Source organism: Centroberyx affinis, unplaced genomic scaffold (assembly GCF_046629955.1).
Source record: "Centroberyx affinis isolate AG114_WGS23_722 - 3 ecotype Tasmania unplaced genomic scaffold, CSIRO-AGI_Caff_v1 ptg002950l_1, whole genome shotgun sequence".
NCBI classification, from domain to species: Eukaryota; Metazoa; Chordata; class Actinopteri; order Beryciformes; family Berycidae; genus Centroberyx; species Centroberyx affinis.
The window spans coordinates 178,533-311,371 of NW_027281065.1; the positions used below are offsets into that span (position 1 = coordinate 178,533).

At 43.5% G+C, this 132,839-nt stretch overlaps 9 protein-coding genes across 16 annotated transcripts in view; 5 read left to right on the top strand and 4 right to left on the bottom strand.

The window, feature by feature from the left end:
• Positions 1 to 1,147, bottom strand: part of LOC139658689 (G-protein-signaling modulator 2-like) — a 12,433-nt gene extending 11,286 nt beyond the window's left edge. Inside the window, exons 1-2 of the mRNA XM_071536842.1 lie at positions 970 to 1,147; positions 462 to 500 (exon numbers count right to left, since the gene is read on the bottom strand). The gene's annotated coding sequence lies outside the window, so the exon portion shown is untranslated. The remainder of the gene's footprint in view (positions 1 to 461; positions 501 to 969) is intronic.
• Positions 1,148 to 2,456: 1,309 nt separating this feature from the next.
• LOC139658695 (serine-rich adhesin for platelets-like) lies at positions 2,457 to 12,426 on the top strand. The gene is made up of 20 exons (XM_071536848.1): positions 2,457 to 2,661; positions 2,973 to 4,210; positions 4,378 to 4,452; positions 4,610 to 4,718; positions 5,433 to 5,578; positions 5,665 to 5,724; positions 5,904 to 6,037; positions 6,136 to 6,310; positions 6,696 to 6,880; positions 7,419 to 7,589; positions 7,974 to 8,124; positions 8,357 to 8,451; positions 8,736 to 8,941; positions 9,073 to 9,187; positions 9,575 to 9,757; positions 10,350 to 10,405; positions 10,547 to 10,690; positions 11,407 to 11,521; positions 11,677 to 11,845; positions 12,251 to 12,426. Exons 1-20 carry the CDS (start codon positions 2,457 to 2,459, stop codon positions 12,419 to 12,421), a joined length of 3,903 nt encoding a protein of 1,300 aa, XP_071392949.1. The 3' UTR covers positions 12,422 to 12,426.
• A 4,704-nt stretch (positions 12,427 to 17,130) lies between these two features.
• On the top strand, positions 17,131 to 24,339 carry LOC139658685 (fibronectin type III domain-containing protein 7-like). Its single transcript, XM_071536839.1, has 14 exons — positions 17,131 to 17,187; positions 17,699 to 17,717; positions 18,040 to 18,297; positions 18,453 to 18,716; positions 19,500 to 19,757; positions 20,063 to 20,323; positions 20,413 to 20,667; positions 20,816 to 21,073; positions 21,295 to 21,552; positions 22,305 to 22,559; positions 22,797 to 23,063; positions 23,224 to 23,253; positions 23,368 to 23,404; positions 24,136 to 24,339. Exons 1-13 carry the CDS (start codon positions 17,131 to 17,133, stop codon positions 23,397 to 23,399), a joined length of 2,472 nt encoding a protein of 823 aa, XP_071392940.1. The 3' UTR covers positions 23,400 to 23,404; positions 24,136 to 24,339.
• Positions 24,340 to 29,065: 4,726 nt separating this feature from the next.
• LOC139658697 (fibronectin-like) lies at positions 29,066 to 37,539 on the top strand. The gene is made up of 16 exons (XM_071536849.1): positions 29,066 to 29,138; positions 29,669 to 29,929; positions 30,022 to 30,288; positions 30,518 to 30,784; positions 30,902 to 31,162; positions 31,977 to 32,234; positions 32,658 to 32,918; positions 33,053 to 33,313; positions 33,608 to 33,868; positions 34,104 to 34,364; positions 34,494 to 34,754; positions 34,896 to 35,156; positions 35,710 to 35,976; positions 36,442 to 36,699; positions 36,807 to 37,070; positions 37,259 to 37,539. Exons 1-16 carry the CDS (start codon positions 29,066 to 29,068, stop codon positions 37,537 to 37,539), a joined length of 4,023 nt encoding a protein of 1,340 aa, XP_071392950.1.
• Positions 37,540 to 62,417: 24,878 nt separating this feature from the next.
• Positions 62,418 to 67,313, bottom strand: LOC139658675 (pre-mRNA-splicing factor 38B-like). 2 transcript variants are annotated; one of them, XM_071536827.1, is made up of 6 exons: positions 66,910 to 67,313; positions 66,240 to 66,308; positions 65,787 to 65,938; positions 65,198 to 65,258; positions 63,657 to 63,919; positions 62,418 to 63,541 (listed from the first exon to the last, which is right to left on the bottom strand). In XM_071536827.1, exons 1-6 carry the CDS (start codon positions 67,117 to 67,119, stop codon positions 62,827 to 62,829), a joined length of 1,470 nt encoding a protein of 489 aa, XP_071392928.1. In that variant the 5' UTR covers positions 67,120 to 67,313; the 3' UTR covers positions 62,418 to 62,826. The 2 variants fall into 2 exon arrangements, with proteins under 2 accessions (XP_071392928.1, XP_071392929.1); XM_071536828.1 differs by having other exon boundaries at positions 66,229 to 66,308; positions 66,910 to 67,049.
• Positions 67,314 to 68,857: 1,544 nt separating this feature from the next.
• On the bottom strand, positions 68,858 to 78,187 carry LOC139658678 (EEIG family member 2-like). Of its 4 annotated transcripts, XM_071536832.1 has the most exons (12): positions 78,010 to 78,187; positions 76,557 to 76,677; positions 76,204 to 76,233; positions 75,548 to 75,664; positions 74,860 to 74,906; positions 73,618 to 73,721; positions 72,985 to 73,080; positions 72,679 to 72,853; positions 72,575 to 72,589; positions 71,668 to 71,804; positions 70,475 to 70,538; positions 68,858 to 70,126 (listed from the first exon to the last, which is right to left on the bottom strand). In XM_071536832.1, the coding sequence occupies exons 1-12, from the start codon at positions 78,153 to 78,155 to the stop codon at positions 70,084 to 70,086; spliced, it is 1,095 nt and encodes a 364-aa protein (XP_071392933.1). In that variant the 5' UTR covers positions 78,156 to 78,187; the 3' UTR covers positions 68,858 to 70,083. The 4 variants fall into 4 exon arrangements, 3 of the variants coding, with proteins under 3 accessions (XP_071392933.1, XP_071392932.1, XP_071392931.1); XM_071536831.1 differs by lacking the exon at positions 72,575 to 72,589; XM_071536830.1 differs by lacking the exon at positions 72,575 to 72,589 and having other exon boundaries at positions 72,637 to 72,853.
• A 2,129-nt stretch (positions 78,188 to 80,316) lies between these two features.
• On the top strand, positions 80,317 to 84,863 carry LOC139658673 (mitochondrial adenyl nucleotide antiporter SLC25A24-like). Of its 3 annotated transcripts, none has more exons than XM_071536823.1 (10): positions 80,317 to 80,689; positions 80,857 to 80,983; positions 81,143 to 81,230; positions 81,394 to 81,505; positions 82,672 to 82,830; positions 82,941 to 83,093; positions 83,238 to 83,345; positions 83,507 to 83,674; positions 83,878 to 84,028; positions 84,504 to 84,863. In XM_071536823.1, exons 1-10 carry the CDS (start codon positions 80,489 to 80,491, stop codon positions 84,683 to 84,685), a joined length of 1,449 nt encoding a protein of 482 aa, XP_071392924.1. In that variant the 5' UTR covers positions 80,317 to 80,488; the 3' UTR covers positions 84,686 to 84,863. The 3 variants fall into 3 exon arrangements, with proteins under 3 accessions (XP_071392924.1, XP_071392923.1, XP_071392925.1); XM_071536822.1 differs by having other exon boundaries at positions 80,317 to 80,668; positions 81,143 to 81,253; positions 81,372 to 81,505; XM_071536824.1 differs by having other exon boundaries at positions 80,317 to 80,668.
• Positions 84,864 to 87,239: 2,376 nt separating this feature from the next.
• On the top strand, positions 87,240 to 94,710 carry LOC139658674 (5'-AMP-activated protein kinase subunit beta-2-like). Of its 2 annotated transcripts, none has more exons than XM_071536825.1 (8): positions 87,240 to 87,328; positions 88,408 to 88,590; positions 88,822 to 88,979; positions 89,162 to 89,255; positions 90,540 to 90,654; positions 91,019 to 91,152; positions 91,307 to 91,375; positions 92,665 to 94,710. In XM_071536825.1, exons 2-8 carry the CDS (start codon positions 88,432 to 88,434, stop codon positions 92,740 to 92,742), a joined length of 807 nt encoding a protein of 268 aa, XP_071392926.1. In that variant the 5' UTR covers positions 87,240 to 87,328; positions 88,408 to 88,431; the 3' UTR covers positions 92,743 to 94,710. The 2 variants fall into 2 exon arrangements, with proteins under 2 accessions (XP_071392926.1, XP_071392927.1); XM_071536826.1 differs by having other exon boundaries at positions 87,246 to 87,328; positions 88,411 to 88,590.
• A 3,356-nt stretch (positions 94,711 to 98,066) lies between these two features.
• Positions 98,067 to 120,665, bottom strand: LOC139658672 (myomegalin-like). The gene is made up of 41 exons (XM_071536821.1): positions 119,349 to 120,665; positions 117,316 to 117,453; positions 117,104 to 117,223; positions 116,898 to 116,990; positions 116,544 to 116,768; positions 116,277 to 116,435; positions 116,080 to 116,181; positions 115,557 to 115,694; positions 114,793 to 114,972; positions 114,338 to 114,532; positions 114,007 to 114,189; positions 113,799 to 113,915; positions 113,623 to 113,703; positions 113,375 to 113,481; positions 113,131 to 113,273; positions 110,017 to 110,141; positions 109,659 to 109,846; positions 108,991 to 109,354; positions 107,967 to 108,171; positions 107,697 to 107,813; positions 107,314 to 107,585; positions 106,960 to 107,174; positions 106,425 to 106,542; positions 106,202 to 106,319; positions 105,997 to 106,051; positions 104,072 to 104,334; positions 103,917 to 103,979; positions 103,605 to 103,763; positions 103,096 to 103,353; positions 102,762 to 102,893; positions 102,506 to 102,622; positions 102,232 to 102,421; positions 101,994 to 102,115; positions 101,466 to 101,702; positions 100,819 to 100,920; positions 100,360 to 100,577; positions 100,097 to 100,240; positions 99,769 to 99,907; positions 99,612 to 99,658; positions 99,247 to 99,301; positions 98,067 to 98,263 (listed from the first exon to the last, which is right to left on the bottom strand). Exons 1-41 carry the CDS (start codon positions 120,663 to 120,665, stop codon positions 98,109 to 98,111), a joined length of 7,476 nt encoding a protein of 2,491 aa, XP_071392922.1. The 3' UTR covers positions 98,067 to 98,108.
• Positions 120,666 to 132,839: the final 12,174 nt, after the last annotated feature.

Below are 132,839 nucleotides of genomic sequence, written 5' to 3' on the forward strand. Positions count from 1 at the left end.
TTGGGAGTCTGTGCAGTACATATCCCTGCATATGTTTATAATCAGCAATCAACGACTGCCAGTGTTGGTGCAGCCTTTTCCAGTATTGTATGCCAAATGGGTGTGTTTCTGAGAGACCTGGTCACAAAGCTACAGTGTGCATGAGTAAGTGTGTAAAAGGGACAAGTGATCCATGACTAAGGGCAGTCAAAGGAAACAAGAGGTTGTCTTTTAATGACAGCTTCACAGGAGGTGATCACTGACTCTTTCAGTCACAAACAGGACATGATGCCATCCTAAACACACAGTAGATGTGATCTATTTTCTTTGTGCCTATAGCCCATTGATGCACTCAAATGACCACAATCTCTGAGAACCAAATCAAAACATGGAAACAGCACTCAGCATTACAGCATTGCACCAGCAAACCCCGCACCAAAACAAAAGGAAGACATAAAACAAATAACTAGTAGGATACTTACCGGTAATTCTTCAATATAGGGACAGGGAATCTGAGAAGCCTGTAGGGAAAGTATCATGATCATGAATACATCAAAGTACATCTGAATAAGAATTGGTGTTGCAACATTTGGTTACTCTGTTTAACATGCAAGAGTGAGAAATTACTTTTCAGCCACACACTGATTTGAATCCCATTGTGCCCTTACATATCAGTACTAACGTCAGTAATAATCGTAACAAATAGTAACTTTATTGATTATCCGAACTCAAGGTGATTAATCATAATGGTTAGACTGTCACAGCCAGCATACATCGCTGTCTCGGTCTCTATATCAGTTCATACAGATTTTACTCTTCGTTTAGGTTGCTTGACGGAGGTTGGAGATTGTTAACACAAGATTTTACTGATGTGTAGTTTTCTCAGTCAGTGGTCTGCTACACCAAACTGTCGTTAGTTCAAAGCATGGGTGATAACGCACAGTGTATCACATTAGCTATTTAAGTTAGCTTGTTAGCTGCTAAACTTACGTTAGACGATCCAGTTCGAACAATGGTGGATTCTCTTCTTCTTTTCTTTGCTTTCTGGCAGAATACTAACCTTGTTATATTTCCAAAAACGGACAGCTGATGGTTAAGTCTAGATATAAACTGTATTATAACCAGCCTAACACTACATTATCCCTACACTTTTCCACAGTATTGTGAAACTTCTTAAACTTCGATGAGTAAGAAGAAACCCTGCGGCTGTACTCACTGTTTTTAGCCAAGCAGCCAATCAGAGGACTACATTCAAAGATAACCACGCCCAAATAACTGTCATTGGACCAATTAGATTTGAATAGAATGGAGAGAGGGTGACGTATTGCTAACGTTGAGCTGTCAGTGCCAACTAGTTAAGAGTTAGCAAACAGCGGCTAACTTTACCTCGTTTGAAATTTCGAAATCTTTTTTTGCATGCAAACTGAGTTGCAGTAAGTAACTTTATTTCCAGGCAGCCGATGTAGCGCTTGGGATTTGCATACCGTGTATTCACTGACAGACAGTTGATGGAGGTAAGGGTTCAAAGTGAACCTGCGCCGGTGCATGATGTTGCAGAAATCAGATCATCTAACTGGTCTGAGTCAAAAGCATCACACCCGAAAAGCCTTACTAAAAGCAGCAGGGTATGAAGTTTATTCGCCCGGAGTCTTTGCTGCTACTTGCTAGCTAGCTAACTTCCTCAGCAGTCTTGGAGGAGGCTTCGCCGGGGTTACCAGGCAACCAGGCTCCGCCTGCACGCTGCCAGTCCGACACCAGACGTTCAGCGCTGCGATGTACATTATTGATGAGGCCGCAGAAACTAAGCCTGCCCGTGAAACCATGTACTGTAGCGTAACAGCAAGAAACAATGTAATTGCAAGATTATGTCAGGAGCAAGAGCTATAGGCTGTGGATCTAAATTACTCCTCTGAAGATGTCAAGTGCAAACCTGATGTGGGATCACTGAGGGACCAATTCATTTACACAGAGTAAGTTACCAACACCACCTTATGTCATTGGACATTCAGCTGTTTTAAAAACTTTCTTTATGTTATGTATGCAAATTGTGGCAGAATTGTGAAGTGAACAGGTTTACAGAATTGAGCTATGAGAGTACAGGAATTGTTTTGAAATTGCATTGGTCATGGTCTGCATAGCAATCTCACTTTCTAGTAATGCTGAAGAACTTGTTAATCAGCTTTCACAATGCACTCACATGTGCTCGCACATAGGCACACACACACACACACACAAACTTTGTCATCCATATACAGCACACATTCATACAAACACCTACCACACTCACACCACCCAAACCTTCGCCCACACAATGCATAGATTGTTGAATAATTGACGGCTTCAGCACATTTTGATCCAGTGTTGTCTGCTCGCCAGCCTGCGTTGCTAAGGAATGAACAGGTGCTCCATGCTCCTGCACAGGCCAAGACAGGCTTGACGAGCCTCCACACGCATTGTCTGTCAGAGAGAAAGTGTCCATGGAGGGAGATCCAGAGGAATCGGACGATGATGTTGCGGGACGGGACAGGTCTGCGGTGCTGTGGGAAAAGTGCATCCAGCAGAGCATCTTTGTGGACCTGAGTGAGGATGAAAGTCTCCACCTCAGTGATCTGGAGAGTTCTTTTGCTGTGCATCTCTCCCAGGCAGAGTCCACTGCCTCAGAGGCTAGTATCCATCTCAGTGGTAAGTCCTAAAGTCATCACCATTCCTATTTGTCTGTTGAACATTTAGTTGTTTTGTTTTTTGACTGACTTGCTGTATCTATGCTGAAATATACCTCATGTGGCCTGAATAATTCTATGCAATGTTATAACACAGATGTAACACAGTTTACGGTTGACATTTAAGCAATGTACAGTGTTTTCATCAGTTATTAGTGGTGATAGCAGGCTGGGGTGGGAAAGGACACAGAATCAAACAATAGAATGTTTAAAGGCAGCTATGTGACACTTCAGTTAGGCAGTTATATTGCTTCAATGTTTTGTCATTTGCAGGGAGCGCGGAGCTGTCAGCCTTGGATGACACATCCTCAGACTGCAGTAGTGTCAGCAGTCAGAGTGAGAGGGTGGTGGAGGGCAAGACCAAGAGCAGCATAGTGCGAGTGTCTCCCCAGAGACCAAACACCGTGCACAAGGAGCCACCCCTAACCCAGGGGTACGAGGACCCAGGGCAAAACACCAGTGACGAAGACCAAGAAGACCTGCCCTATGATGGTGACCTAGGCAGCCGCTACTTTAACCACACAGCCGGCTCTGAGGGGAACATGAGCTCTGATGGAGGGGAAACTCTTCATGGAAGCCCCGAAGGCCCTGAATCAACAACAGTAGACAGAGATAATAATATCATAGAAGATTTGGCTTCTGTAGAGAGTAATGCTATGAAACCAGCATCTAGGTCTCTAGAGGAAGTCAACACTAAACAAGACTGCTTTATTCATGCCTCCAATCCAAGTGAGGGAGCCCCTCTATGCAAAAGTCCTGTTGATGAAGCCAGACAGCCAGACATTAACCAGTTGTTGCTGCGACACTTCTCCCAGGAAGAGCTGCTGTGCTCAGGTAGGCTGATCGAAGCAGAGACCCTGCCGGAGATGTCGCTCCTGGAGAGCATGGATGACACTCTAGTGAGCTGGGCTCCAAGACTCAGCTGCACAGAAATGCCTAGGAATGATAGTAGCGGCACTGGGAGCCACGCTGGTGACAGTGAGAATAATCAGAGTCAGGAATATGGGAGCAGGACCGATGAAAAGAGTAACACTGCTTCAGAAATATCAGCAAGTCTGGAAGAGGAAGCTGAAACAAAATCTAATAATGTCACCTCCACTGCTACTGACTGCATCACATCAAAGAGTACAGACTCTAAACAGGACAGTGGGGAAAGCACTGCTCTAGATTTACTGGAGCAGGAAAAGGCCAAAGAAGATGCTCAGGCTCAGAGAGTCTCACTGGTGCGTACCAGGTCCTTCAGTGAGATGAAGTACGGCCAGGGCCAAGTCCATTACCCTCTCCCTGACTTCTCCAAGGTTGCCCCCAAGGTAAAAATCCCTAAATCTCCTAGTGGTCCAGCCAGGCCCATTGCTCAGTCCCCCAGCACCATGCACAGAGCCCAGTCTTCTCCAGGCATTCTAGAGGTGATCAGCAGAGTACTGGAGGATTCAGTCCAGCCATCAGAGAAGCCCTATGTCTTCAAAGACCAGGACAAGCAGACTGCCCCAGCCCTGGTGCATCACCTACAGGTGGCAAACTTTGAAGATTTGCTCTTTACGCTGCGATTATAGCATCAGTACCTATGACCTATTTGCTTCCATTTCCTAGTACAGCAACAAAGTAATGAGGACATTCTTGTCTTAGGCATAGGCCTACTGTATTTTAATGTTTGTCTCATTCCTCATCCTTCTCCTAGGCTGAATATGATAAATTGCTAACCAAATATGCTGAAGCAGAGAATCTTATTGATCAAATGAGACTAGGAACCAAAGTAAGTAAGACGTTGTTTCTCGATTTTCTGACCTAAACCAAGTAGGAACTCAAAAATTTGAAATGAGTTCCTACGTGGCTGGCCAAATTACAAAGTTATTTATTTATTTGTTTATTTATTTATTTATTTATTCAATGTTATGAATCTCGTTTAACAGGCTCAGGCCCCGTCAGAACTGCTACTTGATTTAGACTGTGATGATCATCAGGATAACTTAGTTGAGGAGAGCCATTTTGGATCATTTGCTCCTCCCCCTCCTCCATCAGGTAAGTCTCTGTGTCTGACATCTGATATTATGACAGGGTGACACTTTACTTTGCTAACAACAAATTACCCATTCAAGTGCAACCGGTTTCCATAGAGACAAATGAGGTCAGATGACACAAGTCTAGTTACACAAACATCTTTGCTTTTGGAGCACTTCACATAAGTGGCTTTGGAAGAAGATGACACACTAAACCATCTGACATCATTTTATGTGCGTTTTATAACATCTTTCAAAAACACATCTCATAAAAATTGTTTTCCTGTAATTATACAAAGTCACTTTTCATTATGCTATACTTTTTCACACTGGAAAGTCATCAGTTATGGCATTATGTGCAATTTTTAATCATTCACAAGACAGATTAGCAGCATCCACTTATATATTGTCATGTCTCCATTTTTTATATGTTTTCAGTCTAGTCTAATCTAGTCTTGTTTATTTATATAGCCCTTTATCACAGTCACGTCTCAAAGGCCTTTACATACCATCATATATCATACATATACATATACTGTATACACATCATCCTATACTAGGTCATATACATACTTCATATACATTGTTTACTACACCATATACATACTACACATCATATACTATGTCATATACTACAATATGTACTACATCATATACAATACCACACAAACACACTGACCTCTATGGGCAATTTAGAGTCTTCAATTCCCCTGACCTGCATGTCTTTGGACTTCAGGGAGGTTCTTAGAGGAACCAGCCCCCCAGAGCAGCACTAAGGAGCTGAACACAGCTTCCTCCAGCCAGCTTGATGAGCAGGATCCCAGCGATGGGGAAAAGATGACCGCTGAGCTAACAGACATCATCAGCCAGTTCATGCAGAAGGTAACATTGAAGACGTGTCAAAATATTAGTAAGCTACCATTAAATTTACAGAAGTCTAAAACCATCTGTTAACATCTTCTGTTCAGGTGGATGAATTCAAACTGAGTATAAGCAGTATGTCAGTCAGCACTGCAGAACTGCAAATGGTAAGCACTGTTTATTTCCTATATGCAATGCACTGGACATGGAGATACAGAACATCTGGATTGTATAATATGCCTCCCCAGTGCATTGTAGTATTTAGGAGAAATGTAATTAATCTGTTTTTACTTGTGGGCGTGTGTGTGTGTGTGTGTGTGTGTATATAAAACGTGTTCTGCATCAGATGTTGAGGAGCATGATGGAGGCTCAGGACCAGCTGGAGAGGAAATACATCAGTAAGAAAGAAGAGCACAGAGCTTTGGAGATGCAGAACTACATGGGCCTGTCCAGGAACACAGGGACCTTTGACCCCGACAGGTCAGAGCTCAGATTGCGTAGAGGCTGTCGTACGAGTGTGCATGTGTCATATACGCGCACGTACGTTTACACATCCATTCACATGTGTGTGTGCATAGGCTGGTGGAGGGAGACATATTCAGGATAGGTATGCACCTGGAGGACATAAAGGAGATGATAGACAGGAACGTGTGTGAGCAACTCTCCCCACCCCACTCATCCTCCACTCCCACACCCACGCCAGAGTCACTGAGTGTGAAGTCCACCCCCTCACCTCCACCATCCCAGCAGGAGGTAACTCACCCACCCATTCACTCACTGACACTCTCTCTCTCACTCGTTTCCCTCTCACTCTGTCTCTCCCTCTCCTTTAATCACTACAACATGTCTATTGCAGCCCCGCCCCACTCCTCAACTCCCTAAATGACTCACTCCACTGTCTGAACTACATTTTTCTGCAAAATTTATGGCTTTAACTTCAACATGACTGTGTATTTTGTGTATTTGCAAGCCTATTACCCCTTACCCCCATTACCCCTATTACCCCCTATTACTGCTCTGCGTCGAAGAGAGGAACCTTATTTTTACCATGCCCTCCTGGAGGAGACGCTAAGTGTATGTGTGAGTGTGTGTAAGATTATACTAACCGCAAATTATCTGACTGGGTCTCATGTTGCAGGGCCCAAGTGCAGGTCTTTCCACTGTGGGTTATGAGATGGGGAGAGGGAAAGAGGAAAAGGAGGAGAAGGGAGAGGAGGAAGAGGCCAGTGAGGTCCATGATGATGGAGGATTAGAGCAAAGCAGTGAGCTCATGACCATTGACTCTCTACTGAATAACATTGGACATAGCAGCTGCCATCCACGGTACTTAAATGAAAAAAAATCCTATGATCCTTCTTTTTTCACTGCACAGTACAGTTTTGCTGCATTAAGTAGTTTAAGGCTCTGAATTCATTTTCAGAGAATGGTCTCAGTTCAGTCTTGTCGTATATTCTTGTGAATAATGTAGGCCTTTAGGTTCAAATCAATTTTTTGGGATAATACAAATAGAACAACTGAGTGAAACACTGTTCTAACTGTGAATAATGTAGGTTTATAGGTACCAATGTTTATTCTATACAGAAATATTAATTGAACTATCTAACTGTGGATAATTTGGACCCACACTTGCCCTAACGTTTATACAGATGATGTGAATATACCACTATTGTAACTGTTTTACTGTCATTATCTGGCTGTTGATGTTTTGAGCGGTTTGTTTGTGTGTGTGTGTGCTTGTGCTCAAATAGCGGCACGTTCTCGGCCTTCCTATGGGGCGGATAGTGTTTCAGGCACAGTGGTGTTAGGTTCCACAGGGCAGAGGGAACAGAGTGTTTTAGTGTTCCTCTCTGTCCCTCTTCAGGAGCTCACAAGGCTCTGTGGAGGGACTGGACATCACGACCGCTGAGGATGAGGAGGGCGAGGAAGAAGACGGGAGCTCCATCACCTCAGAGGGGATCGGTCGTGATAACATCTTAGCATATCTGAGCGAAACAAACTCGTCTTCAAGACTCAGACAGTGGACGCCCGAAAGGTCGGTGTTGTGATATTGGAGGGTACATGGCATCGTATAGAATAGCTAACCATGACTCACTGTCTGTTCTGGTTTCTCTATACTGGATCACTATTAAATAATGCATGGCTCATACAAGTAATCCGTCTTGTAATCCTGCCACAGTGTAAGTGAGCTACTATGAATGTGTGCTGCAATGTAGAAATAGGAGGGATCTACCAAGAGGATTGAGCTTGATCAATGCTTCTCATGTTATGTTGTTAAAATACAACTTGCCATTCTTCAAACAAAACCCTAACCCTTCCCTAACTCTCATCATCTTCCCTCCAGGAACTGAAAGATGCCTCTGCAATAACTTTTTTCACTAACTATTACTTCATGTCTGGTTTGTTGTTGTTGCTGCAGTATTGGCACCCAGGACAGTGTGCTGACCCCGGAGAGTGAATGTGATCTGGGTGCTAGTGTGAGTCGGGCTGTGGAAGTCTCCTGTTCCTCTGATGCTTTGAAAACCCAAAGCCTCTCAGAGTCTGCTCTCAACAGCTCATCCATATCACAGGTCAGTGGCAACTAAAAGCTGGTTTGATAGACTCTATATTAGTCTATGGTGGAAGTTATGTTAAAAGAATTAAGGTTGCATTTGCACAGCCTATTTTTCTTAATTGGACCCCCTCAGTCTCTTGTCATTTGATCTTCGTTATGCAGCAGTGTTTCAAAGCTGCTGTTTTATAAGTTAGTGTGTAGACTGTATAGGTGGCTCCACTGTAACTGATGTTGTTGTGCTCTTGCAGAGGATTGTGAGCCCAGAGACAGACAGTGGATTTGGGAGCTCTTACTTGAGTCAACCAGCTACAAGTCCATTCCACCCAAAACTGCTCACAGAAAGGTACAAAAACCATAAAACCAACAACAATAAAAGTTAAAGTGCTTGTAGAATTATTGTTCTCCACATATCAGTATTTAAGCAAATACATGAGTTCATGTAGTAACTACTCACTGTTATACTGTCTAGGTTGCCTGTCTGTGTTTATCCTCAAAGTACCCTGCTAATCCTGAACTGACCCACAGTGACTGATAAATCATATTGTATCCTGTTATATTGTGTCACACAGGATTGTCTTGGTATCGGTAACGCGTTATATCACTGAAGTTTAATTTTCCCATCTACAGTGTGCAGCTCCAGAACGATGGGTTAAGTGGCTCAGACAGCGAGGGCTCCTGCTCCAACCTGCAGACAGCCATTCACTCAGCCACCCTGACAGGCCAGCGGAGGGCCAGCCCCCACTCATCTGTCCAGACACAGTCCTGTGGTGCAGGTGCTGCGGTGGAGCGGTGGGTGGAGAGCACCACCAAGGAGCCACCAGTCAGGCTGCAGGGTGAGGGAGCGCCTGTCCTGTGATCAAAATGTCATTTTTTAATCCCAATAAGGAAGTTTTCTTCTTGTTTTGTTTCATCTGGTTATGACTGAAGTGATTGAAAGCGTACTTCTCTACTGCTGGTCCAACAGAATCTGACCCCAACCTGCCTACCCATCTTCATCAACACCTGTCTGAACCCATCCTCAGCATCACCATGGATACAGTGCAGAGAGACAGCCATCTGTACTCCTGCTCTTGTAATAGGTCAGTGTACAACACGCTGGTAGCTCTGTCTGTAGGTCATCTCATCTGTGTCTGTATGTAGACACGGTATTCTTAGTGTAATGTTTTGCTTTGGTACACTTTTATTTTATGCTTATCTATATATAAAATATATATTCAATATGTGTTATTTTTACTGAAATCTGAAAGTAAACAAAGGTTAGCGAATAAAATCACTACTGAGAAGCAACCATAGTTGAGGGGTTGACAGCTCACTGATTTGGCCATAAGTGGTGAAAATTGAAATATCAAATTGTTTGTTTCACCCAAATGAAACAATATTTTAAATCTTTTATTCCCCTAGTTACTTATATATGTCAGTGAACATCTCCATCTCTCTCCCTGTGTGTGTTCATGCATGTGGTCCAGTGAGGCGATCCTGGCCCTGCAGTCAGAGGTTTCCAGGCTGAAGAAGGACCTGGAGGACGGCCTAGTCCAGCTGCCTCATCTAGCACAGAGGATGGACTACCTCACCTCCAAATACAGACAGGACCGTCAGGACCGTAGGTCTAAAACCAGACCAAGGACCCACCACAAACCACCCTGCAACAGGTATTGGTGTGCCGATATATCGGGCTGACATTGGCCTTTTCAATATTTGATAACAGCAGGATAACAGGTTCCATCTTAACCACAGATACATAACAACAGTCTGTAAAACCTAGAATGGAATTTTATTTTCTTTGCACATTGTATTTATTAATTTAATTGTTCAGTTATGCTTTTTATGAATGAATTCTTCATTTAAAGTCCTGATTTATCCCAGAGTCTCCCCTACCACTGAATAGGTGTGAGTCAACTCACTTAAAATACATTTTGGGGTCAGTTGTAGGGTCCCATGGTGTCTAAATGCTGGTTAAGAGGCTTTGCACCTTGACAAGAATGAAATTATCAGGGAAACACTGAATGCTTGTAAATTGAGAATTTAATTTGTCATATTTAAAGACAATGAATATCAGCACAAAATATCTAACTAATCTCAAATTCAGTCTAAGAACAATTGGTAAAAAAAACAAACCTAACCCTAACCCTATATCGGTCAAACCATAGTCATTATAATAACCCTAATTATTATAACCTCTAGTGTGTGGAAGCCACCCGGTAGCAGGTTGGAGATACAGAATAGGAGCGACCCCAGCTCCAGTCTGGTGAAGATAGAGGACTGGATCTCTTCAGACATGGACCCCAGCAAAAGCAAAGGTGCAGCACCACCATGCACTAACATGCAAGTCTGTATATCACTCCCTGTCTGCCTCTGAGTGTGTCTCTACATCTGTATGTCTGTGTGTGTCCAGATATTTCTTCTATCATCCCTTATGGTTTTGATAATTTGCTCCCCAGGCACAGATAGTAGTGACACAGCCGACTCTGAGGTGATGCTGCAGTTCCACAGTGCGCCTGTAGGGAGCAGGAGAGGCAGCGGCAGTCTCTGCTCTGGATCTGCGGTGCCACGGAAACCTCAGGGCAAACAGCACTCCAGCAGAGGTCAGTTCTCTGTCACTCTATCCTCAATATATATTATTACTGAAGATCGAATTGCTTAAAAGTTGGTGCATTTCCAAAGTACAGAAACAGTCACTGGACAGTATGGGTCTGATTCTCCTTTGGGGTCAGAGGAAATCTGCTCAGTGAAAACCTCTGGTTTGACCAAGTCCATTTTAAAGAGAGGGAACCAGGGGATTTCTTACAGCAGTGCCGCACACAGACCACAGAGTCAGCAACTGTCTCTCAGTAGATGTTTACAACATGGCAACACAGCTACAACATTTTGGGTTGATTGTGAGTGATGAAGTTCACGTTTCAACTTTCAGCTCTATCTGTCCCCAATAGACAAATTGGTTTCCAGCTAAAATTAAAAACAACATTGCATGAAAAAGCATAAGATGAACAGGCACACCAAACAACAAACAGTCAGTCACCAATGCAAGGTGTCAATACAGAGCTTCAGGCATGCAAATCATTATCATCATCATCAACATCATGACATCATCATCAACAAACAATCACGGCCTTCCTCCTCTCTCTGCCAACATTTAGGAGGCCTATGGCAGCAGCAATATACCTGAGTCCTTATACCTGTTTTTCTTGGCAGCAGGGAGACTGAACTGCTGGCCTGGGGCTTGTACTTTAAAAACAAAATGGTAGGGCAGCATTGTGTGTTAATGTTCATACTGTAGTGCTCCTTATGTGTCCACTGTCAGCAGGGGACATGGAGAGTGTGTACTCCAAGGAGAGGTGGTCTCTGTTCTCTTCTCCACCTCTCCATAAGCCCCTCCTCCAGGTCAACTATGGCTCCTCCTGCAGTCTGCCTGCAAGGTAATCACATTTCCCACCCATAACTCAAAGATATTCATCAGCAGTTTCCCTGATAGAGCCATTAAAATTAGATGGTTCCAGTAAATTGGTTGATTCTTTCACCATCTCTCACTGTTTCTCGCCACCTATCCTCACACTGACTCTTCACAAAACAGCTATAAAGTGAGGGAGCCTCCCCCTCAGTCCGTGTCCCACCAGTGGAAGCGTTCCACCCAGTCAGACACGGCACTCCTGCCCAGCAATGTGTACTTCCAGCGGACACTGTCCCCAGTCTTAGCCCCGTCCAAGACCGGCAGCAGGGCAAGCAGACGCAGAGGGAGCAAGGTGAGACGTATCACCCATCCACATGCAACTCCGGAGAATATTTTGACCTTTACATGCGGGGGAATATTGCTGCTGTAACGTGAAAACATTGCGTCTCCAAGCTCAGCTTTCAGTTGTTAAGATAAACCACCTGATTTCCTCTCTACATTTTTTAAATGATACCATGTTTTGAATGGTGTTAGTGTCAAGGAACTTGCTCAGCACGTTAAGAAGCATGACCATATTATAATACATGTAAATAAATGTGAAACACCAAGAATGGAATGGAATGTAAAAAATGTTTTCATGTATGATTAGTGCTGTACAAGCTTTTGAAAATGCAATCCCTGTGTTTTGAGAACATCTGAGGTGAAATATATTTTTGAACTTGGTCAGCTTGACTGAGAGTTTGCCGCTGTTCCCCAGGAAGAGGAAATGAACAGGACTCTGGACCTGGCTATTGAGACGGCCCGCAGCATGAAGAGAACCACCGATCGCATGGCCAAGAGCCTGTCTGCCGACCTGGCCAAGGCTCAGCTCTACAGGAGGCTGCACACCATGCAGCCACTGGGGGGCAGGAACCACAATGCCTTCTAACACCCGGGCTGCAGATCAGTTTACTCTGTGATATCAACCTGCTGTCCCTGTGATACGTGAAAGACCCTTATGTTGACTTGAATATTCCTTTGTTGGATGAAAAAAGAATAGCTCTGATTTTGATTGGATTTTTTGTATTTGAATTATTCAAAGACATTAAAGGAATCTGTGATAAGTTATTTATTATCTAATGTTGTTTTCCTTTTGTACAGTGCTGTATGTTTACAATAATTAGAGAAGCCTGAAATTATATTGTAAAAATAAAATTTTGAAATTGAAAATTGAAGTTTGACCAATATGGATTTTTGAAGGCCGATATCAGTATTTTTGGATTGAAACTGACAATATGTTGTGCTCATACTCTATCCTACCTTTCATGCCAAAAAAAAAAAAATCCCCAAAAAGGGAAAACATTCAGATTTTCCCAAACAATTTTATTCTTGGCAGGGTATAAAAGCCTCTGAAACAGCATTTAAAGACTGGGGCGCTCCACTGAAACCCAGAATGATGCTGATAATACAACTACTACTACTGCTAATAATAATAAACTACTACTAATAATAATACATATTCATTGGTCCATACTTGTGTGAAATACAATCAAAATGTTACATTAGCCATACACAACCAGTGTAGTATTCATAAATTATACAGTAAATATGCAATCAAATCAACTGCACTATGTCCATCATATTGGAAGTGGACAATAACTGACATCTGATGAAACTCTAATTATGTTGTATACATAACAATTTATTGTGAGTGTGACAAATTTAAATAGTGTTTTCAAAAAGAAAACTCAATAGGGGGCACCAGCACTACACTGTCATCCAGCTGTGACCTTTAGGTCGGGACAGTTTTCCACACCCATAATGCCCAAAATCCATACACTTGTGTCATCTGACCCTACTGCTACCCACCCACCTGCTATCCAACACACACAAGCAAACACAGGGCAAAGGAGATTAAGTTAAATTAAATTGAAACTAGGTCAGATTGGCAATATTACATTTCAGGAAAATCCCTTTCGGTCCTCACTAAGAATGAGTATCAACTTTTGTCCTCTTAGCTAATTTGCTCATTTGACGCCTCTATGCCCAGCCCTGCTGGCCTGTGGGTACTAGTAACAAAATCTCTTATTGAGTTTCTGTTGGATGCCTTTGTGGTGCTGTCCCTGTCCCTGTAATAGCCCGCTGGTGACTCACTGTATTCAGGTCTTGTTGTGGGGTATCGAGTTCTCCTGTTGTTCTACTGGGGTATCAGGAAATGAGATGTGTCCAAACAACATTCCTGAACCGTCCCCTCTGGTTGTTGGAGGAACAGATAACCTCATCTGTTCCTCAGAATTCACTAACCTCTAGGCCATCAGCAGGACAGGACACAAGTCACAGTGAGACTACCATGGCTCCTCAACCCTCTCACACACAGTCACAGCATCACACACACAAACCCAGTTCATCACAGTCATCATCACCAAACACTATTACCTGATTTCTGAAGTTCCACCATGTGAGGTCTGACAGTTAGGTGACTCTATCTACTAGCTAACTGCAAAATTAATCACATTTAATAAGACTATTTTAGTAGTTTATTAATGACTGTAGAATATTGGGATTATGGAAAGAATTGATTTAATCTAGAATGTCCACTGTAGTTGAATAGCTAAGGTGTTGACAAAAAGTGTAGTGAAATAACTGTGTTCCTCAAATCATCAACACTAACAATCGTGATTAATAATCATGATGACAATAATAATAATAATGGCAAAATAATCAGGATTATCATTTTAGCCATAACTGTGCAACCCTACTGTACTTAGGTAGATGCAGCTCACACCTATTTGCAAATTATTTGTAGCCAGTGAAGTACACTGATACTGCACACTGCACAGGCATGAAACACGCATCCCAATCGCCACTTTGGGATGTAAATATTACGTCAATTGGTCATCATCCATTGTGTGTGTGTGTGTTTGTGTGCATGAATGTGCAAACAGTATGTTGAAGTCTGATCTGCTGTATTCCTCATGGGACCCATCACCTTTGATGTCCAGATAAAAAAGAAAGTACTGGTGTAAGAGGAGGTGCCAATGCTTTTCCCAACAGCCGTAACAATGACTACAAAAGTCGGAGGAGGGCCCACCCATTAAACAGCTAACAGGTGCAGAGACAAAGAAACATGGGAAACCACTGGTGTAGCACTCCTCAGTGATGGTCTCGACTGATCTCAATTGACTGCCATGTCTTCAATTACGGTTATCAATAATGAGAAAACAATAATGTTTATGGAGCCTGGCACTTTTAAAACTATTACAAAGTGCTTAACATGAATAAAAAATAAAGTTTACAAAAGTGAGATTACTGTCTAAAGAGTCATTCCTGATATATGGTGGAACAAGGACTTGCAATTTGAGTGAAATTTATCTTATTTTCCCTTACCTAAATTTCAGACTCAGCTGTCTCATATAAATAATGTATAACATCTTAAAAAATCTATTCCAAACTCAAAACGTAGGCATACTAAAATAGAACAGGTAAATAAAACGGGTAACACCTCAAATACAGACAAATCTTAACTGTAGCATTTTGTACAAGTTGTCAGGAGAGTTCCAGTAATCTAAATGAGAAAAGGCAAAAGTATGAATGACTTCAGATCACCATGGAATAAAAAAGGCCTTTCTACAGTTCTCTCACCCTGCATATTTCTTAACTAGGGAGAGCATGACTCTGCAACCCGTTGACTTCTTCTACTAAAAGCTGGATCAGAAATCAAGATGAGAAAAAGTCAGCCCTTGATCCATAGCATGCTTAAAACACAACTTTTGATATGATAAAGAGAGGAACGGGATCTATTGATTTCATGTCTTTCGTTTTGGTATCCATCTATTGTGAGCTTGCGTAGGTGGATTTATATTGCTTAGTATCCATTAGTGTTTAGAAGTGGTTGAGGTAATTTCCCCCCTAAGCCTGTAATGCGCTATGCAACCCAGGACTCAGTTTCTTCTTTCATACACTGTAGTCACTTTGGCATTGGTGTTATAAAGTGTTATGGACCCTGACCTTATAATACATTATGTTACAACTTATAATACATAATAAACCATTATGCATGATACCAAAAATATGGTGTCATGCATAATTCTAAACATTTATAATGAGATCTATAATGCCTTATAAATGCATTATAGCACATGTTACCATGGTGAATCCTTAAAGAATAAGGATCCTCTAAGCTGTATGAACATCTTGGTGTTATAAAGCATTCTTTCTCAAGAGTGTCTTAGAGTTTCTAAATGGTGAATAGCAGTTTTGGAAATCAAAACAATCTTTGGCATTGTCTATTACATATTTATGTGCACCAATATCTGTACACAAAAGAGTCTGACTGGTGAATTTGGTGAATTTGACATTTGCTTTGTGCTATAGTGCTCTTTGATGATAGAAAGCAGGGATTATGTTGGTAGTGTGAAGTTGTGTGAATTCGATCAGTTTTCTCCTTTTGGCCTTTATTCACAAAGGAGATTTGCCCAAATCTGGTCCTTAGGGATTCTCCCATCCCGTCTTTATAATAAAGACCTGTAGCAGACACTCAGCCACCTGGGAATAGAAGGCTATTATTCCAACCTTTCTATTCAACAACAACATGGATAGAGCGACACCTTTGTCAGTTTTACTGAAACAATTTGCGCTGTACTGCACATCATGGAGTACGGTAAAGTTCCCTGTAGTATAGCATATAGGGTTACAGTTATCCCAACCTACCAAACAAATAAGCTTACATAACTACCCATAAGGACACATGTTTTATCATTCATATAATGTAATTTCTATGCTACTGTTGGTTTTTATTTGTAATTCCATGCTAATGTGTTGTGGTGAAAGTGAGGATTGGCCTCAATTGGCTTAGTGGATAAATTTCTCAGGGTAAATATAATGTTGTATTGTGCTAATCCTAGAGCTCATAAGCAACTGTCATCAACTGCTAATGATACACTATCAGTTGCATACACAATATCTATATTTATACAATTCTCAAGGTGTTGCTGGTGACCTGATATCTCCTTGTGATTGTTTAAGCAATGACAGATTGAGGGGAAAGTGACTAATTGATCAAAAATGGTCTCATCTATCACAAGATATCATTGGCGTTTCAACCAGGAGAAATCAAATATCAACTGAACAAAACCTTTGACAGCCCATAAAAGGTGCCTTCCAGACACAACAGGCACAGAAATAGGTCATCACTTGTATCAGGTAATGTTTTATGTAAGTGGTGACGCTGCACATTTCTCAGCTGAGATGTTCGTGTAGTTTCTTTGGTGGAAATACAACGATCAAGACTTAGACTAAACCTAACCCTAACCCTAACCCTAACAATATTAGGCCAATTTGACTGTACATTTTAAGGGCTTATGGTTGTGAAAACAAAAGGTTAATAGGCTTAGACAGACAGAAGTGTGTCTGTCTGCATCCTCATCTAACAGGTGAGTTTCCTCCTCTCACTCTGATAGGCCACCTAAGCACCCCCCAGGGGAGGAGTTACAGCCTCTGGGCTCTTTGGTATTCGCTGAAACAATAAAGGACCTGTCGGTTTATCTGAGAGAAAAAAAAAAAGTCAAATTTAAGTTGAGCTGCTACCCTGAAGACATTCAGAAGTAGCATCACACATCTAGCCTGCAGGCAGTGACTCACCAGAAAATCACTGAAGTCATGGGAGCAACAGATTTAAAGATGCTAAAACTTTTGCTTTTACTGAGTTTAACAGAGGTAAGGTATCATTTTCTCATTATACGCTAATTTTGTCTCAAATCTTTTAAAAAGAACACACTACTAAGAACGTTTTTACCAAATCAATGTACAATAGTTTGCATATTTTGTATCATTTGTATTGTTCAAATTTTATACGTACAGAAAAAAGACTAGTGTATAGAGGGAGGACTTTTGAAACGTATGAACACAGGCTCTTTTGAGTGTCACTGCTTTCAACAAGTACGTGTGGCATGCCCAACCTTAGCTCAATAGACAAATTCATTCCGACCTGAAAGAAATACCTGCACTGACCAGTCCTGAAATCTGTGTTGAGTGAACGTAATGTGCAGCCTGCTGCCTCTCATGCTCCGAGAACATGATACAGGGGATAATTTGCCTCAGGATATAATGTGAAATACCAATAGCTTGCTACCCTTGGAATGAAAATACTGTATGTCCTGTCGTTTTTCATCAAGTAATTTCCTCTTTCCATTCGTTGATTAACCATCTTTTTTTATTTCATTTTCAGATATGTGCGGCTCAAACTGGTAAATGAGCTTCTTTTGACATTTGCCTCAAGTCACTGTATGATGGCCCCAAACTGAAATAATGTGTGCCTTTGTTTGAAATACAAGCTACCTTTAGATTATATCCAGATATGACCTTGAAAGTCCTAAATAAGATTATTCATATTTTGAAAAGTAAATGAAGGCACCCACTCTGAAACCTACTCCAACATGCATATTTCATTACTTACATTTGTACTTTTTACCTAGAATGCTTAAAATATGTTTTGTTTGTCTGCTGTAATACCACCTGTAAGCCTCTATAAATATTTCCTAACATGTATTTCTTCTATTTCTCTTCTAGACATCACTGTGTCTGTGTATACGGTGACATCTAAGAGTATGACGGTGCGTTGGAGCAAGTTCAGCGGTGCCAGCTTCTACAGGATCACGGCAACACCGAGGAACTCTCCCGGGTCATCTGTCTTCTCTCAGTTCAGTGGCAGCTCAGTGATGGGCTCAGTCAACTCCCTCTCCCCAAACACACTGTATGCCATGCAGGTACAGGCCATGGACAATGCCCTCAATGTCCTCAGTAGTGGAGCGACCGAGGAGATAACAGGTCAGTTCACAACAGCAAAATCATGATTAAGGATGAAGCTTTGACTCCTGGTGGTGAAATTGTGGTTCTCCATTTATTTACTGGGTTGAAACTAATATGTGATAAAATAACCTTGATTTGTGTTTCTATCTGTGGGACTGTCCTCCTCTCCACAGCTCCTGAGGTACCCGCAGTCCCTGTGCAGGCCTACTCCAAGCAGAGCAACAGCATCACTGTGGAGTTCACCGAGGTTTCCGGGGCAACCGGCTACATCCTGAGGGCAGAGTCGGTGAGCGGGGATTTCTTCTCGGAGACCGCGGTGAGCGGCTCGCCGGGCACAGTCCTGGAGCTCCAGCCCTACACAGAGTACAGCCTCAGTGTCATGTCTGTCAACACTGGGGGGCGGAGCCAGCCCTCGTACCCCTTCAAAGCCAGGACAGGTATGGGTGATCGTATTGATATTAGAGTCGATAATACCTAGATTCAAACTGTGACATTTCAAATGGAGCCATCTTTTAGGCTTTTGGTGATAGATTCAAAAAATGATTCAAGATCTCCTTAGCCAAGTCTAACAAAACTGATATAGCAACTTCCCTGCACCTATTGAACATAAGGTGTAGGTGTAGATGACCCATTTGTGGGTGCTGCTTACTATGGAAACAGCAATAATGCTAACAGTCTGGGATGTGGAAGAATAGACCACACAATGATCCTCTCCCTCCACTTTCACTCGTCCAGACACAGCAAATTAAAAGCTGTTTACTTAAGATGGTAATCAGTTTATGAAGAGTGAAACGCAGCCTGTCTGTTGTTCCTGCAGGACAATAGCTTGCTATCTTGCTCCACCGGCCATAACGGCGTGTCATTTCACTGGCCCATTGTCACAGTGTCCCTACTCTATGCAACAACCACAGCAGGGTGGAAACTGTATCCATCCTGCGCTTTATCATTCTCAGAATATGAAAAGGAAAACCATGAGAACTAGGTTGTCTCCCCTCCCGAAGGAGAACTGAATGTAACATAATCACAGGGAAATCGGTTCCATTTCACACCTCTTTCAAAAAAGTTTTATTTTTTTGGGTGGTGGATGCAAGGATGGGATCTGTCTATTTTTCCATGTTGAAAATTTCACATTCCATCACCCCCCCCTAATGCCACCACATCAATCAGCTGCATATTGATTGATCATTTCATTACTCTCTATCCTGCGTCCCTGTCCATAGTGGTGGGGGGTCCTGTGTTGAGCACCTCCTCTCCAGCCAATGACACCATCGTAGTGACCTGGTCTCCGGTGGAGCACGCCGTCCGCTACAGCCTCAGCATCATCCAGCAGGGCTCAGACACCCGCATAGAAAGGAACACCAGCAGGACCACAGTGACCTTTGATAGCCTGGAGCCGGGGACTGTCTACTCCATCAAGATCACGGCCTGGGACTCTGACGGACGCCCTGGAGACGACGTCACCGCCTCCCAGATTACACGTAAGCATGGCGATGGCAAGAGTTAGGATGATGACAAAAGATTTGGGTTCCGTTACCTGACTGTTGGGATCTTTTTACCCAAATATGGTTAACACATTTTATCCCAAGCTCTTTTCCACCTAGTGGTCAGCATGAGTCAATACAGCCACCTTAACTACTTCGCTATCTGGATGTAGGATGTACTCCAGACTGACAGTGTTATCACAAATTATCGCTTATTATTCACAATCCCCTTTGAGCAGTTGGTAGTAACATTCATAAGGTCGAACCCCCTTACACCTTCCCTCTCGTCTTTGACTCTCCAGGTCCACCAAGGCCAGATAATGTCCATGTGGAGGGGAAGCCAGGTCGGAATCCAGACCTCACCGTGTACTGGGACGAAGTCCAGGGAGCTGATGTGTACACAGCTTGGAGCAGTAGTGGCCAAAACTGCACCTCAGAGAGAGGAGACAGGATTTCCTGTATCATTGCCCCTACGGTCTGTGGCCAGAACCACTCTGTCATTGTCACTGCCTCAAACAGAGCTGGACCCAGCAGCCCCTCGGATTCAGCAGACTACATTACACGTGGGTATATTGCACAAAACACACGGGCACGCACGCCATTACTGTTGTTTCTGAACCTCCCTCTCTCCATCTCTCTCTCTCTCTGCCAGGCCCATGTCCCCCAGAGAGGATCTGGGTGGAGGAGCACGAGGCAGGCAGCTGCAGGGTGAGGTGGAGTGAGGAGCGGCTGGTGGATTACTATGTGGCCTTCATCAAGAGGGACGACGGGGCCGAGGAGCACTGTAACACCACTAACACCACCTGCCACTTCCATTGCATGTGTGGCTACACCTATCTCACCACTGTCTTCCCCTACAACCAGGCCGGCCCCAGTACTCAAGGACAAGTCCGCAACTACACCACCAGTATGATCGCCATGCGGATGCACACACACACACACACACACACACACACACACACACATACACACAGATCAAGTCAATTGTCAATCACCTAACCTGGATGTAATATTTCTAACCAATGTCAATTATTCTTCTCACCTCATCCTCTCAGTTCCTTGTTGTCCAGAGGATGTTTCCATACAGCTGGTTTCCACAGAGACCCTAGAGATTACATGGTCGCCGGTCCGAGGGGCGGAGCTATATGAGACAACAGCAGCGCAGACTAATGATGTCATCCACTGTAATGACACGGCCCCGGTGTGCGCGCTGTCAGACCTGAGGTGTAACACAGTCTATTCTGTGGTGGTCACACCTTGCAGCGAGTTACGGGGCTGCAACCGCACCTGCAGATCAAACGCACATGAGACAGGTAACATCTTGACCAGACAACAGTAATGGTAGATGCAGACAGGTATCTCCCATCACAAATACACATACACACACATAAAAGAGAGAGACATGTGATTCTGTCAGACATGCTGATGGACTCTCCATATCAAACAGGTAAGACATACCACAATATACATTAACATAATTTGTGATGCTGCATCTGTCTCTGGTATGACAACTCCATTTTCTGTCCTGCTGCAGCGCCGTGCGCACCGGAGGTCCTGAATGTGACGCAGACCAGCTCCTCTTCAGTCAGAGTCCTCTTCAACACCCCCAACACCCCCAACACAAATTACACCATCACCGCCGTCGGACGCACCGACACACACACTTGCCACACGCAGTCCAGCTCCTGTGAGCTCACGCAGCTGCCCTGCGGAACAACCTATGAGGTCATGGCAGTCGCCAGCACAGCCGTAGGGCGAAGTCTACCCAGCTACAATATGCCTTTAGAAACAGGTACTGTGCAGGCCATCAACAAGACTGTGGGGCTGGTTATCATTTGATAATGTGACTGTTTCATCATATCATTTATTTGTGTGAGGAAATTACTGAAGCTTATGTATATGGCACCTAACAACTCTATGGTGTATCAATGGATATTCCTGTCCAGTTGAGGTGTCCCATCGACAGATAAAATGGCATTAGTATGAAACATGAGGCTGCCAGCTACTCCCTCCCTATTTGACTGAGGTTACTTCTAATACAGGGGGAAGAAATGATGATCCCAAAAGTAATAATAAATACTGCATGTTGCCGTTTAATATAGGAGTAAGCCAAGTGATTTAACATGTCTGTCATAATCAGAATATGAGCTCAACTGGGTTATTCTAATTGAGTTATGATGTTTACATGCATCAACCCAAACCTGGATTACTTGAGTAACTGGGTTTAGAATGGAAGTTTCCATGCATGTAAACGTAGCCAGTGAGACTTATAGGGTCCAGTGGAAAAACACTGTGTGTCGCTAAGGCTACAAAATGGACCGTATCATATAAAATCATATATAACACAATATAACCCATGATCACCCTAATGGGCTATATTCCCATAATGTACCATTGCTGAGCTAACTTGAAGTGTTTTAAAGAGCCCCTACAAATGTATATTGCAGGTGCAGTATCATTCAAAATGATGTATGATCATTTGTCCATATCAAGCAGCCATTCACTCCACTGTTGACTCTACTGTACTGTATTCTGCTCCCTAAGGTCCTTGCTGTCCCACGTCTCTGAACGTGGAGCAGGTCACCCAGGCGATGTCCAACGTGACCTGGTCAGCTGGCCGCGGGGCTCGCTCCTACATCACAGGCCTGACATCCACACGGGGGCACGCCAAGTGCCACACTCTGGACACGAACTGCGTAATGGGATGCATCACCTGTGGCACCAACTACAGTGTGAACTTGGAAGCCATCAGCAGCACAGGACACAAGTCACAGTGCAGCTACCATGGATTCTCATCCAGTGAGGACAAGCATATACATACGCACGTGTAATATATACACACACACATACACTACCAGTCAAAAGTTTGGACACACCACATTTTTCTTTATTTTTTACTGACATGGGATAGGGGACACAGCATTTTTCCTTCCTCCCATTGCCCTTAATTTGAACACAGCACCCATGACACAAACATCACACTCAACCTACCACCTGACCCTACTTTTCCTCTCCTCTCCAATCACCCACTTGTAGGTCCTTGCTGTCCGACAAGTGTCAAGCTCTATCGGATGGCCAACAACTCCCTAAGGGTGTACTGGCGCTCCTCAGGCCCCCCTCAGACCCAGAACCACATAGTGGACATGTACGGGACGGCCTCCAACTATACCTGCGTCCCGGCTGCCGGCAGCAACTCCTGTGACGTCCAGGACATCATGTGCGGGGATGTCTACACAGTGGTGGTGGCACCAGTGGGACAGGACGGGGGCAAAATTAGCTTCTGTCCACGTAGGATGTACTCCGGTAAGTCATGAAGGGGGTGGAGTGTGTATACTCAGCTTCTGAAATGATTGAAATAGATAGCGCATTCAAATTTGTGTGTCTAATCTGTTATTGTGTGTGTGTAATATAGGGATTTGTGGTAATTGCTGTGTAATCTCTCTTCTTCTTGTCATATTCACAGTGTCCTGCTCAGGGAATAGCGTTGGTATGGGTAAGTATCCTGTTGTAATGAATGAATCTCCTCTTAAATCTCCTTTTAATTCACGTTTTGTATTTTGCTAGTTTGACTCTAATTAAGTAATTAACTCATCTCATCTTTCTTCAGTGATCTATCGGGGAAAGCGAAGTGTGGATTAAACATGGTAAGTTATTTGTTCAACGGCAACTCCAGATAAGAACATTGTGTCCAAAAAAAAAACAGACAAATCTATTATGTAACAAGCTGAGACTGGCATTGCACTCTCCTTTACATCGCGGCGCTGACTGTAAAGCTGTGAAAGAATTTGATGAAAGCTGCTTTCATAAGACCCGTCCATTGTGTTACTTCACGGCTTGAAGGGTATCTTGTGACAGCATCATACGCATCCATAAACTGACTGTGCCTGTAGTGCGTTGGGAACAATAGGTGTGAATGCTTGGGTAGAACAACAGGGAGAGAGTATAGATGAGCACAGGTGAGGCCGATCTCTATCTCTTTGTTTACCTGTGGGACCGCTGGGACACATATCTGTCCTGCCTGCATCTATGAAACGTGGAAGGAAGAATGGCGGGAACGTGACAAGGGTGAATGAAGATGGAAAGGGTGCTGCAGAAGCGTGACACAGACATGAGGCATCTTATTGTGTCTGACACGGGTTGCCGTAATTGTTGAGCACCCAACCTGTAAGAGGATAGATGTATTTAATGACTCATGATGACTCAGTCTGACAAAGCTTATGAATTCTGTTTTATGCATATACAGTTTCACAAATATTATGATTTTCTTTTGTGCAGAACAACCACTGAATATACTGAAGCGATACTGAACCTGAGATACAGGTTATTCCATCAAGTCCAAGATGATGATCTCTCTCTTGTCTCTTTTGCCTTACAGGGAAAGTTGCCTTACACGTCAACGGCAACTGTGAAGATACCATGTGCCCAGATGAAATATCACTCTTTTGTTTAGAAATACCTGTTTTGTTATTACTGCTGTTTGCATGGCAAACTGTATACAATGTGACAAACTGTTTCTGCTAAATTAATATGATACGAAAAAAGTGAAAACTATGAAACAGAAAACTAAAGAAGAAAACTAAAGAGGACTTGTGGGGAAAAAAATAAATAATAATGTAGGCCCACTGTATCCAATGTATCTGAAAAACAATACAACAAAGTTGTATTATATTACAATTTATTGTTCATTGTAACTACTCATGTTTAATCATTACAGTTTCCTTATCAGAATGAGACTAAGATTTGAAATAACCCCATCATGTAATGGAAGAATATCTAGTAAAAATGGGGGAAAAAGCAGATATAGAAACTATACAGTAAAATCCCACACAAAATTATTCTGGCAATAATCATTCATACAAAAGAATATCAAAGAAAAGCCTTAGGATTTCTCCACGTAGGAAACCTCCATGGGGTTGCTGTTGGACATGTCTCGGGTTGTGAAGGTGGTCGTGAAGCTGGAAGTAGGTTACTGTAAAAGTGGAGCAGCGGGTATCCATCATGTTTGCCTGGAGTCATGCATGGCAAGTCCTACATGGATGATCAGATTGCTGGAGTTGGATTCAATGTTAGCTCTGCATTCATTGCGTTCATGTCTCCTAGCTGACTGATGACAACAATAAAGCACATCCCTGTTGCAATACAACTCTGTGTGGTGTCAATCATCTTGCATGGTCTTTATGTAGCGGAGATAGTCTTCCATGTTTTTGTTCTGGTATGGGAGTTACATACATGAGGCACATTCAATGGTTACTTTAAGAGGAAATATAAGAGATGCATCATATAAAAGGTCTTCTCATACAGTAGAACTATTTTAAATATAATACTACTATAATACATACTGTTGGGCTGAACTTAAATGTAGTATAACTGAACCAAATTTCTGCCTTAGCTTACTGCATCATACATTTCAAGATTGGGTGATCAGTTGGCCAGTTGATTGATTGGCTATTATGGGCCATTCAGAAGCTTCATAAGAGACACTGCTAGAATGCCATGAGAAATACTGGCTACTCATTAATGATTCATGCGAAATAATGATTAATGTAAAATAATGATTAACAATTTTTGACTTGATTTTGATGATGATTTGACTGCTTTAATCGGTTTAATTCAAAATCATAATCCTTTTCTTCGGGTATTTTGCACACTATAATAGCTCCAAATAGGAGGGAATTCGTAATCTCCCACCTTTTAACCCTTCATGAGTCTGAGCACAGCCCCAGGGTCTGCTCGTTCCTTTTTTTCCCTTTTTTTTCTTTTATTCGTCATATGAATCTTATATATTCAAATGTTTTTATTGGGTTTTAAGAAGCAAAAACATACATACACAACAGACATACAACATAAAAAAAAAAAAAAAGTTGATTCATAAATGTAGACTAAAGACGAAAGGAGATGGTGGCCTTCACTGTCAAACTGTCAAAATCAGTCTTGTCTTTTAAATCACTTCTTCAGACCTTCTTCTACAGATGTGCTTTTATGTAATAATGTCTCTCTTTCCAGTATTGTTCCACTATATTGGTTTGTTGGATAACCCTATCCTAACCATGGTCTGTCCTCTTCTTTGCTTGTGTAACCTTGTTTTTGTGTCCTTTATTTGTCTGATTGTAAACCACTTTGCAATCTGTGTTTTTGAAAATAAAATGCTATACAAAGAAAGTTCTGATTCTGATTCAGATTCTGATTATCTGCATAAAACATAAACTCACGTGGGAAACAAGCGTGGTGGCCAATAATCCCACAGGTGCACCACCAACAAACAACTACCAGTCTGAACGCACAGAACATGATGCACTCAGGAACGTTTGGGTCCCGCATGTGGCGGCCACAAGCTACTTGACACCCAGGAGGATGCATTTCACTGTGATGATTTGCATGCCACAGCTCAGGCCTTTCACAATGGGACATACTGCTATACCTCATATAGCTTAGAGACAAACACAAACAGCCAGGGGCTAAGACAGGAGGCTGAGGTGTGGGCCTTTTGTCAAGCCCTTGCTTTGTCACAGCCTTTACACACCACTACACGCAACAGGCTATCACATTCACTTACATAACACCTATGTCGGAATACAGTGGGTATGATTGGGATACTGTACATATCGTGAACAGGAACCACCTGTAGCCATTCATTTTCGCTGGTAATAAAATGATCAGTTTCGTTACGGTGTGGAGTTTCACTACAATATCCTGAGTCACAAAGCAGTACTAATTGGCTTTGATTTATCCTAAAAGGGAATCAAATGCCTTCAATTAATGACATTTGAATAAGTAAGTATTACATGTCAAAGAGAATGAGGAAATAAGAAATAAAACTTTTTTCCCTGGGCTTTTACAGTGTTTCAGATGTCATAAGGGAGATCAAATGTGTCCAAATGCGTCAGTAGGATTATAGACTGTATTATTATTATTATGTAGATTGCATTATGTATTATTATGAAACCAGTGATATTTTTAGTGGACTGAGCAGCAGCAGGCCAGTCCTTGGAGGAGATACAGATGAAGCAAATGAAAGACAAAGAGACAGTTGTAAAGCATGTATCCCTCCTCAAGACACAGCAGCGTGGCCCCAGTCACAATTTGGAAAACTTTTCGGTTCATTGTCTAAACAGCAGTGTAGCATGGTTTATGTTTCAGCTTTTTCATTCAAGTGGCATATTCACTTTCACATAATACATGGTTGCTTCTATGCCCTCTTAATCCCACATTATCTTACAACAAAGACTGACAATCAAGATTAGATGAAATACACAAATATCTAGAAAGACACGTCTTACTTGCCATCTTTCAGTCCTTCCTGTGGCCAATAGCCCATCCACTGTCACTGTTTCACCACAACAAAAATATCCTCAAAACTTCTGTTGACTGTTTTCTCCACCTGTCTCAGATTTTGATAGGATTCTGTCTGATCATACTGTATTTGATCCTACTTCTATAACACAAGGATACCAAACTCTCTGTAATGTCTTCTCCTGGAGCATAATACTACATCAACAAATTTAGAAGACATGAAAAATGAGCAAAACTTTGGTGTACGAGTTATTCCGATTTTTTGGAGTGTGAAATTATTCTGTGAGTGATGTCATCAGAAAAAATGAAGCCTTGATGTGTTATTAACTAGTATGTTCAATGAAATGATGTGTAAATGATGGTAAGCAAGGCTCAAAGGCTCAGTGATATTTTCAGAGTTGTCATAGGAATTCAAATCAAAACAAAGGATTACAACCAAATATCTGATGAACTAAATTCTTATGAAGGAGGATCAATTTCGTCCATTCTAGGAAATAGTACTGATGAAGTTATATACTGGAAAAAGGTCTAAGCCAAAGTATCATATTAGTGGCTATTTTGGTGTCAACTAGGCAGCAATTACACAATATTGTCTAATGACAGAGCTTTTCGAGGAAAAAATGTTGTCATCAATCCAGGAAGGATGTAGCAGGTGCACTATGAGGAATTCACTTTCCCTATAATAATAACTCTTTTTAGTCATTCGATATGTCATACAATAGACCCGATATTGCCTTACAGCAGGCATACGAGGAAGTCAGAATAATTCAAGAAATATTGTGTAGATATTAAGGTAAAAATCACCTCCTAAAACAAATCCTCCAGCTTATGCTTTCAATTTAAGATGAAGTTGGTCCAATACAGAGATGAAATGCATTATTAATATTAGAATAGCACTGAAATATTCTGTAAACATGATGGAATAGCAACCTGAGGCTGAGGATGGTGTGGGGGATTGACAGCACCCCCACCTCCACCTCCTAAGCTTCTCATCATGACATTGAGCCCACAGGCGTCGGGAGTCTCCCTGTCCTCATTTAGGACGTCCTGATTGGTTCTCATGCAGCTGATCTACAGCGCTCAGCCTGTAAAGATTCCAGTTGAGCTGCTGTGTCCAGCACCCATGTGTGGATGTAACTCACTGAAACTCTGACAGTTACCATGGATAAGCTGTGGACATCAATCATCCTACTTTCTGTGACACAGGTAATTATACTTCTTATTGACTTTTTAATTCAATTTCTTTGTCACTGATAAATAAAGCACTATTTCTATTTTCATAATGCATACATTGTGTAATTGTGTAATTTTCATTTATGCCCTTTTCATGTTTGTTTTTTTTAGATACAGTATGTTTTGGCTACAGGTGAGTGTCCTGCTCTCTATATATATGTGGAAAAAAGTAGGGTTTATTAGCAATCACTTTAGGGTTTATAGCTGCCTAACTGTAATCTGCAGAGGTTTTTGTCCAACACTAAAGCAGGTTGGATGGATGATGATGTTATGAGCCACTGTTGCTATTCAGTTCAGAGCCAATCTGCAAGGAAATAATGAATAAAAATAAAAAAAATATGTATAATAGTAATAAATAAATAAATAAAAAACATCATAAACATTAATCTTTAAAAATATATTGTTTGTCCAAGCATTCGCACAGTAATGATTATGTCTTTTATCAAAATGCATAGTTCATCTTTTTTAATGAATGTATAACAATTGAATGTCTCAATAGCAGCCTCAGAATTAGCCAAAATGCGATTTTGATCAAAACTACCTCTAAAATATAAATGAAAGAAAGGATATGGACCCTATCATTGTAAAGCTACCACAGTGAATGAAGGCTATAAAGGATTTTGAAAGTATATGAAAGCAGTTGCTTGTGGTGAAAGGTTTTGGCAAATTAGAAATGCCAATTAAGAGGAAGCCATTCAGAGAGATGAACTGCATCCTTCGGTGAGCCAGAATCTTGCAGGGTGAGGTTGGTTCTTGGTTCCCTTCCAGTATGAGAGTGCACCATGCGGACCGCACCACTGGTCACTGGATGGCTTGATCTAAACCTCTTTGGGGTGGATGAGCATGAAAAGAAGAGTAAATGCTAGGGATGTTTCTGTCACCACATGACAACCCACCTGGACAGTGGGGTTCTCTGGTGCACAACCACAGACATCAGCATTAATAAAACAACAAATATGAAATTTAATCCCTCCAAGAGTAGTGCTGTAGCGCTGAGCAGAACTTTTAGAACTACAACCAATGCAAAAAAAAAAAAATCCTAATTTGGCTGGGCAGTGCACATTATATTTAATCTGGCATTTCCCTTCTAATGAAAAATCTATATAATATTCCTATGAGAACTTAAAGTGTGTTTAAGAACCTTATTGTACTGTATGGTACTTTTTGTTTCATCTCATTTGGTATTACTAAAATAATGCTATAGATTTTTATGCAGTGGTTTTGCTGTAATACTTGTATAATATCCTTTGTAGCATCTTTTATAGGATTTACTGCTGTAGCAACCCACCGCCCAACTGTAACAATTATCTGTTTCCTTTGTTATATATTAAGTGTATCATATAGAAACAAACCAAATAATTTATGGCCTCATCTATCTTTTCCAGGATGTAGTATTACGTCAGTGTCATCTCCCTCAGCATCAACACTGAAAGTGGTATGGAGCAGCAACAGTGCCGCGTCAACTTATTTACTGGACTTCAGAGTCGTGAACTCTACCAGTATTGCCCCAGTGGTGGTGTCGATGTCTAGATACAGCACACAGAGGCTGGTTCAGGGATTAAGGCCAGGACGTACCTATGAAGTAACATTCAAGGCCTTCCAATATTACAACATACTCTGCAGTGACAAGCAAATAGCCATGACAGGTGAGGACGCTGTTTTCAAAGTAACCAGCCTAATAAATCAGATTTACCCCTTTGTTGAATAATCTTAAATCCTTTATTTTACATTCCCACAGTGCCCGCCACGTCCCAAATCACCTTATCCAAAGCTATTTCGAGTACCTCTATCAGTTTTGAGTGGTCCAGTGTGTTTGGGGCGGACCGCTACTTCTTGATTGTGGAGGAGTTTTTTAGTTCTCCGCCACAGAGATACAACCAGAGCTTCACCACCCTGGGAGGACAAGTGGATGGCCTGACTCCTTCCACAACGTACAACTGTTATGTTTACTCCTCCAACAGTGCTGGGTTGGGGGCCCGCAGTGGAATAAGGACAATCACAACATGTAAGTCTACATGGGATGTTGGATTTGCTTATTTGTATTCAGAGGGAATAATTCATGTAATATAGACTTGGAAGTTGGATATTTCTAAATGCACGGTTAGCTACTAAACTGGATGTGATGTGTGTACCAACCCTTTGAAAAATATGGATATTTGTAAATAACTATAGATTTATAAATCTATAGCTCTAAATAAATGTGTTAGATTAACACCAGTATTTTCTCCTGGAAGTGGTGCAGCCGCCGACTGGTGTGACTCTTGTGTCAACGGGAAAGAGCACCGCCCGGGTGACATGGAACCCTGTGAGTAAAGTCCTGCTGTATCAAGTGACAGTCACTGACAGCGACCCCAGCATCGCCCCAGTCATCAGGAACACTTCGTCCACAACCATGGATATCAGTAATCTGGAGCCCTGCTCCACCTACACAGTGGGGGTATCATCAGTCAACGTCTTCCTCGTGGCTGGAGAGGCCTCTAACGTCATACACAACACCTCTAGTAAGTATTTGAGAGGCAGAATTGATTTGTCAGAAAGACTGATAAGTCTCACTGAAAGGTGAACAGACACGGTGAACCTCTCCATCATGAGATCTGTTTATCTCTCTCTTTCTTCAGACATAAACCCAGTGACAACAGTCTCTGTAGACTACAGCTGCTCCAGCGGCATGGTGACAGTGACTTGGGGTTTGGTATTTGGGGCCAACTCCTACAGGGCCACAGCTGTTGATGGTAATGGCACGGCTCTGAGCTGTACCTCCGACTCCACCAGCTGCCAGATCACCATGCTCAAATGTGGAGAGAAGTACCAGGTCAAAGTCACAGCAATCTCTGACGACTGTGAGAGTACCTCCAACACCTCGATGCTGTTTGACACAGGTGAGGGACACGTGGGCACATACAAACGTGCAGTGTCACTTTTTATTCTTTGTCTCCACCTTTCCCTGTCTTAAATTCCCTTTATGTGCCTCATCATCCATCTCTATATCTCTATACGTTTCCCACACGCATGCACACACCCTCTCGTTTTACCTCAGGTGTCTCTCTTTCTCTGTCACACACACTCATACTTCTAGATACACTGTAAGCTCTTGTCAAAAAAGTTCCCCTTAAGTCCGTCCTGTGGGATTCTGTTAAGGTTCCTCCCATGGTGTCCTATGCTGTTTTCTCATGCTGAACGGTGAAACACACCCTCTCATTAGCCACCAGGAACTGCCATCCAACACCAGCTGATCTAAAGTTCTTTACAGTCTATTCAAGTGAGGGAGTTATCTCAAAAGGTCAGCTATAGTATCAGTCTGGGAAGACACACACAGTCCGCCCAGGGACCTGATCTAGTGTCTGGCGCACACACCTAGGCATGTGTTTACTATAGAGTGAGAAGTGTATTTAAATTGAAAGAAAACAAAGAGACAAAAGGAGTCAAATCTCGTGTTTCTTAGATGCTGTTGGTTGACTTGCAACAATAGAGGGCGAAAGTCTACTGTCTGTTAGCCTGTGAATCTGTTGTAAATGTCAAAAATCTACTGCTGTTTTACAATTTTCACTTGTTAATATAAACTCAACTGCCCTCTCAGCCAATAACATTATCTCTCTTGTATCATTCATGTTCCATGGCACCCTTTGCTTTTATTTCCTCTCCATTTACAATACTGCAGTTCCTAATCCTCTGCCTCTTCTCTGTACCCCCTAGTCCCCTGCGCTCCTGCTGAACTTCAGACCTACCGTGAATGCTCCAGCAATGTGATCATCTTTAGCTGGCAGCCCACCAACAACACCTACTACTATGTGGCCACCGCCGTGGACAACACAGGCAGGGTGGTTGAGTGTAGGACTGCAGACAACACGTGTTACTTCACCAACACCGGCTGCGGTCAATCCTACACGTACAATGTGTACGCCGTCAGCACGTGTAACAGTGAAGTCAGCCCCCCTAAATTCGTCCGAACCTGTGAGTAGGACTTGAGTCGGTTTGTTTACATACAGGGTTAGAGTTTTGTAAATGTTTGTGATTCTGGAACGGTGATGTCTTTAATACAAAAGTAGGGATACATCAGTGAAAGTACAGATTCTGGACAATCCCACAACGCATCTGTTTAGGTTCTTTCTGAATGTGAAAAGTGGATTGTGGGACTTGTGAAAATTTGCAGCTAAAGTGTGAAGATTCCTAGTTTAAATTTGATGTTCAAAATAATACAATTTTGACTTAGTTTACTTGTGTGTGCAAGACGTGGACACACCCACCATGATGACATAATGCCCCATTTACCATGTACCATGTTGGTGGGACATGATGAAAAAGGCCAGCAGGCCACATTACCTTAATCTTCTCTTTTTCTGTTGTTGTTTTCTTTTTTTCTCTTCATTCCTCCAGCTCCTTGTCCACCAACAAATGTGAGGACATCAGCTGACTGTCAGTCAGAGGTGCTGATCACTAGTTGGGATACTGCGGCTGGCGCTCTTTCCTACTTTGTAGAAGCGCAGGGGAACACCGGAGAAATCTACAACTGCAGCTCCTTCAGCAACAGCTGTGCAGTGGCTGGTGTGCCATGTGGGGAACACCTCAGTGTGTGGATCGTTGCCACGGATGATGACTGCTCCTCTAACAAGGTGCTGGGAGAGGTGGCTGAGACTGGTAAGCACTGGGAGCTGTGGTAGGAGGGATAATGGGTTATGCTCTGTTTTGCTCTTGATTAGTGAGAGATTGGTCTAACACATACTGCAGGACTACACTCACACCATTGTCTTTCTCTTTCCCCCTCCCTCCAGTTCCCTGTACCCCCACCAATGTGTCAGCATTAGTTGACTGCAGCCACGATTCTGCTAGGGTTAACTGGACCCAGAGCATGGGTGCTGTATTTTACATTGCCATTGCTCAGCATGAGGATGGGGCGGTGCGTAGCTGCAGTGCAATGGGCACCAACTGTCTGATCGAGGGCCTGAGCTGTGGACAGAACTACACTGCCAGCGTTATCGGCACAAATATGAAGTGCAACAGCACTGCCAGCGAGCAGGTCAACATAATGACAGGTACGACAGAAGACTGGTCTAATTTAAAAATGGGATTTATGGCCGAGATTAGTAATTGTGTCATGAGGAGGGAGACATGATATGGCTGCTCACTTGTCTGCTGTTCTACTCCATCTCCCATTTCTTTCTACTCATTGGAAGCTCTGAAACTCTTCTTCCAGCCTTTGTAGACACACGCAAAAGACAAAAGCAATCATGGTATAATAAATGTATAATGTGTAACCCTAATGCCCAAAGTCAGATCTACTGTACAACATCCACACTCTCCTACAAAATCGTCTGCCTCTTCTCCAGCCCCCTGCCCTCCAACGAACGTTGAGGCATTCAGAGACTGTGCAGCCAATCATGCTCTGATCGTCTGGCAGAACCATCAGCCCACAGGCTCCTACATCGCAACCATAGAGGATCAGAGCGGAGGTCGGCTCAACTGCACCAGCAACACCACCAACAACTGTAAAATCTTCCATCTGCCCTGTGGAAAGACATACAGCGTCACTGTCACCTATAACGACGGAAACTGTCCCTCCACCTCAGCACCTATCAGCATGGATTCAGGTACTGCAACTACAACCTGGGGTTAAGTGAAATAAGGAACGAGTGCATTTGAGTCTCAATTTATGCCTCAATTAATGAGACCTTGCCCTAATTGTCTCTTTTACATTTTTAGATGTATCACATTATTTACTTAAACATCACTGAAGATAAGTCATTAAAGTGCATAAAAGCTCTTGTTTTAAACCAAACTCTTGTGTATTTTTCCCCTTCTTCCCCTTCTTTTCTCTTCTTCCAGTCCCATGCATTCCTCAGGATGTGCGGACCAGTGTGGCCTGCAGCACTGGGGAACTGACAGTCGCCTGGAACATCTCTGTTCCCACAGAGAACTACACCACCATCATCTCCTCAGGAGCGGGTGAGAGCCTACGCTGTAACTCCACGGACACCCAGTGCACCCTGGGAGGCTTGGCATGTGGGAGCTCCTACATGGTGACGGTCTCTGCCGTCCATGGGACCTGCTTGAGTCAGCGGAGCACAGAAGTCACTGTACACACTGGTGAGGGACGCAGATTTGACTAAAACGCTCATAATCTATATTGATGATGTACATACAGCAATGAGACTTCAACCAATGTCTTGCTCGCATACAACCTCTAACCGCTCTCTCATCTATATTCCCCTCCAGTGCCATGTGCCCCCACCAATGTCACAGCGACCCAAATATGTGGGCAGAATTCTGCTGACGTGACCTGGGTGGCCAGCCTCGGTGCCATCAACTACACTGCTGTTGCTGTGAGTGGGGGGGGTCACAGGTCAGAGTGCTCCACCAATGACACGTCCTGCAGCCTCCATGGGCTCCAGTGTGGGGAGGTCTACACCATTGGTGTCGCAGCAGTAGACGACAGCTGTAGCAGTCAGCAGAGCCAGACGTTCTCTCTGCACACAGGTAACATAATATGTATCATTTATTATTTATGGCTTGAAATCTCACATGAAAGTGTTTTTATTCTTATTAATGTGTCATTACAGTGTCGTTAATAATGACCTCATTGACAGTCTAATAAGCAACCCTCACTTCCCTCCCCAGTTCCATGCCCTCCCTCCAACCTGTCCAGCCAGTTGAACTGTACTGCTGGGACCGCCCAGCTGTCCTGGTCCCCCAGCCCGAATGCAGTGACCTACGCTGTGCAAGCCAGAGGGGCTGTTGGAGGGATCCTGTCCTGCAACAGCTCCAGTCCAGGCTGCCTGCTGAGCGACCTGATCTGTGGCCAAGAGTACAACATCGTTGTGTCTGCCTCTGACGGCAGCTGTACCAGCCCCTTCAGCGCCCCCCTCAGACAAGACCCAGGTACTAAAAAAGCCGTTGAGTCTCGTTTATCAAGTGCTGATGAGACCTGGGTCAAATAGCATTTGGAAATAATTCTTGGTGTTTGCTTGCCCCATTGGACAATGCAATCAGTGCTAGAAAGGTGAAACAAATTGCAAACCGAGGGATAGACGTATAGTTGAGATCATTAAATCATATGTGAGTTACTGATGTGATTTTTGGTGAGGCGTGTTGCAAACTGTTTGTTGTGGGCATATCCTCTGGTTATGCAAGAAGTTTTCATCCTCTTTCCATCTCTCTTTCATTCTCTCCTTAAATATGTTCTAGATCTGTCACAATCTATAGCTATGTAAAAATATGTACAGTATAGCTTAACTTGTAAGAAAATGTATCAAGAAGTGTCAGTTTTCACTGGGAAATCCCAATTCTATTCTATTTTTTTTTTTTTTTTTACATAAATTGCACCCTGGTTTCATGGATTGAGAATTTGTGGAATCATATTTTGCCTATATCCAGTGCAACTATTCAGAAAGTTTTTGATTCAGTGCCATATTTTCCTATCTGTCTCTGTTAGCACCCTGTGCTCCAATGAACGTGAGCACAAACCTGCTGTGTGACACCAATATCCTGATGGTCAGCTGGAACCCTGCTGCTATGCCACTCAACTACAGTGCCACTGCCATGCCGCTGGCTGGGGATGTTAGCCCAGTGACCTGCCATACTGAGGACACTGAGTGTAGTCTGAGCGGCCTTCAGTGTGGACAGACTTATAATGTCTTGGTCAGAGCCTCCTACGGTAGCTGCAGTGGACCATACAGTGCCGTACAGACTGTGCAAACAGGTAATAAGGATGTTGTTGGTGATTATGTTGATATCCATCCCAATGGCAGAATCAATAACGGTCTTAAAAATATACACCACCAGTCAAACGTTTGGACACACGACATTTCTCTTTATTTATTTTCCACATTTTAGAATAATAGTAAAGACATCAAAACTATGAAATAACACAAATATAATTATGCAGTGACCAAAAACATGTTAAACAAATCAAAACTATCTTATATTTTGGTCTAAGAAACAAATTTCAAGCATTTAAGCATAAGCCTTTAGATCAAAATGACTTTAAGATAATGAAAAACATAGTATTCAATCAGGTGTGTCCAAACTTTTGACTGGTAGTGTATTACTTTGACAATGAATGCTGTATGGATAAATTGAAGAAGTGGCCTGAGCAAATGTTAAATAAAACCTACAGTTATGTTCATGCTCTTTATTGTGTACTCTGTGTGATGTCTTGCCCCAGCACCCTGCGCCCCTCAGAGCTTAGCAGGAACGACGGCCTGTGGCACACACTCTCTTCTGGCCTCCTGGAACGCTTCCCTTGGTGCTACATCCTACACAACTACTGTGACTGGTCCCAACGGCTTCTCTGAGACTTGCTCCTCACCAAGCCTCACATGTTCCGTCACTGGCTTGCAGTGCGCCAGTCAGTACAGCATCGCAGTAACGTCACAGGGCAGCCACTGCAGCAGCTCTCCAAGTCAAACTGTCCTGATGACAGGTCAGATTGTGCGGCATATTTTTGTAGATTTTATGTAACTCACAAAGTGTCATCATTTGTAACTCACACATTCACACAATTGTCTTCTCTCTTCTCTGCCCCACCAGGACCCTGTGACCCAACCAATGTGACCGGTGTCCTCCAGTGCGGCTCGAACACGGCCACTGTGTCCTGGGATGCCGCTGCTGGGGCTGTGGCCTACACCGTGCTGGCCCAGGAGGACGGCTCTCAGCATTACACGTCCTGTAGAAGCAGTGCGACCTCCTGTCAGCTGAGCCAGCTGAACTGTGGGACAGTGTACAACCTGACTGTGCTGGCTGAGGACGCCACCTGCAACAGCACCGGAGACACCAGCACAGCCCTCATGACAGGTAGGGAGGAAAAAGAAAAGCTGCCGAGAAATAAAACTCAACATAAAGTACCAACAGCATGAGATAGTAAGCGTCACAAACACATCTATTAGAAATGGCGGAACATTTAGTATCTGTGTAGAAACAACCAACACATCTGGTATCCTACTCATAATTCCACTGTTTCTTCTTTCATTTCTCCTTCTCAGCTCCTTGCCCTCCCTCCATCCAGAGCAGCACCCTGATCTGCGGCACCAACTCTACCTCTCTTTCATGGACGCCCGTGGCCGACGCCACAGGTTACACGGCTACTGCGACAGATGCCACGGGCCACATGGTTTCGTGCAGCTCGGCTACTACTACCTGCGAGCTGACAGGTCTCGTCTGCAGCGAGACCTACACAGCCGCGGTCGTTGCACGGGGAAGCCAGTGTGACAGCGCACCCGGCTCCAGCATCAACATTACCACAAGTGAGTGTGAGATAGAGTGAGAGAGAGAGAGAGAGAGAGAGAGAGAGAGAGAGAGAGAGAGAGAGAAAAATGAGTGGGAGATGAATCTTGTCTTGACTGCTCCACCACAGTCTAGTCTTTTTTATTTATATAGCCCTTTATCACAAGCATGTCTCAAAGAGCTTTACATAGCATCATATACAGTACATGTCATATACATACTACATCATATATACATAATATATATATATATACACATAATTTACATCCTATACTACGTCATATACATGCTTCATATTAAATAATACATCATATACATCATTTTACTGGATTATATACATCATATACCATCATATCATATCATCCCCTCTCATTTCAGCTCCCTGTTCTCCGACCATCATGTTTAAGCACTACGCCTGTGGCAACAGCTCAGCAGCGGTTGGCTGGACCGACCCAGCGGGCCGCGTCACCTTTCTGGCTCGGCTGGAGGGAGCAGGGCATCTGGATAGCTGCATGACTACAGATACCAGTTGTGTGTTCAACAGCCTTCACTGTGGCCTGGACTACACCGTGACAGTCCAGGCTCAGGGAGCGCAGTGCAACAGCACCCCAAGCATGAGTGAATCCATGGAAACAGGTATTGATCCTTCCACATGCTATAGTGCTTATAAACAAGCCAAAAACCTTACTGACAGATGCAGGTAAAGGTGAAAGAAGGATTTAAGTCCAGATGTTTGCTGGACTTCACAAGATGTCAGTTGATGCACTGTACGTTTAAATTTCTAATAATAACTGTGGATTGTCCCCTTTAATTAATCCAGCCACCATCTTTGTGTTTTCTTTTTCTCTTCCCAGTCCCCTGTGCCCCGCAGAATGTTAGCGCCAGTCTGGTGTGTTTCAACCATTCAGCCCTGGTGACATGGGTGGGAAGCCCCAGTGCTGTAGCATACAATGTGACAGCGACAGGCCAGGATGGACACACACACCACTGCCACACCAACACTACCAGCTGTCAGCTGCCCGACTTGCACTGCGGTGAAACCTATGATATCACAGTCTTACCGCACTCCGAGTCATGTGCTGGACACCCGAGCGCAGCTTACATCTTCAGTGCAGGTACAGAAACACTAAGACTTGAAGTTGGAGATCCATATTCTAATCTAAGCAGTTTTCAATGAAATAAATTAATGAAAAACACCCTTCCACTTCAATCCAGAGACAAATAAAATCCTTTCCTTTTCTCCAGGTCTTTGCCCCCCCAGTAATGTCACTGTGTCTCCGGCGTGTGAGGGCAGCACTGTTTACTGGTCTAATGTAACAGGGGCAGACATGTACATAGCAACAGCAACAAGTCAAAGTGATGGACACACTCACAACTGTAGCTCAAACAACTTGAGCTCATGCTCTTTCACTGACCTTCACTGTGGTCAAACCTACCATGTCACGGTCGTAACTGTGGACAGGGGCTGCCACAGCGAGCCAAGCTCAGCCGTGGAGCTGAGAGCAGGTGAGAGGAAAGAGTAATAACCTGCTGCTGGCTGAATGAATGAATGAATGGATAAATGAATGAATGAATGAATGAAAGTGGTAGAGGCAGTAGTAATTTCTTGACCTGTGTAGAGAAAGACTTGCCGTTTAAACATCTCTTTGTGTCGTCCCAGCCCTGTGCCCGCCTACTAACTTGATGGGCCAGGTCAACTGTGCCACCAACGATCTGTCCCTCGCATGGAGCCCTGTGGCTGGGGCCACCTACACCTTAAACTCTCAGATGTTAGGCCCCGTGATCCTCGCTTCAAATTACACTGTCACCCAAACCACACACCACTTCACCGGCCTGTCGTGTGGACAGAAATACGCCTTCCGCATTGCAGCAAGTGATGGAACCTGCCAAAGCAGCTACAGCCCACCTATAGAAATAGGCACAGGTAGGACAGGTTTCTATGGCAACTGTGGGAAGACTTACTTGCTGCAGTAGAGTTATAAAAATATAATCAAAATCTAAAATCAGTAATGTATAAATAATAATATAATATAATAATAATATAAATGTAAGTCAACATAATGTTAAGTGTCATCCTTGTTGCGCCTGTACCTCCTTTAGCCCCTTGTCAGCCTACCAACTTTGCTGCTCGTGTGGACTGTGGAACAAACAAGGGGAATTTCTCCTGGGATGAGAGCAACGGAGCAGATTTCTACACCGTCGAGGTGACAGGAGACCACGGCCATGTAGCTTCCTGCTCCTCCAATGACAGCTCCTGCGCTGTGAAGCTTCACTGCGGCCGCTCGTACTCTGCCTCACTGGTGGCATCCACAGATAGCTGCAACAGCAGCCAGCATGCTGACATTCACTTTGACTCTGGTAAGACATGAACACACGCTTACATCTGGTAAAATCACTCAGACAGGCATGCCTCTACCTATGCACAAATACACACCAATGCACACACATCTTTCCCATGGTATCATTAGTTTACTTATTGATAAGATCAATCCAACATAGTCCCCTATAGATCAAGGTGTAGAGAATGGCAGTAACACTGCTTAGGTTAGAGGTTCAATTCCCACTGGGGCCACCCATGTTAAAATGTATGCACTAATGGTTATGACTAATAAACAGTTTAGTCACTTAGTTATCACACCTCAATGTCTACATAACTGAGTATAAAACAAGTGCTCATCTCGAACTAAACTCTCTCCCTTAGCCCCCTGTCTCCCAGAGAATGTCGTGGCGGAGCTGGAGTGTGATGCCAATGTGTTGACTGTGAGCTGGCAGCAGACTCCAGGCACAGATAACTACACAGCCATGGCCATCAGCAGTGATGGTTACAGCGCCTCCTGTGACTCCATTTCCAACTCCTGCTCCATCCATGGCCTAAAGTGTGGCCAGACTTACGAGGTGGCTGTCAATTCCTCCTCCGTTCACTGCGACATCATTGCTGGCTCTGACTATAAGGTCCAGTCTGGTGGGTGCAACTCTGTCACGTTCATAATTTGATCTTCAAAAATACTATGTTACCAAAACCAACACGGGAACAATGACTTATATGATTATAATGGGCGATCTCCTCTTGTTTCACTCTCCCCTAGCTCCCTGTAAACCTGAGAACACCACTGTTGACCTGAACTGTAGCACCAACGGCATCACGGTAAAATGGGATCACGCCGGCACAGCTCAGAACTACACTGTGAGAGCCACCGCCACCTCGGGTGTTAACTCTACCTGTAGCTCCAGTGAGACCAGCTGTTCCTTCCTGGACCTGAGCTGTGGAGAGAGCTACACTTTCACTGTGATGGGACACACTAATGTGTGCATGAGCGAGATGAGCACCCCTATGGAGCAGCTCACTGGTACACTGAATAAATAAACTCTGACAGCCATTTCTATACATGTGCAGTATTATGTCCATATGAAAACGTGTTATCTGTTGTTTTATGACCTTGAGCTGCTTAAACACATTGCTCATCCTTCTGTCTTGTTCTCTCGCTCTCATTCCCCCATCCTCTCTATCCTATTTTTCCCCATCTCTTTCTTTGAACTGTACTTACTCTCCCTTTCTAGCCCCATGTCCTCCTACCAGTGTGTCAGCCAATCTGGACTGTAGTACAGGTGAAGCCCTGGTCTCCTGGAGTAGTGCTGCTGGAGCCACAGCTTACAGTGTGCATGCACACAGCCAATATGGACACAACTCCTCCTGCAGTAGCGTCGGGACATCATGTAGCCTTAGCGACCTGGTCTGTGGACAGGAATACACTGTTGTTGTGGTGGCAATGCATACCGGCTGCCCTGGCCCTGTCAGTGTCCCTGTAATGCTCACTACAGGTGAGCATAACTTGCACTGTTAATACAGTTTAATATAACCCAAATTCTAAAAATAAAACGAGTCATAGTACATTTCACCTGGATTTCCCTAATTTTGTGTATCTTATGTGTTCTTTTGATACATGTACAGAAGCTTTGCTAAACACTTGGAATTTTAATCACACTGAACATAAATGCACCTGAGATAACATCCCTCTCGTCTTTCTTCCCCCCAGGGCCCTGTGTTCCCATGAATGTGTCTGTCCAGTACAATGTGAGCATTGCCCATGTGCTGTGGGACGCAGCAAGAGGCGCCAGCTCCTACTCTGCTGAGGCTGTGACTGACCAGGGCTTGACAGCCACCTGTAACACCACCGACACCCACTGCTACCTGACCGGCCTGCGGTGTAGTCAGATCTACAACATCACTGTGACAGCACACAACCTGGCCTGCAACAACACTGTGACCTCTCACACCTACCGCCTCATGACAGGTGAGTCACCTGATCAGGAACTGAGGTGGGATTGGATGGAGACTGGAGCTCCCATTACACTGACACTGTCTGTTCCTCATATTTGAGAATAAACTTTCATACTAAGATCTGAGAAAAAACTTGTAGGATGATTGGATGATGATGAAGAATTGACACGGATGGTTTAATGACTTTAAATTACTTTTTCTTATGAGCTCAATAGAATGTGTTACACAAGCTTAAATGTGTGTGTTTTCCTCTCGTTCAGAGCCTTGCCCGCCCACCAACGTTCAGGCCCATGTGATGTGCGAACAACTCGCTGCGACTGTTTCCTGGGAGCTGAGCAACTTTGCTGTGGGCTATGTCGCCTACTTTGATGACTACAATGGCTACTACACTTTCTGTGATGCCACAAGTACAGATTCCAGCTGCAGTGTGTCAGGACTGATGTGTGGCACAATGTACTACATCAGAGTCAAGGCCCTGGGACAGCAGTACAACAGCTCTGACAGCACAGTCATCTCTCTTGCATCAGGTGAGACGGGCACATCTACACAACACATATGGATACGAACACACTACTACCTAGAATGCTAGGACACACAGATATAATATGTTCAAGTGTTTTGATGCCGGTTTGCATCTTAATAATCAAGAAAAGATTTGATACCCGTTGACGTTGTATGAGATATGAGGAGATGCACGTCCCTACACACCTACCAATTGAACTGAAGGACTGAATGCAGGAAGAGCAGTTTCCTCTATTGTTTGGATCAGTGTAAGAGATACCCATAAAAAAGGTTAGAGGAAATGATTATCTCATATACATTAAGTCAAACTCACTTCGACCTGTTTGTGACATTCATGATCAAAATATTAAGGTAACATTGGGGTGGCATCTCTGCTGTTTGCGGATGATGTTGTTCTTTTGGCCTCAAGATCCTCATTGGAGCGGTTTGATGTCAAGTGTGATAGAGTTGGGATGAGGGTCACCACCTCCAAATCCGAGACCATTGCTCTCACCTGGAAAATGTGGCCTGTCCTATTCAGGTGGGGAGGGAACAGTGACCCCAAGTGAAGGAATTCAGATATCCCGGGGTGTTATTCATGTGTGAGGGTAAAGGGATCTTGAGATTGACTTGAGAACTGAGCCACAAAATTAAACTCTCGATTCACCGGTCAGTCTTTGTTCTGAACCCTTACATAGGAGCCACTTGAGGTGGTTTGGGCACCTGATAAGGATGCCCCACATGATAACTCGCTTTGGAGGTACAGGTACATAAAGCTTACTGTTTGCTGCTGCAATTTGGTTTCTGGAATGTTGAGTGGGCTGTTTCAAGCGAGAAGAGTCAGCCATCCCTATGGCCTATGATTGTTGGAAAATTCAGTTTCTGAACTGCTGAGTGGAGTGTTTCAAGGGATGGTCAGCTGACCAATTTGACTATTTTTGTTGAGACCAATATCGAGTTTAGAAATTATTGGGTAATGTTGTGAAGTATGTATAAGCCTAAGTGGGCAGGTACAGGGTCATGCAGGTTGTGTTTAGTGTTAGGAATAGGTGGGAGTTGGGTGGTTCTAGGATAGCATAATTTACTGTTGAGCCTTCTGGAGGTTTCATGGCCTAATTCAACAAAATATCATGTGAAACAACATGTGATGGTCAGTGCCTTCTGTGACATACCTGCGCTCATCCTTTTTCCTCCAACATCCCAGGTTTTTACATAGCTGCTCTCCCAAAATAGCACAACGGATAGTTACATCATATTCTGTGTATTGGTACACTAAATGATAATTAAATATCTATCTAGTGAACAATGACGCTAAGAAGCTCATGCCAGTTAGCAGGCTAATGTATGTGGTTATCATGCCAATAAACCAATTTGATTGGCTACTCTCCTTAGGATGACATCAAGTCCAATCAAGTTAGGGTTTCCCTTACTACTAAAAATGCAACCAAATTCAGTAACCCACTAGTTACCAGATGCTTTGTTTTTTCTAGGCCTCTAATAAGAATTTGACGGCGTAAAATAGGAATAAATATATGCATAGCAAGTTTCTTAGCTTCATTAGTTTCTGTTAAAGAGACTGGATCATTATTAAAAGACATTCTTGCAACTGTAAATATTAGTTATTTGAATTCAGTCATACTCTTCCATTAATTCCACAGGGCCTTGCAAGCCTAGCGGCATTGAGGCTATTATGGACTGTCAAGCAGACTCTGCAACCATATCCTGGCAATCAGCCGTTGGAGCTGTGTCCTACGTTACCAAGCTCACAGCTTCATCAGGCCAGCCCGCCAGCTGTGCCACCAACCACACCAACTGTCAGCTGACTTCTCTGCAGTGTGGAGAGGAATACAATGTCACTGTAAAAGCCCTGGGAGAGACCTGCAACAACACTGCCCAAATGGCAGGACACCTCATGACAGGTGTGTCACTGTATATCTACATGTGTGTGTGTGTGTGTGGGCATTTGTAGTGTGTGAACCTGCCTTTGTGTGTTTGTTTTTTTGGCTGAAGCAGGGATGAGCAACCATGCGCAATGGAAGGCCAAGAGTCTGCAGGTTTTTATTCCAACCAAACACTACACCAACCAATTTCACAGTTAGCAGACCTTCAGCCAGAGCGTGAAATCAGCTGGTCTAGTGATTGGTTGAAAACCTGCATACTCTTGGCTCAATCTCATTTGTTCTTTCAATGTTTTTATAGCATTGCACAACAGTTTGAATTTTAATCACACTGAACATAAATGCACCTGAGATAACACCCCCCCCCCCCCGCAGAGCCCTGTGTTCCCATGAATGTGTCTGCCCACTACAATGTGAGCATTGCCCATGTGCTGTGGGACGCAGCAAGAGGCGCCAGCTCCTACTCTGCTGAGGCTGTGACTGACCAGGGCTTGACAGCCACCTGTAACACCACCGACACCCACTGTTACCTGACCGGCCTGCGGTGTAGTCAGATCTACAACATCACTGTGACAGCACACAACCTGGCCTGCAACAACACTGTGACCTCTGACTCCTACCGCCTCATGACAGGTGAGGTACCTAATCAGGAAGTGAGGTGGGATTGGATGGAGACTGGAGTTCCCATTATGACACTGACACTGTCCATACAGGTTGTTCACTTCCAGGATTGAAGAATAAACTTATTGGATGGTTGAATGATGGTGATAGAGGTTGAATAGGAAGGGATGGTTTAGTGACTTTAAAATAGTTAACTCTGTTCAGGTATGGCTCTGTACAAGTATGGCAGTGTCTTTCTTTCATGCTGAAATGTGTATGTTTTCCTCTCGTTCAGAGCCCTGCCCGCCCACCAAAGTTCAGGCCCATGTGATGTGCGAACAACTCGCTGCAACTGTTTCCTGGGAACTGAGCAACTTTGCTGTGGGTTATGTTGCCTACTTTGACAGCCATAATAGCCACAACACTTTCTGTGCTGCCACAAGTCCAGATACCACCTGTACCGTGTCGGGACTGATGTGTGGCACAATGTACTACATCAGAGTCAAGGCCCTGGGACAGCAGTACAACAGCTCTGACAGCACAGTGATCAATCTCACATCAGGTGAGGACATAGACATGCACACCCACATGTCACAGCAACTGATAACTACAGTGTGTCTACCTTTCTATGGGAGTCCATGTTTAAACTTACTTTTGTTGTTTCCCCAGCTCCGTGCCTCCCCAGCACTCTCCATGTAGAGGTTGATTGTAGCTCTGACAGTGCTGCCACGGTGTCCTGGAATATGACTGATGGGACTGCAGACTTTTCCCTGACGGCCTGGGTCCATGGGAGTCATCAGACCCTGTGTACAACCCAGCAGAACAGCTGTAATGTGACAGGTTTAATGTGTGGGGAAAGGTACAACCTCAGCCTCTCCGCCAGCAACGAGCAGTGCAATGTCACAGCACCAATGAATGCTAACCTCGCCACACGTGAGTTGAGCATTTGCTGTAGATCCTCATAAGTAGCTACTGTTGTTTCTGGGTTTTATTTCTACAAGATTTCATCCTCATCCATCAACACGTCTCCGCAGGTCCTTGTGCCCCTGAGGATTTGGTTGTAGACCTGCAGTGCGGCTCCCAGACAGCAGACTTGTCCTGGCAGGAGAGGTCTGAGGTGGAACTGTACATAGTTAGCGCCATCAAGGAGTCAGGAGGGGAAGTGCAGCAGTGTAACTCTACAGGCTCTACATGTCAGTTCCCTGGTCTGGCCTGTGGAGAAACATACAACTTCACTGCCACAGCACACAGCCAAGGCTGCTCCAGCCAGGCCAGTCCCACCGTAACCATTGAAACAGGTACTGCGGATGTTAAACACTTTTTTATCTGCCTTATTCTTTTGGTAGAATGTGATCATTTCACTATTTGAGGGCAATGGAGTCTAACAGCCCCGTTGTCTTTCTCCCCCATTTCCAATCTTTTTTTTATCCTTTCTCCTGCCAGAGCCATGCCAGCCGGTGGCTGTGTCTGCCCAGGCGCCCTGTCAGAGTGAGACGGTCCACATCTCCTGGCACCAAGCGAGCGGTGCAGTGAAATACCTAATTACAGCCACTGGGAGCCTTGGATACATGGAGGCCTACAATACCACCTACACCCTTCTGTCAGCCGCTCTGCCGTGCGGACAGGACTACAACATCACTGTGCAGGGGCAAGGCAGCCGGTGTGACAGCATCCCCAGCAGCCCTGCCTTCCTCAAAACTAGTATGATCCTACATCATATACTATAACGCACATGCACAATTTCTTTCTGTCTCTTTCAGTGTTCTGTATACATGTTTAACTGTGTGTTCTCGTCCCCCCCTCCATCCCCAGCCCCTTGTATCCCCCGGGACGTGGTGACCTATGTACAATGTGAATTGAACATCGGCTCTGTCAGCTGGGCACCCAGTGATGGTGCTGAAACATACACTGCCGTGGCCACTGGCCGTGATGGCCACACCCACCAGTGTGTCTCCAACACCACCTCCTGCACCTGGGAGGACCTGCACTGTGGTGAGGAGTACACCGTCAAGGTGACAGCAAAGGACGAGAACTGCACCAGCCTACCTAGCAACTGCTCTTTCATCCATATGGGTACGTTATGTGCAAGCGCCTAAATTTACAGAATATTAATAATTGCAGATTTTGTATATATGTATGTGTCAAATGCATTAACTGTGTAATTGCAACCTCAGATAGACCATCAAAATATCTTACTCAATTTCTCCCTCTTCGTCCAGATACCAGCAGCTCATTAGCACCTTCACCCAGAGAGAGAGGGGGGCTTAATCAGTAAAATCAGCTGCTGTAGTTTTTGGTTGGAATGAAACCCTGTATCCTCTTGGGCCTTGATGGCACATGGTTGAAGACCACTGTTTCTAATCTATCAGCCATCTTTGTTTCTTCCAGATCCCTGTGTGCCCCAAAACCTGGTTGGCTCTGTGGACTGTGACATGAAAGTGATCTCTCTGAGCTGGAACGCCAGTGAAGGGGCAAATTTGTACATGGTAGCAGCTGAAGCAGGGAACAGTATGATTGAGCTCACCACTAATGACACCAAAGCCTACTTCTCCGAGTTCACCTGCGGACAAGTCTACAGCCTGACAGTCACGCCTCACAACCAGCACTGCCCTGGCAACTCTAGTGCACCGGCTCACATAGAGACATGTAGGTTATGCACCTCTCATATTCACCTGAAATAAATTCAGAAAGTAGTTTAGTTTAGATTTGTTCAATGGGACAGTTATAAAACATAGAATCAAACAGATAAAAAAATAACAGTGATAAAATGCAATGGTAAAAAACAAAAAGAAGAGTTGCAATTCGCAAAGGTGAGATAAAAACAAAAGAAACAAACAAAACAGCAGAAATGACACAGCTGGATTGGATTACATAATCTAAATGACAACAGATTACCACATGGTGGAAAATGATACACAAACAAGAACCTATAAAATTAATGAAGTAGTAACAGCACCTTTACGAACACTGCAGTTGTTTTTCAGCTCACACAGGACTAAAGTTAATTAGTATGTATGTCTCTCTCTCCCAGGGCCCTGCCCACCTACAGCGGTCGTTGCCTCCCAGGACTGTCTCTCTAGCAATGTCCTGGTAAACTGGCAGGCCAGCAACGGGACAGACTACTACATAGTCACCATGCAGACTGACGACGGCTTATCAAATACCTGTCTGTCCCCCACGAGCGAATGCAGTGTCCCCAGCCTGGCCTGTGGGCAGAACTTCTCTGTTTCAGTCACAGCTTCTAACCAGCAGTGTAACTCCACCTCCAGTGTGCCCACCAACCTGCAGACAGGTGAGGAGGGCAACATGTGCAGTATGTCATTGTAATGAGTAGTTTCATCCAAGCAGTCTGATTAATCAAAGATGCATTTAACCATGATTGAGCCTATAAAACACATTGGTTACTATGCAAACTCTTGTGATAACCAGGCAGCTAGTTTGTATATTATGTATAAATTTCTTCTTTTATTTTTTTTATTGTTACTGTTACATATGTATACTGCTTTGAAGAAAGCTTTTCTGTCCGTCCACATGATGGTAACCATTGTATAAAAACCTTAAAGGAATAGTTCACCCCAAAATTAAAATGACTCATTATCTATTCAATCTCATGTCAGTCGAAGTTTGTAGGACCACCAAACACACAGCGAATCCCCATGGCTCCATCTCAGCCTTCTCCCAAACAGAGTCAGAGTTTGGGAGGTCATCTCTTCACAGCCCCAAAAAAGCATAAATATCTATCAAATTTCTTTGAACAGCACACGCAGCATAATCTAAGTTTTTTGTAGCCAAACGATTGCACTGTGGGTCCAAAAGTTCAAAATTTACCTCATTATTTCCTATATTTTCCACACTCACAATGCTCTGGTTGCACATGCACGCTATAGCAAGTAGGATGTGTGTAATATTGGACTTTTGGACCTACGGGGCAATCATTTGGCTACAGAACACTTGGTGTAGGAGCCAAAATGGGTATTTATGTGTTTACTATTTGTCAAGGCTGCGCATGCTCTTTTTGGTTACTATCACTTCCGGTAATTGACACATGGGTGTGGTTTCACATTTATTTACCTGTTCACTTGTATGGCGGGAGTCTAACAAAGAGGGTGAGTAGGGCTCCGATATTTTCTGTTGACCGTCACGTTATGCTTTAGTTTCTGTTTAATAAACAGTCTGAAACGCATCCGGACTTAAGTATGATTTTGTTTGAACGCGTCACAGTAAAGAGCCTACTTAGCCTCTTAGCGGCCTATTTTCATTGAGTCGCTACAACATAGTCAACAGAAAGTAGCCGCAACCACGACACTACTGGATGGACGGGATTCTGCGTTGATTGATCGCAAGGACGCCTTGGATCTCGGAGTTTGGATGGAATGGAAATGGACACTGTTGGAACATTTGGACTGTTTTCCCCTCTTCGGCGTGGATTGGAGAAGCCACACATGACTGCTGCCACGGTGTAAAATCGCTTCTTGACAGCAGCGCATCACAGCCATCAGAAGCGGTAGGCTTGTTATTGATTCCTTCTGTGTATTTGTTGCAAGTTTGAACACAGTTTGGAAGTGCGGCCGCTTGTCCATTGGGGACTGTTGGTTTTGGCTTGTGTTGTGTGTGTCTGTTTTGCCGAGGTTGGCGCCGGCGGAGGTTTTGTGCTGGTTTGACTGTTTGTAACACTGTGGCTGCCGTACTCTGTTGAGTTGAAAAATCGCATTGCCGACAAGGTTGAGTTGTTGAGCTATTGTGAATGTGGTTTATCTGTGGCTGAGTGTTTTTGATGAATTGTACATGTTGGAAAATGGCAAAATGAGTGACACAAATGAAGTGAATGATGAAATGGAGGAGAGGAGGCCGGTCAAGCTTACAACCAAAGCGTTGGCTTGCAAAATTGAAGCTCTTCAGAAGGAACGTCAATCAAATGTGAAGAAAATTAAAGGGCTCACACAAGAAATTAAAGAGCTTATGGAAAGGGATGAAAATGTAAAGGACGTGCAATTCAAACTGGAGAAATTGATTCAGCTGTATGAAAATGCAAAAGCAGCACATGGGTCAGTTATTGTATTGCTTCCCAAAGAGGAACAGGAAAACCAGAATGACTGGTTTAAACGTGTTACAAAATACAACACAGATTTTACGGAGGATGTGAAACAATGGCTTTTTGAAACTGGAAGGCCCTTTCGGCAGACAGGTCATGTGACTGCAGATTTACCAATGGCTGCAAATTCAGACATTTCTATTTCACCTGAGGAGGCACCTGTCGAATTAAAGGAGAAAGTTCCCCACACGGATGCTCAACATGATATTCCCTCCTTCCAGTCAAACATTAAAGCAGCATCTGACATACAGGATGAAATACAACCAAGTGACAGCATATCAAATGTTGGAAGCAGGAAGGACAAACGAAGTTCTTCTGGCTCAAGCTCCAGAGTTTCAAGTACTACATCTGCACGTGTAAAAGCTGAGGCTGAAGTGGCTGCTCTTATTGTACGACAAAAACTGCTTAAGGATAAACATGCCTTGGAAGAACAGGAGGAGCAGCTAAGGAGGAAAAAAGAGCAGCTGAATCTGGAAACAAACATTGCTGCTACTATGGCCAGAATGAAGGTACTAGGAGCCTCAAAGGGATCCAGTGTTCGAAGTAACTTATCTAAAGTGTTTGATGGTATGGAGTCATATTTTGAGAAAGGACAACAGGAAAAGAAAACACTTAATGTTGAAGCAGATTCTTTTGTACCACAGTTGCAAGCCATGCATGCACATGGACAAATTCTCCCAAAGCACGGTGTTACCAGTCCACAAACACCAATAATAACAACCGCAGACAGAGCTGTAACTCAAATCCAGTCTCTCACCACAGCTCCCTTGACACTCCAGTCAAGCGTCAGAAATCCGGGTGAACATGCACATGTGACATCTCCAGCAACATTACCTGCTTCAAGCAACGGTGAACAGAGCAATATATTCTCGGTCATGGAAAAGCAAAATGAAATCACTGCATTATTAATCCAGCAACAGTGTCTCTCTTCCATGCCCAAGAAGGAGATTCAAGTTTTTGATGGTGACCCACTTCAGTACCAAACATTCATTAAATCCTTTGAACACAGTATTGAAAGCAAGAACAATAACCCCAGAGATTGTCTCTATTATCTGGAACAATACACAAGAGGACAGCCAAGGGAACTTGTAAGGAGTTGCCTACATATGGCCTCGGACAGAGGATTCAGGAAGGCTAAGGCTATACTACAGGAGCATTTTGGCAACGAGCATAAAATTGCTACAGCTTATATGGAGAAGGCTCTTTCATGGTCGTCAATAAAACCGGATGACACAAAATCTCTACAAGCATACACCCTCTTTCTTAAAGGATGTTGTAATGCCATGGAAGATGTCAACTACATGCATGAGCTTGATATGCCTGTTAACATGCTAGTCATCATAAAGAAGTTGCCCTACCGGCTGAGAGATAGATGGAGAACTATGGCCTGTGATTTCCAGGAAAAATACAATCAAAGAGCTACCTTTAAGGATATGGTGGATTTCCTTGAAAGGCAAGTGAGGATTGCAACAGATCCAGTATTTGGAGACATCAGAGACACTCCAACAGTGAGCAAAGATGTAAGGAGGTCCAAGTCACAGTCTCATCCAAGAATAAAAGGAAGTATCTTTGCTACCACTGTGACAGTTGCAGATAAAAAAACTGATAAAGGAACTAAGGAAAAGGAGAGTTTGTCTGCTGTGAAGTGCTGTTTGTTCTGTGGAGGTGGACATGCTTTGGAGATGTGTCTACAGTTGGAAAAGAAGGCACATAGTGAGAAAATCGCTTTCCTAAAGGAAAATGGAGTATGTTTTGGCTGTCTGTGTAGAGGACACATCAGCAAAGACTGCAGAAAGCGACTCAGCTGCAACATATGCAGTCTAAAGCATCCCAGAATGCTGCATATCCACCAAAGAAAGAAGGAAATGGACAAAGAGCAAGCAGAAATAAAGGAAACAGCTGAGGACAGTGCCGTAGCCTCTGTTCAGACAAGTGGTCTTACTGGGGCCGGTGAGGATAACTGCAAACTCTCAATAGTGCCTGTACAAGTTAAGGCCAGGAAGGGGAATGCTACAGTGCATACTTATGCATTTCTCGACCCAGGTAGCACTGCATCATTTTGTACTGTGGGACTGATGAATAAGCTTAATCTTCAGGGAAGAAGATCAAATATTCTATTGAGAACTATGGGTCAAAGGAAGGTCGTTGAAACCAGCATCGTTTCAGGCCTAGAGGTCGCTGGACTGGACAGCAGCGATTTTTGTGATCTCCCAAGCATATACACTCAGAGGACTATGCCTGTGCACAAAGGAAACATCCCACATCAAAATGATATCGATCAGTGGCCTCATTTGAGGAATGTTCATCTACCTGAAATTGACTCTGAGATAGAGTTGCTGATTGGCTCAGATGTACCAAAGGCTCTGGAACCACTAGATGTAATCCGGAGTGTGGGAGACGGACCTTATGCTATCAAAACCATGCTTGGTTGGACGGTTAATGGACCGTTAGGAGGAAAGAATGATGATGCTCAGGAGCAGTCAGCGATAAGTGTCAACAGGATATCAGTTGTGAAACTTGATGAGCTGTGGGAACGGCAGTTCAGGACTGACTTTCCTGAGTGCATCAGGGATGACCAAGAACCTTCAAGAGAAGACCAGCAGTTCTTGGATTTAGTCTCAAAATCTGCCAAACTAGTCGGTGGCCATTATTGCATTGGATTACCTTTAAAAGAAAGGGAAACAAGCATGCCTGACAATAGAGGTGTTGCTGAACAACGTACACTGAACCTAAAGAGAAGATTCAAGAGAGATTCTTCCTTTCATTCGGACTACACCAATTTCATGTCTGACATGATATTTAAAGGTTATGCAGAGAAGGTACCTGATGATGTCTTGGAACGTAGTGATGGCAAAAAATGGTATCTACCACACCATGGGGTTTTGCATCCACAAAAGAAAAAACTCCGAGTGGTGTTTGACTGTGGAGCGACATTTCGGGGAGTTTCACTGAATTCTCAACTCTTACAGGGGCCAGACCTGACCAGTACATTGATAGGAGTCTTGGCTAGATTCCGTAAAGAACCTGTTGTCATCACCGCAGATATTGAAGCAATGTTTCACCAGGTGAAAGTACCAAATGAAGACCGTGACTTGTTACGGTTTCTCTGGTGGCCTGATGGAGACTACAGTCAGAACATGGTGGAATACAGAATGACAGTGCATCTATTTGGAGCAACTTCATCTCCAAGTTGTGCGAACTTTGCCCTTAGAAAATGTGCTGAGGACAATATGAAACAATTTAGCCCTCAAGCTGTAAACACCATCATGAACAACTTCTATGTTGATGACTGCCTCGCTTCAGCAGCTTCAGAGGAAGAGGCAATAGCTCTTTATCAGGAGCTACGAGAGATTTGTTTCAAGGGAGGCTTTCTACTTACCAAGTGGATAAGTAACAGTCGCCATGTGTTGGCTGCCATACCTGAAACAGAGAGAGCAAAAGAAATGAAGAATCTGGATTTGGACCATGACAATCTTCCTGTGGAGAGGGTGTTAGGTGTACAATGGTGTGTTCAGTCTGACGTCTTCAAGTTCAAAATCATCTTGAAAGACCGACCACTCACAAGAAGGGGGATTCTTTCAACAGTCAGTTCGGTATATGATCCCCTAGGAATATTGGCACCAGTAGTCCTGACTGCCAAGAAGATCCTGCAAGATTTGTGTAGGAAAAAGCTCGGTTGGGATGATACGGTACCAGACTCCATTGTACAGGAATGGATGAGTTGGATTCAGGAACTTCATAAGCTGGAAGGCTTCAAGGTTGACAGATGCTTCATACCCACAAACTTTGGAACGGTGACATCTGCTCAACTACATCATTTTGCTGATGCATGTGAGGATGGTTACGGAACTGTTAGTTACTTGTTACTGCATAACAACCATGGCCAGGCACATTGTGTATTTGTGATGGGAAAGGCAAGAGTGGCTCCATTAAAGCCAGCCACCATCCCTCGAATGGAGTTGACTGCTGCTACCATGGCGAGCAGAATGGACACAATGTGGAGAAAAGAGCTGCAGATGGAACTAGCAGACTCCATATTTTGGACCGATAGCACCTCTGTGCTCAAATACATCAACAATAAGACCACAAGGTTCCGAACTTTTGTGGCCAACAGAGTTTCTGAAATTGCCAAAGTATCACATGCATTACAGTGGAAATATGTTAACACAGTTAACAATCCAGCAGACATGGCTTCTCGAGGTTTGACAGTCAAATCTTTTCTAAAGAAAGAAATATGGATGTCCGGGCCTCAGTTTCTTCTTTGTCCTCAGGAAGAATGGCCTCAAAATCCTGATGGATTGGAAAAAATCTCACCAAAGGACTCTGAAGTCAGGAGCATAACTGTAAATGCTGCTCAGATAATGTCTGAAGAAGTGGATCCAATAACCCGCTTAATCCATTACTTCTCATCCTGGACTCGTTTGAGAAGGGCAGTAGCATGGATGCTCAGACTTAAACAACTGCTTCTGTATCATAGCAGAAAGAGGAAACAAGCAAGTGGTGTTCTCGCTCAGCTTCATCCAGATAACATCCATCAGAGAGATCTGCCACAAAAGGAGACAGGAAATCTTGAGACTCAGGAAAACAGTGGTCTCACAGTTGAAGAGCTGGCTAATGCGGAGACGGAGATAATCTGCTTTTGCCAGAAGAAGAGATTTGCAGATGAAATCTCAAGTCTGAGGAAAGGAATGAATGTTAAGAGGACTAGCCACATTCATAAACTCAACCCCATTCTGAAAAATGATGTATTAAGAGTTGGTGGGCGACTTAGCAGAGCAGCAATGCCAGAAGAGATGAAACATCCTGTCATACTGGCCAAAGATTTTCACATTTCTGATCTGATTCTTCGACATGTTCATGAAGATGTGGGTCATGGTGGTCGCAACCATATATTGTCCAAACTACGCCAAAAATATTGGATTCCTGGTGCCACTGTGTCAATCAGAAGAATTGTGTCGAAATGTGTTGTTTGTCGGCGTATAAATGCTACTCCTGGACAACAGCAGATGGCAGATTTGCCCCTGGATAGAGTCTCTCCTGACGAACCTCCCTTCACATATGTTGGAGTCGATTATTTTGGACCCTTTGGAGTGAAGCGTGGAAGGAGTGTTGTGAAGCGCTATGGTGTTATTTTCACTTGTTTAGCTGTAAGAGCAATTCACATCGAAGTGGCATCATCACTTGACACAGACTCCTTCATCAATGCCCTTCGGCGTTTTACAGCCAGACGTGGTCAAGTGAAAGAACTACGATCTGACAATGGCACCAATTTTGTGGGAGCTCAGCGTGAGTTGAAGGAGGCGATTGAAAGCTGGAATCAAGGTCAGATCCATAACACACTGCTCCAGAAAGGAATCAATTGGATCTTCCATCCCCCTGCTGGCTCACACCATGGAGGTGTATGGGAAAGATTAATTAGATCAGTGCGAAAGATTCTCAATTCCACCCTCAATGTGCAAAGTCTTGACGAGGAGGGTCTCCACACAGTTTTATGTGAAGCTGAGGCTATCCTCAACAGTCGTCCAATCACCAAGGCTTCTACAGATCCAAATGACCTTGAAGCACTTACCCCGAACCACCTTCTACTTCTTAAGACTACGCCATCCCTGCCACCAGGACAGTTTCTGAAGGAAGACATATACGCTCGCCGCAGGTGGAGGCAAGTTCAGTATATGTCGGATTTATTCTGGAAAAGATGGATTAAAGAATATCTACCCCAACTTCAGGAACGACAAAAATGGTCTAACATCAGACGCAACTTCACACCAGGAGACATCGTGATCATCATGGATGATTCAGCGCCTCGAAACTCCTGGCTAACTGGAAAAATTGTTGAGACCATTCCGGACAAAAAGGGACTTGTACGTCATGTTCGGATCAAGACCAAGACCGGCTTTCTGAACAGACCCATCAACAAAGTCTGCCTTCTACTGGAGGCAGAGGATCTTTGACAAGTCCAAACTGACTTTATTTGTTGTTTTTTGACCTTGCCCCTTGCCCACTGCACACATTCTACAGACTACAGACTTTACTTATCCAGAGCGGTGGTAAAGATCGCTCTTTTAAGACTGTGATAACGAACTCTTGCCATCTGAATAATGAAGAAAGAAGATCTACATAATATTGAAATATACTGTGTTTGATTGTTGTTTATAATTGTGTAATTATTATTTTGAGATATAATAATTAGGGGCCGGTATTGTAGGAGCCAAAATGGGTATTTATGTGTTTACTATTTGTCAAGGCTGCGCATGCTCTTTTTGGTTACTATCACTTCCGGTAATTGACACATGGGTGTGGTTTCACATTTATTTACCTGTTCACTTGTATGGCGGGAGTCTAACAAAGAGGGTGAGTAGGGCTCCGATATTTTCTGTTGACCGTCACGTTATGCTTTAGTTTCTGTTTAATAAACAGTCTGAAACGCATCCGGACTTAAGTATGATTTTGTTTGAACGCGTCACAGTAAAGAGCCTACTTAGCCTCTTAGCGGCCTATTTTCATTGAAACACTTGGATTATGCTGCACAAGCTGTTTGGAGAAATCTGATGGACATTTTATGCTTTTTTGGGGGCTCTGAAAGGATGGCCCCATTAACTATGGAACTATGGGGCATAACTCGCTGTGTGTTTGATGGTCCTACAAAATTCAAAGGACTTTTCCTTTAATGACCTTGAGAATGTTCTTTACTGTATTTCATCACTGCTGTACCAACAATCACAGGTATTATTGCTATATTTCACCTCAACATTGTGATTACGTTTGATTACACCAAGTAATAATTAACCCTTCTTGTCTGTCTCCTACCTGCAGTGCCATGTGTTCCCACTAATGTCTCAGTGGTGACGGACTGCGCCAACAATACCGCTGTTGTGTCCTGGTCTGCCAGCCAGGGGGCGGTACAGTACTCTGTCTCTGCCTACAGTAGTCAGGGCAACGTCACCTGCCAGAGCTCGGACCTCCACTGTAGCCTCACCAGCCTCACCTGTGGCAGCCGCTACACTGTTCAGGTGGTGGCTGTGGATGACAGCTGCTCTAGCACCCCCAGCCAGGCTCTCACATTCAACTCAGGTACACACACACACACACACACACACACACACACACACACACACACTCTAATATGTATATTACTAGATATACACTCATGTACTCTATATACCGCACACTATCAACTTTAAATTCTTAGTTGAGTAATCAAATGATCCCCTTTGTTCCCAGCCCCCTGCCCACCCCAGAATGTGAACGCCCAGGTCAACTGTTTGTCGGACGTCATGATGATTTCCTGGGATCCCAACACAGATGCCGAGTACTTTTTGGTTTCAGCAGTGGCGGAAAGTGGAGGCAGCTATTCATGTAACGCCACAAGTACTTCATGTTCCATCAGCAGCCTGGCTTGTGGAAAGACCCTCACTGTGGGAGTCACGGCTGTCAGGGGCGGCTGCCACAGCCAACTCAGTCAAACTCTTACCGTCTTATCAGGTACAGTATAAAACTATGGGTAAAGTCTATGGAGGACAAAATGTGACACTTTTGGTAATGGTTAGGAAGCTTGGTTCATTATGTCACGTTTTGTCTTCCGTAGCAATCATGATTCCACTGAAATACACTGTGAAATTTCTGTTTTTGAATGTTTTTCATTATTCCCAGATAGTAAGACACGATTTAGAGCCTACGTGTCCAAACCCTGAATCCAGTCACTGAATTCCCTTTCGTGTGTATTCTCCAGCTCCCTGCCAGCCCCAGGGGATTAGGGGCAACATCGACTGTGTGACCGATTCAGCCTGGATATCATGGAACGCCACCTCAGGGGCGGAGAGCTACACTGTGACGGCTTTAGGCGGAGAAGACTACAGAGCCAACTGTACCACTTCCACCAACACTACCTGTGAGGTGGAAGACCTGGCCTGTGGCGTCCTTTATAACTTCACTGTTACTGCTACCAACAGCCAGTGTGACAGTCTGCCCAGTGCCACCATTGAGTTACAGACAGGTAACAGCACTGCTTAGAACTGAGTTCAGCCCTAGTGGTAGTGAGAAATAAATACTCGGACCATGACTAAAACCACACTGCGTACATACTGCAGTGTTCACTAATAAATGTATTTTCCCCCAGCCCCCTGTTCCCTCTCCAGTATCACAGCATTCTCTCAGTGCCACAACTCCTCCATCCTTGTCGACTGGGAACTGATGGAGGGCGGCGAGGGAAACACTGTGTACATCGCCACAGCAGAAGCTAGTGACCGTACCTACCTGTCCTGTAACAGCACCGACACCAGCTGCTACCTCCAGGGAGCGCGATGTGGTCTCCGCTACACCATCAGCGTAGCCCCGTCGCCGGACCAGTGCAGCGATCTGAGAAGTCCGCCTTACAGGATTAGCACGGGTACATAGAGAGTTCTGTTTTGGTATTCTGTGATGCATTACATCTTCTAAAATATTAGCTCAGAGGGACAGCATTGTGTAGATTACCACAAAATACTGTTACCCTAACCATCACCCAGGCTTTTAAGATAAGATAAAACCTTTTACTCACACATAACTAATCCTGACCTCCTCTCTCTTGCTCTTCACAGAGCCTTGTCCACCCAGGGACCTGATGGTAAATGACGTGACCTGTGAAGCCCGCAGTGCACAGGTGTCCTGGAGCCCCTCTCTGGGGGCTGAGACCTACCATGTCGTCGCTAGGGGTGAAGATGGACATGTACATCAATGCAACACCAGCTACAGCAACTGCACCCTGTCCGAGCTCCATTGTGGCCAGCACTATACAGTATATGTGACTGCCAGCCATGAGAACTGTTCCAGCAAGGCCAGTCAAAATGTCACCCTCAACACAGGTATTTGTCTTAAAGATAATGTACTTACCACTGCGTATATGCATGAGATATACACTGACAGACACTGGATATGAGGCACATTCACCTAACATGACTAAATAGTACCAATTTCAGCACTTTGCTAAGAAAAACAAACTTAAAACCTAGCAATCTTCCTTCCCTCCAGGTCCCTGCCAGCCGGCCAATCTCTCAGTCATGTCCCACTGTGCCAATCAGTCTGCAGTGCTGTCATGGTCACCCAGCAAGAACGCTGTGGATTACTTTGGCTGTGCCCAGGCTGAGGATGGCGACATGCTGTACTGTAGCAGCACAGAAACCACCTGTACCATCGAGGGTCTCGAGTGTGGAACCAATTACAACTTCTCCGTCCAGGCTTCAGATGGGACATGCAACAGCTCCTTCAGTGACCCGGTGCTGACTGGAGCAGGTATAGGATTTTGTTGTTATGCATGATACTTCTCAAAGACTCGCAAGGAACATCCAATAATGCTATCATAGAGGGCTGATACAGAATTATGTTTGCCCTGGACTGTGAAAGATCTATAAGTATAGCTTATCAGGCCTCACATTACGCCTGCTTGCTGCCTTTAAAACCAACTAATACATTAACTCTCCCTCTCTCTCCCTTAGCTCCCTGTCCTCCAGACAGTTTGCAGGTGCAGCTGCTGCCCATGCAGATGGAGAACCAGGTGTTGCTCTTCAGCTGGACAGAGGTCACCTGTACAGACATCCAATACCAGCTGAGGTTGACAGGGAGTCTCCTAGGAGACAGCCAGGCCCAATTCGAGCTCTCTTCCTATTGGACAAGCATGACGTTCTATGAGATACCCCTCCCCTGCAGTTCATCCTACCTCGCCACAGTGGAGAGCAAGAGCCCTGCTGGTGCCAGCGGCCCCTCCATGGCTATCAGTGGAACTACAGGTACACTGAGGACTCAGGAACCATAACTATTGTCATCATAGGTTTCACTCTTCCCACTCTTATCTCCCCATGTACAGTATAGACAGTTCTACAATTCAATACTAAATCAACAACAAAAATGGTCTTATGTATGGGTCCCTGGGCAGAGGTGGAAAGTAACTAAGTACATTTACTCAAGTACTGTACTTAAGTACAATTTTGAGGTACTGGCACTTTTCCATTTTGTGAGACTTTATACTTTTACTCCACTACATTTCATAGGGAAACATTGTACTTTTTACTCCACTACATTTATCTGTAGGCTGTAGTTATTGCAATAAGCAGAATAAGGTTTTACATGCAGAAGATCCGATAAGCTCATAAAATATGTTGCATTGTAAGAATTTAAACTCCCCAACAGTATATGGAGTAGTAACTAACCGTAACACTCCAATTCTCCCTCCCCCAGCTCCTTGCCCACCATCAGGAGTGACGTACAGTGGTAACAGCTCCTTTGCCACTGTTTCATGGAATGCGTCTGTGTTTGCCACCACATACACGGTGTATGACAGCCGTGTTTCGCCCCGGGCCCAGGTGTGCAGCACAGCAGAGCTGTCCTGCTCTCGGTCCAACATCTCTGCCAGTGGCCTGGTGGTCACAGCCAGCAACACAGCTGGGGAAAGTGAAGCAAGCAGCGTCATGAATGGTAGGAACTGGTGTGCGTGTGTGGGTGTGGGTGTGTGTGTGTGTGTGTGTGAGGAGGTTGCTGTATAGTAGACAATCAGATGCATTTAAGTGTGATAAATGCATACATTCATAGAAAGCATTGACTTGAACAGGAGTAATGCTGTATTGTACTGTTGAAATAAAAAAGACAGAATATTATATTGTTTAAACAAACTACCTAATTTATCTAATGCTCATTCTCTACAGTGGTGACACGCAGGAAGAGAGAGCTCAGTGAAGAAGAAAATGGTGAGTTATGGTATTAGTAAAAACATATTTTATGAAAATGACATGATAGTATATCACTACTCAAACTATCTGTAGATATTTTTGCTCAACCACTTATTGTTGATTTTAAAATATTCATACACAGATTGAACTGTTACACAAACTGTGTATTTTTAGAAGGGGTATGACAGGGTTATGATTATTTTTGTCATGTAACAGTAAATATTAGTAGTCAAAGCCTTCAATGCAGCCTTTTATCACAACTACTATTTTAAAGCTAAATGAAAGGGATATTTTCCAAAGAGACACTAACCTTTCATGCAATCCCCTAAGACTCAACTTCCTCCATCTGTATCAGACACAAACGTTCTGAATCAGCCAGGCCTAATTCACAAATCTGGCCTTTTTTTCCCCACAGGAGGCCTCTCAGTTCCCATGGTGCAGGTCACCGTGGAAACGTCAACAGTCATCCTAGTCGAGTGGACTCCAGTAGACGACGCCACCCAGTACAGCCTGGTTGTCAGGCAGGAGGCCAGCTCCCACAAGCCTCAGGTACTGACTGTGATCGGGCTGAGCACCATTCTCCCTGACCTCGACCCAGACACGACCTACTGCCTGTCAGTGTCGGCCAGGAGCTCAACCTCTACTGGGCCCTACTCAGGGCCTGTGTGTGTGCAAACACAGGATCCAGATGTGGAGAAGACCTCTGAAAACTAAGCCAGCGGTCTGTGGATGTCTCGCAACTAGAATGTGACGGTCTTGCCGCTGTACAGCAGTATCAAAGCGGCAGCCCTTTTTAATAGCTATTAAAATTTCAAAGCCAAATCGAAGAACAAATCCTCTGTTCCAGTTGTTAATACACAAGGATGACTTTAGATCTGGTGGAATATTGGAAGGGGCGAGGGTTGTTCAGGATACTTCTGTTGGTTTGCCATAACCTGCACAGGTATCTGTAGTATTTGCAGGTTGTATAAGGAAAAACTGGAATTGTAGGACTGTTGCAATAGTCTAGCCACTGATAACACAACTACAGGGTATTCATATATTTGACAATATCCTCATCTGAAGTTAGGCGTAGGTGTCTTCCAGGTGAAGAATTTCTAACTTCCTCCGTTTGTGAAAAAAACTTTTCATGAAATTGTTCATTGTTTGCTGTTGGGTAAGAGGTTCAAATATTTTTTGTTATTTTTTCATACTTTTTTCCTTTTTATTCACTTTTGTAAATGTTATAGCTGTCTTAAAAAGTAATATATAAGGCAGTGTTTTACAACTACAGAGAATGTTTACTTTTTGCCATTACAAATGTATATTTAATATGGAAAATATTCTCAAATAAAGTTTGAATAAAACTATCAAAGGTCATTGGTGCATTTTTCAGATTTTTCTATTCCAGCAGAGTCCATTCAGTCATTCATCTCAGTATGTTATCTTGAAAGAATTGTACAAAACCAAGCTTTCTGTCAGCAGTTATTTTTGGATTCTTCTGGCTCTCGTGGACGCTTACACCGGCTTAGAAGATCGTGCATCTCTCAGAAAAAAGCTTGGGTTTATAGATTTTTTTCAATATAACATACTGACACCTGTATGATTACACTGTGAGCGTTTAGTTTTGCAAAATTTGTATGATAGTTTTCAAAGACTGTTGCGTATGCCCCTAGGTTTCTACTGCAGTAGAGTAGGAGGGGCGGCTATGGTAGGGATCATGACGGAAAACATGTTATTTGGGCCCAGGGTTCAAAATACCGAACTATTCCTTTAACATACAGATCACTTTCTGTTGGGAACATTGGCATTATTTTGTACTTCCGGATGTCGCTGCTCTCATGAAAGTAAAGAACAAACTGATGTGTCCTTCAGTACAAGTGTTTTATTAGAAAACAAAATGCAACAGAGCAATAACCCAAACACAGCACAAGCAGGGCTCAGTGTGTGGTAAAAATTCCCCTTTGCAGACTGCCCTTGAGGATTAAAACATTCTCAGACCCATTATGTACAAAGCCATATAACGTCCTGGGAGAAAAAGAATGAACCATAGAAAATTAAAATGCCATACTTTTCAAATCTCAGGTGAAGACTAACAATGGTCTAAAGGGGAGTGAGAAAGTCAGAAAAAGATAAACATAAAGCAACATTACATTGGCCAAAGAAGACAATTCCCGATGTTTGTCGTGCTAACATTTCTTCTCTTCAGCACGTGACAGACTAGACAATCAAGTAGAAAAAGAGAAAGAAAAGAAACACAGGAGTAGAAGTTGGTATTGCTCTAAGGGGACATTTTCTCGATGCTCTGGCTCCTTCTGCGTTCATGTTTACCGCAGTCGTTACTGGACTCTCTCTGACGATGGCTCTTCTCTTTGCTATGACTACGTTTGTGAGAACGCTGTTCTCCATCTCGGTCCCTGTCCCTCTCCCTGCTGTGGCTGCGCTCCCTTTTCCTGCTCTTCTCCTCTCCTCCCTCTGTTCTACCGCTTTTGTGCCTCCTCTCCCTGCTTCTACTCCTGCTGGAGCGTTTGGCCTTCCTCTCCTCCCTGTGCCTCTCCCTGTCATCTTTGTGTCTCCTCTCGTCGGTCTCTCCCCTGCTCTTCTTATCCCTGGACCTCTCCCTGTCGCTGCCCCTGTCTTTGTGATGATCCCTGTCCTTCCTCCTGCTCTTGTCCTCACCCCCATCCCTCTCTTTGTCTCTACGTTCGCTCCTTCGTTCCCGGCTGCCGCTGCGACTTCTTCGACGCTCTCGCCGGTCTTGATTCCTGTCTGCGCTGCGGGACCGCCGTCTCTCCCTGTCTCCTCGTTCCCCTCTCTCCCTCTCTCTGTCTCTATCTCTGTCCCGGTCCCTGCCCTCTCTCTCCTTCCTCTGCCGGTCACGCTCCCTCTCCAGCTCACGGTCAAAGCTGGGGCCGTGGCGGTCCCGTTCACGGTGGTGGCTCCTGCTCCTTGACCGTTTAGGGGATCTTCTGGGGCTTGGTGTCCGTCTGGGGCTCCTGGCAAAAAGGGTATTATTAGCTACAATTTACTAGAAACCTTAACAGTCTGAAAAGGTGTAGGTTGTATACAAGACCATCTGAGGATAAGAATCAGAATCATTTAATGCACTACCTGGAGCGGCGGCGTTCCCCTGGCCTCGCTGCCTCTGCCCCTGTGAACGTGGCTGCTGCCGCCGCCGCCGCCTCCTCCTCCTCCTGCGGCTCCTTCTGAGGAATCTTCCGAGGCCGGGCCTTCATCTGCTGGTCGATCATCTTCTGCACAGGCACTGGGATACGAGGGAACAGGGTGGAGAACCACTCCAACTTGGTCAGGAAGGAGCGCAGCATCTCTCCAATGGTCATCATACAGCCGCCTCCTGCCTTTACATCTAGCTCCTAGAGACAATGGGTGGGGAAGAGCCGTGCAAACATAATTAGCACACACAGGCAAGGCAAACCTATTTGCTTTTATAATCAATGCTTGCCTTAGATCAAAAAGTAATTTGTGATGACCAAGTACTGAACCTTCACCTCTGTTCATCTAGCTTAATCTCTCAAATATCAAATGTGCCTGGCTTTAATTCTGCTGATTCTAAATAGAGGAAAAGTATAAAAATGACAAAAAAAAAGTGTGCCTCATCTAAACTGTCTGGCGGTCCCAGGAGTCTGTATTTACAAAGTGAGCTCCACCAATCAAGCAAAAATTATTCATGTTTAAAACATTCAGTAAGATCTTTCCCCCTTTCCTCCACATCTTCAGTTTAAAATATATATAGCATATTCTCAAAGTGATTCCATCCTGTAATTTAAAACCAGAAATGAAGGAAGGGAGAGCAGTATCTAAGAACACTGAGACGCATCTTCATTGTGTCAAAGGGACAAGGAGAGAGAAGCCTTGGCTTCTTTCTTCAATCTCTCTTCAGCAAAATGAACTATTCAGGCCAGTATGTGGAAAAATAATTGCCCACAGTGTAAGCACAGATCGGAGCAGGTAGGTAAGTGCACACCAGTTGAACAGTAATCAACTTCATATGGTAGAGAACAGCCGCTTTGCACTCACACACGCAAACCAACAGTGCTGAGATACAATATCCAATTCACCTGCTGCACAATGGGCATCTAAAGAAAAGAACAGGGAAATTAACCAGTTGGGTAGGATGTCATAAGATCAGTTCAAATATATTGCAACAGAACATGAAAGAAGGCCTGGTTGCACAGCCTGGGAGTCAGATTATTTTTTATTATATATAAAGAAAACATAACAGGCTCATGTCACAAAATGTGAGATGTGTTATATTGTGTCTGTGGGCTGTGTACTGATGCTCCAATTGGCATTTATTTGAAATATTGTTTTGTGCAACAAGTCCTGATAAAATCTTGTGAAAAAAAACAGAGGGCATGCCTTGAGATCACATTAGACTAAAAGATTTACTCTGAATCATATATACTTACCCTGATAATAACCAGCAGCACAGCAGTGAGCAAGTAACCTAGCTACTCAAGTTTAGAGGACAAAACTGGGGACAATTAAGCCAAATGAAGGCAAAGGTGAAAAATCAGCTATGAGCATCACAACGGGGGGGGGAAACGGGCAGATTGTAAACATGTGTCATGTGACTACTGCGTATTTACTGAAGAGAAAGAAACATTAAATTATTACCCGTGGTGACATACCTCCTCATCATCCAGGAAGCCATCATACCATTCCACCAAATCGGGGGGGGGCTGGGTGTATCTGTTTCAAAACAAAAAACAGCAAAAGACAGCACAATGTCAGCACCCCAATGAATGAACCGGTTTGCATGTGCCACTTATTTCAAATACGATAGCAGGAGCTTCCACTGTGATTCAAGACCTCTTCAAGTGACACTTTTTAATGAGCTTTTGAATAAAAGCTGGGATGCAACTTAGGAGGAAAGTGTCCCTAAACACATATAGACCTGCAGGAGGAGCAACTAAAACATTACAATTAAATTTTCCATTACTAAGTATAACATGGCCATTATCATCTGTTAATTTGTTAAGCTTTATTAAAATGTATTTGATATTTAAAGCCTTGCACTAAGATTATATTTTGCATAAAATGTTAATTTTTTGAACCTGCAGTAATGTGACATTCTGAAAACACTGACATCTTTTAAAATGGGCACGTAATTCAACCATTAAAACAAAGTGACCTTATCAACAACTGCAAAATAGCTTTTAAAGTACAAAATCTTTGCATTTCTCATGACAATCTACTCCCATCACAAAAGCATCATACCTTATATACATGAAGCCAAGTGCTCTGATGTAGGGAGAGTCTGTGTGAGTGATCAGACCCATCACCTGTTTGCGGGTCAGCTTGAGGGTAAACAGTTTGTACAGAAGACAAAAAGCAGTCGACACAATACCACCAGTCCCGACTCCACGCACCTGACAAGGATGAAGACAAGATAATCATTTGTTAGCCACCTCACAAGCACATGAATTGCAGCTAGGCTGTAATTAATGGCAGACCATTTGTTGATGACAATACTTGAGGACCTCAGTGTCCTAATTACAGTTGAAATAGGCAATTTATCCCTACTTGGAAATTACACAAGTGATCTGGCCTTGGCTACCATACTTTGTTTTGAAACATCAAGACAGGGCTTAAGATAGATAGTCATGTTTTTATGTGTTACTTGAAAGAGAAAAACGCGGGGAAGACAAAAAGCACGTACTTCTAACTTACCCCTCCGCACATTCCAGTTTGGCCCGCAGTCTTTCTGCTTCCTTTTTCCCATGGTTCAACGTGAGTCACCTGTGTGGACGGAGAGAGTCTCATTAGCTAGCTTGAGACATCTGGCTGCACGGCCCAACCACAATTGTCACTATCCACACCAAACAACGTGAAGACTGTTTATCTCCCTGACAACATCTTGCATAACTTTTGTGCTTTTTGTGAAATTATCAGACTATTGAGGGCGATCGCCAACCGAAATGCCAATCCATCGATAGCCTAAACCTCCTCTAACAACCTAGCGATCTCAAGCTACAAACAGGACGTTACTTCAAATAATGCTGGACAACTCAAATCTAAGTTAATTTCATTTAGCCATAGCTAACGTGCGATAACTCAGACTGTTTTATAATAGCCTTACTAACTTAAGCCAACCTTGTTAGGTTAAGCTAACATTAGCACTCATAAAATTGTGTGCTGTACTACGCAAATATCCCTACTCGTTGAATTCCTTTCCGATAATTAACGTTAGGTAACTACGGCTATCTGGTCACCATTACCGAATTAGCTTAGCTATTCACCGAATGCAGCCAACGTGCTAACAATTAGCTTGTTTTAGCATTTGGGTTGAGGTTAACGTTATCTAGCTAGCGTGTTAGCATTAGCCAAGAAGATATGTTACCTTGAAATAGATTTCGTCCACGACTTCATGGTAGGTTTTTAGTTCATACAGCTGAACTTTGAAATATGGAGAGGATAGCACATTGGTGAGAATCATAGGGTTTAGGTTCATAGTCTTTTCGTTACCCCATAGGGGCAATACATTTCCATGTTTTCCTGGTGCAGGCTTGCTAACGGCCTGTGCTTGTTGCTGGTTCCCGACGTTAGCCATAATGGCTGAATCCCACGCCGCTAACCTTAGTTTCCACAGTAAGTGTATTTTCGATTAGAACCCCATCAATATCCAATGTTAAATCTTCGATCGTTAACCGTTTCGGCGGTTTCTGAAGATGTGGAGGTAAATTAACGGCGACAACTTCCCGCCGTCGTTATAAAGTGCAGTAACGAAGTAGGACCGTCCACAACGGTGGTGCAGTGCACTAGCCGCTGCTGAACGTAACTTGAGCGTCATTCAACCGCAACAGCACGTAAACCTCACGTAAACTAACGTAAACCAACGTCAACTGCCGGGGCCAGTCATGTTCAGTCGTTTTGAAAACAAAAGCTGGCATTTACGTACATACGGTTTAAATTGTATTTGTCAACACAAAAAACAAATATATACCTGCAGCATATACCCTGCGAATGTATAATGAAACATACAAATTTTAGTATATGTAAAAACAGCTAATAAATGCATTTGTCATTAATTATTAATTTTATTTGCTTTTCACACCGACATCCTCAGTGGAATTTTATTTTGAAAGGTACATGTGCTTTGCCTGCATAACCGGAAGTGATATTGTCAACTATTGCTGCTACTGTTCATGGAACAACTGGGTTACTGACATACATAACCGAAAGTCTCCACAATTTTCAAAAAATTCAAAACCCACTAAATTGTGGCCAACTCTTTTTTTTTTTTTTTTTTTTTTTACAGTCTGTGGGCCACCTCCATCATTTGACCAGACTTTTAAACAAGTAGCCTAGCGTTTGGTCAAGGTTAGGAAACAATAGGATGCTGGGAATAGTGGTTGACCCAATACATCAAGGCCATAACAAGCAGCCACTGGCAGTCTGGTCCAGTGGTGTCTATTCATGTATGGAGGGCCAGGAGTATGCAGGTCTTCCTTCCAGCCAAACACTACACCAGCTGATTGCACCCATTAGCACACTTTCAAGCAGGAAGGGAGCAGCTAATTAGTGAAATCACCTGGTATAGTTGGAAGGAACACCTGTATACTCTTGGCCCAAGACAGTTCTGTGCAGCACAATGATAGACTGTGTTTACCTGAAGTGGGGGGAAATGTTTATTTCACTATGACAATTAGGCCTAGAGGAGTTTCTCACTGAGAATCATGCCTGCACCCATGTCTGCCAAAAGAGTACTTGAAATGCAGCACAAGAAAAAGAAAGAAAAAAGCGTTCTCCAGAATGCACTTTTTATTTACAGCATTGGCCTTTGTGTGATTAGAAATATGCAACAATCAACAGTCTTTCAACATCTGAGAACAATTCTGAACACCAATGACACATGGACTTCAACACCAGTGACTTGCCTGACTAAAAAACTTTTCTCCAAACAAGTTTATGGAATTCTCAATTGATTTGGTAGTGAATGAAGGCAAGGGATCACATACAACACAGGTCGAGAGCCAGCCTCGATCTTAGAATGTCACCGGGTTGGAACCACAACCCACTGAACCACAGCAGCACTCCTGCTAGAATATTTCTAGAATAAGTGTGGCTCAACTTTCATTTTCATTACAGAAACTGTTCTGTTTCAATACATTAACTATTGCTTATACACTGGATATAGGTTTGCAGTGGTGAAAAATATAACTTTAACTACACAGTGTACTTTCGGTTTTAAAGATAAATGTAATCCTTTTCACTTTGAAAACAACAACAACCCCCCCCCCCCCCCCCCCCCCCCCCCCCCACACACACACACACACACAGGTGTGGTTTCCAAAACACAAAATAAAAAAAACAATATGGCACTTGACAGTATTTGACAGACTCAGATCTCTGTAGGCTATTTGATGTTTTTGTTCCTTGGCTGAAACATATTCATATTCTCATATTTTAAATGCAGCCAACTTCCGAGCTGTTTCTTGTTGTAAAAATAGGCATCTTATTTCTGTCCCCTGCCTCTTCAGACATTACAAACAGAGAACAGAGCTGTTTATCTGTATTGGGATTGAGATAACGACAAGCAAAGGTGCTCTACTCATTATAGCCGAGGGGATGGAACCTAAATTCCCACACTGATAAACTACAACCTTTTTTGTGTGTATTGGTCTGAAAGGACACACTCGCCTCTACCTGCCCTCACCTCTTCCTGACACCCACTCACACCCCCACCCACCTTAGTCACTCTCGCCTCTTCACTCATCACATCATCATAGTGAGCCAAGCAGTCTGGTGGTTGTCTGTGATTGTCCCCTAATATACTGTCCTTATATACTGTACATTTCTTGCATCGTGACTTGTCATTTCTCTCTGATTTTAAGAGAACACCACCAGTGGAGGATGGTGAAATTATTTCTATATTATTATTATTTCTATTATGTTCAACTCTTTAGTCATTAGTTTAAAGTCATAGGAAAAATGGTACCAGCACTTTCCCATCCTTTGTCAGCTGCAACTGTATCATACCCCATCTATTTTACTAAATAAATACTAACAAAACCATTTATGATACCAGCAAAATGGTGAAACAAAATGCAAACCTTCCAGACTAAAAGCATGTTGGATATTTTTTAAGGTACTTAATAATAATAATTTACAGAGATAAGTGGTGGAGACCTAACAGCTCAAATGTCAATGAGAGAGGGAGAGTGTGGAAAGGGAGAATTATGGTGCTATTCCCTTGGCTTAGGGCTTTCACTGAACACAAGGCATAACTGAAGAACAACAGAAACACATTCATATACCGATGATTTCAGTTACCAAGATGTTCCAGAAATGTGGCCTTCAACTCCACTTTCTGAACACCAGGGAGCTCTCCTGTTCCACAGACGCTGTAGGTCAGATGTAGAGTGATTGCGTAAGAGAGATGAGGCCTCCTGGAGCGATGTGGGAACAATTACTAATGGCACCTCCCCTGCCTCTCCAGCTCCCCTCTGTTTAACCCCCTATCACATCAGTGTATATGTGGCACCATTTCTGACGAACACATGCTTTCCAAAGCCTAGCGCTTGATCACCACCTGCTCATAGGCCCCAGCTGCAACCCTGAAAGAGAAGGCCACAATGTGTTACATGACAGGAGATGAGGGTGGTTATCTGATCTGGCTGTGCTGCATACATTTTTTTCTTACAATGAACACAATCTCCTATAATGAAAATATCACAGTGTGAAATTTTACATATTAAAGACGTACAACATAGAGACCAGCAATTTGGTTACTACAGTCAAAGATTCATTTTCAATATCACCATTTACCAGCAAAAAAATTTCAATTTTGCCTTTGAATAGAGATAGAAACATTTTATCACCATCAGATATTGGCAGTCCCCATATTTGTGGGAAACGCCTGCCGTATGGCACCCACGTTCCACAAGTTACGTAATCACACCCACCTAGTGTGTTGGCTTCCCAGCGCTGTGCTCCCACCAGGACCAACAAACAAGCTGAGCCCCTCCTCTGTAGCAACACACACACACACACACACACACACACACACACAAATCACAAATTAGGATACCGTCAATCAATGTGTCTGGCTGTGAAAATGGCTCACACTTAGTTGCTAGGCAATCTAAAAATAAATGACTATTGACAGGGGCACTTTGTAGGGAGGCTGGGCAGACAGCAGACAAAAAGCTGTTGCACCCATGAATCTTGCATCTCTTGACAAAAATTTGCGGAGGTAGCTGAGAAGTACTAGCAGAAAATTTACTTCCATGCCAAAAGTTTGCAAGCTCAATCTCAGGAATGAGGGAGAGAGCTCCCATTACTCAACGAAAATGAACAACTGGTTTTCCTGTCCTCTAAATGAACTCCTGGGTAAAGGCCAGTGCAGTCTGACATGGCAGCAACATTGTGTGCTGAGCTAAGGAGCAGTGAGGTGAGGTTAAACTGTCCTTGTGTTATCCACACAAATGGAATGCAACATAATCTTTCTAATTGTTAATCAAATGAACTTAAGTATAGGTCCAAGCTAAAGTCCTTTCAATTGGATTCAAGCCCAAATTTACAAAGATTGCAATACAAGACCAAAATATCCCATTTTATTCGCAAGGGCTAGACACCCCAAGTTAAAGTCTGATTTAATAAGAAATGTATGCCTATCAGTGTAGTAGGCTATACAAAGTTGCCTATTATCTAAGTTTTGTGGGAGCAAGTGACATTGCAATCAAATACGAAAGGTGGCTTTTTAATTATGACAACTTACAAAATTTTTTAATCATAAACAACAGATTGTCATGAAATCATACTGACCCATGTTTGAATTGTATTAAGAGCCTTGGGTTAATTTTGCTTTGGGGATACTGAAGACTGTTTGAAAGGAATGGCCAGGAACCATCACCAAGTTTTGAAACCAGTAACGCCTTAAATCATCTGACCCTGTCAACAAACAAGTAGGCATTATTTTTTGTGTGATGTAATAATATTTATTTTTATAGTTAAGACATTTGGCCAATCTTAATTGGAAACAACCTTATATTGTTACATGCAGCCTATTTGCTACTTGCTTATGCATAGCCAGCAATGGTGTAATATCCTGAGCCAACCTTCAAAGTCCACCAAGTTAAGGACGAGGTGTACTCACCCTCGGCACTGGAGTCCAAGAAGCCATGGCTGAAATCCTGGCTCTGCAGGATTTTCTCTATGATGTCATCAGCATCCACTCTAGTGGCGTCAACTCTCTTCAGCTGATTCTCCATAGAGTTCTGCTTTACAGGATGTCTAATGGAAAAGCAGAAAGGTTAGGAGCTGGTACATTACAAAAAATGTGCTTCGTAAGAAACACCATAATAAAACAATACAATGAAAGGTGTGGGATATGGAAACATGGCAGTCTCCTGAGGTTCAAGTTTGTTTATAACAAGGTTTTAACACACTTTGCAAAGATTAAAAACAATTGTATAGAGATTCATGTAAAAAGAAAAAGGGAGAAGAGGTAAAGGAAATAAAACAATAGTTCTGTTTTGTCTACATTAAATAAGAGAAAATTGCTGGTCATTTCATGATATAAAGAGCTTGTATGGAATCTAAATGCATGTTTTACATTATTACGGTCTGTCCATATAATTTTTCAGTCACTATAAAGCAGTGCATATCTTCTATCATAGCCATCTGTGCCAAACAAAATATGTTAACTTTTGTGTTTTCTACATGACAGACATTATCTACACAAATTCCCATACAAATTACTAATACAGAACTCTGTCAGCAATGTTTTTTTCTTGTTGTGCATGCTAAATAGTAAATCTGTGACACCCACTGCTTAGCCATGGCAGAAAAGTTGTATGTACATCATGCATCCCTGAAACTAACTGTTTGGCTCCCCTGCCAACGGCTGGTAAACTGGTGTATTGATTTAAACTTGCTCAGTCACTTATACAGTGGATCAAATTTGTAATTCAACATGAAGTGTAGTAGACTTCAACTGACAAGAGGCAAATACCAAAAACTGTATACATGAGGCATTCAAACGTTATCATCTCAAAAGTTACCGTCCAGCGCTAGCTCTGGGCGAGTGTTAATTTCTGACCCCGTGTGTGAGTGTGTGTATTACCTCGGAGTCCTGGCAGGGGTGGAGGGGCGTTCAGGCGCATACAGAGAGGTGGCAGAGACTGGGGGTGAGGACCTGCTCTCCCTCCCCCCCCTCTCCCCCTGCGGCTCGCTGGGCTCCAGAATGCTGCCGATGCCTGTGGAGGCAGAACCTCCTGACGGGTTTCTCTGGTGGCTCAGCTCAGTTAAACTGGACGACCGCGAGTGATTTGTGCTGTAACCTATGGGAAAGGAGAAAATAACACTATGTGACAGGTTATATTTATGACCTGTGTGATAATAATGTTGTCTTTCTTTGAAGAAAATTAGTAAGTGTGTGTGTGTGTGTGTGTGTGCGCGCGCCTGTGTGTACCTGAGATTTTTGACTGCTGACTAGCATAGCTGGATGTTCTAGAGTGACCATAGGCTACCAGCTCTTCTGGGACGGATGCAGACTTCCCTGGAGTCTCTAAGTGGAAGAAACAGAGCATCAGATCTAGTTATCACCCACGCAGTATGAAAACTCCTATCTGCAGGCTTCATGATCAAAACATAAGGAGAAGAATACATACACTTTTAAAAAGAAACAGCTATTCAGAGGCAATGTTGGTTCTTCAAAGTGATACCCTAGAGGATTCGTTTTTGCTTTCTTCATGACCCTTTCCTTTGAGAGGCTCTAGCAAAAATCTGTTTTGTTGAGATTCAATATAGGACCAGATTTTGTTTAAAAAAATGGTTATGTATAAACTGTTCATGGCTACTCATGGTACCTCAGGAAGAATGGTTCTTTGTAGAACCTTGTCATAACAATTTCTTTACAGAATCAAGTCAAGAAATATAATCAAAGGTGTGCCATCCTTGTGAGAAACAGTCTAGTCTAGTCATGTTTATTTATATAGCCCTTTATCATAAGCATGTCTCAAGGGGCTTAAAAAAAACCTGTCATACATCAACAGAAGAAGAAATGCATTGTTTTTTGATCATAGGGTTCACTGTATGTACATACCAGTGACAGAATGGGATATGTGCATGTCTCCTCCCTTTCTGTCCTCATGGAGACACTCTGCCTCGGCCTGTGGGAGTCCCAGGGTCATGGCTGTGGATGGGGGACTGCAAAGGGAAAACAATAAGCAGTGGACTTATTTAGCAGCAGACTATTCGTTGTATCATTGGGTGTTAAAGAGCTCCTTCAATAACTTTATGAACAATGTGGCTAACGGCTAAACTGCAAACATTTTAATACATCGTTAAGCAGACAATAAAGCCACAAGTCTCTTTTATCAAATTGGTTAATATACAGCATCTATAAGTGGAAATTGTCTACTAAAACCGAATGGCAATTTTAATTAGCAACATCCTGTGTGCTTTTCTGATATTTATAAGACAGGAAACCCCACTCTCCTGCATTTGAGTTGCTAGCTTAAACTGAAGAGAGTGGGTGGAAGGGGAGACAGAGTGACAGACAGTGAGAAAGAGTGCAGTAACGTCATCTGAGGCTTTCCACTGAGCACTACTGTCATCCCCAACACACAATGAGTAACACTCCGCGGGATGATTAGGATGATGACTAGGCGATCCTTTGGTTTACACTTTGGTTTAGGCGTCTGCTAGGCAACGGAGTGTGTTTTACTGAGAGGGAGTGGAACGTGAATGAGTTTGGAGAAAGACTGCGTAAGGGGAGGAAAGTGAAGGCGTGGCCATACGCACATGGTCTAAGCTTTGCCAGGAGTGTGCTGTTGCATCATGTTTTTCCTCAAAATAATTACATTTAGGGCTGAGCTGATCCCATATCAGTCATGAGTCACAACTGAGGCCGGGCAGGTTAGTGCCTGGGTGTGACCTTATTAGCTCTCTGATAATATCACCTTTTCATCAACACAATGGCACTAGATGACACAAAAATCTTGATACTGTCAATGTCAATTAGCATCAGACAGTGGGGTGTGTTTCAGACAGTGGAGTTTGTTTCAGTGTTATGGCAGACAGGATGTGTGGAAGACAGTTTCCTATGTGGGTACAGGTCTAAGCAGACTGTGGCAAGATAGATGGAGACTATCGTACATGAAGCAAGTAGAATGTTGTGGTTGCACACTGCACAGTGTATAAAAAGTGTTAACAGGCAGAAGTCTACACTTCCTTTGTTCTAAGTTTCACCACCACGGTTATATTTTAAATTCATAAAAGGTTCAGACTTTAAAACTGAGTAATAAAAAAGAATGGATGAATGAGGATGAGAATTAGTTCTTACGTTTTAAAACAGGGGTCCCCAGACATTAGCTGTGTGGTGATAACAACCTGTAACAGAGATGAGAAGAATAACAATGAGAGCTGTAGGCTACACAAGCTGTACCTGAGCACATGCCATTTTCCTTCAGGTGTTGCTATTTACTTTGTAATGTTAGGGGTTAGATTTTAGGAAATGTAGGGAAATGTAGGGTTAGATGTAACCTGATTCTAGGTCTGTGCCCCAGGAGGAGCCTCCACATGTTTTAAATTCACTTCCATGGCTCAGGCAGTTTATAGATCACAGGCTCAAACATGCCTTACATCACAAGTATACAGCCATTACATCCATGCCATGCATCCAACTTCCTGGTATCCATTTCCCTAGCTACAGAGTGTTTACTGCTACTGGTGAACTCACCAACTGGTTACTTGCTTGGAGGCAGCATAGTTGGGTAGCTAACAACGCTTCACTGTTTCCATGGCCTAGGTGGTATGCTTGCCCTGGTATGCTAAAAAGTATAATCTTCTTCTTGTATTCCTGTACTCTTCTATGTATTCTGTGACTTTAAATTGTGTATAGCCTACATGTCACAATAAATCATTTGACTGTACCAGGGCAGAGCCTTTGTGGTAGAGACTCCTTCGGCAAACATTTCCCGCAGCATTTAAAGGAGGATTGAAGAACTGTGTGGGAAGCCTCACCACCATACCTTGAGGATGGAGTTGTCCTGTCTGGTGTGCTTGGTGTCGTATCCCTCTAGGAGACACCGCCGTGTGGTGCTGCCTGACCCAGCAAACTCAGACAGGTTCAAGTCGGCAAAGCCCAGCTGCACAGGGTTACAAGAGATTGACCATGTTTGAACTATTTGGCCCTCAGTTCAAATTGATTAAGTATAGATTATACTGAGTCAGTAGTTGCTAGTTGCCTTTTTTACGCATGATCTCATGGCTGTCAAGTCAGCATTGATGATTTATTTTACATCAATCAATCAACAATTGAGTAACACCTGGCCAGTTCGGGTCATAAGGAACATACAGTACATGACCTAGATGGGAGCTGCAATACCTGAGAAGTCAGATAACCTAATTGTTGGGTTTGCTGGCCAGCTTATCTGTGAATGTTATTGTTTAACGTAGCAAAGGTTTTGATTTACCAATGTTTCAATCAGTAACCAAAGCCGGAAACTGGCAATAAAAACATTCTTGACTAACAGACTCACCTAACAAAGAAGGCCTGCAAGGGCACTTTGAGGCTGGCTGTTATCATATTAACTTAATGATAAGAATGTTCTAATAGGCCTTTTGCACTTCAGTTACTGTGTACAAAGCAAATGCCAGCCTACAGACTTCAAAAAAGAAATATTACCTTTGCAAAAGTCTTTCCACCCTTCATTTCCTAAAATGACAAAACACCAAAATTAGTGAGCTTACGTTTTCCTGTTTCATTATTATCTCACACACTGTTTTCACCAAAGCTTCTGTTACTCCTAGTATCATAAACATTGTCTATAGAAATTACTTATCAACTGTGCTACAGTTTCAAATAATGAAATAGTGCGTTAGTGATTTTTTTTTTTTATGTAAACAGTTTCTTAGTCTAGCACATCCAAGCCCCAGCTGCATTGAATCTGCCATGGAAAAGTAGCTATTGCAATATGTATGCATGCTTGTAGTGTCAACAAAACAGAGCTTGCCAGCCATCAACATGTCCTACCGTACCTTACGCACAGACACCCGGCACACACAGGGGTCTAGTACACCTGTCCCAGCATTGGCACTCATCTTACACATGAAAGAGAATCTCTTCTTCCAGCGCACACAGTTAGCTTGCACTGGCTCCCTGTGAGAGAAACACATTGAAGGATACAGCTGAGCTACACAGACAAACCCAAACACACTGGCTTACGCAAACACTCAAAAAGCCCCATTTATCATGGTGCATGCCAGAGCTCTCCATTTGATGGAGTCAACTTCACATATTCACATATCTTGCTTAGCTATATTACACTCAAATTTCATCATTGGTTTGATAAAATTAACAGATAGTTTATGAATTATTATGAATATGAATGAACTGACTATAAGCCTGCAGGCTATTCTAGAGAGAAAAAGTTGTGGTTGGAGCAGGGTAAAAGTAAGAATAGTGTGTTTACATATTTGTAAATACAGGCAGTTACCATGGCAAATCATGTGAGGGAATACAACAACGGTTAGCGGTTGGATGTACTACAGCTGTGTGTCCGTTTTTCCAGAGTGACTCATTTAAGTACTAAAAGTAGTTACAATCATTGGCCAAAAGGGGATCAACTTCTGTAGCCTATGTATGCTCCTTGGCAATGGAAGGGGGGAATTCTGGGCTTGGTCACTTGACATTGTCATAACACATGAATAGGACTCACGGATCGATAAAATAAAACATAACATACAAATGAATGAGAAATAAAATTAACCTGGCACAAATTCCCACTAGTCCCACTACGGGCTATGGAAGCCATAACGATCCCAACAAGGATCGTTGGTCAATTTCGGCCCTCAGCTCTGACTGGCTGAGCCACGTTTGAAGTCACACCTGTGACCGCATAACAGTTAATTGAAATATTAATGCGCTAACCGAAAATCATCACTTTTATTAGGTCAGTACTCATGTGACGCTTAGCAACCAATTTATTTAGCAACTGTACAGGAACTGCATTGCTTGGTGGAAGAAAATCAACTATTTCATGCTTATCAATTAAACAAATATAGCTTCTTCACTGCTGCTTCGTGTCGTTTCTAACAACGCCTCTTGGCTCTTCTAAAATCACTGTAAATCACGACCTGTACTGGCTTATGGCATGCTTCATGACTTCTACTTCAATTGTCAGAGGTAATGGAGAGTTCCTAGCTTGGTAGTAACGTTAGCTAGTTAGGATACTTAACGCTAACTAGTTAGTTACTGTATTGTAAACTACATTGACATGCCAATGAATGCCTAGCTGTGGCCAGTAAAGAAGCAAAATAATCAAAGGATGCCCAACAGATGACCAAAGAAAACAGTATAATACTGAAAGGCTACATTATAACAAATATAAATGCCCAAAATCAGTTTCGCTGCATTAACTCTAACTGACTCGACTTAGCAAGCAGCGTGAACTAGCTAACGTTAGTTACTATAAATAGTACGGGTTCTTACCGAGAAGACACTTCGGCAAAGCCACCGTCTAGCAGCCTAACTTTACAGAATAAAACCCCGTTGACGAAAGGAACCGATGACAGATCGTCCAAGTCGAAGTCTACTTTGAATTTAAATTTCTTCTTCTTCATTAGAATGAAAGACATTGTATGTAGCCTAACGTGTGTGACTGGCTCAGAAGAAAGTCTGAGTTGTCAATGTGACAGACAGCTGTGCACTTTCTCCGCTCCGTCTGTGCTCCGTCCCGTCAGCGGCTGCTCACTCAGCTGTTGCTGCCTTGTGTCGCTCCGCAGAAGATCCGAAGTTCAAACCGCTGCCCTTCCTCTGACGGCCCAAATACAACGTGACGTGAAGGAAACTCCCTCGTTTGATTGGGAGCTGCAGCTGCATATGAAAAAACAGAAATACTGCGGTCATGCATGTTCAAAAAACTAAACTAGTCAGTGTTAGCATGAATTGAGATTAATATTTCACTACATACTATAGGGTTTCACACTTTAGGCATTCACAGCGCCTACAGCGAGTGTAGGCTACAATAAAGTCCAATTCCTAGATTATAGGATATTATAATCTGGATAACACACACACACACACACACACACACACGTACGCACAATAACGTATAAAAAACCTTACTTGAACGGACGGTTCGGGTCCTCAGTTCTGATTGGTTGAGTCGCGTTCGAAGCCGTTGTAAACTACCCTATAAACAAAACAAGCAGACATAAAAAAAAACACACATAAGTCTAGTCCCACTGATGATTTTAATTAGCGCTTTAATATTTCAAGTGTTTAATACAGGTCTTTTGCAATGGCTTCAAACGTGCCTCAGCCAACTCAGCCCTGTTGATACCTACCTGATAAACTCACACCTGTGACCCATAACATGCACCAACCGAAATCACTGTTATTATTAGGCTAAAATAAGTTTCCAACATTACAAGCAACTAATAAGGAGTGAAAAACTCCCATAATTCCCTGACAATATTCCTGTGATCATAATGATCGTTTAAAAGAGAAGTGCGTGGAAAAAAAAAATAGAACTGAGTAGTGTATCACAGACCGTGACCTGTAGGAAATGTAAGACAAGCAAAGATTTTGATGACAACAGAAAAAACCCGGTTGCAAAATATGTAGCCTATTATTTATTTTTTTTATCTGTGGACTAAACTTTAGCTAAAACCGAAACTACAGGCCTAGTGTTGAATACATACATTTTATGTAGCCTAATCTTTGTTCATGTTATTGAATATCTTTGTAAATATGCATATGCTATTCAATGGTGACAACAGTCAATAAATTTGTAAACGTAACTTTCTCTCAAAGCAATAATAATTGTAGTAGTAATAATGATAATAATAATAATAATAATAATAATAATAATAATAATAATGATAATAATAATAATAATAATAATAGTAATAATAATTGCCCCAATAATCTGTCATATCAAATAATATGTAAGTAATAATCCATGGACAATGAATGAGACTAATTTTGTAAACTCGTTAAAGTCTTTATAAGTTCATTTTATACTATTATCATTTCAACCAGATCTCCCACCTTTACCATCTTTCCAATTCATTCTCTGCGTACATCTTGAAAATCTTCAAAATATTTGGTCAGTCCTTGTCGGATGGTCCCAGTCTTTTTCATGTGAAGGAGCTCAAACAGATCCACGTTGGACCACCACTAGTTGTCCCAAGAAACCGCATCTGTAAATATTTATGTTGTTAACTGTTAAATATGTAAATATGAATTGGTACAGAAGTATGTAACTTTCTACTGTAGGTGGGGGGAAACAATGGGAAAGGGGAAATGCGTTCACTTATTGCGCTGACGTCCATAGTGTAAGTAAACTGTTCCTCATTTTGCTGAGGGCCCCCTGGAGCCTCCTCAATGACCCCTGGGAGTCCCCGGACCTCAGTTTTAGGAACTACTGTCAGCGGCTACCTTCGTGTGAAATATAGCCTAATAACGCCATCTACTGTTCTTAAAAGGTATTGCGCTGCATGAAATGTGACTGTGTGTCTCAAGACATGTTACATCCTTTTCGATAAAGAGATTAGCCTACATTTCCTCTGCAGTAGAACATAGAACAAAGGGCAACTGATAGATGAAAGACTTTGCAGTTTCGACTCGGAACATAAGCAGGCATATGCTTTCGCTTCTGTTGCTGCAAAGCAAAGGCTATTTCGCCCTTTCCTTTTTTTCACCCCTTTCCTGTTTTTCCGTAGAAAGCGAGTAGGCTACGCAGCGTTTGTTGCTCCGCCCTCGAGCACTGCAGTTCCCCTGAAATCCCTCTGAATATCTCCTGCACGGGACTGGCTGCAACATAAACTAACGTGGAAACCTATCTTTACATGCGAACAGCGTACGAATGTCGATTGTTTTTGCAGGGCTTATGATCGCGTCTGGATATGGATAAATAACTTCCCCAAATTCTGGGCTACAGACCTGCTGCCACATCACTCTTACAATGTATCAGGCACTACGGACGATCTTACTATCAAATGCCCGGTGCTGGGATGCCGATAGTCAAAGGTCATACCAGGACCTGTTCGAGAGGCTCGACACCAACAAAGATGGGAAGGTGGATGTCGCTGAATTGAGAGCGGGCCTCAAAGCAATGGGCATATTCCGCCAGGGTGCTGCACAGGTAAAACCCAGGGCCACGGAGGTCCCACATGCAGCCGCAGCCAGGCCAGCTTCATGTCCCGACCTGCACATTTCACATAAATGCCTTCCGTGCTTGTTTCACTGTCTGTACGTGTGTGTCAGTATTGTACTTGCAATACCGAACGGGATAAATGAACTAAACGCATACTGTATGTCATCTCTCTACAGAAAATTGTGTCGTCTGGTGACAAAAACAAAGATGGGAGTCTTGACTTCAACGAGTTCACAAAATACCTGAAAGAGCATGAGAAGAAACTGCGGCTGACATTCAAGAGTCTGGATAGAAACAACGATGGTAGGCGCTGAGTGTGAAGCGTTTCAGGAGCTGTCACTGTGTAAAGATACTTGGCACACATCTGAACAGATAATGACACATGCCAGTAAACGTTTACAAAGCCATTCACTGTTTATATTGCAGCATATTTTCAATAGCTCTCTCCTTTTTTTCTACCAGGACGCATTGATGCCTCTGAGATCAAGCAGTCCCTGGCAGAGTTGGGCATGGACATATCCAGAGAAGATTCCCTGAAAATCCTGCAGAGGTTTGACCTAATTTCTGTCAGCTGTAACAATGTTTCTGTCTACCTCATGGTCAAAAGTATTGCTTTATGTGTTTTTTGAAAGCTTCATATGGCTCACAATATGCTAAGAATTGTGTAAGAAGTGTCAATCCATAGTTAAAGATGTTTCTGTGCATCTCTTCAGTATGGACATTGATGGCACCATGATGGTGGACTGGAATGAGTGGAGGGAACACTTCCTGTTTAACCCTGCACACAACCTGGATGACATCATACGCTACTGGAAACACTCCTCGGTATGGGACACACTCACATACTCACACACACTCAGACACTCACATGCTGTAGATGCAGAAACAAGCAACTGCAGTGGATTGCATTGATTTCAATATATGACCTAAGACTTTGTGTTCAGATATTGTGGATTTTCCCTGCAGTCAACAGTTTTGGCAGCAGCTTAACTGAAAGTACAATCTGTCTTAAGATAATTTGGGTCACAGCACTGCACTCCCATTCCCCCAGTTTACTCCTCCACATTGCCTTTCCTCTCCTCTCCTGTCCCTGTTGGTGTGCAGTTGCAGATATTATTGACTGGTTTGTTACTTCTTCTGCTGCACAAAGTGTTTGCTGGATCCTGAGCAAGACAATACATCTCTTGATGGACCATGCATACTGCACATTTGTGTTATCTTAGATGACAAAAGCAGATAGTATTGCATTCCAGTACGTTTATAAGGTTAGTGACAGCAATGCACATAACTAACTACATAAAACCCCTATGTTTCCTTAAATTGTTGCATTCAGACTTGCTACCACACACCACCAGATACCTTTAATGACTCAGGAACACTGAAACACTGAATAATGTGGTTTATCTGATACAGCTTAATCCAAGGGTTAGCACACAGTGATTATGATTTCACAAGCAGCACTAGCCAAAGGATAAGAAGCTCAGCTTGTTGTTCATTTCTACTTATCAGTAATAGTTTGCCATCTAGTGCACAGGGTTTTTGATACATTTCCTTATTGTATGTAATTTCCCTCATAGCACATGGTTTAATATATGTAAATTGCACAGGCATATTGAAACGAAATGTGTTACGTTGCTGATATGTTTGCTCTCTTGCTGAGACCTTTTGTCCAAGGTGTTAAAGTGTTGCCCTCTCCAGTGTACAGCTGGTGATTTGGCAAGTCTGAAAAAAAACTAGTTGCTGCATCAGTGTGACAATAGACCTCAAAAGGAGAAGTGCAGTGCAAAATAGGCTGGTGAACTGTATCATGTGTCATAACCACAGAAACAGATGGTATGCCACATGTATCTTACTGATAAAGACCTGTTTAATCAAAGGTGTATCTCTTAATGGCCTCAAGCAATAGCAGTTATGCTGTTGTTTGTTCAAACATACCAGTGTGCATAAATTAAAATCATGTGGAAGGGTCAATGTGCTTCTGTACTCACCAGGTGCTGGACCTAGGTGACAGTCTTGCCATCCCTGATGAATTCACAGAAGAGGAGAAGGCGTCAGGCGGCTGGTGGAAGCAGCTTGTTGCCGGGGCGATGGCCGGGGCCGTCTCCCGCACTGGAACTGCCCCTCTGGACAGGGTGAAAGTCTTCATGCAGGTGAATATTATGAAAGAAAACAGCTAACGGTACCCTTTCCCTTGTAGTCTACTTTCTCAAAAAGGAACGACTAAGTAGTAGACTGAAGTGCAACTTTATCTATGTTGCAGGTTCACTCCTCTAAGTCCAACCGGATCAGCCTGGTAGGAGGCCTCAAGCAGATGATCAACGAGGGGGGTGTAACATCGCTGTGGAGAGGAAACGGAATTAATGTCTTAAAGATCGCACCCGAGACAGCAATCAAATTTATGTCCTACGAACAAGTAAGGGATAGTGCTTCCAAAGAGTTCGTTTTATACCGTAATATACTGTACATCTCAGGTAATTTATCACAGAGTTTTACAACAACAAAAATATTGGGGTTTAGATGATTTATTGTCATGCTGTTTGTGTGTCTTCTGTTGCAGTATAAGAAGCTGTTGGCGTCAGAGGGCAAGAAGGTGGAGACGCACCAGAGGTTTATGGCTGGCTCTCTGGCTGGGGCCACGGCACAGACAGCCATCTACCCCATGGAGGTGAGGCATCTGTTGGCATCACTGTCTCATCACACTGTCTCATTCATAGGGTGTATTTGAAGGAAACCAAGTGAGCTCTTTGAAAAATGCCTGAGCAAAAACACCCCAAAGATCCCAAGCATCCTTTCAACCAATTTCTTTTGTGCTTTTTTCTCTTTCAGGTATTGAAGACCAGATTGACCCTGAGGAAAACGGGCCAGTATTCGGGAATGTTCGATTGTGCCAAAAAGATCCTGAAGAATGAGGGTGTCAGGGCTTTCTACAAGGGCTACATTCCAAACTTACTGGGCATCATTCCCTATGCCGGGATAGACCTTGCTGTTTATGAGGTATGCAGACTTTGTGATATACAGTATGTAGCCGCGCCAGTGATATTTCACATTAGAGTGCACTTTGTTAAATTACAGCATTTGCATGCCTGATGGATAGACCAGTTCATTATGGATTGTGTGACTGCATCAAATTGATGATGGTGCTACTCTAATGCAGTTCTGTTTCTCCGTCCTCCCACCATCCCGCTCTCGTGTCTCAGAGTCTGAAGACGACCTGGTTGTCCTACTACGCCAAAGACTCGGCTAACCCGGGGATCCTGGTGCTGTTGGGCTGTGGCACCATCTCCAGTACCTGCGGCCAACTGGCCAGCTATCCACTCGCACTGATACGCACACGGATGCAGGCACAAGGTAAATACAGTCACATGACATTTGGCAACAGTGATGATGTTTACAGCTATGGAAGGCACAATAGTTACATGGTGTTACATTATTACACAGTGCATATTATGTCTTACTTGATTGTTATGTGCCGACAAAGCTACACTCGGCAAGGTTATTTTGTGTAAAAATACATATCTTATAAGCCTAAATAACGTAAGTGGGGCTGCAACAGAGAAGAGCGTCCCACTCCCCCTAACTGAGACCCCGTAGATTTGTCTTATTTGTCCCATTTGTCCTATTTGCCCAAACACTGATATCACACTGCATGATTTCTGGGTATTTAATTTAAAATTTTTCACACAGTTGTCTCTCAATAGCATTTGGCGCTTTCAACGTGCTAAGTTGCCTAGTATAGCTTTAACATCCCACACAAAAAAGAGAAGAAGAAGAAGCGTGCTTCTAGATGCAACACTAACTCCCTAACTGATTTCTTTATCTCCAGCGTCTCTGGATGCATCAGACCAGCCCTCCATGAGCACACTGGTGAAGAAGATTGTGGCCAAAGATGGCTTTTTCGGACTCTACAGGGGCATCCTGCCAAACTTTATGAAAGTCATTCCTGCTGTCAGCATTAGCTATGTTGTTTACGAGTATATGAAGACCGGCTTGGGGATCTCCAAATGATACTGCAAGCAAAGTGAAAAGAAACATTTAGGTCTCAGATTTCAGAATTGTTTCCTGAAGTGACATCAAGGGAACACATGGACGCCAAACGTACCAGGCATGAATTCCACCAGTTGGCACCGAAGTTCAACAGGTGGAGGGTGTATGCCTAATAAATCAAAGGGTTGTCTTTCACTAACCCAAGCATTAATCATTTGTGGTAAGCATGCTGTGAACTTTAATTCTGATGCTATTGCTAAGCGAAACGCACTCCTCAGAGTAATGCACCATCCAAAACAATACTTGACAAAGCCATTCGTGTACACAATACGTAAAAATGAGTAAAATAATACACACTGGGTCATAGAATTTCTGCTAATGTTCTTCCTTTTAAAACTGTGATGAAACCAACTCAGTCAAACTGTTACAGTGAGTTTGTTTACATGCACGCCGATATCCTAGTTTTATGTTTGACCATTTATACTGTACATCGTAGCCTGTTTACATCCCTGAGAAGCTCTTGCCCAAATTTTGAGAAACCTAAGTAAGATACCCGAGGCATACCAATATCATCCAGACACTGACACTGGTATACACTCCATCCCATTGGCTGATGGCATCTGTGGTTTGTGTAAACTAAGGAAATACTTGGAATTTCCTTTATAGAAAGATAGACTTTATCCCAGAGTTGGCGACAGATACACAGCAAAATCTCCAGTGTTAATTTAACTCTGAAAATGTAAAACATCCACACCCATTAGAGTTAATTTAATACTTTTACATGGTTTTAAACACTTTCCCCAGAACCATATCTGTTTCATGAATGAACAAACAACTCTCCAAACAACAGTTGTCAACTCAAAATAAATTGACACTGAAAAATCAACACTTACTAACTCTGGTGTACTATGTGCATGCAAATATACTCAATATGTTGTGCAATATGAAAATCACTAATTCCACATTTTACATATTTGATAATTATTTAAATGTGCCTTATAGTCTCTTGCAGTGAAACTATTCTGTGACATCAACAGGAGATCTTAAGATTTTTTTAATATTCTGTTTGCAATTATTATTTATGGGTTTAAATGTTGGTTGCCTATAACCAGTTAACCTTTTCAAGAAAACAGTCATGACTGGCAATAATCATTTCAGTGAAATACTTTGAGGGAGCTTGTATTTGTGTTGTCTCAGTTCTCATTTCAACACATCCACACACATGCACAAACACATCAAAGGAGAGAACAATCCTTTAGTGTGATAAATTAAAAAGGGATGCTGTGACGTTTTACATTTCATTACATTATTTCACATAGCCTTATGGGGGATGGTTTTTATATTAATCTAGTATTAAAGATGACAAACAATCAGCTTGTTAGTATTATAATACTGTTAGAGATCCCAAGACACTAAGCTGGGCTCAAGTTAGTAGTCGTTAGCCTGAACATGGAAACGTCACATAGATGTTTGAAGGCTTACTTGTGAACAGTGGTGTCAGCTCTTCTATGGGAGTGGAGATCACTGGGATTTCTCAATAGCTCCACCTAGAGGTCTGTAAGGTGGAATCACTTACTGGACTCTTTCATTTCTGCATGCAGAACCAACATTTGATGGTGGTGTTGATGTGTGTCAGTGGAATGTAATGAAATAGAATCCTATAATGGATGAAGAAAAAAAATCATCCATAATAGGAGTCTGATTTCATGTTCATTCCTCCAATAATTAAAGTATTTTAGATGCATGGATTATCGGCCTGTTATTTTTTTATTTTAGGTTTACAATATTAATACCAGCAGGCCTAATAAAATGAGCTGGATGGACTTGAAATGGTTATTATTTGATGAGAGAGACACTGTCAGGAGGAAGTAGATATGCAAGGTCCCAGCAGTAGAACCAAGATTGACGATTGTTTCGTCAGTTTTGTATTGCTGGTAATGAGTATCTTTTGTTGTCATATTAAACTCAAGTCCTTGCAATTAAAAGTCATTTAGTTTCATTATTCAAAGGGATCAAGACAATTATGACGATTCAGAAGACAGAAAAAAGGACATTCTCTAAGACTGAGAGGAAGACAAAAAAAATGATGCTATGTCCAGTCTATGGATGTCAAGTCCCTTTTTAAACAAGCCCTGATACTTCACCTGGTTTAAAAATATCTTGGTGCAAGCTAATCAAATATCTGTCCTGCCACATTACCACAATTTGCATTCTGAGTATGGACACAAAGAAAAGAACATTCAAATAACATGTCGATCTCCCTGGACGGTCTGGACTTCTGGGAAGGAAATACAGAACATCAGCTTGTACCATTAAAATTAGGACAACACAATGCATCCAATGACAAGCCTACAGTCTGAACAGTTCTGCTGTTTTAAAAGCTCATTTAAATATAAAGTGTTTGTGTTTCCCCTGAATGGACGATGTCATGATGTACTGCAGTTGTGTGGAAACCATTTGTAACGTCTCTCCACTTGCTGGGACCAAAGAACTTTTTTTGCTTTTATGACATTGTAGTATTTCACTCCCTTCTCAATCGCGTATAGCGTCCCTGCTAAGTTTGTCCCAGTCAGAAGCCGTAGCTGGGGCACCCTGCTGAAGTTATTGGGGAAGAGGTGGGGCCTTCGCTAAAAACACACTAAATATAACATCAGCTGTTTACTGGTGAGTTCGTTCGCTGTATCGTTGCTAAAACGATCAATTATTGTTTTCGTCCCGTTGTTCTAGTTGACACCTTGATTTTGAAACAAGCTCTTCGGTTGTTACAATTGATAGCAGCTAACTAACGTTAGCTAACCGTCGCCAACAGCTAAAAATATTCCCCCGCGGAGCAGACCTGAGATGGACACAGTGGAGCTAGCCAGCGAGGAGACTTTGGTGTAACAGCTAGCGGCAAGCTATATACTCTCAAATAGGTTATATTTCTGTTGCTGTTCATTAATTGTATAGTTGGATCTATAACGTTAGCTGTAGTTACGTAGGACTTGTTGCTCTGCAAGTAGTGGGCGTTGACAGACGGTGTTATGTCTCTGATTCTGGTGATTGAACTAACCTAACTAACGTTAAGCAATCTGATCTCTTACAGCCAGGCCCTGTTGTTTCTACCATAGCACTTTGAGTTTTATCTAATGTTCTCTAGCTAACCCACGAGGCTTTAAGTCTGGAAGAACCAGAATGCTATTTAATGTGTTTGTTTATTATATTCGCATTAGTTATACTCCTACCAAGCATGCTGTTGGTGTGGTCATATTGTAAATTGGCCAGAGTTTCAGATGTCACACTTATCCTCTATATTCAAGCAGCCCTTGTTGCCCTTGTCCAAATAGGCCAAACGAGTTCAAGATATCGCTGCTATTCTTATTTTCACTTTGAGTCCGAACGGATGTTGTTAAGATTATCTCAAGGTGTCACGTTGTCGGCCTTGGTACGTTAAATGCAAGTAAATACAAAACAATAACAGACAGATCTCGAGGCTGTTCAGGCTGCTGTCTAATTTTTATGTTCATCAAGGACTATGTTTACAAATTGTGGGTGTTCCCCTTTAGCCTTACAGAACATATTAAACAGGGTATGAGACTGACTGCTAACAGAAGCTCTCAACCCATTATCTGTATTATCCCTTTTTGATTTGCTTGCCACTGTTTCTAAATAGCTAGGTTACAATAAAAATTTTAGTTTTTTAGGTTATGGCTTGTGCCCAGGTAGACAATACATCACAGTATTAAATAATCTTTTCTTTCCAGTAGCACTTTTAAGAGTGAGACATTATGGGCAACACCAGTGACAGGGTGTCTGGAGATCGCCATGGAGCCAAGGCCCATCGCTCAGACAGCAGCGGCAGCCACAAAGACCATGAACCCAGCAGCAAGATGGTGGACAGCACAGACGACCCCAACATTTTCAACACCCACGGGCCAGAGTCCAAGGTGCTGCTGGATGAATACAATAGAGTACAGTGATATTGCACAGAGGTTTCCTTTGTTCCCAGAGAAAAAAAAGGGCTTAGAGTTGAGATTTGCAATTCCCTGGTCTTGTTTTCTCATCTTTTGCTTTCCCCACTGACTGAAATAATCAAAATCAAGCTACTGTTGACAGTCAAATTAAACTGAGAAAGTTTGGGAAAAGCTGAATCCATGAATGTGATTCTTTGTTTCCAGGCATTAGGAGAGAAAGAATTCACCCCAGATCTAGATGACCTGGTGAAGACCGGGCCTCAAGCTAGACCCACTGTCATCCGCTGGGCCGGTGGGGGCAAGGAGGTCTACATAGCTGGCTCCTTCAACAACTGGAGCACCAAGATCCCCCTAAATAAGAGGTAAATAGGACTTTTTTTGAATTCAGCAAAGATGTTTGTACATTCTGATTGTCTTATATGGATCTCATGTTCATTATCTCAGCTAGACACACTAGCTGTGACTGTGAGTACCGGTTGTATAGTTTTTATTGAGAGGAAGGCCCGTGCTAGACTAATACTAGTCTGTCTCCTTCTCTCCAAAGCCATAATGACTTTGTAGCGATCCTGGACTTGCCAGAAGGAGAGCACCAATACAAGTTCTTTGTGGACGGACAGTGGGTCCACGATTCTTCAGAGGTAAACCAACACCCAGTCATTTTCATGTTACCAATGTACAGGTCTTCTCGGCTTGTTAAACTCATAGGTGGCCCACCAGTTTTTTCACCTCTTAAATGTGAAATTCCGAATGTGTTTATTTTTTTATGTTTTGCCTACACAAGGTTTCTGAATTTTGTTTTTCCTTTAATACTGCTTTAATACAACATTCCCATAGATTCATGATTTCTCCTAAAGGCAACCGTTTTTAGAAAACCTAGAAAAGTTTTGGAAAATCATAAATGTCTACAAAGTTTTGGAAATGTCATAAAAACATATGGGACAATGAAAGGAAAGAGCACTATCTTGGTCATTTATAGTCCACTTGCAAAACACACAATCAGGTGTGTTTCCTCTACAGCAATGAGCTGTAGAGGAGACAACCTTGTAGAGACGTCTGTGGCACACTGAAGTGGGCAACTGACCGGACCAATACACTTTTGCCTTATCAATTCCCGTTATTGATTACCAGTATTATTTTAAATAGGACAAAATGTGCAATTTGTAACTCATTATCAAATTGTGTCACTCTCAATTCTTCCCTCATCTGCTGTGTTACTGAGAGGCGTAGTGAGGCTCAGGGGGGAGCAGAGCGTATTCAGTTCAGTTCTCCACAGCTGAAGCACAAGCAGCATAATGAAAATACTAGAGAGAAGGATCTGAAGTGTGGCTACACTTCGATAAGGAGTCTCTTTGTCCTCTTTGTTTGCTGCTCCTGTGTTGCAGAGAACTGGACTGAACACACTCTGCTTCCCCCTGAGCTCACCCCATCACGTCACAGCCTCACAGTCACTCACACACAGTCATGAATTAATTATGATTCAGGAAGTACTGAATAATAATGAATAATCAAGTGTGAAGCAAACCAAATGGCCTTTCAGTCTGAATGCCAGGCTAATTGTGGATAACAAAATCAAAACAGTATGGTATGAATTAGAATAGCAGAATTTCAAAAGGAATCCTTAAGGTATTGACACTGATAAAATCTCAATTCTCAACCCTAAAAGATGCTGACAAATATTGTAACTGTTGCTCTTTGTCATGAAATAGTAATGGAATATGAGAAGCAAAAACATCTAAGGACCCCATAAAGATTCTTTGTACATTGTACACTCTTCAAATGTCTTCAGCCCCTCCCAGTGATTGTGAAAGCAGCCACACTCACAACACCACCTAAGCCTCTCTAAAGGCCAGGGAAAAGCTGCAGTGTGTTATAAATAATAATTATGAATCTGCTTGATCATAGTTGTTTTCCTCTCCTTCCAGCCGGTGGTAACCAGCCAGCTTGGCACCATCAACAACCTGATCCAGGTGAAGAAGTCTGACTTTGAGGTGTTTGATGCCCTGCAGGTCGACTCTCTGGATAGTTCTGACACATCAGGTACATCTTATACTGTTTATACTGACTTCCCTCTAGACAACTAAATGTCATCAATCAACAGAAATAGTTATTGGGGAATTGTTATTGTTTTTCTTCAGTCCAGATCTGGATAGTCTGGAAATGTTTGGGAAATTAACTTGATTGTTTCCAGGTGTTTTAAAGTTTTGGAGTTGGACAAAATGTCTGGAAAAGCATGGAAAAAAAACTATTGCTTGGTCCCAATACACATACAACTACTTTTATGTAGATGTATACCCAGTGCTATTTGTTTGTAAAAACAGTCATTTTGACTCACAGCTATCAACATATATCACACTGTAGGAACCTGGTCAGACGTGTGATTGTGTCTGTTGTCTGTTCACAGATCTGTCCAGCTCCCCTCCAGGGCCTTATGGACAGGAGCAGTATGTCTTCAGACCTGAGGAGCGTTTCAAAGCCCCACCCATACTCCCACCTCACCTGCTTCAAGTCATACTCAACAAGGACACCAACATATCTGTCAGTTTCCCATTGTCACAGCCCCCTGCCTTGAATTCTGTTTGCTACTGTAACTCGCTATATATTTTTCTGAAAGCTTGGATTCTCTTTGTTGTTGTTGGTTTTACTATTTTGTCTGTGATTGGTAAGTTTTCCTCTTTCCCTCTCTTCACAGTGTGATCCTGCCCTACTGCCTGAACCCAACCATGTCATGCTGAACCACCTATATGCCCTCTCAATAAAGGTAGGTGGAAACTGGAAACTGCTCAACCCTTGCTACTCTTCACAGATGTAACCTGTCCTGGACGTGAAATATTAGACTCTTAAAGAATATTATAGGCATTTTTTGCCCATCTCCATGTTCCATATGTTCCACAGATTCTGGAACCCTGTTGTTTTTTTCAAGATGTTTTCTTCTGCTTCTTCTTTTTCTGCCTTAAAATGATGCGGAGCTCAGAGACTTTCAAGCCCCAGAGCAACCAAATTTGGTAGATAGGTTTCAAATCACACTGATCAGTCAGATGGTGGCACTATAAGGACTAACTTTACACACTGACCCATAACTCCCAAACTGTATAGCCTAGAATATTGTTTTCGCTCAGATTCCTTCACTCAACATGAATTCATTGCACATACTGGTTTCATTTCTGCCTTGATGGTTTTCTGCCATTTTTATTACTCCGCGCCGGTGACATTCGTGGCTGGAGGCATTATGTTTTCCGTCCATCCGTCCGTCCCATTCTCGTGAACGCGATATCTCAGGAACGCCTTGAGGGAATTTCTTCAAATTTGGCACAAACGTCCACTTGGACTCAAGGATGAACTGACTAGATTTTGGTGGTCAAAGGTTAAAGTCACTGTGACCTCACGTCCGTCCCATTCTCATGAACGCGATATCTCAGGAACGCCTGGAGGGAATTTCATTACATCTGGCACAAACGTCCACTTGGACTCAAGGATGAACTGATAAGAATTTGGCGGTCAAAGGTCAAGGTCACTGTGACCTCACCAAAGACGTTTTTGGCCATAACTCAAGAATTCATATGCTAATTATGACAAAATTTCACACAAATGTCTAATAGGATAAAATGATGAAGTGATGACATTTTATATCCAAAAGTTCAAAGGTCAACTTCACTGTGACATCATAATATTTTGCTTACCACTGTAGCTGAGAAAACGGTGCTGTCACTTACTTTTGCAGACACCAAAATCCTTTAAGTTGACCTAATAATCACATTAAATATATATGTTCAGTAAATAAAGACTGTCCTTGCAATGATAAAACAAAGTTTATTGGCGGAGGCATACAACCGCGAGACGGTTATTTCTAGCTTAATTTTAATTTTTTTTCGCTATTTCTCCCACAGATTTGATCTAGACTCCACAAAATTTTGTACACAGTATATTTGTACTTCCTGGATTACGGTATTACATAGACTTTTGAAATTCCAAAGTGTTTGATTGTGACATACAGATGAAGTTGACAGCGAAGATTGACCCCACTAACATATTCTGTTTCTGTTTTTGCAGGACGGAGTGATGGTGCTCAGTGCGACTCACAGATATAAGAAGAAATATGTCACATCTCTGCTCTATAAGCCTATCTAAACCCCACCTGCGTGCTCCACGGTGCTTATAGAGAGCAGCATGTTTGTATTCTGCTGGTTTTTATCATCACATTTAGCCAAATCTTGCACTGAAACAATTTCCAGTTTACAGGTGAGCTAAGGGCCAGTGGCTGTGATTGTGGCTATAGGGTTAAAAGGGCACACTTATCTCTACATAGGGCTCTGAACAAAAGTAGCAAAGTGTGTAGGGCGTCACCTGTGATGCTCGGCCTGCGCCTCCTATGGGGGAGATCAAAACCATACTGTGGTATTTACCTATGACGCATCTACAGTTATCCAGAGATAAGAGACTGACAAAACCACTGTGTGTATTTGAGTGTTTGCAGCACCTTGTGATTCTATGCATGTTGGTGTGTACAAAGAGAATTTGATTTGATGATGAGGGTGCCTAGACCTGTTGGATGTAGGATGTTGAGGATTGTTGGGATTTTGAGTGTTATTGGTGCGGATCAACTGTTTGATTTTAAAAGTATTGTGTCCTCATATCCTCTATGGCATTGATACAATTAAGTTTTAAACCAGTTGACTTAACGTCATCCTTGGCTAGTGCATGCAGAATACCAGAGTGGTTTAAAATGGCCACTAGTTGGGGCCTAGGTACTGATGAGAACAGATTTGGCATTGCTTTATCATTACGTGCAATAAACTGTTATAAAATGAACTGCATTGTAATTGAAGGTAGACTCAGGAGCATGATGTCCTGTTCCTGTTGAGGAGGCAGCGCTCATCCCAGAGATGATACTAAAAAGGGACACGAACAATGTCTGATGTAATCAGTACTACATGTTGTGTTGAGTTTGTGTAGTTGTGTCATTCAGTAGAATCACACTGCTGAACCAACTGCTACATGAACCAAATTACCAATGAGCCCTAGTTTCCCAAAGTGTATATTTCATGGTCACTATTTGTGGACTTCTTGGCTGTTTCCACAGAATCTGGATATTAATATAAACAAATTTTCCTTAGTTGTTGGGCTTATAGATGGTGAACGGAGGTCTAATGCTGCAGCCTGTATTTAGTTCTGCTGTTGCCTTTATATTGACACAATTTTGCGAGCACTTTACCATCCTGTGAGCAGGACTGTTGACATAAGCTTTTAACTATGCAGCAGACTACTCTCGTACTGTAGCTTCTTGGACTGTAGAGTCCAATCTGCATTTTATAGATATGCTGAAATTGCAGTGCTTTGTAATTGTGCATCTGTGTTTAATGCTATTTATCAAATAGGGATGTACTGTATTTATCTGTTACATGTATATTTATACACAGTGGCTTACACACCCCAACAGTTACTCTTGGCTGTTTTGCATGTATTGAATGTCTACGAATTATGAGTATATGGCACATTTCACAAGTGTGGCCTGATCTCACATTTGGAGTCAAATTCTGATTAGTAAAGTGAAATAAATGGCCAGTGGAAGTTCCCTCATGGTTGTCATTTTGAGATAAAGGCCTTGTAATAAATTAATCATAGATCATTTTATCCTGTATCGATGTGATCGGAGACATTCTATCATTTTCAGATGAATTCAAAATGCTAAACAGATGAATGGAGTTTTCAGTGCAGTTTGAAGCTATAAATACTTTTCTCACTTTTGTGTTGTTTATAGCCATTCAAGTGAGTCTGCATTTTGAGTTATGGTGTGAATTTTGTCGTTCAAGTATCTGCACATATGTACCCATAACCCACAGAATTCTGAAAGGGGATTTCAAAACTCCTGTTTGTGAAAAACTCGAGACAGCAAAAATACTCTGAGCCATTATGAGGTTTTGTTTCAAGAGGCTTTAGACTTAAGGATATGATAAAGAGTATGGACATATTATGGCGCTTTTAGGCTAAAACCAAAACTTGAATTTTACAACTCTTTCATGTTTGTTTTAAGAAAATACTTAGCAGAAGCAGTGTTGAAATCTACTGTACAAGGTTTTACTTGTTTGCAAATAAAAAGAGGACAAGCTGTTCCTATTCCTTTGTCTTTCTTTCTATTGGTTGGGTGATGTTGCTGGTTTAAGTTCCTGTTCTGCTGGTTTGATATAGCTAAAGACATATTTTTGTATGTTCTCTTCACATTATTTCCATATCTATCACTAGATACCCAAGTCCACCTCTTAACAACCCAATTAAACCTGAACCATCTGTGAGCTGTGGGATCAACATATACCACCGAACCTATTGTGTATTCAACAGAACTAGGCCACACAGGCTTTTTTAAAATGTTTTATTCATTCTTTCCCAAAATCCTTCGTTGCTAATACTTTGCCAACACAACACACACTGACTGTCATCAGAGACAGGATCCATATGAGTCCTGTATCGGCGTTCTAGTTCATTACACACAAACTCGGAAACAAAGCTGCTCTCCAATCACATAGCATAGCTGCATCAATCAAATAGCACTATATACATATAAAACTCAGGACCAACAGCACACTGTTTCAAACTGCTGTTTGATTCCCTTCTTAACAACAAACACTAAAAAGGCATTGTTTACGCTCTAACAAGGTGCAGTGCGGACCCAATTCTTTCACAATCTTTCAAATCAGTGTTTTTTGCTTTAGTAGGCTATACAGTTCTTCAAAGCTTTTCCCTTTAACATCTTTAGTTTCCAAAAGAAAATAACAAACTTTGTATCTATTGAAATATTTGGCAATTCACTCAAATGTTTTCTTTTTCCAAAGATTTGAGCGCAAACAAGACCTAATTTGGCAAATCTAAGGTAGACACCAAGCGCTAGTTCAAGGCCATTTCTACAGTTGAGAGCCAATTGAAGTAGCTCTCAAGCTAAATTTAAAGGCAAGCGAAGCAACATTATCCAGAGCTTTGTTATAGGTGAACAACAATATTGTGATCAGTGACTTAAATAACATGAAGGCATAGTTTCTTTGTGATTTCATATCAGATACAGCCTATGTGACTAGTTTATTAAAAATGGCGTAATCCTCTAACGTACACTGCTTATAAATCATACAATGCAGAAAGTGAATGTAGTCAAATCAACAAACATTTTCCTAATGCAATGATGTTTAACATCAAAATAAAGCAGATATAGAGTAAAGCTATTGCACAGCTACCCAGATATTCAACTTTGCATAAAAGCAAATGTTGGATGTGATTATTCACACACACACACACGCACACTCACACTCACACAAACACACACACTGCACACTCACACAAACACACAAAAGGTAAACTGAATACAGAAAAAAGCATATTATTTACAGCATAAAATGGCAAATGTACAGCACAAATACACATCAAAGCAATTGGGAAGATGAATTGCAACACTGTAATCAATAGGCAAATTCCAGAACAACGATCCCACCAGTAGCCTGCCAAAGTTTGTATCCACTAGAAGAACTTGATAACATCTATTGCCATCGCCATGGGAATGCTAAGACGGCCTGAACCAAGATAAATAACATACTAAAAACAAAACACATTTTAGGATGTGGAAGTCACACGTAGCATATGGCCTTGTGGGAAAGATCCACTTTGTTTTGGTCCATAAAAGGAGCTCATTAACGTAGCACGTTTCCAAATAAACTGAACCAACTGTCTAACGGTTACCGTCTCTGTGGCTTTAGAGGCCCTCTGAAAGAAGACAGCAGGTTTCCATCACAACTTCCCTATGGTCAGGTAAGAGCTGGGTTTGTCATTCGCATGGGTAAGGCAAGTGAAAGTCAAGTAAGAAGTTCAAAGTCCAAACTTTGGCAACTATTGGTGATCCCCTGTTCCACAACTTCCTGCACGGTTTGATTTCACCCTTCAACATCTCTGTCATGCATCAACACTCCAGAAAAAAATATATAATATGCAGAACAATACAATATTGCACTGATGGTCTCTTAACATTACGAGTGTGACTATATGTTCCAGTGTCAGGCACAGAAATAAAAAGAAGCCGGTGTGCCATGATCATTTAATAAACAACATCATTATTGCACATGCTCGTATGAGAACCCCTGTAGAGGAGCTTGAATACGCGTGTTTAGCCTGGTTCCATCTGAGCCCTTTACCCCTGTCCTTAGCCCCTCCTTTTTACATACTGTATAGCATTCTTTAAAATCAGAATTGACCAGATGGAGAAAAGCCTTAAGGATTTAAAGAGTAACTAAACACCAAACCCAGATCTGTTTAAAGCCTGATATCTAATGGTAAAACGCACGCTACTGAAATTGCCACCTGCTATTGGCTGATCCTTGGTGCCAGATGATGTCATCTTCTATAGAGTACAACAGGTAGTGACATCACCTGGCACCAAAGATCAGCCAATAGCAGATGGCAATTTTAGTTGCATGGTTTTTACCATTAGATGTCAGGCTTTACACAGATGTGGGTTTGGTGTTAAGTTTTTAATTGACCCAACTTTCCTGTCTTTCAGTACTTCCAGGTTGGTGGGTCGGTACCAAAAATGACCCAGGACCTTTAGGACCTAAAAGCAGAGGCTTGTGACTGAAACAGAACCTTTCTAGGGCTTTTGTTCTGCTATTCAGAACCCTTGGCTAATGGCTGACATACCATTCAAAAGCTTCCTCCACAAATACAGATAATAGCTAGTACACAATTACTTAGTAGTGATCACCTACCTACATTCCTCCACTGTGTCTAGTGATACATTGTGGATGTCATTGTATTTGCATTGCACTTGCAAAAAAATGTCTTCATTAAGGAAGTGCCACAAGGAGTAAACTTGCATTTCTGTGGCAGTCAAAGTTGAGGATTTCATGTCTTCGAGTGAAGTGATCGATCATATATGTGTGGGTGTGTGTACGCGTGTGTAGAATTCCTCTCACAAGCCACGAGTAAAACATGCATTAACACTTATTCCGTCCACAGGCTGTCTGGCTCTTAGGAGAGGATGCCCTTAGATACAGATCTGGAGCCAGATTACGCTTCCAAATTCCTAAATCACACATCTGGTCTGAGATCAGCGTCTAGGAGCAACTTCACCCAACTCCATCGGTAGCAGCCGGGACGCACGTCACTGAAACCACCAGAGGCACATTTCAAACACCTTCTTCTGTCACGCACACAACAAGGCAAACTGCAGACTGCATCACTCAAAGACAGTAATAGATGTAGTGATGTAAGGGGGATTAGGGGGGAAAAAGAGAGCGTGAGAGATGGGGGAAGGGGGAGAGTGAAGTTTGGGGTAAGGCTCAAGGTGCAAAATGATACTGTGCACGTATTGCCTATAGGTGTGAGCTGGCAGGGCAGAGGAGGGAGGGACGGAAGCACTCTCAAGGTCGGATGGGACAGGTAAGGCCAGGGGTGGAGGGAAGGTCTTGGCTGTTTCGGCGTAGAGGTCAGAGTTCAGAGGCGGTGGCGTTGAGGCTGGTTCTTTAACAGGTCAGAGTCTCAACAAGGCATTGGCTGCTGCGCTTCCTCGTCGCTGGACGCTGATTGGCCGTGGCCACGACGACTTCGGAAGCATCGCTGGTCTTCAGGAAACCCCAATCAGTAGGCCGCTCTCTGGCAACACCTCTCTGGTCCTCAGCTGAACGAAGGAGAGAAGGAGGAGAGAGGCGTTATACAATCTAATACAACAGACAAACTGTTGGCAAAATAGAGAAATGGTTAAACAAGTAACACCGCAACAAGAAGTAGTTTGCCATGTAATGCACTGTTAGTTATACTGAGATTCCTGAAATGCAACTGATTGCAGATGAAAAGCTGAGGATGAATGATTAGAGGATAAGCAATGCTGTTATTCATATCCCCTGTCCCTTACAAGCGCACACACACACACACACACACACACACACACCTGCTGTTTTGCCTGTGTGGTGCGAGCCTGGTGGTGTGAGTGGGTGTAAGTATTTATGTCAGCGCTTGATCCCATTGCTCCCATGATTGAAGGGCAGCAGTAAGCCTTTTTTTTTTTTTTAAAGCTGTCAGGCCATGTCTATGTTTGTGTTTAGGTCCTTGAGTGATACTATGATAGTATATACACAGTGGAAACTATGCAGTACGGTTCACTTGAAGCTGTAAATAGATTCAAGCGTACTACAGGGGCATTTAGAAGTAAACAACAGTTTGGTGCACTGGTGGCTCAGCGGGTTGGAGTGTGTTGTGGGTTCAGGAACAACTCATGGCCTTTTTAAGCCCTTATTCAACCAGGCAAGTTGACTAAAAACACAACAGCTTCAGTGCGTAGCTGTAGAGGAAGGTTGGTTTGGCCATAACAAGCCCATTGTCACCGGTCATAACTCCCTCTTTCTCCCATTTTCTAGTCAAAGTAAACACAGTAATACAATGATGTTAGCTGTCTGTCAGGATGGTAAAGCAGTGATGTCATAGCATGATAAGGACAAGCAAATCCACACTGAGGTAAAAGTTGCCCCTGACCACAGAGCCATGATCCAATTACCTCTGCAGCCACAGCTTAACCACAGAGAATTACAGCACAGTTGTCAGGAAATTGAAAGATCGGGGACAACTTCTACCTGTTCGCAACACCACAAGATGTCAAACTATTACCAGCATAAGGAGAGGAAGAGGAGGAGCTTAGAGAGGAAAGTCTCAGCTCGTTCTTCTGGGGGTATTCAGAAGACAAGGAACAAGGAAAGGAGAGAAGGAGAGGAGAGGAGAGGAGAGGAGAGGAGAGGAGAGGAGAGAGACAAATGCAGGATGAAGGAACAAGTGACACAGAAGCAGAAGGCCCAAAGTGACTGATTTACACCATATATAGAAAAGACTATGATTAGGACACTTGGCACACTACAACATACACTACAGACAGACACAGTACTGTGACCTATGGAATATGCGTACAGTACAGATAACCTATGTATGGGATATACTGTATGAATGAAGGTGGATATGGAGAAGTGATTTTTGCTTACCTCCAAGTTTGTCCTTGCTTTCTTCAGCACATCACGAGTCCTTGATACTGCAATAAACAAAAAAAATCTCTATTATCTCTATTACAATATAGGCTCATGGCTGCAAGTACACACACATGATCACACCATGTCAGCACTTTCATTGCTTCATACTTACACTGGTTGACTATGTAGTGCTCCATGCTCTCCTTGGTGCGGCTGGTGCTCCTCAGTCTTTGGATGGTTCCCTGAAGAACCTCTTCCTGCTCTGACATACGCAGTTTCAGGGACAAGATCTCCTCCTGCATACACTGCTCCTACACACACACACACACACACACACACACACACACACACATACACACACATAGATGTTTGTTGTCATGGCTTGGCATTGTTAGCTGACAGGTTTGACTTTCAAACCTATTAAAGACCAGACCATTCTTGTGCAGTCGTATCATGAAGTAAATTCATTCGGTCATGAAACACCACACTGTGTTACAAACCTTCTTAAGGTTTTGGGTGGAGCGATCAGCGCTGGGCAGAGCCGCCCTCCAGAACATCTTCAGCAGAGCCATGGCCTCCTCTAAGATCTGCCTCAGAGTCTTGGTGTTGGACAGAAGACTCTTCACACATCCATAGTCCAGCACCTGCACACAGAGCTCAGTTAAATGCTGTCACCTTTACAGTCGCGACTTCTATTATTCCTTGTCATTGTTTTGTTCAAGAATATTTCTTTGGCAACGTGTCTTGTCCTTCTGTCCCTCACCAGGTCGCCGGTCTGCTCCTGGTTGCCCTCCAGCAGTGGTTGGCTGAGGCAGGCCTGCAGTGCTGTCTCCATGCGCTGGACAAGGCTCCGGCCCTCTAGGACTTGCTGCTGCAGGGCGCTGAAGTCATCCACGTGACCGATGGCATGGCGGCCATTGCGGTTTGCGAACGATCCGTCAGGGGCCTCCCCCTCCAGTTCAGAGTGGGGGTCAAGAAGGTCTGCTGCAGGGAGAGATGGAGAGAGGAGTGAGTCTTGGAATGAAAAGAATTAATGAAATTATCATATTTCCTTTTGAAAGAAAGAGATTGTGGCAGTGATAAATAATTAAAATATGGCAACGCTATTAGGATCAATACTGGGTGTTATACTTGTTGCAAAGCAAAACAATCTTTTTATAATCGATAGACAAATGTCACAGGGAGATTAAGTTTCAGTCATGCCGTGCAGTTAAAGTCACACCATTGGCAGTGCTGTGGCTGTCCTCCAGGTCCAAGTAGGGAGCGTAGGGAGATCCACAGTTAAACAGACCAATGTCCCTGACTGGTGGAGACGGAGCGGGGTCTGTGGAGCACGCAGACACACAATCCAGGCTAGGTCACACAGCAAAGCACACCACAACACACCAGGCAGAGTCCTAAACCTCACCAACGTCTCCTGTGGTAGTATGTTAGCGTTTCACTCAGTATAGCAAACACACAGCTGGTCTGTCTGTCCAAGCATCTAACAATTCACATGCTGTGTTGTTGTATGTAGTAGATGCAAATGTTGGTAGGTAGGTAGGGAAGCATTTATGTGCACTACTAGTCAAAAGTTTAATCTAAAGGTTTATGCTTACATACTTGAAATGTAATATAATTTGTGAAGCTGATGCTTATGTATAAATTTCTTTCCAAAGCCTGTGCCTTTCCATCAAGGCAAAGGGCGGCTACTTTAAAGAATCTAAAATATAAGATTGTTTTGATTTGTTTAACACGTTTTTGGTCACTGCAAATAGTAAAAATAAAGAAAAATGGGTGTCCAAACTTTTGACTGGTAGTGTATGTATATATGTATGTATGTATGTTTGTATGGATGTATACCGATATCCAGAGCGGTGTGCCTCTCACCGTGCAGCAGCTGTCGTCTGTAGAAGCTGTCTCTCTGGGGGCTGGCAGTGAGGGCGGAGAGGGAGGGAGTCCGAGGAGAGCCGACGCCCAGCTTCTGCTCCAGCTGCTTGTGGAGCTCCAGTTGTTTGAGGGCACTGTTCTCCTGGACGCTGTTCTGCAGCTGGGCCCGCAGACTCCTCACCTCCCCCAGCAGCTCCCCCAGCTCCACTGGCAGGCCTGGCAGCTCACACAGGTAGCCTGGAGATAACAGTCACTGACAGTTTGGAGATACTCTTGCTCTGGAGGTCTGTGTGCTGTAGAAGTCTTAATTCTATCACAGCACTAGAATAACGACTAGATGCAGTTTGATATTTGGCTATGAATACTTTAGAGGGTGGGTGCTCAAATATATTTGAAATTGTACATATAGTATACAGGTGTGTTTTTAAAAAAAAAAACACATGACGCTGACAGCATGAACCACTTGACAACCCCTGGGCAGTGCAGATTTTCTATTGATTATAGCTAGTGTACAGTGAATACACTGACCTTTATTGGCCTTTGAGCTGGCACACACACGGTCGTAAACCTGCAGTTCACTCTGCAGGGAGTGGATCAGCTCCCTGCCCTCACACAGCTGCTGCTGCAGTAGAGACACCTCATGCTGGAGCCTGGGGACACACAGGTAAATACTGTATACTCAGAGGACCAATATGCAAACACAGACAGACACACTTTCTTTCTTTCTGTCTGTCGGTCGCTCTCTGTTTCTCACTGACACACACACCTGTTGTTCTTCTCCTGACTGGCCTGCCGCTCCTGCCTTAGCGTGTGTATCTGCTGTCCCTGCTCCTGGCTGTGAGTCTGCAGCCGTCTTAGCTCCTCCTTCCACTGCTCCGCCTCCAGCTCCGCTTGCTTCAGACGGGCCCGTCCCGTGAGCACCGCCTCCCGCAGCTGCACTGCCTCCTCACATGTGTCTGAGGGACAAGGAGAGAGGGAACCGGTAAATATCAAAAACAATCAGAATTGTTTTCAGTTCAGTTGGCTGTTAGATGCAGTACCTGTGCTGGCCTGCAGGCGGGACTGTAGAGCCAGGTTTTCTTCCTTCAGGACCCTGATCTCATTGGACAGCTGAGTGACTGTGTCCAGTCCTTGAATGTAGATGTTAGTGGGTGCACCTGGGATGAAAACAGGAATTATTTAATATAATTTGAGAGTGAAACCAGTGGTAGTGTTATTGGCATTACTGCAGTATGTTTATATGTAGGAGAATACCATATATAGAGTGTGTGTAGATGTGTGTGTGGACTGCTGTACCTCCATCACGCCCAGCGGTGGCCAGTCTCTCCTCCAGCTGCTGTCGGAGCCTCTCATTGGTCCTGATGGACTCCTCCAGACGCTGACGCAGACACCTCACCTCCCGCAGGTGCTCCTCTATCAAGTCTACCCCTGGAAACAAATACATGATAATAATGCCATAATCATGTGGCTTCACTTGAGCTTATCATTAAGCATTTTTCATTACTAATAACTTGAAGTCACAGTGCAATGGAAAATTACTTTTTCACATTGCATAGCTATTACTTTTGCTTCCTGGAAAACTTCCTGATACTGTATATATATAGTGATAGAGAATAGCATAGGGTCATACCTGCATGACTATTTCCTGATTGGTGTCCTGATAATCCAGAATAGCTTCCAATTGGCTGAACCATGTTCTCCATATCCCACAGTGTCCCACCTGTCACTAGACCTGAGTCGGACTTGAGCGAGTGGCCCTCGGGGATGCCGCCCAGCTGGTATTGTTGAAAGGCATGATGGGATAGCTGGCTGTAGGTGGAGAGGTCGTGCTGGTTGTGGGCACCAGGTGAGAGAGGGGACAGAGCCTTGCCATGGGGAACCACAAAGCCTGTAACCATACACAAAGCAATGGAGGTGTGTAAAACATCCTGTTGAATGTTTTCAACAAAACATCTACTGCAAAATTAAATCGATGCAAGTTAGCGGGTGGCTGCAGTCAGGAGTTATTTCCTGGCTATGCTACAGAGCATTTTAGAATATAATTGCATCTATTAACAAGGTATCATGAGTTATGTCTTTGATTTTGAATTACAATTTAGACACCATTCCATTTATGTCACACTGTCCCTGGCCCCTCACCCCTGTTCTCATTCATCTGTTTGTACAGCGTGTCCAACTCTTGGCGAACAGCGTTCACAGACAGGGCTCTGGGCTGGGGGTCAAAGGTCACATGCTGACCCCAGAGGTCAGGGCCAGATGGGACAGGGAGGGAGGTGGAAACAGGCCCACTGACAAGGGCTGGAGGAGGATGACAGGAAGTGAAGGGTAGGAAACATGAAGTAAGAAGAGGAAAAAGGTGAGCTGAGATAAGAGTCTCAGATTTTTGTTTTTGGAGTTTTACAAATCATAGATCTGTGTGTCCCATACCTCTGGAAGAGTGACCGGCCAAACCCACAGGGGCTGAGCAGAGCATGTTGGGACAGCTGTTGGAAGACTTGAGGCCACGGGGAGGAAGGATAGATGGACAGACTGGAAGCGGGTGGAGAGGGGAATGGAAGGTGAAAGGATGGAAAGAGGCATTTCCAGACAGGAGAGGTGAACAAAAGAATAAGCTTCAACGATACCTTCTCTTTCTGATCCATGTCCTGGCTGCCGCCTGTGCTCCTCCTGATACTCGCTGGCATCTAGATCAGAGCACAGCTCCAAGTCCTCGTTGGTTCGACACTCATCTGACACCAAAGAGGTCCTGTCTGATTGGTCGGTGGTTTCGGAGAGGGCATGGCAGCTGGATGGGGTCTCCGGACGCTGCTGCAGTTTGGTGTGGAGGGACTCAATGATTTTATCCTTCTGCTGAAGCTCCTTACTCAGCCTACATGCACACACACACAAGAAAGAGAATCAATCATTGCATTCTTAGCTTCTAGTTATTTTTGGCAGATAATTGGCAATTCATAACTGCTTAACATTGTCTGACACAATCCATGCCAGAGCTCTGTAATGCTACGTTACTATGCATGGAAACTACATGTGTATCTCCCTTACTGTTTGAGCTGTCCATGTAGAAACTCCCTGTCTCTCTCCAGCAGCATTCTAAGAAAGGCTGTCTCTCTCGCTTGGCCACGACCCCCACCCACAGAGAAAGACCACAGAGAGTCCCTGTATATGGGACTGCTCTTAGAAATCATAGACTTCCACAGAGGAGCCATCGGACCACCAGTCAAACTCAGAAACGAAGCACGAGTCCTGGATGCACTACAGCCTGAGCTGGCTGAGCCTTGTCTGGCTGCAGTCTAGATCCAGCAGAAATACTGACTAAAGTCTTTGTTGGCTTCTGGTTCTATTAACTTTATCCGGACCTCCCAGAAGACAATATACATAATATTCTGCAATGCAAAAAAAAAATCTCAGTAGTTATCCATGCAAGGTGTCAGTTTTGTCGAAATCCATTAATAATTGATTTCTCAAAGCTCCAACAAGAAGAGTAGTCCACACACTGGGGAGGATGGAAGGAGGCAGCAGTGAGCGACTGTCACGCAGTCACGCTGAGCCTCTTAAGTGAGGCTGGCAGGACACCTGGGAGTCCTCTGCTCAACTCACTCCACTTAACAGTAAAGGATCCAGTGTGCAGCCTGTGTGTGGATTAACAACAACCTTCTGTCTCCTCTCCAACATATGGAGCCATGTGGACGGCTCCCCTCCTGCCCCGGCGCGTCACATGACTAAGTAAACTAATCACCAGGAGAGAGACAGTGCTCTACACTTTAAGCTACTATGGTGCACTAATTTCAAGTGACACAAATGTCACAACACTGCAGGCCATACTACAATACCGTGCAGCTTTGTTGTTAAGAAGGTTTAGAGCGGGCAAGTAGAGCCACTGGCTAGAATGTGTTGGTTTTAAATTTGATTTGTATCATGGGAGCCTATGAAACTCAGAATGATTAACCAGAGTCCACAAAACATTTGCAAGTACTTTACATGTGCATACAATACTTGAGCCGTATCTGTGTGTGTGTAGGTAAGAGAATCAAGTAGGTAGATTAAGTTTCAGCTGTGCTATTCGTGGGTTCACTGTCTGATTTCTCATCTTTAAGCTGCAATGCACGTGTGCAGGTCTGTAACTAAGCACATGTTCAGTTAACATACAGTATGTGGCTGTTCTTTGCCATGCTGACAGCTATACTGGACTGTGTATGTACACATGTATTGAAAATCTGTTAAATTATTGCAGATGAGTATAATTAGGTAGTGAGGAACAGTTTACTCTACCTTGGCTTTATTCCATTTTATAAACCTGTGTATTAACCTATGGAGAGGTGTAGGTGCAGTTTTTGGATTTTTTTAGCACAACATGTTTGCACCGACCGTACAAAACAACCTCTCAGACTGGATGGGGTTGGTTGAGGCAGAGATCACCCCTTGGCTTACCTTGCCCCTACCTCATGGTAAACAAATTCTAACAAACATGCGGCCACAGACACACACACACACACACAAAAAACAACTGCACATGATCAAGAAGCCAACCCACCGTAGGGCAAGCAACTCATGGCCTGTCTTGTCATCATGGCCCTCTGCACGGTCTCCTATGGAAATGAGACAGGAGACAGAGAGAGAGCAGAGGAGGGGAGAGAGAGATGAAGATTTGGGCAGACAAAGATCATAAGAACATGAAATTGTAAAACATGAAGCAACTCTCTGTGTGCTAGGAGTGAGGGAAAGGAGATTTTCCTTACGTCCACTGATCTTGGTGCCCACTCTCTGTGCCAAGGCAGTGCTCTGTGCCAGCTGCTCCCTGAAGCTCTGGCCCATGTAGTAGTCAATATCGTTGGCACGCAGCAGCTCCTCAAAGGCCTATAAGTTGTAAGTTGTAGCGTAGAATATTGTAGATTTATATCAGATAAAATTAAAACGTGGTTTGAATGAAAAAGGGGATGAATGCAGAGAGGTTTGCCTTACCTTGGTGGTGTCACCCAGGTGCTGTGTGAGGATATGGCAGACTCCTCGCCCCTCTCTCATCCTCTGCCTCAGGTGGGACAGCTCGCGGGCTTGAGCCTGGATCAGAGTGTTGTACTTTCTGTGAAGGGAGGAAGAGAAGGGACCAGAGGGACACAAGGAACCACAGAATAATGTGAAGAAGTATTCAGCACAGCACCAAAACATGCTATTCAAATGATCATGGTACATAGTTAAAACCATGATTAGTAGATGTTTATCTGCTGTGTAATGCTGCTTGTCTTTAGGGAACTTCTCTTTGCAAAATCTCTTTACAATGGAAAGGACACACTGCACATCCCAGACAGTGCAGAGATCTTGGCATGTTTTCATAGCGCTAAGGGCTGGAAGTCATATGACTAGCCATTCCCATGTGCATCTACTAAATGTGCTGGGTAAAAGAAAGTTGCCTAGGGGGCACAGGGACTATGGAGGCAGGAGCAAAAACCAACCCACACTAAGTTTCTGAACCCTACCCCTCTAACTTAGCTCCACTCACCCTGGCCAGGTGGCACATTTCCCCTCCTCTGTCAGGCCTTTGCCCTCCAGCCTGGAGCTCTTCAGTTGCGCCTCCAGTGAGGCAACACGCGACACCAATTCTCGCAGCTCCCGGCTGGGCTTGGGCTCTGAGCGAGTCCCAAGGGTGTCCGACATCCAGCCTTCATCCTCCTCCACACCGCTAGGGGCTGGAGACGCCTCAAAGGCCCAATTCACCTGGAAGATCAGGACAAAATGGAGAGAAGCGATAGGAGGGTAATTGTTATCCACTTTATGCTCATAAACTCAATACAAGAATTAACCCAAAAATATAAGCCAGAGTAATAAACAATGTAGAGCAGCTTGTCTCTGCTACCTTGCGTGGGGTGCGCTCCAGGCTGGAAGCATAGTCGCTGGTGGTGGAGAGGGAGCGGACGCGCAGCTGCAGCCCACGGATCACCTTGTGGCAGCGGGTCAGCTGGGAGCGCAGGTCCTGGACCAGATGCTGGAGAGAGTCTGCTCCTGGCTCATCCCCCAGCTCATAAGCACTTGTGTTACTGCTGCGGTTACCAGTGTACCAGCCCCCGCCTGCACCCTCATAGTCCTGATGATGGGACAGCGACGTACACATCTCCAGGTCATCAAACTCTGATGGAGGGACAGGTGAGGAGAAATATTAATGTATGACTGACATGTGAGAGAAAAAATAGATAGGGTGTGTTTGGGTTTTGGAGACAATTTTGCATTTCTGTTTGTCACCTGGGCTGCTAGCGTCTTCTCGCTCAGCCTCGTTCTCACTGCGGCCGCAGGTCTCATAACCCAGATCTTGGAGATCCACTTGCACCTGCTTACTGGCCTGCTGCACTGACGTCTCCGCTGCAGAGAGGTGAGAGACAAATTACTGGCCACTTTTAGAAAAAGAAATTGTCTGGTTATTGTTTTGCTTTGTCGAGGACTTTTTTGTCTGCGTGTGCACATATCAGTGTGTGTGTGTGTATGCGTCTATATGTGTTCCTGAGTGCAACTTACTCAGCAGATCCCTGTAGTCCTTCAGTTGTTCAGCCTGAGCGTGGACAGTGGCCTCGGACACCATCAGCCTCTCCTGCAGCTCTCTGTTCTCCTGCCGGCTCAGAGCCAGATCGGAGCGCAGACGGGCCGCCTGCTCACGGAGGCCCTCCTCCACATGCTGCCAGAACACTCCCACCTCGCTGCTGTCACCACCAGGCTCCACCTCCTGTGAAAACAAAGTGTTTTAGCAACGCTGATGCGTATTCCAAATAAAAAGACATCACATCGTACTTTAAATTGACTCCAGAGGGGATACATATTTCAAAAAATACTTTGATAAACACACAGTACACTAACTATTCCGTGATCTTTGAGAGAGGACAGGCAGGAGCAGCTGTCAGGACCTCACTGCTTATATAAACCACCATGAGGCTAAGAAAACAGCCCGACATAGAGACTGTTATACCAACAGAGAGAGAAGTCAGAGACAAAAGGAGGGCAGGCCTAGAGGCAAGGCTGCTTTAGTAGGGATTGTCAAATATTGCTTTTCAGTCAGCACATTTAGGCTTTAAATTGTATTGCTATGATATATCAAATTGTTCGGTATTTCTTTGTTTATTGAAGACATTGTAAGATGTACAGAAGAGGACGAGGGCCACGTGAAAAAATCTTGTTCTGAGAATAAAGGCAGAATTCTGACTTGGAAGTCAGAATTCTGACTTGGAAGTCAGAATTCTGAGATGAAAGTCAGAATTCTGAGATTCTAAGAATTAAGTCAGAATTCCGAGGTTAAAGTAATTCTGACTTCATTCTCAGAATTCTGAGATTAATCTCAGAAATCAAATACATTTGTCACATGCGGCCTTAATCCTCTTCCACAGTGATGAGTTAAAGGGGCAGTAGGTGATATTTTACTGCCCCATAGCACAAAATGACCATAATATGTCTGGGTGATATCTGTGGTAGGAAATTCCTACTAGTCGCCCATAGAGGTGGATGAAGGTCAAAGATTTCTTAATGCCTCTTTAAATGTTTAATGTGTTACCGTCTCAGTCTGCTGTGGCTGACGATGGGACAGTAAAGTCCCCAGGTCCAGAGAGTGCGGCCGGGTGCAGTGCCTCTTCCCCCGCTCGTCTCTCAGCCTCACACACGGAGGGCCACGCTTCCCTGCCGACGCTGGAGGTGCCTCCTCCTCCTCCTCCTCCTCCTCCTCCTCCTCCTCTTCCTCCTCCTCCTCCTCTTCTTCTTCCTCCTCTTCTTCCTCAATATACTCCTCTTCCTCTTCGTATTCCTCTTCCAGGTTCAGACTGTGTTCCTCCTCTGGGTTTGTCCTCAGTCCCAGGACTCCAGCTCTCCCTTGGCTGTCTCTCAGAGCCTGGTTCTCCCGCTGCAGGCTCAGCAGTGCACTCCTAGGGGAGGACCAAAAGAAACAGGAACCCACATAGACATCAGCATAAATATGGAATCACACTGTCCTTTATAGGATGAGGATGATTTATAGGATGGTCATCAAGTTAAAACCAATGTTTTTCATAGTTCCTGAAAAGTTGTCATTTTGGAGATACAACAACAGTACTTCTATGTATGAGTGTTATGGACCTACTGTATAACAATTCTCACTCTATATACTTTCTATGACCATATTTTGCCATAATTTCATATTAGACAACCACAAAATAAAGTTTCCTGAGTATGTTAAAGGCAAATATGCACCTCATCTGAGCTAGGGAGGTGAATCCATCCCTCTCCAGCTGTGACCTTATTTCTTCAAGTTCCCCGTTAAGAGTCTTCTCTACTTCCACAGGCTGCTGAACGTCCCTCCGCCCCTCAGCCTGCCGGGACAACTCCCCCCTCACCAGCCCTCCAGACAAACCCTCCTGTCCACGGGCCATCCCAGACGTCTGCGGGTGAAAAGAGAAGACTTTTTAAACACATATAACATTGTGGTTGTTGTTATAAATGTGGAATTAGGAAAGGATGGAAATCGAGATCAAACAAAATACATAAATGATTTGAGATAAGGAACTGACCACCTGAATTAAAATGGATCGTACAGCGAAATGTATTTTACCTGAATGGAGGCCAGACTTCTGGCAGTCACTTTAACATCATCATCCTCTATACTGTCCGTGAACTCGTCACTGCTGCCGTCTTCATCATCTCCCTCCTCCTCCTCCTCCTCCTCTGTGCTGAGCTCTGGAAACACAACAGCCAGATCAGGACACTTGCTTTTCTCCTTTGGCATTTATTTCTTAGTCCGCTGTTCTTTGTACTTTTTATGTCTCCGTCTCTAGCTTCCACTCACTTTTCCACTTTCCACTCTCTCTTACTCGACTGAATCACCTCTCTGAGTCATGGAACTAAGGGGAAATGTTATGTCATAAGTTCCCAGCCAGCCAAAAACACACTCAAGGCAGTCCAGCCCAGGCGAGTGTGTGTGAGTGTGTGTGAGACAGTGTATGTGTGGGCATCCATTCCACAACACTGAGCATTTGGTGTGATTTAAAAGAACAATCGATTGGAATACAATGGTTTTGGAACAATGCATATTCACTCACATGAAAGATTGACTGTTCCTGGAAATTTTGTGCCAAAATAAAATGTATATAGCAGAATAGTATGTACTTTGTGTAATCTCTAAAATGAATAAAGACTTATCATCAGACAACTATACTATGCTATGCATGGAGACACACACACACACACACACACACACACACACACACACACACACACACACACACACACACACACACACACACACACACACAAAGAGGGGAACACATACATGGATATTGATGTGCTGCCAGGAAGCAGAGGCTCAGTGGAATGTGACTGGCAGGAATTTCAAAGGGAAATTGTTTTATGTAACAGGCCTTCATGAAACACAGACACAGACACACACATACACACACACACACACACACACACACACACACACACACACACACACACACACACTGCATTGCTAGACATGAATAATATGTGTATGGAGATTGGCTCACTTACAGCCATTACATTGCTGGGACTTAATTATGGTATTGTTGTATAATCATGGAAAGTTCAGAGGTTGGTCTAGTTGAGTATGAGAGTTGGATTTACTAAAACAGCTTTGTGTCACTAGTGAGAGGACAGGAAATTGATGGAGAGAAACTGTTGACTGAACAATGTGCACCGACTCAAGTGTAAAATAAACTGACCGGATGAGGGGCCGTGTTTACATACTGGAGCACTATATAATGAGGCCACTCTCATAACTGGGTACTTCATGATTCCATGTATGCTGTATATTATATTGGGAATTTTGACAAACCTGTTTCATCTTTTAAAAAATATCAGGGGATATTCAGTGAAACAACTCACACGTAAGCTTCCCTTAATTTGGTGTTGCAGTGAATGTATGGGCAATACGGCTGTGTGGGTTTTGCTGACTTTTCACAAACCTTTTGTATTGGTCACAACATCAGAGACATTACAGAGCGGGGACCGTGACTGAACCTGCTGCAGCGGTCCTGTGTGCATTTTGTGTGCAAGATGTATTGTAGTAGTGAATTTCTAACCACACATCACATCAAAACAGCCATGCAAACAGGAACACCATGCTGGAATCTCATGCATGAGGTCGTAAAGACATGAAGAAACACTCATTTGTAGTGGTAATATCTGTTAATGTACATTACAGGTTACAGTTTCATGTAGGCCTTGAGATTTATACAGCAAAACTACTTTTACTGGTGATGAAAAGAAAACTATTGACAAATCGTAGGATGGACTATGGACATTATATTTCAATACATTTCAAGTATGTGTGTAGTCGTGGTTATGAACGTGGATTCTGGGACAAACGGGGACACAAATAGACTGTGAGGAGGCTGAGGACAACATGAAATGAGTTATTTCCACTCTGAGGGACTTTAAATTGGATAAAACACACTACGGGTCGGTAGGTCTTCGGGGAGAGGAGGGAAGTACATAAGGACCAAGTGGGGAATTGTCAGTTTGGGATATTCTTGAGACAAATTCCCAATTAAAGACAAGAAAGAGAAATCCATACCAAAAGTGCTTTTGACAAAAAGCCAGCACATGTTTATTTTTGTTCCATTTAAAATACAAAAAGGATGTGTCAACGAGGATTCCATCTTCAAGGCTAGATGAGAGATCAGGGCACAAAATTTAAAAAAAGAAAATGTAATCTAACCACTGTCAATAATGAATGGGCAAGTTCTATTCCTATCACTCACATCTCATGTGATTTATAGAAAGCATAGTGCAGACTGTCAGCAAAGTACTTGCTGTTAAGATTTTTTTTTATCTTGGTGCAAAGATGAATTGGATTTCAAGAAGAAGATTTACTAGAAACAACAAAAGCTATTATACTCTATTACCATGAAGTTACAGTGAGTTTATCAGCGTGCATCTACCGCACTGTATCTACTATGGTTGACTTCATCGTCCATGCATGTCTTTCAGACTAAAATGCAACTAGAGCGAAGTAGGAAAGACTGCGGGTCAAAGGTGGATCAGGAGTATACTACTTGGCCATCTTTTTGGATTTGTCTTATGCGTATCTTGGGCCTGGATTAAGTGTGTACACAGAGATGGTATAAAACAAATGATGGATGGTAAGACGCTTCACTGTAAGGCATGAGCTTGAGTTTCTCCACACCACATAACATCACTGTGACGATAAGGCTGGAAGAGTGACACCGGTGAGACACAGTACATAGAAATGGCAATACAGAACAATTGCACTGCAAAGCAATACGCAGGCAGTTTGCAAAAAACAATATAAAAACATATTCAGAACACACTCACAAAATATATTAATAAATAAAAATCTGAGTTGCACATTGCCGCTTCATACAGTAGAGGTTAATTTTGAACAGGTGTCTGCGACCGTGAGTAGTGCTTGTGCCATCTGGACGAAGTTGCCTGAAGACTGAAAGTCAGTTTTACATTTTTAAATCCCACTTTAAATAAATAGTGTGCCTGATCATATGTGCTGTAGGACCACATTTTTCTAAAACTGTAAAACTCAAAACTGACTGTCAGTATCTCCAGACAGCTCCGTCTCACATAAAGAGTGCCTGTCTCACTCGGTAGTGCTGTGGTCAGACAGAGCATCATGTACAGTTAGTGACAGTGCCCCCTGCAGCCCAGGAGGCTGGACCCTGCCCATCCCCACCTCCAAAGTCGGGCTGCCTCTTAGCTGCCCGTTCCAGTGCCAGGGCCATGTTACGGGTCCTGGCCAGGACCTCCTCCAGCTGTCCGCGGAGCGCCTGAACCGAGTCCAGTTCAGTGTGCAGGGCCTGGGTCTTCTCTGAGCTGCTGTGTGGTGGAGAGGAGGAGACGGAAGACGTGCTTTGAATCAAACAAACTGCAGCTCACAGAAACTGAGTTGTCACAAGACCTGGGTGAAGCCTCCCTACCTGTCTCCCCTGGTATGGATGTGGGCGAGACTCTGGTACAACCTCTTCTCTGCCCGCAGGGCGTCGTTCAGCCTGTGGTACTCCGACACAAGCTGCTCCAGCACACACTGACAGGGACGAGGAGGAAGGAGAGACATGACGAGGCAAAAAAAGAGGGAGATGGATGCATAATCTTAACCTGTACACATACCCAAATACTGTCAAATATAGCAATTCTCTAGATGGATGTGATTGAAGTGAAATCCTACTTGGTGATCAGTGCTGTCTTTAGTGGCAACTCCCTTGGCCTGCTGTTGAGCCAAAGATAAACGCAGTGCAGAGAGCTCTTTCTGCAGGGTGAGAAAAAGAAGAGATAAAGATATTCACCGTGAGACAGAAGATATTTGTTAGTTTCATGTAAGTCATCAGAGGGCGAATCACACACCTGAGCCTCCCTCTCCTTCTTCAGCACCAGCTGCAGCTCCTCCTGGATGGCTTTAATCTCTGCTTCTCTCTCTTTTGAGGAGGGCTCCATCGCCTCTTCCTGGCCCTGCATCAGCTCCTGATGAATAAAGTCATACTGTCAAGATCAGATGTACTGGAAAAGGAAACTGAGCGAGACAGACAGCTAAGGTGAAGAGGTGAGCAGGTACATTGATAAAGGCTTCCTTCTCCTTCAGCAGGCTCTGCAGACGCTCCGTCTCTCCTCCCAGCTGCCTCTCCTTGTCCCGCCTCAGCTCGCACAGCTCCCGCTCTCGTGACGACAGCTGCTTGCGTAGCTCCTGCAGCTGGCCCGTCCGCTCACCAATCACCTGGGAGAGCCTATCAGAGCAGTCCTGAGAGAGAGAGGGAGTTCAGCTTCATTTTATTGTATAAACTGATTGGTCTGCAGAACTTATATCTGTTATATTTCTATAACACACTACTTCTTTTACTGTGTTGCTGCTTCTGCAGGACAGATCCCAGATCAGTAACATGGCATACCTGCAGATACTGGTCTTTGGAGCTGACAGTACTGAGCAGATCCTGGACCTGCACTTGGTGTTCATTAGATTGGCGGCTGCGGTCTGACAGCAGCTCCTGGAACAGCTTCTCCTTCAGAGACAAACGAGCCTTTAGCTCCTCCACTAGCTCGCTGGGACCGGCCTGCACCCTGGTGAGGAGGGCGGCGGTCAGGTCCTACACACACACACACACACACACACACACACACACAACACAAAACACAAAACAACAAACATGCACACAGAAAAGGTTGTGTCAGCACACCTGTTGTGTTTGTAAAGATCAAAACAATTACCACAGGTTTGTCTAGTTGGACTGGTCTTTCACAGCATTGAAAGTCACATATTGGCAAACAATGCAGAGCCATGGCAACAAAGGCATAGATTTGTAGGTGTGTGTGTGTGTGTGTGTGTGTACATGTGCGTGTTTGTTACCTCTGTCTCCTGGCTGCGTGTCTGCAGAGCTGCCTGCAGCTGGCTGATGATGGTGTCTTTCTCTCTCAGAGTGTTTTTCTCCTTCTCCTCGTTCTGCTGTTTCAGCCACTGCAGGTTCCTGTAGGCCTCTGCAGCCTGCTCCAGCTCCAGCTCTTTACCCCGCACCAGGGCATCCAGACTCTGGAGGGCATACGCATAATCACAATCACAGTCGTAATCATACAAACAGAAATATGCACAAATGATAGCTTGTTTGTAACCCTTATATCAAGCTTTCCAGTCTTGAGTTGAACAGTTTTTTAAAAATGAGACTGCCACCATTTGCGTTTGAGATACGCTCTTACAAAATGTTTGATAGCCAAAAATTGAAACGAGTAAAGGGGGTCCCTTATGAATGATGCAGGTAATCAGTAACAAGATACATCATCCAAACATATATATATATATATATATATTTAAATGATAGTAGGTAACTTAAGCCCTTGGTTGAGAACATTTGTATAAACAGGATCATCATGACATTAACTTTGTCATGATTTGTTTTTCCCAAAATGGACACATAGTGTTTTGGAATTGCTGATTTAGGATCACTGACCAGATCCCCTCAAACATCGCACCATGAAAGTTTCTGGAGGGCAAAAATGACCTCTCCTACATGGACACGCTTGGTAAAAAAGGCCTGTGCCAGAAGTTTGTGATGGCGTTTTTGGTGTGTTTGTATGGCATGTATGTCTTTGTCTGTGCACAGATGCAGTGGAGCGTACCGTGATGGTCTCGTCGTTGTTGGACAGGATGCAGCGGAGTCTCTCCAGGTCTCGCTCCTTCTCCCTGAGGGCCAGCTGCAGCCTCCGGACCTGGCCCTCCCGCTCCTCCAGACAGCGGAACTTCTCATCGATGGAGCGCTGCAGGGAGGAGAGGGAGAGCATCACACTGCTGCTGTTCTGCGGGCTCAAACTGTTTATCACTTTCTACATAATGTTCACAGGTGTCAGAACAGGACTACGCAGGTCTGGTCTGTGTTACCAGCAAGAAATTCCAGCAACAACCAATCTTTCATGTCAGCGAACATGCACATTATTCACTGTGAGTATTTGATAATTCAACAAAAGGAAGGTACTTATCAGGAGCATTTTTTGCCCCTGCATTTTCTATTTCACAGGCATTTTATGAACTTTAAAGGGCATTTTTACCCCAAGCTCCTGCTAATGTCTGACCCTGGTGTTTATGTGTTTGTGTGTGTGTGTGTGTGTGTCTGTGTATGTGTGTGTGTGTGTGTGTGTGTCTTACCTCCAGAGCTCTGTCTCTATCTTTAATGCGCTCTCTTAGTTTCTCCAGTAGCGTATCTCTGGGTTTGGAGCTTGTAGTGGACTCCAGCATCTCTGAGTACTCCTACAGAAATAAAGATGGTTAGACAGGAAATCTGTATGTGCATATCTGAATATGTATGTATGCACAGTATGTGTTTGTTTGTGTGTGTGTGTTACCTGTAGCTGCCTCTCCTTGTCCTGCAGAGAGCGTTTGAGCTGTGCGATGCTCCTGTCTTTCTCCTGCACCTCAGAGTGTTTCTCTGCCTCGCTCTCCCTCAGAGCGGCTTCATTCGCCTGGAGCTCAGAGCGAGTCTTCTGAAGGGCGCTGCGCAGGTCCTGCAGCAGGGAGGAGAAGGTTAAGCATGCTCCCACGCTGCTTCTAGAGACCTTTTAAGTACTTTGCATGGATACTCATTGCACATACACATTCACGAGCACACTGACCTGGTTGTGTTTCTCGGTGACCTCTCTGTGCTGCAGCGCCTCCTGCAGATCAGAGTGGAGTCTGTCCTTGAACCGGCCCAGGTCGTCTCCCTGCCTCTGGCTCTGTCTCAGACTCCTCTGGCTGGCCTCCAGCTCCAGACCCAGGGAGAACAGGGAGCTCTGCACTCCCACTAGCTCAACCTGCAGCTGGGCCAGGGTCCCGGCCTCGCTACCCCCCTCTGGAGCCTGGAGATGGAATGACCACACACCAAGGAACGACTGTATGTTATCAGCCTGAAGAGAAGATTTCTCCATATAGACTGGGGATGAATTCTATAGCACAATGGTGCTTCATACATGTGTGTAAGGTCTCACCTTGGATTGTGCGAGCTGGTTGCGGTGGGCAATTTCTCTTAGCTTACACAGCGTGGCGTTCTGCCCCTCAATCAGCTGGTACAGCTCCTGGGCCTTGGGGCAGAATAGATCATGGGTGTGTGTACTAACTGTGTGCATGCTCAAATATAGGCAACATCTCACATGGTTGGCCTCTAGTCATGACAGAGACACAGTAGAACACACACCTCGCTGTCTTTGGTGCTGATGGACTCGGTGAGGCCCTGGATGGCTCTTTCCTGGTTCTGAGCAGCCTGGCGGATTGAACGCAGCTCACACTCCATCTCGTTCAGCTTCTCCTGTAGCTTCTAGGAGGAGAGAGAGAGACATGGAGATTACAGTCAGGCTTTAGCTGAGATGTGAATTTAACATGCAGAATAAATGAAGTGTTGTTCCATACCGTATTATTGGCCTCACTCTCGTGGATCTTGGCCTGCAGGGATTGGACCTGGAGCTGGGCCTTCTGCAGCTCACTGACACACTGACCGGCTGCACACTCATACTGGTTCAGCTGGCTTTGCTGCTCCTCAACTAGACTCTGTAACACCCACAGAGAGAAAAGGTTTAGATATCTGCATTTTCAGTCATAAAAACACTCACTAAATGTGTGCAGTCCAACTGCTGTCTAGTTTGTGGAAAAATATTGTTTTCTAACCTTACAATGAACTGGGCTCAGAAATCTGCCTCCAAATTCATGAAAAATACAGAGGCATCAGGCTGCATAACCACCACAGTGGGTTGTGTAATATGTTTACACCATTTGGAAACCCAAATATCTTGTTCCCTGCTCATTCATGTGTGTACTTTGTTAAAAGCTATGGCGAGGAGACAGCATTTTAAGAGCTGTGTGAGCATGTGCATGCATGCGTGCACGCCTATCTGTGTGGGTGGGTTAGTATGAGTGAGTGTGCCCCAAGTGCTCCGTGCAACTACTATCTTTACATAACCAGTACATCAATGTCCACAGCTTTCACAACACTAGAGGAAGGATAAGCAAGCGTGGAGGTTGTGTTGCATATGCTCTGATAAAAGCAGCATTGTTGTGTGTGCCAATAAATTCAAGTGAAATTTCAAGCCATACTACTTTTATTTTTGGATGTGCTACTTTTTCCCTCCAACAATAGGAAGGATGTTGCAAAGATACGCATACTGGCCTATAATCAATTAGATCCCAATCCTTCCCAAATCCAGATTCTTGTAGTTTATTGTATCATGTAATTTTGTCTTTCTGTATATGGAAATCAGAATGTTAACATATATAAATATAGCGTTACTGTACTTTGCACTAGCCAACCAGTGTTGAGATGACAGGGTGGTCTGACATTGCGTGGCTCACTGCGCCTCCAGGGCTCTCAGTGAAAATAGGCCAATAGTGGAGCCACTCTGTCTTAACGTCTCCCCATATCTAACCTACTTCAGTCAACAGCCCCGGCTCTCGGATCGCACACCCATATTAAGGAATAGCTACTAATTCAGGGACAAACACACACACTCACCCTCCCAAAACTGTCACTGAGGATTGTTAACTTGAGGAGGCAGGATTTATAATATTACAGGCAGGCACACACATACACACAGCACACACACACACACACACACTTATGCTGCAGAAAATCCTGTGCTACGGTGCTACTTTATGAGTGGATGAAACTGCTTCATGATGGAAAAACTGGAAGACTTGATTCCTAAGACGCCTCTCATCTGTCAGCAGGTTATGCTCATGCCTCGAGGCGTTTAGCTGCTGTAATGCAAGTCATTGTATAAATGTGCTCAAATCCTCAAGTTCCTCAGATCTGAAACTAAAAACATGGAATTAGATATCTGGCTGACATTTTACATACTAGTTTTTAATTTTGAGGGATTATGCACTCACAATATTGGAAAAACCATCAGAGCTTCCACTCTATGCACCCTACTTCACTGATATGGCTGAATGCCCCTTGGCGTGTATACACACACACACACACACACATCAAACATGCTAAGTAACTAGGCCATGCCGTGTCTCACAGTTTACCCACACCTGAGTACTCATGTAATGTATTCGCATACAAAGACAACTAAGCAGAACACACATACACACACTCCCACATAAAAACATGTACGCGCACACACACACACACACACACACACACACCCCAGTTAAGCACACTAGCACACATCCTCTGGGAAGAGGCTTGGTGGAGAGGCTTGGTGGAGAGGCTGTAGGCGGGATTTAAGTGATTGACAGCTGGATTATGCGAGTAATTAAGATAGAGAGAGTAATAGTTATCTAGCGCTCTAACAGCAGAGCCGGTCGGGTCGGTTCACTCAGGCTCGGAGAGCTACAGATAGATTTGCAATGCATAGGCAAGATTCCCTATTCCACAGTGCGACACACTCTGCAGGACTCAAATCTTAATATTCAGCTCCACCCTCATGAAGGCATTATACCTGGTGAGGGCGGGGAGGTGGGTATTCTTTATACACATCTTCCCACAAATCCTCCAGCTCAGCCAGGTCCAGACCCCCATCCAGGCCCACATCCAGCCTGATCAGAGGGGTCTCCAGTTCAGGTGTAGGGACGTGGATGTCCCTCTCTCCATCTGGAGCTCCATAAGACATGCCCAGGACGGGGTCAGGGAAGCCCAGCCTGGTGCCTCCGTTACTGGGGCTCCGTCTGAGCAGCACCGGCAGCTTGCTCCCCTTGGGGGTCTGGACCGGTCGGTACGCGGCGTAGTTCTGGAGCAAACAGAGGGCCAGGGACAGGTCGGGTCCGGGTGAAGCTTGGCCGAGCGGGGTTCCCATGTGCTCCTCAGAGAGGGAGTCAGATATCCGGTCATCTAGTGGGTCCCTGGGGAAGCTCAGCCCTCCATCTGTTATGGCTGCAGGCTGGGTGTATTCTTCAGCCGTCTCCAGGGACGCGATAGAGGGGCTGGAGCTGGCCCGGCCCGCCAGAGTGCGATCACTGTCTGATGTCCGTGAGGGGTCCTGAGAACCAGGGACCAGCGTTAGAGAGGAGGGGGGTTCTTCGGAGTCTTCCTCAAGTTTTCTTTCTCCTCCTCCACCAGTCACACTCCCTCCTACGACACTGGCTGAGTATCTGGTCGACGGCCCACAGGAAATACTCCGTGCCAGCTTCCTGGGCACCTTACAGACGGCTTCGTAGTCAGAGTCTGCCACCCGCCAGTAGCTGCACCCCCGACACCTCCTGGGGGTACTGGGCGTACAACGTTGCGACCCGGCGGCCGTAACCTCTGACCCCGGACCAGCGGGACACTGGGGGTGGTGGTGATGGTGGCAGTCCAGGCCGTCCTCTGCCCAGGACTCGTACAGAGAGTAGACCAGGTCCTCTTGCAGCAGGGCGCAGTACTTAGCGTGGGTGAGACCGGACATGTCCACCATCCCTTCCCCTCCGTTACCTCCAGTCCCCGTTACGGCACCCTCTTCCCCGTTAGTTTTCCGGTAGAGCCCGCCGATGCACTGCCTCAGCCGGTGTTTCTCTTGCAGGAGCCGCTGCAGCCGCTCGATGGACAGGGCCTCCACACGGGCGATCACTGTGTCGAAGCGGTACATGCGGTCCAGCATGAAGGCGCACTTGGAGCAGGCGAACTCCCCTCTGCCGTCCCGGGTCAGCTCTCGGCCCAGAGCGTGAGACAGCAGCACCTGCAGGTTGAGCTTGGCGGTGGGATGGAAGATCCATCGCCGTTGGTTACCGCAGAGCTCCCGCGCACAGATACGACACGCCTCCTTCATCTTCACGTCAAGCATTCCACAGGCTTCAGTGATGAAACAGGTCAAGTTTTGAAATCATTGAAGAATGGAAGAATATCCTCAGACTGAATCCCCCAACTATCATGCTGACAACTGAGTCCTCATAATAAATTTGTTATCATGTAAACAAAAATAAGCATAATATTAAGCTGCATTGTTCATTCAAAAAAATCAAAGAGTAACCATGTGCTTTCAGCCCACAGCAAAAGCCTTTAGGTCTCAAATAAATAATGTAAAGGTATTAATGACACCTGTGCTTGTAGTGCCGTAAAATTCAATTGCCTGGAAATAAACGGGATGAGGTAGACAATGTCAAGAAAAAACAATCGTCTCGTTTTTAGATGCAGTTCTTAGCAAGACAGAGCCAAAGCCGTGACGTAAAAAATGATGAATAGATATTGTGATATCTTTAGAGGAGACTATCCAGCAGCCCAAGATCACCGTTCAGTTGCTCCTGCAGGTGCAGTGGGAATATTATGGCGCACAACGAAGTCATCTTCATGTCGTCTCGTCAATCACATGTAGTCTTTCGCTGCATTATTGTCTTCGTCCTGTCACCGACCAGCCGCTGCTTCGCATTTCCCAACAGCACCGCACGTTCCTCTGCATCACTTCTGTCACGGACACGGGAGCCGCCGCACACCGGCAGGTTGATCCCGACCGGGGATCGGGAATCGGGAATCGGCTGCCCTTTAAGACGGACACAGACGGGGAGCGGGGAGATCCTTTGAATCATGCACCGGTATTCGCGTCTTCTGAGAGCCTTCATTCATTAGCTGTCAGTCGCGGGGAGAGACACGGGGCTCGGTTGTCGGTGCGGTCGGAGATCCTCCGGGCAGATAATGATGTGGCAGCCTGAACCAGAACCTGCAGCGGCGGAGCAAACCATTCAGGGGAAAGAGGGGTGGAGGAGCCCGGTGCAGTGATGATAGGATCCTTTCGGTGTATTATCAAGTCGCATTCCAATTGTTAAGCATTATTTTTTTTTTTCCTACAAGGTCGAAATAAAGGCAAACCCGGCGGATGACAGCTTTACTGTTGATATATGGATAAAAAACAGAATAACAATCCCCGGGGAGTCTGTTACTTACTTCTGCCCAGTTTACTAAGCTCTCTACGCCTGACTGAACAGGTGAAATGCTACAACACAGTAACATAGTAACATTAGTGACGCTCTGTAAAATTAAATGACCACGGCCGTATTATGTTACACTGAATGGAATACAGTGGGGCTTTCCAAAAAATAGAAAGAACAAGGTCTATTCTATTCGTTTCTATTCTATTCTCAAATTAAAATCCAAATATATATAAGCTTTTAGCTATCCAATTTAAATTACATACCCCAACTCTCATTGCGTCCTGGTAGTGGCTAAATATTTCACTCAGTACTTGACCTTGGAAAAAAGAAATTTCATGCTCTGTGCTGTTCTGTACTCTGAATTTCACGGCTTTCATTGATAAATATGCGTAGAAACAGAGACACATCTCTATTTATCTCTTTCTCACTCTCTCTGTCTCTCTCTCATACACACACACACACACATACACACACACACACACAGCCTGAGGGTTGGCTAGAACTCATCATTTCCACTAAAATGATAAAACTGTGCTGCATAACTTAATGTTTCTTCTAAAATACACCAACCAAAACTCGTTTTTAATTACTATCAGGAAAAGAAGATGATCTGCTTTTTATTTCTACAATAACCAAACAACCTTTATAATTTCAATGGAAAGGAGCAAGTCATCTTAAAATTCATTAGACCACTACATAACTACAAAATAGGCAAAGTGCTAAATCATGTAACAAGATGTGAATGCAGGCCACTATAGGCCCTTTTCAAGTTCTGTTTCTCAATGCTTCTACATTGAGAAACCGGTGCATTACAACTTCCTGTTGCCAGCTATGGCCTTCACTAAACTAGTGCTAGTAACCATTATGATTTTGTTTTTTTGTCGGATTGGTTTGTCAATAAGTCGCAAAAAGAAACTTGCCACAGGACGTCGTATGCACCGGTTTAGCTGTTACTGTGACGACGTGAAAAGGGCCTATTGTTACTGCATTTACTATTCTATTCTATTCTATTCTATTCTATTCTATTCTATTCTATTCTTGTCCTCCATATAGCCCAGCTCACCTGCCTGGCTCTAAGAGATTACTAAGTTATTCATTGGTCTTCCATCAGGCAAAGGAGGCCACATGCTGAAAAGAGGATGGAAACAGTAAGGGCTGCAGGGTCCTGCCTCCATTACATATCAGGATCAGTGAGCAATAAAATCAGTTACCAAGACAACACATGCTCCAAATCAGAGCAAAGGGGCAGAGCCGCTGATGCACCCATCAGGCCAATCAGTGTAACCTTCAACAAACTAAGTATGGGTTATCTCCCTCCGTTCCCCAGTTGTTGCCCCGGTGCTGATATTTGAACAATGGTCCGGCTGTGTCACAAACAGCCTCCCATGCACACAGGCCTTTCGCATGCATGTTACTGTGTTGTTGTGTGTAGTTTGTCTCCACAGCGACCACAGATTTTGTTTCCCTGAGGGTGTGCAGACAGATGGTCACGCTCTCATACTGTGACTCTCATGCAGATATGCGGCTAAAATCCCCAGTTGGATCTACTTTCATCCTAGAAGCAACTCTTTTCCTCCAGGACTGAGTCTGATCCTGTGCGATTGGGACGTTGCGGGACCTTGTGTCTGCATGGGGCTCCTTTGATTAAGCATGTTGAGGATTTGAAGGTTTATTACTGGGGCTGGCTGATTCACTCTAAATCAGAGGGTTGGTGGAATTAGCCTTGAGGAGGCTGCAGTCAGCCAACAACACATGATGGAGAGTTGCAGTTAGCAACTATTTCCTATTTACCAGATGCATTTGGAAATCTATTTCTGCTGAATATGAGCAAATGTCAAAACGAGAAAGAAAGAAAGACTTATGTCATTAAGTTTCACATTTATTTTCCTTTAATCCCCCTTCTCTCTCTCTCTCTCTCTCTCTCTCTCCCTCTCTCTCTCTCTCTCTCTCTCTCCAGACATAGAACCGATCTTGGTGGCTGTGGTGTCTGGGGAACTAATTAAGAGCTCTTATGGCGGGTGTCTGTCTGAAACAACACAACTTGATATCAGCGTTGGGGTCGCTGAGCACCCAAAGGTCAATCTGACCTATCGACAACCCAGCTGAAACCAGACCCGCTAAACTGCTAACCGGCAGAGATGCCTGCATGCACACACGCACATGTGAAAGAGGGCACCCCCATGGGAATGTGTACGCACACACACACACACACACACACACACACACACAAACACAACTCTCATTCACCCTCACATGATCTCCTTTGATATTCGTGACTAAATGCAAGTAGAAACTGTAGTTGTGTGCACACAACTGAGCAGTTTCTCTTGCTGTTGTATGATTTAAATGTATAACAATATAACAAACATAGTAGTGATTACATAACCCTGCAGTGTTATAGTGTTTTTTTAATGCCAAAGTATGTTTGATTGTATATTTCACTGGCATATATTTTCTAGTTCTAAGGGACAGCTAGCATTAATGAACAATGCTAAACATACACACAGACACACACGCAAACACACACATTGCTTGCCCAGTGACCCCTAATGTCACATTCTCTGTGCTAATCTTTGAACCTTTGTTTTGTCACGCTAGTAGTTCAAATTCATTTTTTATACCACTGACTCAAATTGAGTGCAAAGTTTGTTGTAGTGACACTTAAAGCATTATTTCTATATATAAACACTGGAAATGTTGCTCGTTTGTAGTGGTTTAAGAAACCAATGCAGTATTCCCTTACTAAAGGTTTCTTATTCAGTCCACACACACACTAACACACACTAACATACACACACACACACACACATACACTAACACACACTAACACACACACATGCTCGCACATACATGGACACAGTGTGAAATCTGAGCAGATAGCCTGCCTGGCGAACACATTTGCATCCCTCATCCAAAACTGATTTACAAGTTAAAATGCCTGCAGACTGCACCTTGAAAAGCAGAAGCTGCCTGTGACAAACTCACCCAGCAACAAATATGTTTGCAACAAACACTGTGAGGCAGTAAGTCTACAGCCAAATGACAAGAACCAGTGCTGTACAGCGCCAATAAGATAAACAGACATTGATAAAGCTAACTATGGTAATGACTATTGATTTGTAGAACTAACAAATGGTAATGATTCACCAAACCCTCTGGTTGGGGTGAACTGCTTTCAAGGTAATTTGTAGTTCCATTATATATGAAGACAGAAATGTGTCCTTGGGGATGTCAGTGCAGCCAAAGCCGGGAGACAAAATGACATTCTGGCACTCTATGTGATGAGATTTACTTTCTATAAGATCTACTGTACTTTCACTTTCACTGCTCTATCTATCACAGATTTAACAAGCACATAGTTTTGCACTCTGTTATAATGTTCACCTCCTCGCCTTGTTAGTGTGAGAGAAATGTGCAAATTCATCAACACATATCCATATCATTTGTCTATCAGATGGGAATAAACCACCTCCACTTCCTTTAGGCTGGTGACTCATAAAACACCCAGGATTAGATTCCCTGGACTCGAGCACAGTTTCAGCTCACCACAGTCTGTTTCACTGGATATTTACTTACTGTTTTGCATACACATGGCTAACAGTTGTTGCCTTCAGCTATTTTAAAAAGTAGTGGTACAATGATGTCTCTGTTCTTGTTTTACAAGGAGTATTTGTATTTCTTTTTATATGTCCATTTCAACACAAAAATATTCTGCAGACACAGACCACATTGTAGATAAACTGTGAAAATAACGGTCAAATTTAGACATATTGGCCCTATACCACATGAATATTGAAAGGTCACAGAGGAGAATTTGGTTGCACTTTCAGAAAAATAAACCATCGTTAACAGAGAGACAGAGTGCCATTCTCCCTATTTCTTTCTCTAATGTATTACAACTTTTAATTTACCATATTATCTATTAAATTGTCTCATGCTTCATCTACACTCTGTGCCTGCCCTGAAAATGCTATGTGTTACTTCTCCATAGGGAGGCATACTCTCACTAACAAATTCAATCCCTTCACTCAGTGCTGAGCTCTGTGATGCTGCACTGACACTCAATGGAGAACTCTATAATAACATGTAGGCTAATGAAAAAAAAAGCTTTCCAAATACTACACCAGTCTCTTTATGTGAAAATACAATGATACACATACCTGCATCTCTTGTTCGATGCGCAGCCTCTCCCGACCCAGTTCCTCCTGATAGAACTGTGGACAGAAAACCAGTTATAGAGACCAAACCTCTGTACTTACTTGGGGATTAAGGAAAGAGAGGCAAAGATGGGGTGTGTTGTTCAAAAGCTCTGTGTATTTCTTCAGAGTGTTTCAGGTTTTTGATGAAAGGAAACATCTTACTTTGTTCTAACAAGCTGTATCTCTACTGCACCACAGAAACAGGAAAATGTGAATGAACACACAAAATTATCAGTACAGTCTGGAAGATTACAACTGATTGGTTTCTTCAGATGCAATCATGTTCTCCGATTGGGACTTTGACACACTCAAACAGGTGTGTGGATAAGTGTCTATGCTGTGTGTGTGTGTGTGTGAGTGTGTGTGTTAAAGTAGTGGTTTGTGTGTGCAAGCAGTTCTTGTGACCTACATGAATGGCTGTTAAAATGAGGCTGAGGAATGTCACATATGTCACATATGCTGGTTCAGGAGCCTCTGTCTGGGATTGGATGACACTAACCTGGCCAGGGGAAAGATGGTGCCCGGAAGATGTGGGATTAATATTAGAAGAATTAGCACAGATTGGGTAGGGTCTGAGTTGTATATGTATATGAGGGATACAGAGCTAATACAAACAAATTAGGTCCAGGGTTCCCACACTTTAACATGTCAAAGACCCCATAAAGGTTTTGGGGCGCATTTTTTTATTTTTGTTGTTATGTATTATTTGGTACAGAAATATATGACTGTAACTTGTCTATATCTATTACTGTCTATTACTTGAAACATCTTTACTTCCTTGATTTGATGCATTTCCTATTGAAACAGGACGTTGGGGCAGGACATAATGCAGTGAGGGATCATTCAAAAGTCTAAACCAATGGAATATGAGTCAGGGAGAGTGTAACTGTCTTAGCGACATGTTTCCTTGAGATGTTTATTTTATGTTTGTCATAAATTCATGATTATTTAAGTTCATACAGTCTTTAAAAATGTATTATAAATATGATGTTAAAAGGGTAACATTGATAAAAAATGTGTCTAAAATATACCACCTTAAAATAATGTTTGGTTAAAAATGTAGTGCGTTTTATGTAAGGTTTATTTAATGTAGAGTGTAACGGGTCACGTGACCAGAGTTTAGTTAAGGGCAAGACCAGGGCATTATGGGTCAGAACCAGCATGACTGCAGAGGAAAGACATGCGGCCCAGATAACCCTATTCTGCACGTGGTCCAAGAGGCGCACACGGTAATAGTCTTTCATTTGTTTTCATTTGTGTATTATGTTTGTTGATGTGCCTTTACATGGACAATGTGATATGTTTTCAGTAATTTTATTTGATATCAGCACATTTCTGTTGTGCTACCGTGTTTGAGCCTGTATATCAATGGACACTAACTTGAGAGACTTTAAAATGACAGAGATGTATATTTTGAACCTTTTATATCTTTTATTTTCTTGTAGTTTTCACGGTGTCTGCTGACGAAAGAGAGAGAGAGACAAAATAAAACTTCAAAAGACATCTGTATGATGCGTGGCCATTATTTCATTGGACCAGTGTAGCTACAGTGAAAACGTGTGCGCCTCTTGGACCACGTGCAGAATAGGGTTATCTGGGCCGCATGTCTTTCCTGTAACATCCTTTCATGCCTTGAAGCCTACTGAAGAAAAGCCATCTAGAGATATAAAGCGCTCAAAGGCTAATGCGTACCTCACAAATGTGAAAGCGTCAGATAAATCAAGTACAGTGATGAAAACATACAGTGCTGTGGAGAACAGCTCAAAAGAGTCAAACGGATACAAGAAAGTAAACACTTCAGTTTCATCTTCAAACCCAGTCACATGCATGTGTTGTGGAGAAAGACACTCCATCCACAAATGCCAGAAGTTCGCCAATGAGCCTGTGGAGGACAAGAGAAGGTTCATATTTGACAATAAGTTGTGCTTTGGCTGTCTTAGGAGAGGACACAATTCAAAAGATTGCAAGAATAAAGCTACTTGTGGCATATGTAAGAAACATCATCCAACACCACTTCATGAAGACCGTCCTTCTGCTGCTGCTGACACTTCTTCTCATGCGATGCAAGCGGAAGAAAACACATCTTCCCTTTCTTGCTGCGTAGACAGAGGCGATGGTGGGAGCACATCCATGATAGTGCCGGTATGGATTTCTTCAACCACCACCCCTGAAACAGAGACCTTAGTGTATGCCCTACTGGATACACAGAGCAGCAACACCTTTGTAGACAAAGAGGTATGTGAGAACACAGGGGCAGGTTTAGAGCCAGTCAAGTTAAAGCTTACCACTATGATGGGAAAAGATTCCATTATCCAGAGTGAAAGAGTTAGTGGGCTTAGAGTTAGAGGGTTTGCCTCACAAAGCTTTATCAACTTGCCACCTGCCTATACCAGAGATTTCATCCCACTTGAACGTTCCCACATTCCTATCCCTGAAACTGCCAAAAGGTGGAAACATCTGAACAGAATAACACAGGAAATACCAGAGCTGATGGATTGTGAGGTCGGACTCCTGATAGGCTACGACTGCTCCAGAGCATTGGCACCACGACAAGTCATCACAGGAGGTGACGATGAGCCGTACGCCATCAAGACTGACCTGGGTTGGAGCATTGTCGGTAGCTCACCACGGGTCGCAAAGTCAACAGAAGTGACAGGTCTGTGCCATCGTGTATCTGTCAAGGAACTTCCACCATTGACACCAGCCACTGTCATCAGAGCCCTCGAATCAGACTTCAAAGATACAAACCCTGGGGAAAAGAGCATATCACAAGATGACATACAGTTCATGCAATTACTGAATGAAAAAATACACCAGAATACAGATGGGCACCTGGAAATGCCCCTCCCCTTTAAGACACGCCCACAACTGCCAGAAAATAAGCGGCTGGCTCTGGTGCGGCTGAAGCACCTGAAAAGGAAACTTGAGAAAAATCCCAAATTCAAGGATGACTACATTAAATTTATGGAAGGTGTCTTCAAGGATGGAGATGCGGAGAGAGCTGAATACCAACCAAAGGCAGGAAATGTGTGGTATATTCCTCACCAAGGGGTCTATCACCCTAGAAAACCAGAAAAAATTAGGGTTGTGTTCGACTGTTCTGCCAAGTATGATGGCACGGCTCTGAATGATCACTTACTAACTGGACCTGATCTCACAAATGGGCTGACAGGAGTGCTCTGCAGATTCCGCAAACACCCAATCGCAGTCATCTGTGATGTAGAAAAAATGTTCCACAGATTCCATGTAAGCCAAGAAGACAGAGATTACTTGCGGTTCCTGTGGTGGGAAAACGGCGATACGAATTCAGAGCCGAAAGAATATCGCATGAAGGTCCATCTTTTTGGAGCAGCATCCTCTCCTGGCTGCGCAAATTATGGAATGAAGTATCTTGCAAGCCAAAATGAAAAGGAGTATTCTGCAGCAGCCAGCTTCATCAAAAAGAATTTCTATGTTGATGATGGCCTCATCAGTGTAGAATCTGTGGACACGGCCATCAAACTAGTGAGAGAAGCGCAAAATGTGTGTGCAAAAGGGAGATTACACCTCCACAAGTTCATCTCCAACAACAGAGAAGTCTTGGAGTCAATTCCTGACAGAGAACGAGCTAGTGGAGTTCAGGATGTAGATCTCAATTATGATGAACTCCCAGTCCAGACCGTGTTGGGAGTAAAGTGGAGTGTGAACAGTGACACCTTCTCCTTTAAAGTTGCCCTGGATGAGAAACCAGCAACACGGCGGGGAATCCTCTCAACTGTAGCCTCTGTGTTTGACCCACTAGGCTTCCTGGCTCCCTTCCTCCTACTGGGAAAGAAAGTACTACAGGAAATGTGCCAAAAGGGAATTGGATGGGACGAACCACTGCCAGGAGAATTAAAGCCACGATGGGAAAGCTGGCTGAATGATCTAGAGAATCTGCAAAAACTCCAGATTCCAAGATGCTTTGCTCCTGAAAACCTAGGGAAGGTCCAGAGAATTGAACTGCATCACTTTTCAGATGCGAGTAGCCATGGGTACGGTCAGTGTTCATATATCCGAGTGGTGAGTGAAGACAAAGTGCATTGCTCCTTAGTCATAGGTAAGGCAAGGGTTGCACCCTCAAAGGTTGTAACCATACCAAGGCTGGAGTTAACTGCTGCAGTGGTCTCCTCAGCAGTCAGCAGTATGCTAAAGGAGGAGCTGGAGCTCAAAATTGACCAAGAGTATTTTTGGACAGATTCACAAGTAGTCTTGGGTTACATTAACAATGAAGCCCGAAGGTTTCACGTTTTCGTTGCAAATCGAGTCCAAAGAATCAGAGAAACAACAGACCCAGCACAGTGGTACTATATCGACACTGATCGGAATCCGGCGGATCACGCTTCCAGAGGCCTCAAGGTGGCAGAGTTGATTAGTTCAAATTGGCTTACTGGACCCAAGTTCCTGTGGGAAAGAGAGATTGTCATACCAAAATCTACTCCAGAGCTTCTGGTGGGCGATCCTGAAGTCAAAACAACACAAGTACTACAAACAAAAGTAGTAAAAGAGGACAGTTTTTTGGAGAGACTTAAACGGTTCTCAAACTGGCATACAGCACTGAATGTTGTTGCTCGGATCCAGCGACTAGCAAAAAGAGCCAAAACAGCAGAACCCATAAATGTCGAAGACAGAAGAAAGGCCAGTCTTGTGCTTGTAAAATTGGCTCAAAAAGATGCCTTCAAAGAGGAAATACGAATACTGAGTCATGGTAAACTGCCACATAGCCATCAATTGTTCCAGCTTGACCCAGTATTGCAAGATGGTGTTCTCAGGGTGGGAGGGCGATTGAAGAAGGCTTCCTTACCTCTCGACTTGAAGCATCCAGTAATCCTACCAAGAGATGGTGTGGTTACACGTCTGATCTTAGATTACTGCCATGAAAAAACTCAGCACCAAGGCAGAGGACAAACCCTTAATGAGCTGAGAGCAAATGGTTACTGGGTTGTTGGTGGCAGCAAAGTTGTGGCCAACCACATTAAACAATGCGTTACGTGCAGGAGAGCTCGCAGGCCAACAGAAACGCAAAAGATGGCGGATCTACCTGCTAACCGCGTTGATCCCTCGCCACCATTCTCCTACTGTGGGATGGATTGTTTTGGACCGTTTCACACTAAGCAAGGTCGTAAAGAGTGTAAGAGATATGGTCTCATATTCACCTGTCTATCCTCGAGGGCAATTCACATAGAAATATTAGAAGATCTAACAACTGATGCCTTCATAAATGCTTTGCGGTGCTTTATAGCTATCCGTGGAGCTGTAAGACAAATCAGATCGGACCAAGGGACAAATTTTGTTGGGGCGAAAAATGAACTGACAAAGGCTTTAAAAGAAGTGGACAAAGACAGATTGACTGCTTACTTGGCCGAAAAACAATGTGACTTCACTATGAACGTACCTGATGCCAGTCACATGGGAGGTGTTTGGGAACGGCAGATCAGGACAGTTAGGAGCGTCCTAAGCTGGGTCCTCTCACAGAGCGCTGGAAGATTAGATGATGCTTCTTTAAGAACATTCTTCTATGAAGCCATGTCAATAATAAATAGCCGCCCACTCACCACTGACAGCATCAATGATCCCAAAGGCCTAGAGCCACTTACCCCAAACCATTTACTTACCATGAAAGCCTCTGTTCCGCTGCCTCCACCAGGAAAATTTGTGGCAGAAGATCTGTATGCCAGGAAAAGGTGGCGCAGAGTACAATATCTAACAGAGCAATTCTGGAGTAGATGGAGGAAAGAATATCTATCAAACATCACCCTCAGACAACGCTGGCACTCTTCAAGACGAAATGTGAAGATTGGAGATATTGTCATTGTCAAAGAGGAAGGGATTCCCCGCAATGAGTGGAGACTTGGAAGAGTACTTGATGTTTGTAACGATGAAGATGGACTGGTGCGAAAAGCTACAATACAAATAGGAAATAGAAGGCTAGGAAAAGAGGGTCAACGACTCATTAATCCATCCATTCTTGAACGTCCTATTCATAAATTAGTTGTACTTGTAGAAAACAACTAAGATGTGTTCCAATGGAACTAATCTCTAAACACCTACCTGTGTGGAGAGTTTAAAGTATCAGTCTTGAGTTTTTTACAGATACCAACTATTTGGTTCTGAAATTACTAGATTTATTCAAATATTTGTAGACAGGTTATCATAAATCATAGTAATTTGGTGGGAGTGTAACTGTCTTAGCGACATGTTTCCTTGAGATGTTTATTTTATGTTTGTCATAAATTCATGATTATTTAAGTTCATACGGTCTTTAAAAATGATTAAAAATGTATTATAAATATGATGTTAAAAGGGTAATATTGATAAGAAATGTGTCTAAAATATACCACCTTAAAATAATGTTTGGTTAAAAATGTAGTGCGTTTTATGTAAGGTTTATTTAATGTAGAGTGTAACGGGTCACATGACCAGAGTTTAGTTAAGGGCAAGACCAGGGCATTATGGGTCAGAACCAGCATGACTGCAGAGGAAAGACATACGGCCCAACTAACCCTATTCTGCACGTGGTCCAAGAGGCGCACACGGTAATAGTCTTTCATTTGTTTTATATTTGTGTATAGTGGTTGTTGATGTGCCTTTACATGGACAATGTGATATGTTTTCAGTAATTTTATTTGATATCAGCACATTTCTGTTGTGCTACCGTGTTTGAGCCTGTATATCAATGGACACTAACTTGAGAGACTTTAAAATGACAGAGATGTATATTTTGAACCTTTTATATCTTTTATTTTCTTGTAGTTTTCACGGTGTCTGCTGACGAAAGAGAGAGAGAGACAAAATAAAACTTCAAAAGACATCTGTATGATGCGTGGCCATTATTTCATTGGACCAGTGTAGCTACAGTGTGTGTGTAGGTGTGTG

Coding starts and splice junctions, on each gene's coding strand:
- LOC139658695 (XM_071536848.1), top strand. CDS start 2,457: ATGGAGGGAGATCCAGAGGAATCGGACGATGATGTTGCGGGACGGGAC. Junction 5,579..5,664: donor TCAGCCAGTTCATGCAGAAG/GTAACATTGAAG, acceptor TCTTCTGTTCAG/GTGGATGAATTCAAACTGAG. Junction 6,311..6,695: donor CTCCACCATCCCAGCAGGAG/GTAACTCACCCA, acceptor CTCATGTTGCAG/GGCCCAAGTGCAGGTCTTTC.
- LOC139658685 (XM_071536839.1), top strand. CDS start 17,131: ATGGGAGCAACAGATTTAAAGATGCTAAAACTTTTGCTTTTACTGAGT. Junction 20,324..20,412: donor TTCAGCAGACTACATTACAC/GTGGGTATATTG, acceptor TCTCTCTGCCAG/GCCCATGTCCCCCAGAGAGG. Junction 20,668..20,815: donor AGTCCGCAACTACACCACCA/GTATGATCGCCA, acceptor TCATCCTCTCAG/TTCCTTGTTGTCCAGAGGAT.
- LOC139658697 (XM_071536849.1), top strand. CDS start 29,066: ATGCGGACCGCACCACTGGTCACTGGATGGCTTGATCTAAACCTCTTT. Junction 32,235..32,657: donor CCCTAAATTCGTCCGAACCT/GTGAGTAGGACT, acceptor TCATTCCTCCAG/CTCCTTGTCCACCAACAAAT. Junction 33,314..33,607: donor GCAGGTCAACATAATGACAG/GTACGACAGAAG, acceptor CCTCTTCTCCAG/CCCCCTGCCCTCCAACGAAC.
- LOC139658675 (XM_071536827.1), bottom strand. CDS start 67,119: ATGGCTAACGTCGGGAACCAGCAACAAGCACAGGCCGTTAGCAAGCCT. Junction 65,259..65,786: donor CTTGGCTTCATGTATATAAG/GTATGATGCTTT, acceptor GTTTTGAAACAG/ATACACCCAGCCCCCCCCCG. Junction 63,542..63,656: donor GGGGAACGCCGCCGCTCCAG/GTAGTGCATTAA, acceptor CCTTTTTGCCAG/GAGCCCCAGACGGACACCAA.
- LOC139658678 (XM_071536830.1), bottom strand. CDS start 78,155: ATGTCTTTCATTCTAATGAAGAAGAAGAAATTTAAATTCAAAGTAGAC. Junction 72,854..72,984: donor TCAGCAGTCAAAAATCTCAG/GTACACACAGGC, acceptor CCTTTCCCATAG/GTTACAGCACAAATCACTCG. Junction 70,539..71,667: donor CTTGGACTCCAGTGCCGAGG/GTGAGTACACCT, acceptor GTGTTGCTACAG/AGGAGGGGCTCAGCTTGTTT.
- LOC139658673 (XM_071536822.1), top strand. CDS start 80,489: ATGTATCAGGCACTACGGACGATCTTACTATCAAATGCCCGGTGCTGG. Junction 80,984..81,142: donor TCTGGATAGAAACAACGATG/GTAGGCGCTGAG, acceptor TTTTTCTACCAG/GACGCATTGATGCCTCTGAG. Junction 83,346..83,506: donor CAGCCATCTACCCCATGGAG/GTGAGGCATCTG, acceptor TTTCTCTTTCAG/GTATTGAAGACCAGATTGAC.
- LOC139658674 (XM_071536825.1), top strand. CDS start 88,432: ATGGGCAACACCAGTGACAGGGTGTCTGGAGATCGCCATGGAGCCAAG. Junction 88,591..88,821: donor CCCACGGGCCAGAGTCCAAG/GTGCTGCTGGAT, acceptor CTTTGTTTCCAG/GCATTAGGAGAGAAAGAATT. Junction 89,256..90,539: donor GGGTCCACGATTCTTCAGAG/GTAAACCAACAC, acceptor CTCTCCTTCCAG/CCGGTGGTAACCAGCCAGCT.
- LOC139658672 (XM_071536821.1), bottom strand. CDS start 120,665: ATGCTTGACGTGAAGATGAAGGAGGCGTGTCGTATCTGTGCGCGGGAG. Junction 106,052..106,201: donor GGGCACCAAGATCAGTGGAC/GTAAGGAAAATC, acceptor TCATTTCCATAG/GAGACCGTGCAGAGGGCCAT. Junction 99,302..99,611: donor AAGCAAGGACAAACTTGGAG/GTAAGCAAAAAT, acceptor GAATACCCCCAG/AAGAACGAGCTGAGACTTTC.